At 36.3% G+C, this 144,179-nt stretch overlaps 11 protein-coding genes and 4 long non-coding RNA genes across 19 annotated transcripts in view; 12 read left to right on the forward strand and 3 right to left on the reverse strand.

Annotated features, from left to right (window-relative positions):
* LOC139140470 (stAR-related lipid transfer protein 5-like) overlaps window positions 1–5,854 on the forward strand; it is a 6,943-nt gene extending 1,089 nt beyond the window's left edge. Inside the window, exons 2-6 of the mRNA XM_070709764.1 lie at window positions 299–348; window positions 1,918–2,041; window positions 3,545–3,674; window positions 4,079–4,172; window positions 4,937–5,854. Coding sequence (XP_070565865.1) covers window positions 299–348; window positions 1,918–2,041; window positions 3,545–3,674; window positions 4,079–4,172; window positions 4,937–5,084 — 546 coding nt within the window. The 3' untranslated portion in view covers window positions 5,085–5,854. The remainder of the gene's footprint in view (window positions 1–298; window positions 349–1,917; window positions 2,042–3,544; window positions 3,675–4,078; window positions 4,173–4,936) is intronic.
* A 31-nt stretch (window positions 5,855–5,885) lies between these two features.
* On the reverse strand, window positions 5,886–24,070 carry LOC139140469 (sodium/mannose cotransporter SLC5A10-like). The gene is made up of 15 exons (XM_070709763.1): window positions 23,598–24,070; window positions 21,077–21,148; window positions 19,926–20,030; window positions 19,289–19,348; window positions 18,142–18,246; window positions 17,403–17,508; window positions 17,013–17,093; window positions 13,257–13,465; window positions 12,713–12,848; window positions 11,732–11,839; window positions 10,236–10,386; window positions 9,735–9,903; window positions 8,787–9,002; window positions 7,713–7,857; window positions 5,886–7,044 (listed from the first exon to the last, which is right to left on the reverse strand). The coding sequence occupies exons 1-15, from the start codon at window positions 23,679–23,681 to the stop codon at window positions 6,722–6,724; spliced, it is 2,070 nt and encodes a 689-aa protein (XP_070565864.1). The 5' UTR covers window positions 23,682–24,070; the 3' UTR covers window positions 5,886–6,721.
* Window positions 24,071–32,855: 8,785 nt separating this feature from the next.
* LOC139140472 (RNA-binding protein 33-like) lies at window positions 32,856–49,503 on the reverse strand. 2 transcript variants are annotated; one of them, XM_070709766.1, is made up of 15 exons: window positions 49,352–49,503; window positions 48,568–48,680; window positions 47,941–48,071; window positions 46,840–47,130; window positions 45,867–46,071; window positions 44,718–45,155; window positions 44,002–44,111; window positions 42,914–43,040; window positions 41,531–41,835; window positions 41,051–41,287; window positions 40,197–40,529; window positions 38,957–39,735; window positions 38,240–38,626; window positions 37,425–37,513; window positions 32,856–36,882 (listed from the first exon to the last, which is right to left on the reverse strand). In XM_070709766.1, exons 5-13 carry the CDS (start codon window positions 46,048–46,050, stop codon window positions 38,617–38,619), a joined length of 2,523 nt encoding a protein of 840 aa, XP_070565867.1. In that variant the 5' UTR covers window positions 46,051–46,071; window positions 46,840–47,130; window positions 47,941–48,071; window positions 48,568–48,680; window positions 49,352–49,503; the 3' UTR covers window positions 32,856–36,882; window positions 37,425–37,513; window positions 38,240–38,616. The 2 variants fall into 2 exon arrangements, with proteins under 2 accessions (XP_070565867.1, XP_070565866.1); XM_070709765.1 differs by having other exon boundaries at window positions 42,914–43,043.
* LOC139141247 (uncharacterized) lies at window positions 46,836–49,367 on the reverse strand. The gene is made up of 4 exons (XM_070710872.1): window positions 49,352–49,367; window positions 48,568–48,680; window positions 47,941–48,071; window positions 46,836–47,130 (listed from the first exon to the last, which is right to left on the reverse strand). The coding sequence occupies exons 1-4, from the start codon at window positions 49,365–49,367 to the stop codon at window positions 46,836–46,838; spliced, it is 555 nt and encodes a 184-aa protein (XP_070566973.1).
* Window positions 49,504–49,690: 187 nt separating the features above from the next.
* On the forward strand, window positions 49,691–74,711 carry LOC139140473 (mediator of RNA polymerase II transcription subunit 24-like). 2 transcript variants are annotated; one of them, XM_070709767.1, is made up of 23 exons: window positions 49,703–50,114; window positions 51,957–52,039; window positions 53,686–53,804; window positions 54,669–54,722; window positions 58,119–58,342; window positions 59,032–59,158; window positions 59,696–59,855; window positions 60,527–60,640; window positions 61,627–61,766; window positions 62,544–62,630; window positions 63,303–63,405; window positions 63,790–63,932; window positions 64,280–64,400; window positions 67,010–67,173; window positions 67,951–68,050; window positions 68,585–68,760; window positions 69,412–69,707; window positions 70,276–70,467; window positions 71,263–71,336; window positions 72,045–72,138; window positions 72,771–72,857; window positions 73,084–73,229; window positions 73,915–74,711. In XM_070709767.1, the coding sequence occupies exons 1-23, from the start codon at window positions 49,970–49,972 to the stop codon at window positions 74,041–74,043; spliced, it is 3,078 nt and encodes a 1,025-aa protein (XP_070565868.1). In that variant the 5' UTR covers window positions 49,703–49,969; the 3' UTR covers window positions 74,044–74,711. The 2 variants fall into 2 exon arrangements, with proteins under 2 accessions (XP_070565869.1, XP_070565868.1); XM_070709768.1 differs by lacking the exon at window positions 54,669–54,722 and having other exon boundaries at window positions 49,691–50,114.
* Window positions 74,712–74,842: 131 nt separating this feature from the next.
* On the forward strand, window positions 74,843–85,075 carry LOC139140475 (cation-dependent mannose-6-phosphate receptor-like). The gene is made up of 7 exons (XM_070709771.1): window positions 74,843–76,134; window positions 77,588–77,678; window positions 78,187–78,317; window positions 78,738–78,822; window positions 81,110–81,201; window positions 82,403–82,529; window positions 83,462–85,075. Exons 1-7 carry the CDS (start codon window positions 75,938–75,940, stop codon window positions 83,519–83,521), a joined length of 783 nt encoding a protein of 260 aa, XP_070565872.1. The 5' UTR covers window positions 74,843–75,937; the 3' UTR covers window positions 83,522–85,075.
* An 849-nt stretch (window positions 85,076–85,924) lies between these two features.
* On the forward strand, window positions 85,925–90,933 carry LOC139140474 (uncharacterized). Its single transcript, XM_070709770.1, has 7 exons — window positions 85,925–86,180; window positions 87,167–87,263; window positions 87,713–87,849; window positions 88,211–88,301; window positions 88,717–88,808; window positions 89,419–89,545; window positions 90,170–90,933. The coding sequence occupies exons 1-7, from the start codon at window positions 86,005–86,007 to the stop codon at window positions 90,233–90,235; spliced, it is 786 nt and encodes a 261-aa protein (XP_070565871.1). The 5' UTR covers window positions 85,925–86,004; the 3' UTR covers window positions 90,236–90,933.
* A 904-nt stretch (window positions 90,934–91,837) lies between these two features.
* Window positions 91,838–94,837, forward strand: LOC139141249 (uncharacterized). The gene is made up of 5 exons (XM_070710873.1): window positions 91,838–92,208; window positions 92,811–92,901; window positions 93,911–94,047; window positions 94,227–94,315; window positions 94,767–94,837. The coding sequence occupies exons 1-5, from the start codon at window positions 92,054–92,056 to the stop codon at window positions 94,835–94,837; spliced, it is 543 nt and encodes a 180-aa protein (XP_070566974.1). The 5' UTR covers window positions 91,838–92,053.
* A 135-nt stretch (window positions 94,838–94,972) lies between these two features.
* Window positions 94,973–97,477, forward strand: LOC139139638 (uncharacterized). Its single transcript, XR_011553849.1, has 3 exons — window positions 94,973–95,064; window positions 95,596–95,722; window positions 96,123–97,477. It is a non-coding gene; the product is annotated as an uncharacterized lncRNA (long non-coding RNA).
* A 789-nt stretch (window positions 97,478–98,266) lies between these two features.
* Window positions 98,267–103,822, forward strand: LOC139140477 (uncharacterized). The gene is made up of 7 exons (XM_070709774.1): window positions 98,267–98,543; window positions 100,065–100,155; window positions 100,854–100,987; window positions 101,707–101,785; window positions 102,375–102,460; window positions 102,889–103,013; window positions 103,628–103,822. The coding sequence occupies exons 1-7, from the start codon at window positions 98,380–98,382 to the stop codon at window positions 103,684–103,686; spliced, it is 738 nt and encodes a 245-aa protein (XP_070565875.1). The 5' UTR covers window positions 98,267–98,379; the 3' UTR covers window positions 103,687–103,822.
* Window positions 103,823–109,323: 5,501 nt separating this feature from the next.
* On the forward strand, window positions 109,324–112,115 carry LOC139139639 (uncharacterized). Its single transcript, XR_011553850.1, has 4 exons — window positions 109,324–109,726; window positions 110,515–110,606; window positions 111,073–111,199; window positions 111,583–112,115. It is a non-coding gene; the product is annotated as an uncharacterized lncRNA (long non-coding RNA).
* A 522-nt stretch (window positions 112,116–112,637) lies between these two features.
* Window positions 112,638–116,075, forward strand: LOC139140478 (uncharacterized). Its single transcript, XR_011553995.1, has 3 exons — window positions 112,638–113,575; window positions 115,098–115,188; window positions 115,947–116,075. It is a non-coding gene; the product is annotated as an uncharacterized lncRNA (long non-coding RNA).
* A 1,035-nt stretch (window positions 116,076–117,110) lies between these two features.
* Window positions 117,111–119,563, forward strand: LOC139140479 (uncharacterized). The gene is made up of 4 exons (XR_011553996.1): window positions 117,111–117,232; window positions 117,812–117,897; window positions 118,342–118,466; window positions 119,079–119,563. It is a non-coding gene; the product is annotated as an uncharacterized lncRNA (long non-coding RNA).
* Window positions 119,564–122,658: 3,095 nt separating this feature from the next.
* On the forward strand, window positions 122,659–129,305 carry LOC139140480 (cation-dependent mannose-6-phosphate receptor-like). 2 transcript variants are annotated; one of them, XM_070709776.1, is made up of 8 exons: window positions 122,659–122,980; window positions 124,014–124,104; window positions 125,694–125,830; window positions 126,346–126,427; window positions 127,815–127,900; window positions 128,165–128,291; window positions 128,515–128,576; window positions 128,809–129,305. In XM_070709776.1, coding segments are annotated over exons 1-8 (786 nt in total). In that variant the 5' UTR covers window positions 122,659–122,780; the 3' UTR covers window positions 128,810–129,305. The 2 variants fall into 2 exon arrangements, with proteins under 2 accessions (XP_070565877.1, XP_070565876.1); XM_070709775.1 differs by lacking the exon at window positions 128,809–129,305 and having other exon boundaries at window positions 122,663–122,980; window positions 128,515–128,702.
* Window positions 129,306–131,257: 1,952 nt separating this feature from the next.
* The window catches only part of LOC139140476 (cation-dependent mannose-6-phosphate receptor-like), a 16,239-nt gene continuing 3,317 nt past the window's right edge, over window positions 131,258–144,179 (forward strand). The window contains exons 1-6 of one of the 2 annotated variants that reach the window (XM_070709773.1): window positions 131,258–131,410; window positions 131,607–131,708; window positions 132,773–132,872; window positions 134,134–134,261; window positions 135,177–135,261; window positions 144,064–144,143. In XM_070709773.1, coding sequence (XP_070565874.1) covers window positions 131,361–131,410; window positions 131,607–131,708; window positions 132,773–132,872; window positions 134,134–134,261; window positions 135,177–135,261; window positions 144,064–144,143 — 545 coding nt within the window. In that variant the 5' untranslated portion in view covers window positions 131,258–131,360. Of the gene's footprint in view, window positions 131,411–131,433; window positions 131,709–132,772; window positions 132,873–134,133; window positions 134,262–135,176; window positions 135,262–144,063; window positions 144,144–144,179 lie in introns of those variants that run through there. The other variant, XM_070709772.1, reaches the window with a different exon arrangement.

The following is a 144,179-nucleotide window of genomic DNA, read 5'->3' on the forward strand; positions in this document are numbered from 1 at the left end:
CTGACGGATAGACTGACAGACGCAGCAAAGACTGTACAGCAGACACATGCGCGTACGTACGGCGGGTTGGGTGACGTGTAGGTTGATATCGACAGATTACGCAGATAGATTCATACGAATTAGGCGGATACCGAGCCACGCCTTTGAATCCAAGTAGAAGATACCATCGATAATTTTTTTTTACCTCCGTCGATGAAGCCTAATAGTTGCGTAATTAAACCATGGTTTCTATGGTGGCGCATTTTACGATAATTTCTGAATATCCGCTCTGAGTAAACAATTACAATTCCTTTTTCAGGGTGACCTCAGCATTCATCAGAAGAAATCCGACGTTTTTGATGGAATACTGTGAGTACAATATCGGCAGACTGTAATTTCTGCCAGGGTGGATTCATTCGCTCATTGCTAAACAGCTGCATCCTTGACTGCTCTAATTAAAAGCACAAATTTTGCAATTTTTGCGTGAAAAATCGTTGGAGTTTTCAAATGTTCACTTTCCCAATACCTGTGTAAGAACTGTGCATTTTCTTGAAAATGATCGCCTAAGGTCAAAATGCTTATTTTTGATCACAATATCGTGTTAGAGTAAAAGAGGGGGGTTAAAGTCTTAATTTCATCAACACTTCCCTGGTTAAAAATCTTCTTGAGGCGAAAGGGGATGCTGAAATCAAGGTATACATTTCATACCCTTCTTACGGAAGTGGCACCTTGGTGGTTACTAGACCTAATTATGCATGAGATTTTGTCACAAATTGATCCCTGATCCCAACTTCCTCCTCTACAGCATCATTTCGGCAACCATTTTGTCATCGACCTCCGAGCCTTTTTTCTTCTGGGTGCCCGGTTCATACATTCTCTTCCAGGGTACTAACGGCCCCTGTTCCTGTAGAACTGCGAATTTTCTGTTTGGCTGACCTCACATTACAATAATCGCCCAGGTATGAGTTTATCGAAATATTAGTTATCTGCAACCTCTCCGAAGTTCGATTCCTATGTGGTACTCCGTCAAACTTAGTCTTGTTGCACTCATTCTCAGAGAAAGAGCACTCGCCTATAAGCTCTGTGTTTCGCACTGTAACAAATTATCGTCTATCCCGGCTTGCGATGGCGTTATTGCTTAATTTTGATGATTAAATGTAAATTTCAAACAAGTGTTGAATCTCCTATAGCTGTTCATAGACGCATAGACGTTTTAAAGAATCCAAACCACCGGTTCATGTAACTGACATTGCCAGAGTGCCAACACACATCATCAATTGCTGTAATCCCAATACACGTGTACATACGCCTTTGCACTTACATCATAAAGGCTAGAGGTAGTTCGCATCTCGAAAATGAAAGACACTTCATTTTCTTGCTCAAGCTTTCCTCACGCAGACTTTCAACCCTTCTTTTTCAAAGTCAAAGAATAAAATTCGGGGGTTACCTTGCAAATTCCAGTAAGCTTATTAGAGAAACAAATTACCCAATATTTACCGATATTTGACATTCAAAATGACCGCCATCCCTGTGTTATCTCGATGGGGCAAATATGATTTACCGACTTTCACAAAACCAGGCTGTGAATACTTCATTTACCCCACAAGCTTCAAAATGAGCCCCCACAAGTGGTAGGCCAAAGGAAAATTGCAAAAGTCTAAATCTATTCCTGAGGCGCGTGTCGATCGGCCACATTTCAACTTGAAACCCTTGGGTAAATAATTCTTTCAATTAAAGGGAAATATAACCTCTCAACTACGACTCTTGTCTGTTTTTCTAAACGATGAAAATTACAGACTATCGATTTCATATTTGGGTATGATTTCCGTCGCAATTAAGACAAAAATTTACCATATGTCCTAGCAAAGCATATGTCAATATGTTAAGTGTGTTTTCTCAAGTTAGTCTGAAGATTTTTTTTTCCGAAATCCATGACAGATACAAGATGGAACGCATCGTCAATGCCAGTCCACAGAGATTGGCAGAGTTGTGTTTAGACTTTGAGTTCCTGAAAAGCTCTGACAAGGACCTCAAGAATGTTGAAGTGATCGAAAGACTAGGTGTAAGTGTCGGGTAACAATATTTAAAAATCAAGGGAAATTATTGGGAATTTAATTACAATTAACACAATTAATGTGAGCGCTGCAATTGTTTCCCACCAAAATTATAGTGTGCAACATTTTACCAATTTTGTAAATTTTTCTGTAATTTTTTGACAATTTTGGACCAAATGAACATCACATTTTATTGGCTTCAGCTTTTTATAAAAATTTTGGCAAAAATTAGAAAAAAATTGACTGGTGTATATTTTGATGAAGGTAACAAAAATTGACTTTGGCGTTCAAAGGTTTAATAAAGAAATGGCATGTGTTATTGTCTTAAAGTAGTATACGCCTCGAAACTTAAAGACTTAAACTTTTGCGCAAACATTCCTCACTAAAACTTTCAATCATTCTCTTAACAAATCAAGAATAAAAATTAGGGGTCACCGTGCAAAGTTTAGTACCAGAGAAACAAAACAAATTACCGAACACTGACCAATATTCAAAATTCAAAATGGCCGCCATCCGTATGAGGACAAATAAAATGTTCTATTTTCGTAAAACTAAATTGGTGAACATTTTTCTTAATCCAAATGCTTTAAATGAGCCCCACAAGTGGTAGATCAGAAAAGAATTACAAAAATTTGAGAGTGCAAACATCCTTCCCCGAGGCGCATTCTACCTTAAGTGAGAACAATATTATTGGGATTTCGTTTCAAAGAGTGTGTCTTATAAGCTTACTGGCAAACGAGTTTAATGATGGCATTTATTCGTCTAAGTTATACTTGTGCATTGCAAAGTTTCAAGGAAGTATAAATAATTGACAAAGTGCATAAATTATGCACTTATTTGTTTGTTTGTTTGTCTATTTATTTATTTATTTATCAAGAGATAAAAATCTGAATAAATTATGTTTAAAGGGATAAAGTCGTCGGAACTGCGCTCAAAGGTCGTGCGACCAATGTAAATACTATATCCAAGGTACGATGGTGATTGATGAAAGTTAAAACACGTCTGTCATAATCTACATCGTATAATATAAATGTTGCATCTATGATGCTGAGGTGCATCTAGATATCGTGCACAAAACACTTTGTTTGTAAACAAGAAACTCGCATAGGCGCAGTTCCGATAACTGTACACTTGAAGTTTTTAAGAATGTTATTAATATTATCGGATCGTGACCGCAGGGTTTGCTGCTGTTAACAGGCTTTTATCGAAGATTTTTTTCTTCTGTGTGCAACAGAATGTACACTGCTGCAAATTTTTATAGTTTAAATCGTAACATTGGTGGTAACCAAGTATACGTTTTTCCATTTCTGTATCACTTACATCCCGGCCGTCCATCTGAAAGTTTCGGTCGTTTTTCGGCATGTGTTATATCATTGTGACGCCATCGTCTTTTCAGCGTCGTCTGTGTGACAGAACTTGAGTTGATTCTACGGACATTGATTGACTGAAGGACTTCTGTTAAAGTATTAAGCGCTCTCCAATTTCACTTTCATCCGATGTCATTCCCTTAGGGTCCTGACAATCTGCAGATAATCCGATCGGTGTCCGATTCGGCACTGTTCGGACTTGTCTCGGCCAGAGAGTTCATCAGCATGGTTAGCGTACGACACCATGCGGAGAAGAGACTTTACGTTTTGGGCCGTGAGTAAATTTTAAGTTAATACTTGTGCAATACAAAGTAGATCTTGTTTATCATTTTAAACTTGTATGAATTTGTTTTTCCCCTGAAAAAGGTTTGTTTTAGTGTTTTCCGGTGCTCTTGGAACCTTATTTAGAGTTCACCATTGAAGCATCGACGATTTATCGAGTACCTACCGACGACGTAGGAGTTTTGCCGTTCATTTTCGAATAAAAACAGCAGGTGCCGCTGCATGCCACTGCATATAAACAGGCAGATATTCAAATCAGTCAGTCAATTCTCTAACTTGAATATAGGTCGTTTAGCTCACGTGATAGGCAGTATCCGTGATTCACCAATTATTACTACAGCCTTATTTGTTTTCCCCATAAACTCCTTTCTTGTTTTGTTTTGTTTTCACATACAGACATTAGTGTGGATCATCCCAAATGTCCAGAAGAAAAGAAATTTGTTCGCGGAGTGATATATCCGTCAGGCAGATTTATTTATGAAGTTCCTGGGTAAGCAAGACAGTGCTATTAAAAAAGGCTATACCGTAGAATGCCAGCCAAAATATATATAATATATATATATATATATATATATATATATATATATATATATATATATATAATATATATATATATATATATATATATATAACCGTACTCTCTGTGCCCAAGTTCAGAGGTTGCCATAAAGCCATTATGGTGATAACCGGGAGGGCACATTGTATACATTTTGTGTATATATATAATATATATATATATATATATATATATATATATATATATATATATATATATATATATATATATACGTATACTTGAGATTTGGTAATTTTGATACAACGTTTCGTCCTAAAAGTAGGACTTCATCAGGTTGAAGATGTTTACAAAAGGAGAATACAGACAAATACAGAACAATGTAAGGCTAGTGTTGATCTTCATTAAATGCTGATTGGACTTTATAGGCTGAGTAAATTAGAAAGTTACAAAAGATATAGGGTATGACAGTTCTTACCGTTTATGTATGGCGCAGATGGAAAGTGACATATTGATCAAGATCATATTGCTGGGCTGATCTCAGAACGTTCACACTAGAGGGAGGATCGTCATCAAACATTTTATTTTATCAAAATTCCAAAAAGCGGCATTGCGAGAAGGATATACATGTATTAATCTCGCATCGAATATATGATCTTATTGCACTTGATCATGTATACTTTATGCGGTCTTTACTTAACATGCTGTATCGTTTCTGTTTTTTATTCTTCTCTATTCAGGGAACCAAATAAATCTCGCGTGGTTGACTTTGGACAGAATGACCCAAAAATGTCCATTCCGAAGATGGTGATAGAGCAAGCAGTGCCGGGAGTATTTAAAGCAAAGGTCGAGCATTTCGACAAGGCACTGAAAAAAGCTGGCTGCTAAGGAGTAAAACAAGCACCCTTCAGGCGCGTGCAGGGTTGCTTCGATAGACCTTCGGGGATCTTAAGCGCCTGCCATGGTAAGAAGAGAGAAGCTTCTTACAACTACGACTCGGACAAGGCCTTGCCTTGCATGCATGGGCGTGCCGCTCTAACTTCAGATCCCCGCAGGGCTAACAAAGCAACACTGCACGCGCCTGTGCCCTTATCCTTCAGAATGCAGAGATTCATTAGCTGACCATCATCTACCGGTTTCAACGTTGGTGGCGTATTCAACCATGTTGACGAGTGTAGTGGCTTTGAGCTGTTTTTTTAGAGTACTTACGTTTGTGCGATGGGGATTCCGTTTTATTTTAACAAAGACTACGATTAAAATTCAGTCGCATGAATGTCTCAACTAAACCAATAGTTTTTACACGAGTTTTCGGACGTTCACAGATAATGGCAATGACAAAAATCTTCAATAATCAAATTAGTTTGCATTTTTCATTTCTATGTTATTTGGTTTATATAAGCTTATCTGTGACCAAGTAAAAGAACAGTAAGCTGAACCCAACACAATGCAGGGCAATTTTTGAAGTAACTATGGGAATTTGTGATCTACAGCGGGCATACTATTGTGATAACGATCTGATATCGAGGATTTACATTTATTTCAACACAATCGCACCTACTCAATTTATTTAGATGTCTTTTCTCTCGCAATACGATGTTCAACTTCAACGTTAACTGTATTAAAGATGTTCGAAAATAAAGTCTAAGATGTGTTCTTTCTCACTGAGTTAAATAAGATGTCTATATTGGAGTGCGAAGTAGGTTCAAAATGGCACCTAGTTATCAGTTTTAATCCACTCTAGTAAGGTCCGGCGAAAGTCTCAAGACAGTCTCGTTTCGGTACCACACCCATTGAGTCAATTGTGCGCATTGCTTATATGTGAGATGCGAGTACCATACTTTTTTGCCCCGGCCCGTGAATGTCGTACACACGCCAACATTATAACATTGACGTGCCCACACATAATAAAGATTCGTGCTTATTTTTCAGCAAATATGACATATTTTAATAATCGATGGATATAAAAAACAGCACGTTACTTAAAATTTCAAAATGCGGTTCTTATTAAATTTCAAAATTTACTTTTTATAAACCCATGAAAGCTATCATGTAAAAATACAGTAATATCCATCCATAGAATGGGCATGCGCACTATCAGCGCCGATCTGTTTGAGAAATGGCATCGCTTTCAAACATGACGAGAGCAGGCCGGAAACCAACACCGTATAAAAACAATGACCACCCTTGGATGTCTGTGTGGAGCCAGTGGTCGCACTGACTTTGAAATAGCATCAATCAGCAAAAATCATACAGCATACAAAATATCCCACTTATGAAGATTTTAAATTTCATCTATATATAATTACACAGACTATTTCACTTATATTCGATTCGCGAATAGCAACGACTGACTAAGGCAAATCATACGGGCGTAACTTTGAAGGTGAAACGGTATAAGAAGTCAGAAGTGTGCGGAATGAATAAAAAATCACAGGTTCGACAAGGCAAGTGTTCCTAAGGTCAATTTGGTTTCTTTGTTCAGAGTACAAAAAGATTAATAAACATGGTGCAAACATACAAGTACATCAGCGGAATATTATAATAATGGCGAGTTCAATCGCCATGAGTAAAACCGCATTGATATTAAGGATGTATTTCCATATTGGTTTGGTATTGTCGGCTCTAAGCTGGCTTAATTTGGCCTCCTTAGCCTCTAGTACGTCAGGGTCGTCTTCGGCTTCTGCAGTGCCGCAGAACCAGCCGACTATTCGTTTCCATGCCGATGGGTTTCCCTCTTCACTGGTATCTCGGTGTTCTTTTTCCTCCGAGTCAGGTTTGACTTCCGTTTTTATGTCGTTCTTGACATCCGTCTTGATATCGTTCTTGACATCCGTCTTGATATCATCCACTGGAATTAAACCGTCATGTGATACAGGAGATGTGATGTAACATTAATGTACGTACGTACATACATACATACATACATACATACATACATACATACATACATACATACATACATACATACATACATACATACATACATACAGACAGACAGACAGACAGACAGACAGACAGACAGACACTGAGATAGACATACACATACCCAAACAGACGCTGATATATAAAACCATAAACCCTCGTTTTTCTCGAGAGTCTATGCATAAACGAGTCTATGTATAAACAGATATAATCTCAGTTATCAGGATACTTTTCCTTGAAAGAATAATCAACGAATAATTAATTCATAGATATTTGCGCAGTCTGTGCTAAATATTTACAACAAATGTTTCATGGTCTGATCAGCAGTAGCCTAGAATCTATTCGTCCGCTTGCCTCCGTACCTCGGAGGGGCGGAGGCAAGCGGACGAATAGATTCTAGGCTAGATCAGCAGTTACAGTAACGACCTTAACAATATAAAATTTCAGAACATTAGAGATGGTGACGTAATTGTAAGGAAGAAAGAGATGCAGGGAAGGGAAATAACTACAATGTCTTATTATAAATAATTGGTGCATTCCCAGGAATTCACCGTTGCAAAGAACGACAGGAGAGTGAAGGAGAATATAGCTCACTTTCAATGGCATTGCTGTTGCAATCGTCATCGGGACCTTGAACTTCTTTTACCATTTCATTCTCTATTACAACGGCGTCTTCGTCTGCGTTCTCATCTTTGCCCGTGAACGGTACGTGACGCGTGAAGAACGTTGTGCCATGAAGCTGTCGGGTATATTTGAACAAAGGTTCAGTAACTTCTTGGGGGGGGGGGGTTAAAAACGAGGCGAGGCTTACAGTATGCGCGGTAAGGCGATTTGGGGAACAGAGTATTTTTGCGTTCAAAAGTCCTGTCGTTTAAAGTTCACTGAGGGATTTTCCCTCTTTATACATATACCCGACACACGTTACAGAGACTGAGCATGTCGTCATCTTGGCTGCACCTGTTGATGACTAGGCCTATAGCATATGAACTTTCAAAGTTAGATATTTCTTTTGGTTCTTAGAGGACAAACGTACACGAGTGAGGCGTCCAAAATCCACCTGCAGATGTAGCAATGTTCATTGTCAGGAGATTCACATAAAAGCAGATATTGGTGCCCTGTCATTTACATTACCACTTTTTATTCTCTTCTAGAACAGAACTGTTATCTTTTTTTTTACATTATGAGACTTTGGTAGTATATAAACTCGGTTGTTATTGTGCATATCGCCTGATATACAGCCGATAATACTAGTACTGCTTACACCTTTCAAAATTTGATATTTGGCTAGTAGCTCTAAAATCACCAACAGGCACGCGAGAGTATGAAACAGAGGAAGGAGTGAAGGAGGGGAAATGTGTCATCGGCTATAAATCGATGAAGTGCCGCCATCCTGGAAATGTCGGTATTGAAAACAGACTAATGGAGTACTTGTGTGATGTGTTAGCGAACATTTGTAAGAGACCGGTGATCGGTGATGATTCCGGTGATCGGAAAACAAATTATTGCGAACGCAGGAAAGGATAATGTTGCTCTTTGAGACAGGCATCGTTGAACGGTTTGGTTATCAGTTCACATCCCGCATGCCACCTCGGGCTTGATAATACACTCGACACTCAATGTGAAGATGACAAGAAGGAACACACATCAAGTTACAATTAAAGAGCTTACCCTATATTCTGGAAGACGATCGGTAAGCACACTCACAACAACGATAATTAAGATGCAGAATAGAAACAAAATCAGCGAGAAATAACTGTGATGCAATGTGGTGAAGAACGCATTTCTCGTGTCTTCTTCTCCGCATGGAGGATCAGGGTACACGAATGAAAGAATCATGCGTGTTATGCCGATCGTCAATCCGATTATAAAACCCCAAAATGATCCCTGGAAGCGAGAGAGAGAGAGAGAGAGAGAGAGAGAGAGAGAGAGAGAGAGAGAGAGAGAGAGAGAGAGAGACAGACAGACAGAGAGAGACACAGAGAGAGAGACAGAGAGAGACGGACAGACAGACACGGGGAAGGGAAGGGAGAGGGGAGAGAGGGGAGAGAGGACAGACAGAGACACAGACAGCCAGACAGACAAAGAAAGATACACCGAGACACATTAGATAGAGAGATATAGGCGTGAGAGACAGACATACAGTGAAGTGTTGATATAGAAACAGAGGAAGAGACTGAAGGAGGATAAGAAATGTTATTCAGCAACTATTATACATGTTATCGCTATGTATATCATGCTGTGAAGATTTTATCTTCTGCTTTCAATCAATCTTCCGATGGCGCACAGTTTTATGTGAAGTTTACGAAATTGCATTAACGCCAAGACAGACTGCTGAATTAAGAACAAAATTGCATGAGAGAACCGCTATCAACGTACTTTAAAGTAGGCAGTTATCCTTTACTGTATCTCAGAGTGTAGAAAAGATGTAATCTGTCAGGTCTTGACAGGTTACGACACTGAAAATTATCCTTGCGAGACAAAAACATACTTCGCTGTCTCTGGTGCGCAGCCAGTGTGATGCTTAGTAAACTAATGCACTTGGTAATTTTTATGTGTGAAGTAAACCCGCAAAGTACAGAAATATTCCAATATGCTTGTGGTTCAATCATGGCTTACTTTTTCGTTGGCTCGGGGCCAAAATACCGCTGCCAGGAAAAGTGCCGTGATTGGCGAAGCCAGGTATGACGTAATTGCCCAGATATACTCCATCAGCTGTCCTCCTTCTTGCGTCATCATGATGGGTATCCATAATATACCGACACCAGCCAAAGTAACCACGAATATTCTGACGGAATGAGGACATGATTTCGGTTATAATCGAATCGTGCCGATTTCAATACATGAGTCATGCATAGATAATCCCATTCATGGATGTATTTTACTGTATGCGCTGCGTCGATGCGCATGATACGAGAGAAGTGACACGAATATAATTTCTTTAATACTCAACTAGACACGTGGTAGGTGCAAAACTTGGCTTTTATTTTGCTCTAAATACGGGGTCTATATGCTTTAGGCGTTGGTAGAAAGTCGCGTAACACCAGGAACATTCAGTACTCTCATGACTCTAGGCATATCAGCTACTGTTTACAATTAGTGCATTGATAATGCCCTTACTTTCCAACGATGAGCTGTTCCCTCTGTGAAGATCCTTTGCGGATTCGTTTCCACACATCCAAGGTGAAGATGGTGCTTGCGCTGTTGAATATCGAGGTCAGTGAACTCATCAAGGCGGACAGCATCACAGCCATCATCAGTCCGCGAAGCCCTGTAAAAAATCAACATAACGTGACACAGGTCCAGTAGGCATAATTTGTGATGATTTTTTCCTATTATTATCATAAAAATAATTATGAATATTAATAAATTATTAATATAAATGTTACAGAATATTAAAACTTTTTTACACACAATGTCGTCTACTTTGTGTGAATGCCATCTGGAAACTCCATTGTTTTGATAATTATGATTATTAATAAATTATGATTATGATTAATAAAGTCACATTTTACACATTGTAATGTGCTTATGTGAACAACCCTCTGGAAACCCTCATACAGTTTCACAATCTATGCCAAAATATACAAGTGACACCATTGCCCAGGTTCAGTCTACGGCGAGAGTTACCATTGCCCAGGTTCAGTCTACGGCGAGAGTTACTACACAGTGCATTATATACACTGTGTAGTAACTCTCGCCGTAGACTGAACCTGCCTGGGCAATGGTAACTCTCGCCGTAGACTGAACCTGGGCAATGGTGTCACTTGTATATTTTGGCATAGATTGTGAAACTGTATGAGGGTTCCCAGAGGGTTGTTCACATAAGCACATTACAATGTGTAAAATATGACTTTATTAATCATAATCATAATTTATTCATAATCATAATTATCAAAACAATGGAGTGTCCAGATGGCATTGACACAAAGTAGACGACATTGTGTGTAAAAAAGTTTTAATATTCTGTAACATTCATATTAATAATTTATTAATATTCATAATTATTTTTTATGATAATTATAGGAAAAAATCATCACAAATTATGCCTACTGGACCTGTGAACGTGATCAAGGTTTGGGAGGAAAGAGTAATGAGTCAACAGAACAACTACTCCCGACAACCAGATGGTCGATTTAACATAATGTTGAAGCTTTTTGTAAGGCTCTTTATCTATAAGGCTAATGCAGCCCTATTCGCTGAGTCGTAGATGCTACGTCCCGAATATTAAACTCACAGAGGCGCATTCTGTCATTCCATCAGTGTGAACATTGTATTAGCTTTCAGTTTGCACGTCCTGACGTGAGGACGGTAATAAATTCGATCAGTTATTGAAGTAAACACCGATCTACGTTGGATAAGACATGCACAATATGTCTGGGATTTATGAAGTTTTCTTCGACCACAAATTTTAGTGCAGCCGATATCTACCGTATCTAAGAAATCAATTGCGAAACCGACCGATATAGATGGATACAAAAATTATTATCCATGTTGTCTATGCCACTCAAAATAAGATAGAAGCCGAGTACTTTATGTTGTTTCGCTATCATGAACTCTGTCACAACCACCTCAACGTAGGACCTTTCATAAGATTATTAAGATCTGCACCCTACCTTCCGGCATCAGTTCCAAGATCAGTTTAGGATATGCGATGTTGCTACAGCTGACACTACTGTCACAGACCTCTTTGCAAATGTCTGGATCAGCGCATGCGACCTCCTCTGAGGAAAAAATGATGGAAAGGAAAATTGTATGTGTTGCAAAAAAGGTGCTGTGAAAAGAGGGATATAGCAAACAATGTCATGATTTTGAAATCTTAAAATTTTCTTCATGTCAATCCGCCAAAAGGGAGTATAGGGCAGTATGCGCCTCAAACGTGAGAGTCTTAAAGTTTTGATCAAACTCTCATCAATGAAAATTGTAACCATTATCGTACCAAACCAGGAATAAAAATCGGGGGTCACCGTGCAAAAGTTGGAACTTGAGAAACAAATTACTGACATTTACTGATATTTTGAAATTCAAAATGGCCGCGATCCCTGTATTAATTCTATGGAGAAAAATATTACTTCGATTTTTGAAAAACTACGATGATGACAATATTCTTACTCAAAGAGCTTAAAAATGAACCCCGACAAGTGGTAAATCAGAAAAGAATTATAAAAATTTGACAGCCATGATATCTGTCCCCGAGGCGCATTATACCTTAAGTTGTCAGTTAGTTTTATGCACGTATATTCATTTCAAATATTTCATTAGATTTTTAGATGAAGGAGTTGGTCAGAAGATACAATTAACCGCGATCGGATTGCTGTGTAAATGGCGTGTAAATACTTTTCCCGTAATTTAAGTTGTTTTTAGTTTTGAGTTGTGTGACTTATCGTTTCTACAAAAGTAAACAGGCAATTACATTTTCTAACAATATTACAAGACAAGTGTAGATGTTTTCTAGTATTGATCCATATCTTCTCTAAAAGTTTCTGATTGCCCAACTCTTATTTAGCAAGAAGATTTCTTTTCTTCAATCTCCACTTAAGAGAAACATTGCCTTCGGATGATAGAGCAAACACTCAACGAAATTTTGGCTCATTTACCTGGCCACAGTGCCCTACTAATCATACCGGGAAACATCAACAGGAACAGCGGTAAGATCTTGAGATAGCCAGCCAAGACGGTGCCTCCTCTTGCATGGTGTAAACTCTTGGCGGCGAGGGCGCGCTGCACGATTACCTGTCGACAAGAAAAGTCACTATCACTGTAGTATGTATCGGCCACAACAAGTAAACGATAGTTGTCATGGTCGTCAATACTGCCATTCACATCAACATCGTTATCCTTTCACCATAATGACTACCATTATTGTTTTCACTGTCGCCACCCTCCTCCTCTCCTCCTCATTAGCAACAACAACAACAACAACAACAACAACAACAACATCATCATCATCATCATCATCATCATCATCATCATCATCATCAGCATCATCATCATCATCATCATCATCATCATCATCATCATCATCATCATCATCGCAACCAATGCAAACCACTACAATAACACCTTTACACAAGCTATGCAAACTTAAAACCACCTGACAGACTTATCATTATCGTCCTTTCCCAACAAAATATCACCCACCTGGTCAGCACACCAGTACCAGATTGATATGACAGTAGACCTGAACAGAAGTCCTGGGAATGGCCAATCAGATTCGATTGGATGACGCACCATATGAAATGCATCATCACGTGGCATACCACACGTCGTGTTGCCATATCGGGTCGAGTTAGGTATGGCGTCCATGTACATTTCTTGCAGGTTTTCATAGCTACCTATTTCTATGTAACCTGACGAAAAGAAATTGAAAACATTACGTGGTATTTTAACATTGGTACCCTTCACAAAGAAATCAACACTTTTTGTGTAAAACAAACACAAGAGGTCTATACCGTCCCGAAATGTATCTCTGCTGCTTTATAACTGTCAGAAAGTTTGCGAGGTTAACGCCAAATTACAACTGATGGCCGGATCAATGGCTGGTGACCAGTGCAAGTGCACAAAACCAATTATAATACTCCTCATCCGCAGTTTGTCTTCTACTTCGTCAATTGATAGTCACGTGGGATGCGTTCTTTTTGAGCTGATCCACGTAAACGGCGTCATCAGGCATTATTTGTCGGAACTGTTGCCTGCCAGGCATCAGTTCCGAAAAATGATGCCTGCTGACGTCAAAAACGACACTGGCGCATGCGCCAACCGGAATGTAAACAAAGATGTCGTCTGCGGCTGAGCGAAACGATAGTCGAGAAATTTTTCGGTTTATCCTACTTTCTGAAGAAGAACTGAATGCCCTGCTTGCCAACAATGACTTGAAACCGACGAAAAGGATAATCAAAGGTGCATTGAGCGTTCTGCAGAGGTATTGCGACTCTGTCGGAAAAAAAGGACTTTAAACTTCTTCTTGCCGAACCACTCTAACTAGACTTGGTTCAAGTCGGTGAATTTTAAAAAAATAAAATCATTTATAATAGTTTCTCTTGTGTCTCTCCTATTTCGTACAAACCTATCCGGAATTTGGCAGCTCACGCCAGGTTTTCCCTGCGATTGAATGCGTCACGTTTGAGTCTGCGCAGTAGTGAGTTAGTTTCTGCCGGATTCCGGGTGAAACTCCGCTGTATAGCGTTCACTCCACTCATGGCGTTCACCCTACTCATCGCGTCCACTCACGCGCGCGTTTCACATGAAAGCAGAATACAAATCATTGCGTTCACTCCACTCAAACATTCACAAATCACAGACTTGAACCAAGTCTACACTCTAACATATTACATGCGACAAGTTTTGTGTATGGTACGTTCTTATGCATGACTGTGGATGAGGTGTATTATAAAACATATTGACTGCCATGAGGGTAACAGCATACGTCTTTAACCCCTCGGGCCTGTGAGTCACACATCCAAAATTTTACAGTCACATACTGCGCAGTTCACCGAAGTGTTCAATGCGTGAAAAGATAAGCATCCCCGTCAGCGCGTCTGACTGCAACTTTTTATGAGCTGTCAGGCATCTTGTTACATGAAAAGTCTAACGGGCCAAACTCAAAACATTGTGGTGCGAAACCAGAAACATCTACTCGCCAAACAATTTTTTCAAACCACGCCTCCAAATGTATCATTTTTTTTTTCGAGAAATGTGGTCTTTGTTGTACTCAAGACTGACCATCAAATGCAAAGTTACTGCAGATCTCATATACCGCCGTATTTCAACTGCTCTTTCGCCACGCAAAGCGTGACTATATCTGGGGTTGAGATCTTGGGTCAAATTATACTAGCCTCATCAAAGAACTGGATTTTGTGCGGGTCTTGTTCGTGCAGAAAGTTCACGAATTCATTGCAGTAGGCAATATTCGCATCAGTGAATTTTTCATAAGCAACTGGCGTCAATTTTTTGAACGTCCAGGGCCCACCCGATAGACGTGTTCTCACAGCTCGTCCAAGTTAAATGTCACCATCTTTAAGCTTCGGGTATGATCCCCTGTTTCCCTTTATTGGTTTACATGATACAAAGCGGCGCCATAATTTTCGTACCCCTTGATCACTAAAACGAAACTTTTCAGCGACCTCGCGAAATGGAGAAAAGTTACCAGTAACTGGATCTCCAAGCAGCAGTATTTCCTGTACTATACAGTTCTGCAAATCTCGGGAGGTCGTTTTCCCCCTTTTCAATCTCCATCCAGTTAAACTTACAAAATTATATTCTGCCATGTCGCTAAATATGCCGGTCTGCTGACGTGAACGTGGCCGTCGAAGCTGTTTGTAAGCCTTTAAATAGGGTGGCCAAGCCATTTTTTTCTCTTGTTTATACACACAGTTTAAATGGATTTTTAGCAAGAATGGGGTAAAAGAAGAAAAATAAAAAAAAGATTATGCAAATAGCTGTATCCAATCAAAAGTTATGAATTTTTAAAGCAATAAAAATGCCATTTTTTCGCGGACAATTTTCGGCAAATTTTAAAATTATTTCAATGAATGCCGATTCCTTCAAGTTTGGCAACCATAATTTTTTATTTACTTCACATGGAATCATTAAACTATGTGTCTTGTGCACAGATTTACCCAATATTACGGAAAAATTAAGATTTGACTGATGCACAGTCTTGGATTTTGAAACTGTGAGTGTTGAAAATTGAAAATATTTTGTCTGACTTAGTCAAAATTGCGGCGGCACTGTACCATCGAAAAATGGATGGATTTTTATGTTTTTATGAATTTGAATTCACATAATCTTAAAAACTAGAGCTCACAATGCAATGAAATTTTGTCACAATGTTATTTAATAACACTCAATTCTAACAAATCAATTTAAACTGCCAATTGTCTTTTAATGCAGTTCATTTTCAGCCATGAAATTGTAAGAAATAGCTGTCCCTAACTTCAGCCTCAGGCAGGCTGTCAATGGTGTGTCAGTGTGACTGCCTTCCGCCGCCATCTTGAGTCACACTGTACTGAGGTCTATGAATGAACACGATTTTGTTTTTATGATTCGTACTTGTGCTCGTGGACAGATTTCGTCATATTTCACAGAAATGTTGGAATGATGTTTAAAAAGAGCATGCTACAAGTTTTATGGCAAAAATATGTATCTAAATGGGAAAATCTACACCGAATTTACCGTACTCACTTTACCTCGTGTTTGCTGGCTAAAATTCCCAGAATATAACAAAAACTCACCACTACATGTAAATAGGATGGTCTGCCACTTCCTGGCCAAGTTTCACAGTTCTATGACAGCGTGCACAGGGCCCGAAAGCAGTTCCGTTGCGAAATAGGTATTGACTGGATTCAGAAGTGCGTGCCATGAGCGGCGACCGCTCGAGCGCTGTGGCCGGTCAGTACAAAGTGGCATTTTTGGAGAGGAAAAACACTATTTTTCTATCGTTTTTTTCTTCAGTTTTTTAATGAAACCTGCCTCATACATCGATTTTATTTGGAAATATCCATTTTTTCAGTAACTGAGCTACTTATTTTCAGAAAAAATGGCGTTTAAAATTTCACGAAAATCAAATTTCACTTTCAGTGTGCGTGAGTTGCGTATAATGTCGCAACATTTTAGCTTAACTTTGGCCACCCTACTTGAAAGCGTGCAACAGAATATTACTGTGTCATGGTGGGCGTGTCTTTGACTTTGCGGTTTGGCGAGTGAATGTTTTTGGTTTCGCGCCACAATGTTTTGGGTTTGGCGCGTTAAACTTTTCATGTGACAATTTGCCTGACAGATCATAAAAAGTTGCAGTCAGACGCGCTGACGGGGATGCTTATATCTTTTCACGCATTGAACACTTCGATGAACTGCGCAGTAAACGTGTACGTTTCTTCAGTCTCACGCAATACTTACTGAGAACTGTGAGAATGATGGCTCCGATGATCATGATGAAACTCTGCAGTGAATCCATGTAAATTACGGCTGTTAAACCACCTAAAAAAGAAGAACGAAAAGTTTGTATCCAGAAAACTCACCAATTGTATGATTTTCGCACATTTGTTTTACTCTCATCTTTTCAATATTGCTCAGTTTTCCATTTGTCCACAAGAAGGGAACTGTGACATACACATGGGATGCTTTTGAATGAATTTGCAACTGGAATTTGGAATAATTTTAATACATATCGCCCTCTTACCAGATATAGGACCATAATTGAAACATCAAGGTTTGCACAGTGTGTGTGACAAACTTTACAAGATTTGCGTAAAAGTGGTTCCAGCGACCAGAGTACCTAAAACTTACCAACCACGGTGAATAGAGCGGTCACTCCGAGGATGAAAGCAACTGAGACGTAGAGATTCCATCGTAGAGCTTGTTGTATGAATATAGCACCGGCAAAAAGATCAACCTGAAGGGAAAGAAATGCATATATCGTTCAATAACCAAGACGGCGGTAGGTTGAATTGCAGTGAGGGTCGATGGTAGCTCCGCGTACAAGTAGGCTATATGTGAGTTCGCGGCACTACAAGGTGGAGGGGTTGTCAGAGGGGGAGGGGGTTGTCAGAAGGCCCCAGAACAACTTGAATACATAGAATATGAAGTACGTAAAAGTGCTGAGGAGTGGTGGTGAGCTTGGTGGGAGGTTGACCGGTTAGATGGGTCGGCAGATCAGTCGGTAGTCAGGAAATAGGCCTAGGACAAGGAGGAACGTTGAGGGATAGTTATATGGCATGAATAAACAGTATATTACCTTGAACGGATGCAAAAGTGGGAAGAAGGACGAATTCAATTAGTAGATCAATTTTAAGAAGCGAATATGTGAAATGAAACATTATTGGGTCCAAGGAAAATCCGAAAGTTACGCGATCACAAAATAACTGTTAACAGACGAATGGAAATGAGTGACTCTTATTCAGTAAAGTTGTTTTAGGGAATTTGGTAGAAATAGGTCTGAGGCAAAACCACTACAAAACACACTGATCAAGATTAAGGTGCGACATCAGTAAATTTAATGAAGAGAGCTGGGAGTCTGGTTACATACCGAGACTTTGACAAACACATAAAGGAGTAATGCATAGGCTGTCAGGCAGACTCGTAGACGTTGACCTCCAAAACGTTTACTCAAATACTCTGGTATAGTGTACACCTAGATAGAAAAACAAAAGACACCTGTAAGTTTCGAAGATTACATGCGAACTTTTTACAGTATTCTCACAATATTCAATGTGTTATGTGAACGCATTATTCATTGTATTATGTGAGCGACATATAAAATGGCAGATATAGTCATGACTGACTTACACGTTAATATCAGAGTTTCAGCAAAACCTTTTTGTTTTCCACTATATTTGATCGCAATACGATAATTTCATAATCTTTTCATTCAGAACATTAGTATCTCTTCATTTTCAATGCTGTTATGTTGAGTATCTGTGCGCAAATTTCGATGAGATCGTACACACCAAGAAATGCAATATATATTCCTCAAATTATTAATCAAAAATTTATGCGTCAGTCAATTTAAGTTAAAGAACGTGTGCATGCACCTCGTCCTACCGACAAAATCAGAATAGGTAAGAATATCATAATTTGACTGAACACATCTTCTTGGGAGCAGACATTCGGAGTCTCCAGCGTTTACAATACCCTTTTTGGTCTATCACTTCTAAGGCACACTTCGAGGCTCACGGATATAGTATTTACTAGCTCATTTTTGTAACAATCGGACATTTATTTTTCAATTCCCATAGAGTTCACACAGGGATGGCGGCCATTTTGAATTTCAAGTGTCGGTAAATAATTGGTAATTCGTTTCTCCAGTACCAACTTTTACACCATGATCCCAAATTTCATTCTGTATTTCTAAAGGGAATGGTATAAACTTTTTTAGCAAGTTCGAGCAAAAGTTTCAGTCTTTCAATTTCGAGGTGTGTACTAACGTATCTGACACATTTTCATACTTTCTATGGGAAATTATTAAAAAAATCATCTCTCTCTGAGGTACATTACAGCGATTTTGGGTGCATCCGGTTGACCTGTCTCCTCAAACAACCATTAAAATCAATATAAAAAACGAGACATTCTTATCAAAGAAGTTGTCTTACGACCGCTTAAAATTCCAAAAAATGACTATTCTAACATCGACGAAATCATAACAAATACATATTTTATATTTTAATGCTACTTACGGAAGATGAAATGTATACTGGCAGGAAAGCCCATCCCAGCATAAGCAGACAGTATATAGCCTAGGTTAGAGAGAGATATTGTCTTCATGTCAAAATTATAGATTAAGAAACAGTGCATGGTAAAATCCATAGTATTATTCAGACGATGAAACGTGACGTCATGAGTAGGGATTAGTTCTCCAATGTTTCGCATTTGTTTGCATCTACAGTTATTGAGACGGTGATTTCATACGTTAGACATATATATGAATAAACTACAAATAAATCAAAGTACGATAACCCGATAGGCTAATTGCGACACGCCTTTTTGCATCCGTAAGCTTATTCAAATGGCCTATGCGCCATAAACATGTCTTCCTTGTTTTAATGATCCTCGTTTTTTTGGTGTTTGCTAGCTGTTTACTGAACACAGTTTTGTTGGTTAAGTACATATAAGTTCGTGCTGTTAAAGTCAACTTTAACGGGTACTAGAAGCTTTACGTCGATGTACATTACGCATGCGTGCGTTTCATACCTGACCACCTTCAGAGAATTCCTTCAGAGTACCCTTAATTCATCCCTTGTTCATGCAGGGGCCCCAAAAGCATAGAAAAAATCATAACGACATACTGTCAATATAATGTTCAATAAGACTCACGTTTCCCTCGAAAAGATACGATGCTAATCCACTTGATGCTCCCTTTCCGGCTAGACCAATCAGATGTTCGCTGCCGATGTTACTGGCAAACAGGGACAAGCCAACCTGGACAGACAAATTGCCATAAAACTTAGCACCTGTTTTTTACTTAGCACTTGCTTTTTGAATGTCCCATTTCTTTGATTGAAGTGTGCACCCTATGCGCAATATGAATTCATGATAATGTGTAAAATGTCACACTTCACGTCGTGAAAATGACAACTTCTTCTGTTCTTTCTACTTTCTCTCGATGAAGGCGACAATAGTTTTTTTCACATACATTTAAAGCTAAAAGAGCATTCTTTTGGAGGGTGCACGGGAGATGAGATGTTGTTTAGAAAATTTAGAAAAAATGTATACTTGTAATCGGTGTAGTACTTTGCACAGATTCTGTCGTAAATATAAACGCAATTTTAGGGTTTTGCATAAACCACAACAGCAGACTGAGTAAAACGGGAGAGTACTATTTTACAAGTTAAGGACATCTAGAGGAGTAATTCCTAGCAATGTGATAATTATCATTTTCGTTTTCGGATAGAGTGGGTGATTCTGGACACTGCAGTGAAAATCTTAATGCTCTTTTAATAAATAAGTCCCAAGAATGATCAAATTTGCAAATGGTTTTGAAACAGCGTATGGTGTTAAGAGGAGAAATTTCACTACGAGTTCGTGTATCCGCAAACAATGTGTAACTGGGAAATTCTCAAGTCCCCGTTACTGTAACCTGTGACATTAGTTTTGTCAAGCTGTTACTTGCAATGATTTGATCTCTCTAAAAGCAATTCAAGCACCCAGTAGTCGGCTTGTCGAAACAGTTTGTATATTTGTGCACATTGACATACATCCTTATAGTTGACAGACGAATTCATATCCGGGTCTGAATTCAATAATTGCATCAGTATAGCATATCACTCATATGAGATGCTACATATGATGACAAATAGCTATTGGTTATCTCAACATGTTTTGTAGAAGAGACGAACAAACTGTCGCTGATGCCATAGACAGAGGCTTCTACTATCTTCTCTTATACAATGGACAAGAATATAATCATCTCCAGTGACTACTTACCGTTGGTTTAAAAAGTTTATTCATAGTCAACTGAGACTTACCGGCCACCAACTTATCATTCTTCCAGCCAGGAAATACCCCCGTACATTGCCTCGATTTGCACGAAATGTTGACTGCAGCGAAGAAAAGAAGTTGACAAGATGATTCGTTAAAAATTCTTACCATCACCAGGACAGTCTCTCTTGGACAATTGGTATGATTTGAAAATTTTGAACTTTCTCTTGTGCATCACCAATAGTTCCCAGATTGCTCCCTAAGTACAGGGTAAATCGTCTGCTAATGAGCTTATAAACGTTGTTTTTATATCGTTGGGGTGGTCAGTGTGAAAACACGCAATTTTTCCCAAGTTCGCACACATATTTTTACAGGTCAGAATTATATGAATACCCTTTCCCTTAATTCCATAGTTTTTTTCATTTTCCAGACATACGAATTTAAATGAAGCAGTTCTTAACATTTTCAATAATCTTTTCTTTTGCAGCTTCTTTTCCCGTTTGATCACCGTTCCCGAGATCTAGAGGTCCATCACTGGACATCAAAGGACGATAAACATTGCCTTCCGGCCACCGTAGCAACATGTAGTGCATATATCGTCATAATCAGAGTGTTCGGGGAACTGTAACATTGTCTCAGAATATTGTGCATTGAGGAACAGAGGTATCTTCAAACATAACCTGGCGACTCTGTTTAACCTTTGACATGTATGACAGCTTCTTCGATAATTCCGCCAAATAGGAAACAAGACTATTCAAGGAAGTGTGTGCCTCGAAAGTGAAAGCTTAAAGTATTGCTCAAACTTTCCTTAATGACATCTTCAACCCTTCTCTCATCAAAATCAAGAATAAAAAATCAAGCGTCGCCGAGCAAAGTTTGGTACCATAGAAACAAATATCTACAATGCAAAATGGCCTCCATCCGTATGTTAACTCTATTGAGAAATATAAACTCTTCTATTTTCAAACTAAGAGGTAAAAATATGTTTTACTACAAGAGCTTTAAATGAGCCCCTACAAAAGGTAGATCAGAAAAGAACTGTAAGAATTTGAGTCCCAATATCTGTCTCCGGGGCGCATTATGTACAAAGAATTGTGATTCAGGGACTTGTTTGATTACTCAGCAAACATTTGTAGAAAGCTCTTTTATCGGAAAAATCTGCACTGTAACGGCATCAGCAAACTTGTAAAACCATACATAAGTTAGAGGGAGCTGAGTAACGGACGGAAGTCGGAAGTTACTGCCCCGAAACGAAAATTCATGGTGCATTCATCGCTTTTCTGCAAGTTTCTCACAGTTGCAAGTTGTTGTACAAGAAATGGGGCAGTTTTTGTCTGTGTCGTAGGTTTGCGCGGGGAAAACTTTAATAGCTTTGCCCATAGCATTGCGACTCTCGCCGTCCGTATCTGCCTCGCCTCTTTCTGTCTTTGTCTGCATTTCTGTCCGTGTCTGTCTATGTATTTCTCTCTCTGCGTGTCTCTCTACAGCTCTGGTGTGAACCATAAAGGGACCGTTGTGAACACAGGAAAGCCATGGTTTCATAAGCGTTCACAGGTTAGTTGGCGATTACAATTGTATCTGATCGACAGTTATAAATCACAATAAAAGTGGAAGGGTAAACAAGATAGAGCGTTTATAAAGTTTGTGTCATAAATTAAACAAACACGTTGAATCGGTGCAGCGTACTCTGTTGAAGAGGGGCCGTGCTTGAAGAGAACAATCACGGTCTTTCGAGCAGCCGGAACAACTATGGTATAAAGTATCGCATTCTAATGGGTAGTTCTGATTTGTACGCACGTCAGGAGTACACTTTGAAAAGCCGGGTGGTTCTGTTTATTCTGTTGCAGGACCATTGTTATTGGGAGGTGTAACAGTTGACTTTTTTCGCAAAAGCTCTGTATATTATCTTACCCTATCAGCAAGACTATCGAAGTACAATGGACATGATTGAAATTTTATAGTTAGGTTTAATTGCAAGGTGATACAATATAATGCAAACCAATACAATATGCTTTCTCGTTCTTTCCATTATATCAACTATGATTGCACGAAAATGACAGTTAATGTCAAAGTGCTCTAGTTCTCTCAAGAATTATTTTTCATCGAATGGAATCATCCCAAAATGCCACGCTGTCATTGGCATGAGTGGGTCAAACGAGTCATTAATCTTTGGTTGTTTAATTGAGGCGGATGGCAGTAAAATGATCGGAACGGAGGGTCTGAATGTCAGGTGCTGTAAAGTCAGAGCGACATGTCGGCAGATTTCTCAAGACTCGCTGCTTGCATGTTTGCTTTTCAACACCAAACGTAGCGCAGAGTCAAATCAGATAACGACAGTCGTTGCTCGATCAGCAATTTCCCACGGCTTTGATTCCCTACTGAGCGAGTTGAGTGATAGCAAAACCTTACGGAGCTATAATCATAAACTTTCCGCCCATGTCATTAGTTTGCCACTTACAAATTAAAGTTTGAAAGTAAATGATCAAAACAGAAGGGCGTATTCCGCACACTATCTGACACAAAAGTGAGCAAGATTCCATCGACAAAAGCCATACTGATTGTACTCACGTAAATTCCTATGGCGAACACGAAAACAAAGTAGGCAGCGATGACTACGATGTCCCACGTTCCGAGTTGTCCAGTAGCGTACATCTTTGTTGGTAGTCGTCGATGCTTGACTTGAGCAAGCCTTGCTTATGGACTGATAAGCTGTGACTTTCAATGACCTGGCAGATTTTTTCTTGACAGTTTGATCAGTGTGATATCTTTGCAGGTGAAAGGTCTTGTGTGAGTTTACATTAGTGCCATATAACTGAGCCGGTACAAACGAATACAGATTGAGCCAAATACAATTACTTCTAGTTCATTTGGAGTAGTTTGAGAACAGGCTTAAATATAAGAAATTATAGGCAGTGTTCAGCTGCAGCTAATTATTTATCATTCAGCACCCGAATATAAAAGTCGAGAAATCCGTACTGTCTCATAAGCTTTTAGCCCATTGGTTGGCTCAAACTCATTGTTCTCACTGAACTATTTCCGAACAGCGAATCAGGTAAAGAACAGCCCTGGTTTCAGACTCCTTACGTTGCTGTAAATAATGACAATCTACCAATCAGATGTAACCTTCCCATCCGCTGCACATTGCAAAATCCCAGACTTTAAAGGTATACAGTCACTTGTAATCTAAATTAACCATATATGGTCAAAGGGGCGTTCCTTGGTATTCAAAATGCCCGTGTGAGGGCGCTGTTTTTAAAAAGCAGCCACCTGCTTTAAATCTGTGACAGGTTAGATTTTCTCTTTTCATGGTAACTGTGGCAAAATTGGAACAGGTGACAGTATACCTTTAATCCCAGAATTACTCAAACGGCCAATGTCACAACCTTTACATTTTGTCAGTCACTAATTTATGGTCAGATCCATGAACTAAGAGAGTGAGACAATAAATATACTATCGATACCGAACAGATGAAACCACTGGTCACATGATACCTGGTACCTGACAGAAAACAGTGCTATTGAGCTACAGCTGCAGCCTGCTTTTACAAACTACAAACAGTGGCATGCAGTGCAATCATGTTTGATACTAGCATCATGCATAGCTAAGATTTTCTCTATTAAAGACAAACACCTCTCTCTCTCTCTCTCTCTGGGGAATCATCCATCACACAGACAAAAACCCAATCTGATTAAAATCAGATGTAGAGTACGGTGACGACGTCTTGACTTACGCGGTATTCTCTTGCTGTTGTGAGAGGCGACAGCAAGAGAATACCGTGTAAGTCAAGACGTTGTCACCGTACTCTACATCTGGTTTTAATCAGATTGACAAAAATACTTCCAAATGTTCTGAAGCACAAAAATAACGCCAGCTGACTTGTCTTTTCAACACATGAAACTAATATATTAAGATGTCTGTTTGTAATCAGAGTGTTTGTTTTGCTCTCTGGCCTTGGTGCTTTAAGTTTTGATCTTATATCAAACAACTGTAAATGATTGAACAGACACAAATATTGGAAAAGTAACACAAATTTTATTACATATTTGAACACGAAAGGTTAAAATTTTAAGTTTCAAATGGACTATGACTGCAAAGAACGAATGTTTCTTTTTCAATAAATTGACATTCTAACTGCAGTAATCTTGACCACTATAGGACTGGCACATCATATGAATGTACATAGCATATTGTGTAAGACTTAAGAAGTCAAATATTTGACTACATGAATTCAAATATTGAATACTTAAAGTAATCTCTGACTTCGACAACATTGTCAAATACAGATGATATTTTCAAGGTAAAACTCTGAGGAGTTACATATTTGTTATCCTTCATCAAAAGGTTGAATGTCAACCAGTTTTAAAGTTATCAAAAATTTGTAAATTTCAACATTAACGAAACTCCACAACTTTGTATACAGAAATCTCATAAAAACATACATAGCAATTTTACATTAAAACTCAGATCAGACCAAGAACATGAAAAAGACTACGGAAAATGCAATTTCTACTCTAGTGCCCCTTTGTGTTTATAACACTGGGTATTTGTATATCCAATTTCAGATCAACAGCAAAGCGTGAACCATCAAGCCTACATCTTGATCTGTGTGATGTGAAATCATTTTTTGCAATGAGATTTGCACAATACATAATCAGTTTTCTCAGGATATTTTCCACTTGGTATACCTCTGTTGAATCCATGTGAGGATGCTGCTTGGCTAAGAGGACTGAAAGAGTCTGTTGTACAGCAGTTCAAAAGCTCCCATTATTTTTTCAACCAAGGAACAAAAAACCTGATTCTGGATCATTGTCTTCTATCTCTGTTAACACTAAAGATCCAATTATTGTATTGTGTTCCTTTCCAGTTCAGCATTTACAGATTATAAAATCTATTGATGTGGGAAAACAAGATTATTTTTGGACACACTGGATAGGCACAGACAACTGCCTTGCACACACACATCTTGTAAATTACATTTACTGTATGTACATTTACTGTGTGAATGTGTGTGTGACGACCTCGCTGACATCAATATGTCGAACACTGAAAGTTAAAGGGAAATTGAAAGCTGGAGTCTCTACTGACAAATTCCATACATTTCTACCAGTCCTTGGCATTCTGGAAACCTAAAACACTTTATGATGAGAGAAAGAGAGAAAAGGAGAGAGAAAAAAGTCTCTTGACTGAGAATAACGAAGGACCCATTTCATGTATGAAGGGAGACTCATAACATTGAAAAGACTCCATTCAAAGTGGCAGGGTTGAAGTGGCTGTATGAAATGTAACCTCACTGGAAATCTGAGTGACACTGCAACGGTCTTTTGTTGATTGGATGTGTGGCTGTAAGAGAGGTACTACCACATCATGGATCAACTACTACACACAGTCAAATAGAACATACAAAGAAGGAAGATATGCAGTTAGTAATTGATACAATCAAAGAATTCCCATCAATATCAGTGAGCCATCGATTTCCTATCCATTGAATGAACGTGTGTGTAGGTGCTTATCTCTTTGACTGTATGTGTGAATATACACAGGTATGTATGCAAGCCATTGACGGACTGTGAAGAAAATGTATTTTGAAAGAAACTGTTTGCGTTGGCTTATGCAGAGTTGCATGATGTAACCTGTATTGTTTCCATAATAAGTAAAACAAAGTTCTTCACCTGGTGTAAAGTTAACAATCATAAAATCCTACAGAAAAAGATATGAGGAATGCTTATTCATTTACACAATAAATACAATTTATTTGACATAAATATTGCACAGTTTGTATCATGGCAATTGATTTTTTTATGATGGGTACTGATAAGGTTCAGACACGTTTCATTAGTCATGTGAATCTGTGAACAGTAGCATGGTAGTACTTGTACAAACTTGTCCCGGAACACAGAATAAGCTATAGATTTGTATATGTATATTTTTCATCTGAAATGGTACTTTCGAGAAGAGAAATAACCGCCAATGAAAAGATGAGGGAAATAAGAAATGCTTAAATGAACAGAAATAATACATCGTGTATACTGACTATCATCTACGTCTGTGAACAACCTAAGGTGTGCCTGTAAAGCAAGAGATAAGCTTACAATGCCCTGAAAAGAAAAACAATAAAATTTTACATTAGTATAATAATTAGCCTCTTTCTCGCTGATGTGAGCACTGTAATTACAGCATGTAAAGACATTTCACAAAATCATTCACTTTGCAGTCAATGTTCCTGACTTCATCAAAGCCATTTGGCAGCCATACAATACACAGGAATGACAAATTTAACTGCTATGAACAAAAACTTTACTCTAAATTCTTTTTCCTTGCAGAATGGTAGAGTACAAAAGAAATCAGTATGCTGGTATGCAACACATTATTTTGTACAGTAGTCCACTTCAAGTTGTTCTCTGACTCTGCATAAATCTACGTCACGTTCCTTTCACTTCCCTGATCCGGTGCACTTCTTGAAAGATAGATTGTTTGCAGTCAAGTGGCACAAAGTGAGAGATAAGAAAGCCGTTTTTAAATGTTGCCAACAACAGCTTAAAACCATATGGCATTTTGATTGCTTTGATACCCTGATATTATGCTGGTTAAATTAACTCTACTCGATGACAACTGCTATAAATCAAGCATCTTAGTGTTTCTGTTGATATCACATCATATCAGTGAAATCTCTGACACAACCTTTTCACAAAACACCAAGTCAAAAGTGCCAGTATTGCTAATCAGATGTTACAACGAAAAATTTGAAAACATTCTCTTTCAGAAAAACTATTACTCTTATCAAATACTTTGTAGCCCCTTGATGCACAACAAGCTTGTCTACACAGTGTCGCGCATTGGCTACCGGTATTTGTCTTGCAAGACAAATCAGAAAATTTGCACTTTCCAGTGGAAAATGACTGCATGTTTAAAGGATTTACCAGCGTTGTTCTTTTCATAAAGATAACCAAAATCGTTCATTCATGTGAAACACTGTGAACATAGCCAGATTTGGTGGAACTAAAGTTGGATTTTGTAAGGTTCTTGGATGGAATAGAATTCTGGTGAAAAGTATGATCAAACATGCAAAAGTGTTGTAACATGGTTGCAGCAAAAAATCTCTGAATTAAAACAAAATATGGAAAACAATTTTCACATCTCATGGACTCTCATAATGCCTAGTGTGCATTTACCAATGTTGAGAGAGAAAACTCATGAGTGTATAATTGTGTTATCTTATAAAGTAAATATTTAAAGTATTAAGGCAAGATTTATTAAACATGTAACCTTTGACACCAACCCCCAACCCCAACCCCATCAGCTGACAGGTAACTCAATGACCCAATACTCAAACAACAGATTACAAAAGTCTCATGTTGCGGACATTTTCCTGACGCACAACAACCATTTTCACCTTTGTTTTTATCAAGTGTACACTAACTATACATTTCACACTAGCCATGCTGACTAAAATGTCCAATCTTATTGTAAATATACTTCATCAGAAAACAAAGCCATAATACGGTAAAGGCAAGTCAATAGAATGGTACGCGCACTATACCTTTTAAAACATACATGAAAGAGTTTTTGCTCTTCATTAACTTTTTTCCAAATTTATGGGTGATGGCAACTTTAATTTTCATGAGTCAGGTTTAGAAATACATATATTCTGTTTGACCATATACTCTGGAAGGTCAATATTAATGATTTAAGCAGGAGTTACACGTGGGCAGAAGAGGCAATGCATAAATAAATACTTAATGCCACTGGTATAGCGCCCTCAATGAAGAGACAAGGAAGAACCCAAATTATTGTAAGTTATCTGCTGAAGGCAACCAAATATTACACTACACTGGGCAATCTCCCAGGCAGATGACAGGTGAAAATCTTAATAAATAAACATGAAAATAAAAATCAACCAAAATCAAAACCTTAAAAATACTGGATATTCAAAAGTGCTTAATGGAAATTGACAAGTGAGCCAATCTGAGCACACAGGCATGACAAAAGATAATTTTTTTGAAAAAACACTTTGATTTAGACGATACCACACAGAACAGTAAGAGCAGAGGACAGATTTGGAATGTCGGACAGACAATTCACAAACACAAAACAAATTAACATATAAAGTAATACAAGTGTTTTGCAAGCAGAACTTTTGCAAGCATGATCAGGTGTAACTGATTCGTAGAAATCAACCTTCATACTTAAGCAACGAACTTTCAAAAGAAGCAATAGTCTTCTTTTTCAAAATGTATTAGGTGCTTCTAATGTCTTGGTTACTGTATGAGATATAAATTACACATGAACATAGTCTGCCTTTACAGGCTATTACATCAGAATTGTATCTTGGATTTCTGTGTATATTTGTGTATGAGCTGTTTGAAGAAATATGTTTTTTCTCAAAAATGACTATAATTACATTGAACATATCTCACAACAAATTTGCAGACCCTTTGTACTTCTGAACTCTTTGAAAAGTCTCAGACACTGACTTCAACATTGACAACAGTAGAATGAAATATTATAAATTTAAAAAAAGCTTGCAAAATTCTTGCATGCAAAGTATTACTGCGTACATCAATGTACAACAATTTAGCATGGAAATGAGCCATGGATCAACTTAACACTTGTCACTGAGACCATTCTTTCAAGTTATTTTGCTGAACATGATAGATCAGGCTGATAATGATGGCTTTCACTCCCTATTACCTTGTACATTGACCGCTCAACTTGAAAAAACGAAGATTGGCGATGCATGTGGATTTTTGGTTAGAAATTTTTTCCCACAAAAACTTGCAAGAAATCACTCATTTCATCACAAAATCCTTGATAACATACGAGCTTCACTTATCTACCCTTCCAGAAAGGTCATGAGGTCAATCCTGCTACAGGTATCATTGATAAGAAATCACCACTAATGTAAGCAGAGGCTTCCTTGGTTTCATTATGATTTAGTCATATGGTACATTCAAGGCACGATTGACACCATGGCCTTTTTCTGTGAAACTACAGAAACTCATACGTAGGTAGATTCATGTATGCCGTGGTTGAAATATGCATCCCATGTCCCAGCTCTCATAGCTGGCACTGCTATCAATGATTGAGGAATTTATCTGCCTTGAATGAATGACATCTGTATCTCTACTTAGGTGTAATAATTAAATCTGATGTATGCATTACATATAAAGCAATATAAACGTTAATTTAGGATCCGACGAGATTAATATTGACAAACTAGCCCTTCAACTCTGTCCTTTTGTTGTCCCCTAATTGCTCCCTGTAATGTAGCTAAACAAGGTATTAGGGGTGATCAAGCTTTCTGCTGGGTAAAGTCTGTCAGTCAGTTTAAATTAGATTTCAGTTCTTGGCTGTTGTTTCAGTACAACAGTCAACTTGTGACAGGGATGAACAAATCGATTTAGTATTTAATGGTCCTCATATCATCATTAACAGAAATCCAGCTGTTTTCCACTGGTCATGCATAAATTCTTTGTCATACAATCAATTAGATTCCAATTGTCTATCAGACCAAAAGCAGCAATTTCATTGGTCAAAAGCTGACAATATGTTGGTCTGCAGACCTTGGACTGCTGGATTTGTTCATCCTGTACAAGAACACTTCAACACAACAGTGGAGCATTGAGAGTGCCTACATTTTACACTGCTGTGAAAGTCAATGAATAGATATCCCCTAGAGTTTTTTCACAAGATATACAACATGCAAAATGGGTGGTCATTATGGTTTGAAAGTGAAATGCAGCTGGGGCAACTACAGCATGCATAGCAACCGTCCAGGCTAAGAAAATGCATCTTATTCAGGATGATTGCAAATATTTGAAAAGAGGAATGCCAGTGACATTATGACGCTGTAATTGTCTAATTAAGTATGATTGTATTGTACTTGATGTGTATACTTTATGTATACATTGTATATTTCAAAAGAGGATGTTCTTCAGATTAGTGTACTTTGCAGTGGCTGAATAAGTGCTACCGCCTAATGGAAAATCTGTAGACTGCATGGACAGTTCGATGATTGGGATTGAACTTCTAGGCGTGAAGAGAAAGCCCTAAAGCCATCATTTTTTGTTATTACATCATTTGAATTTGAAATGGGTGTCAATGTCAATGGGTTAAGTTTAGTGGGAAAGCCACTGACATGTAAATAGTTACAACTTTTACTTTTCGTAACACTGGAGTTCACACTCATGGTGAATTGGTAACAGAAAAATACAACAACAAAGCAGGGATAATATCCGAACTAAAATTAAAACAGTATAAAGGAATATGGATGCAGTATAAAATTCTGTATCAATATGTAGAACGAGAACATTTCCAAAAAGAATGGGCAATGCGGAGGCACACCGAAGTCATATGTAAGGTAGAATACTAAGAATCACTATAAGAGTGACATCTGTTTTTACTCGTTACCCATCAGCTGATTGTTTCATAGAAAATTAAATTAAACCCTTTGTAATGATATGTTTCTCCCTACCCTTACAACCAAACAGCCCACTGTGTGGCCTACTCCATCATATATCACAGCTGGGATACCACATGAATTATGCAGAGAATCTGCAGAACGGACGAGACATGGGGTACATAAGATATTGAAAAAATAATCTTCAGAACACAAGACATTTCAGGACACCGATGAATTACTGTCGAGTATTGCGCACACAGTGTCCTGGCAGTGACAATTCACCCCCACCCCTTTATAGACCTATGTAGCACTTTATAAAATAGAATACGATAAACTTGTCCAAAACGCACATAGTAAGGTATAAATTTTCTAAGAAATGGTGGAGTTTACTCCACGTACTCTCTCTACGGTGCAAACAAACACAAAAATGTAAACAACAATAATGGCACTTTTATAAAAATATCACTGTCAAACAGTAGCACACAATTTTACATGCTTTAGTTTTGTTTTTCATGGGACTGTAAGCAGAAAACAGAAATCAGTTTTGTACATCTGCAAGGTGTTGTACACAAGGTGGTATACAAAGAGGAAGAATTTACACATAGCTGTGGCAGTCTTTTGAGAAGATTCATATTCTCTCTGAAATGGAATTATCATATCTTTTTACCCTAAAGATCAAACATGTGCATGTATTTCTGACAATGAATCTGACAGCCAAGTTCAGAGTCATGGGAGGATTGTGTATCCATAAATTCACACGATTATATGATAATTATCATGGATGTATATTTTTTGAAGTTATAGATAAATATAACTTGTAAGAACACTGAAACATGTTTGACTAAAAGTGAATGTCAGCCCTGTTACCTTGACTGTGAGATTCTGGCTTGACCATGAACACACAGGTGTGTTTTTGAAATACAGAATAAAACAATTGTTGTGATTCCCCAAAAACTCAATATCTAATTTTTACAGTTAGAATGTGGTCATGCTTTTGTCATGGTATATGAACATCAGACTTCTTTTACAAAACCTGAATGTTAAATTTTCGATGAAAAATATAACTACTTTTTTCTCAAAATGACCATCTCTATCCCAATCTCTGATTACAAAAGCTTCATATTTTACCTTTTTCAGTCAATAAATTTCTTGCAGACAAACTTTGTCATTTAATCAAATATCATCAAACGAAAAAGTTTTCAAGTTGATCATATATATCCTTGACCTCATTATAAATTTCTAAAAACTTACCAGATATAAAAACTGATTTCCTCCACTCTACAATCACATGAAAAACAAAGACTTTTTCACTGTGAACTGGTACTGCAAACACTACACACATCTTGGTATCAAAAATAAATATTGATAAGAGCACCAGAGTGCAAAACGACAAACAAGAAAATAAAAAGTACTTAAAACAAAGATATATCTTTTCAATGCATAAATTGCATTTTTACTTCTTTGACAACACGATGTAAAATGATAACATGTTCAAAAACTGAAGAAACTACTATTTATATCATAACTACAACATTTATCTTACAGAGAAAAGTCCCCTTACCCAGACTGCATCACTCATTTTTGGTTATATCGTCCCAACCCAAGAAATACTGTAATCACTGACGTTCTAAACAAATAGTCAATGTTCAACATTGGCAGAGTTTCTGTCCATATCTAAGTCTATATAGTTCATGTACATGCATGTCCATTGTATGCTTAAATGGCATTTTATATTTTGTGTATTTTTTTGTCCATCTGATTGTTCCTTTTGCATTTCATGATAGAGGTGAATTTTGCATTATAAATTCAATATCACTCATAAAAAGCCTTCTTTGTCATTTTTTTCAATAACTTCAATTCTATTTAAGAAATAACTCTAACTGGATCATGTATAGTATTCACTCCATTAGTTACGTTTAATCATTAAAAAAATTGCAAAAACAGAATTTTTGGTGATTTTTGCATCACTTTTAAACTCTGCATAATTACCATGAGTTATCAGGAAAAGGCCTCTTAAAATTACATAAAATTGTACTGGTTCATCTCACACAACTTTTGGGAAATTCAAAGAATTCCATGAAATGTCAGATTTTTTCACTGTGAATAAGAATGTGATATACAGTGATCTGGACATTCTCAGTTGGTATTGCCAGTTATTAATGTATTGAAGTATTTCATGATTATCTCCATAGAAGGCTTTAAAAACCGCAAATCTTTATGTTTGTCAATTCTGTTGTCAAGATATTGTCAATGTAAACCATCAGCTCATACTTAACACAACTAATTTGGATTGCAATGTTCTTTTGGTTTGTTGCAAGCAACACTGTCCTGTAATGTGTATCAATAAAAATCTCAGAAAACCATCTTTATTTTGTTAGTTCTTACTTTCTGGGATGCAAAAAATTGATGGTGGTTCAAGTTACTCATTTCTAAAAATACTTTTACTCATTTTGCAAAGTGAAAACTTGGTAAAACAGATAAGATATTCCTGTGATTTCATTGAGTAGGATAATTTTGTCGGCACTTGCAATGCTAATTTGATAGGTAATAAAAATCCCGCTACCAGAAGATGATATGTAAAACAAGTCTGACAATAAATCTAGTTGAACAAAACCCTTTGTAAGTTTTGGTTCAATATCTGAGGTAGTACTTAAAGCTCAAACCACTTTTATAATGTATTTTGATACAGGGCAATGGCTCATGTGTTATTCAGTGTGGACCTTATTACTGCAATGCTTATCAGTTGAAAACACTAGCTTTATTTTCAACATATTGAGTTCATTTGTCATTTGTAGCTTTGTTGCATGAACATTCAATCTGCCAGTGTCTTTTGATTATTAGTCTTGGTAAACTGTTTGATTTCATTCTGGGTTTGGAGTTGAAAAATCCCATTCAATACATAATTACAATATTTGGACTTCAGAAACACAAGCTGAATTTTTTTGAAGTACTGTAATGTAATGAAGGAACAAAGCAGATAGTAGTATTCACCCTATCAATACGATGGCTTGACCCAATCCCATTGTTTTCTCTAGTAAAGTTGGACCTCTACAGAAATTAAAGGGGATGAAAGGGTGAACATTATCCTTCCTGACATTCAGTTTGGACAAGAGTTTCAAACGGTACATTCTCCCCATCATGAAGGATTCACAGAAAAATGCATAACCAGCAAAAGAACATCGCTAGTGTATATTTTCTCTGACAGTGACAGTAAAGTCTTTATATATGTCCAGAAATGCTGGTTTGCAATTTCAATCTCATGTAGGGATTTGGAAACACAATGAAATTCAGGTAACACAATATTACTACCGGTATGTGAACTTTTGAATGGCCTTCAATTAGCAGGTAAATGACAAAAATGAGATTAATTTCATAGGCAGCTCTGCAGTGTCAGCTGTGATCACGCACACTTCGTTCTAAAATCTCTCTGCAATTTTATTAAGTCTGCTTTTGAGCCTGCAGCAATTTACTTTAAACCGCATCGTTGTACATTCAATTTTTTAAGAATTTCTAACTATTCACGCTTATGATTACTTGCAATGGGTATGTTGATGAGTTTTTATTTCAAAATACTACGGGTGCATTGACACATAGTGTACTGAACATGGTAGCTGGAAGTGTTCTACTGTGGTAGCTTGCCAACAATAACTAAATCACATCCCGTTATGCATTTTAAAGTGATTTATATGAACTATCAATGTTTTAAACACTTCTAGATGCAGTGAATGACAAATAATTACATATAATACAAAATGTTTACCGTAAATGATACCAGTGTTTTTTCCACAGCTTGGAAAAAGAGAGCAAATTGACATAACAATGTGAAAGTTGCATATTCTTTTGTTATGAAAATTTATTCTTTTGTATGGTTATCAACATATCAATAGACTGCAATTAAAACAGAAGGGTTGGCCACCCCTTCAAATATCCTAGTGCAGAAGCCTGAAGCTTTTTTCTCTGGAGCACTATGCCAGTAACATGTACATGTAGACTGACAAGAGCACATAGGATAGCACAACATGTGATAATTATATCCCTGCAAATCCATGTGCGCTGGGATGTTTATTTGTTATGCATGAGATGTAAACAAATCCCTTTTTCTACATCGTTACTAGCTGCACCTTGTTACGCTATGAGAGGTTTGTAATTTATAACCAGCTCCTAATATCTTGATTCATATGGACATGATTATTCAGTAGTGACAGATAACTCAGAGATGAATTTCAAATATTGCCAAAACTAGCATTTGGTTATTCAGACTATCTCTATTCATGGTGTCAGACCGAAGCTTGTGCATGATCAGATCTGACAATTTCATCTGTCATTCAAACCTTTTTGAAGTCAAAATTCGTCTACAGTCAGAACATGATGAAACTGATAAGATTATGCAGTAACAAGATCCACAAGGCAAGATCTGCCCTAAATTCAATCATCCCTGTTCCAGAAAAATATGCGTCCAACCCACACTATCTATCTTGACACTGACACAAATACTTGACTCTTGCAAAACACTATACGTACAACTTACACATAACCCCTTAGAATTAATCATAATATTGCAGATTCTTTGTTGGAGTAAGCTTAAAGCAGAAAGCACCTGACGAGTAAAATTGTCTAATGGAGTGAATACTGTACAACATTCCAGTTTAAAGCAAAACAACTCGCTGAACATGATTTGTATACTGAGTCCACAGGTATGGCGTAATCACACACAGTTCAGATCATGAATTTCTCCTCCCTCTCAGCTCAAAAAAATCAAAACGTTGTACATCACATGATTTGCATTATCACATGATTTCAAGGTACAGTGACTACTGCCCTCATTGGTTGGAGGGAAAACAAACCACAGGTGCAGAGAGCCTGGTTCAGCTCTAAAAGTGTACCCATCAAAAACCACGGAAGATTATTCAACTCAAAGCATCACAGAAACACTGTAGCAGTGTGGGTGACAACTCACAAAGGTAACAATGCACATCACAGGGTTTTTTACATGGGTATATCATATGTGTAATCACTGTATACACATAACTCTTCAATCAACAGCAGCTCTCAAGATCTCCGGCAGCAAGCTCGTAATATCTTTGAACAGCTCACAAACAGCCTCCTGTCTTTGGCTTCTGTCATACTGTTTCTTCACGCTTTATATCTTGTCTTTTCTGCAGTCGACTTCAAGAAGGAAACACCTTTTCTTCAAGAAACAGGACACTTTCTTCTCAACATCAATAGTAAATGCTACATAAACTTTGTAACACACTATTTTAACAACAGGAAAACAAAGCTTTGAAAAGCGTACATTTCATAACAAATTACTTTAACTCGCTGAAATGACACATCTTGCACAATTTCAGCTAGTTTAACTTACAGCACTTGGGTGATACCATTACTTCTTTACGGTCCAATGGTTTCACACTTGCAATATACTAACACTGATGTGTGATAGATCTATCATGTGCCTATGGGTCAAAAGAGAAAAATACATTTTAGAAACTCCAGTCAGCTGAACTGATACAATTGTGAATGAATATAAAATGTACACTGTCAGGCAGAAATCAAGTTGAAAATTCACATGAACAAACACAAACATATGCATCCAACTTCAAACTTAATCACATTATACATATATACAAACATTCCTTGAAGAAATAAAATGGTCACGAATTCAAACTCATGGAGGTACGTACAGTTTGCAGTGGATACATGTATCCTGACAAGAATGAACGCCTTGTGTACACACCTATGGCAGTCAGGCACTGGATGTGCATGCATTATTTTTCTCAAAGTTTCAGTTATAAAATTTTCAGAATGAGTTGAACAAAATGGCACAAAAATCTCATCCTGAAGTTGAGTGGATAAAGTTTTCACTGTCACTGGATTTTTTGAAGACTAAGACTGATTTACATCACAGAATTACACAGATCTGTCATCACTGTATAAGATCATGGAAGTTGATCAAGGATATATTGGTGTGTGGATTCATGGAAGATATGCAACATACCTGTGATATCTCTTTTGAAATGCCAGCGCCTGTTCTGGCTTGGCAAACTTGGCCAACGCTTTGTGTTGACTGGGAATCAGCTGAACACTCTGCAACACAGACACAGATAGAGAAAACCTGAGTACCTGAGACAATTTCATTCCTCTGATGTAATCTAAGCTTTACATACATGTATACAACCATTCACATCTGTCAGGTTGTTTTACACTATAGAAATTGTCGAACTTATTTCATCCTGTCTGCTCAAAAGTTTGGTACATCCTTATTTTTTTTTCAATAGCAAGTTGGACCTGTACATAGGAGAATGGGATGAAAGGATTCATAACAGCTTTGTTAATTTGAACTTATTTCTGTAATGAGCGTAATTTTTGCAGTGTGTACACAATGTCTTAATTGTTTTCTCAAAATTTAAAGAATCAACTCTACATTAGTATAGATCAACCATTGTCATTCGTTTTCGTGTTTCCAGCCATCCTGGGGGTAAGGAAATGTACATTTCACAGCTACAAGTTATACTGGGTTAGTGGGTAATTGCTGAGATACTCACACAGCAACATTATGTGGAACTTTTGATGTAATCTTTAAAAAATTCTTACACATATGATGTGCTGCCCTGAAAATCTCTCATCTTTGATTTAATTAGACACAACAATCTTCAAACACATGTTGATGGGACCATGTTAAGATTTCAAAGTTTCACTGAATTATTTAATTTTTTTCAGCCTTCCATTTCAAACAGTGCTTGAGAAAATGTTGCATACACGATGTTATTTAAGCCTTACATTCTGAAAAGCAATGGCTTTAGTATTAGTTACCTCTACTGTGCCTGATATTTTTACCATTTCCATGATTCTATCCTTGGAAATGTTGGACGGTAGACCATCAATGGACACCAGTCGGTATGACATTTGGCTGGTGGTCTGGCTGTTTGTCGTCACCACTCTTCTCTGCACAGGCTGTTGCTGTACCTGCGGCTGTTTTGACTGTTGCTGCTCGTGGGCTGCAAATGTCTGTTGCTGCACTACCTTCTGTTGCAGCTGGGCCGTACGCTGGGCTACTCTCTGTTGCTGTGGCTGGCGCAGCTGTGCACCCGTCCGTTGCTGCACCATCCTCTGCTGCTGCTGTTGAAGCTTTTGCTGCGGTTGGGGCTGCATTTTTTTCTGAACTTTGATTTGTTTCCCGTCTGCACCCATCATAATTTTCTGCCGAGAGGATTTCGACATTATGGAGCAGGACATTTTGACATTGGTTATTACAGCTTCTGCTTTCTGAAATTCAAAATTCTGGGACTCCCACATAAAAGAAAGGGCCATTCTAATGAAAATGAGATAGATTGCAATGATCAATTGAAATGGCTGAATTGAGGAACGCTTGATGTTCTTTTCAGTATCTTTTCCCTATACAACCCACCCTACATCATTTTTTTTCCTAAAATCAGAGTATGATTGACCAACCATGGATGTTTCCTGAGATTCCAGATCATGCATGGGGAGGCTTTCAGTGGGCAATGGGGGTCAAAGAATGAAACCTACCCTCTTGCCGACATTTTAGGGCTTGTTTGAGTCTGTAGTTGTAACTGTCCACTTGAAGACAATCGGACAATTGGCTGTGGTGTTACTGATCCTCCACCAATGGTTGGGATAGGCTGGGGGGCATCAGCCTCCCCTGTTAAGACTTTCACCACTGTCTGCTTTTGTCCCATAGTTTGAACAGTTCTTTGGTTCTGAGTCCCAGTCTGGCCTTGTTGCTGCCACTGATTCTGCTGTTGTGGCTGCTGCTGGTGTTGAGCTTGTTGATATTGCTGCTGCTGTTGTTGTTGTTGTTGTTGTGTGGGTATCGGCTGTTGAAACTGTTGCTGTTGCCAGGGTTGGTCTGGCTGCTGCGGCCACTGCTGCTGACACTGCATTGTGACTTGCTGTTGTATCCTCTGCGCCTTTTTCTGCATCATCAGCTGGGCATTTTTCACCCTCTGCCTGTTGACCTTTTCCTTCCTAGTCAGCTGCAGTTGTCCCTGTCCCTGCTGTCCTTGTCCAGGGGGCAGTTGCTTCGGAGTGATCTTCTTGACTTTAGGCTGCACTGCTGGTGCAGCTGAAGGCTGCGCAACAGCAACTTGAGTTGTAGCATCACCAGCACCTTGCTCTGCAACAACACCCTGCTGCTGTTCTGCTGCCAGTTTCTTCTTCAGCTCTGCTTGTCTTTTCAACGCCATCTGCTGGCGGCGTTCTTCTTTCCTTTTCTGTATGGCTTCTCTCAGCTTTTTTTGTTCATCCAGCTTGATCTGCAAAATCCTCTCCTCTTCCGTCATTGGCTTCTATTTGTGAGAGAAAATCAAACCAAATGTGCGGTGAGTAAATTCTTGATGCTGTGGCATTATTTCTGTTACATTTTCTGGTTAGCAAGTCTCCATGAAACCTGTTTTACTTGATTTCGCTATATCTGCCGTTTTGATTACTAGAGAAACAAATGCAAACATGCCAGATGATGGGACTTGATAGCACAACAGGGATGGGAAATTCATCACATATCAGATCAGCTGTTTCATATTTATTTTGCTACATCTCCTTTGCTTCACTTAGCTATGTCGCAGAACATTTTTATCAGGGTTGCTTCAGAAAAGAATGGAACATTACCCATGCTGTGTTAATTATTCATTGGTTTTGAGGGTTAGCCCTTTCAACACCATAGTTTACCTCAAATCTATTGTTATCAATGGTGAGTCTGGACCTGTTTACAGGGAATTGGGGTGAGAAGGTTAAGAGAGGGTAGACTTACCTCTTCAACTTTTGGTGGTGGTTTAGTTTGCTGTGGCTGATGTGCTGGTACTGCTGGGGCACTTGGCTTTTGGCTCTGCTGTGGTGGCTGGTTCAGTTGTTGCTGGTGTGCCATGCCTGGCTGCCTGAGTTGATGCACTCGCTGTATTGGCTGACCTGCCGATTGCTGGGGTCTGGGTTGCTGTTGGTGTTGGTGTTGTTGTTGTTGTTGTGGCCTGGGTGGACGCTGCTGTAGCTGCTGCATGAGTGGACGTGGTTGATTTGGCTGCTGTTGTGGAGGCAACTGTTGCCGTGGTCGTGGTTGGTTCTGAGGAATGTTTGGTCCAGGTGGCATCTGGGTAGCAAAACAATTCAATGGATGAGATACAACAAAACAAATACATCAAAGATTTCCTTTATAATATCTCTAATAGCAATAAATCATACTTACATAGGACCTTAGTCTTGTAATACCACAAAGGAGTTACTTGCTACTCGAAACAATCTTTTTGAGGACAATTTACAAATTGTTTCATGGAAAACATTGCTGGAGCAAATAATCCTGACACAGAAGAAGGTACAACCATAATTGTACGTAGGCATATTTACGAAAATAGCCTCACAGGACCACACAATGTAGGGGAGGGGTGTTTATCCAAGTAAATACAGTAGCTACATCACTTGACAGTGACTTCAATCTGTATAATACTGTACACAGGTACTACAGCAATAGCTTGTGACCCCCTAACTAGCACTGTTCAGTATTAGACAGTTACCCCTGGACATTACAAATCAGATATTTCCAAATTAACAGTTAGGACAACAGTTAGAGGTAAGTGTATGGTGTATCCGAACCCAACATTAAATGCTCAGTACCTGTTGATACTGTGATGAGGGTGGTTGTTGCTGTCTTGGTGACTGGGGTCTTGGCTGGGGGAATCCCGGTTGTTGACTGGGAACCTGGTGGCGTTGCTGCATCTGACCAGGATGTGGCTGTCTTTGCTGCTGCGGTGGCTGCTGGTAGGGCTGCTGATGTTGATTCAGGCGTTGCTGGCCTGGAGGTCCATGATGATGAGGTTGGGGGTATCTTGGGCCGGCACCATGTGGACGAATCTGGAAAAAACAGATAAGGTAAGTACATCTCTGTAAGAGTACTGTTTTAAAATGATCTATGCTGGTACATTTGTGTTTGTAAAAACAAGCAAGGAGACATCTGCTGGTACAAAGGCATAGAAATGCACTTGACCAAGTGTACGTAAAAGTCAGACCACAATAAGGTATTCATGTATCTCATCTTTAAATTTTTGCAACATTTGCTGAGTATAAGCGATTTGCAATAGAAGAACAAATTCTCACTTGCTGATCAGGATGTGGCATTCTTTGTGGCCCACCATCTCCAGGGTAGGGACCTCTTGGCTGACGTGGCTGAGGCCCCCTTGGATTCATTGGTCCTTGATTTGGACCACCTGAAAATGGAGGTCTTCCCCCAGGGTAGGGTGGTCTAGCCCCTGGGTACGGAGGCCCCTGCTGGGGATGTGGATACCTCTGTGCATTGGGGTGTCTGGGTCCAGGCTGCATTGTTCCACTGCCTAGTGTTGGTGACATCTTATTGTATGGTGGAGGTGATGACATTGGTGATGATGTACCGTAAGGTGGTGAGTCTGAAAATTATGGAAATCAGTGAGTTATATTGAAATGACTTTACGATTCTATTGCTCACTTTCTCTGTGGTCGAAAGGACACATTTCTAGCAACATACATCTGTTTTTCCATGTGTTTACCTTATTGAAACTTAGCCAGCCTTTTTTGTTTACCATTAAATTTTAAATCTATTGAAACAATTTATTATCTGTTTAACCACACTTGAAAGATTCCTCTTTCAACATTTTTAAAATTCTCTGATAGAGATGCAGCAGTTGTGAAGACATGTAAGTGTCTATTGCACACAACAATCTGTATCCAAGCACAATGAAGCCAGAGCGTTCAACATACACTTTAAGTCTTTAATGCTGCAGGTTCATGAACATTGATTGTAGCCACAGTGGGCTCTAGTCAGGGGTTTGAATAAAAAACGGCTTGGAAATTTTTGACCCTTCTATCATCAAGGTTTGCCTAGTCCTATTATTGATAGATTTTATAGACCTCTTCACAGGAAATTGGGGTGAAAAATTAAAGGCCACATCAGTGTGCCCATGTACCACTAGAACACAAACACAAAGACTTTGAATCTGTTAACATTGGAAAGATGGGCAGATATTTATACCACAATCACATACATCTACTGTATGAGACAACAGTAAATATTTCAGTGACACATACACTATTGTCGTTTGTATGTCCTTGAAGTTCAAAACTACTTGTTACATAACAACTCCTGCCTATTCCTATCGTAGAGTATCCTTGAAAGTCCATGGATTTTAATTTCAGCTTCTATCAACAATGAAAAGAAAGTGAACTGTAACATTAGAAAATAACACCACAAAAATGCTCAGCTTCTCAAATATCAACCTATGGACATTATCCACTGGGCACTTACTCTAACTCTACCCATCCCAAACCAGTGGGAGAGAAACATACAGAAGCAAAAGTGCAGAGGGCAACCATCCTGAACCCCCTCCCCCCAATACCATTAACTAAAGGTTAAAGGTTACATTACACAACACCTAGTGCAGGATGAACCCCTGGAAAAGAAACCTGATTTCAACAGATGCTGAGAAATATCGGGTTTCACAAACTTACTTGCTTGTGACCTTGGAACACCCATCTGTGCTTGTTGTGGAGAAGGATGTCTGGGTCCTGGACCCCATGCCTCTGAAACTGGTGGCTTGTAATTTCCACTTTGATCTCTGTATCTGTGTTGCCCAGGCTGCTATTGGAGAAAAATGTCTTTCAATAGCTTTCTCAGGCATGAGAGAGGTGTGTTACTCATGAAACAGAAGTGAAATCAGGAGAATTTGCACATCTCTACGAATTAAAGTGAAATTTTCAATGTGCATGATTACTTACACTGCCAAATATTTGGCAAATACTTAGTATTAAGAAATTTGATACAAATGATAAAGCTATAAACTTCACTACAGCAAGGATTACATTGTAATCCTTGCTGCTAAATACTACATTTATAGATCAAAATATCAAAAACAAAAACCAAGTTTGGGTGCTTTCAAAAATATCTGCAAAATATTCAAAACTTGGAATTTCATATTGCTAACAAAAAGAATAAGTTGAACTCTCATCTTAAGAAATGGGGACAGTTTCTAAGATTATAAGTTTTCTTTTTCTCTTTCTTTCTGTCTCTTGTGTGTGTCAACTTGATATTCCTTTTATTACAAGCACAAGACCTGTATTATCATTAATTATTATTATCTGTATTACTACATGAAAATTATAAGATATGTAAAATACATTCATGTAACAATTGGAAAACAACTTTTTTGTAAACCTCAAGTAACCCATAAAATGTTAAATACAAAAAAAAAAAACTTCACTACAGCATGCCCAGTATCTTTTCATATTGAATCTTTTAAGTCAACAAATTTGTTGATATTTCCTGGAGTCAGCCAAACCCTAATATATGCAATATGTAAAATTTGTAGTCTTAGACAACTCTTATCAGTCAATGGCACATCTGATTGCTTAAGAGGGCAAACTTATTCATTCATAGGGGTAGGCAGGGCCTCCTTGAATAACTGTATGTGTATGTACAAATAATATAGATATGAAACACAGCTGCACCAGTGCACAGACATATGGTACACACAGAGAAACCGACATATCAAGGTACACATGAACTTGCACGTATGATATACTGACAGTAAAGAGCATACCTGAGACATTCCAGAGCTTGCACGTTCCACTTGCTGTTGGTTAGGCGGAGATGGGTATTGCTGTCCTGGGTTGAGACGGGAAACACCATCTTTATCCCATCTGAGTGGAACTGTAACAAAATACCAGATACAAATTCACATCCAGATAAGATTTCAAATGTTTACGACATGTTGGTCAAAATTGTCGCATTTTTGCCCTCTTTTAATTGAAACTATGAAGACCAATTATAGTGCAATACAGTGGTTCTCTTTCAGTTACAAATATTCAAAGAAGAAAATATTGCACATCAAAAACATAGGCTACCTGCACAAATGAATGGAAGTTTTTTTAGAGCCTATGAATCAATAGTACTGGCTTATCTCATGTATCTTACAGACTGCCATTTACAGACAAAACTGTTCTGAAGAACATAATCAAAGCTCAATTTTTTTCCACTTAAAACAAGTTGTATAACCTAATACAAAACAATCCCATTCTCCCTGACTCTTCCTTTTTGATGTTATTTGTATACAAGAACTTATTAATTCCTTGTTGCTATTTCTAAAGTTTCAGCTTGCATTTTGGGTTTTTTTCATCCTGTACGTGAACCTATTTTCATCATTATCTATTTATTTATCAAATTCTTGAAATACACACATATTCTATACACTACCTAATTAAAAGAAAATTCTTTAGGGGAGAGTGAGATTGCAAACACCTGTATTTAATAACTTACCATCTGGTCGAACAGTTACAGTTCCCCTGAAATGTGGATTTATGTGAATCTTCTTTGGTATATTTTGATCTAACCCTGCTCCGAGTGGCATTCCTGGTCTATGCAGGGGCATTCCCATAGGTCTTTGTTGCATTCCAGGCCTCATCTGCATTCCCATAGGTCTCTGCTGCATTCCCATGGGTCTCTGCTGCATGCCCATGGGTCTCTGCTGCATTCCCATGGGTCTCGGCTGCATTCCCATCGGTCTTTGCTGCATTCCCATGGGTCTTTGATGCATTCCCATGGGTCTCTGTTGGTACATACCCATGGGTCTCTGCATTGGCATTCCATGTCCGGCAAACCTCTGCTGTTGGTAATTACCCCGGTTCTTCTGCATCTTCTTCTGTTTCTGTCTCTGGTCAAACTCATCTATTGTTGCTTGGACCTCTGCACTTACCTCTGTGTTGTAAAAAATATTTATTCAGTCAACATTTCCTTTCCAAACAATGATGTGAAGAGTCCAGGGCACCATTTCACAAGTGGTATAGCCACAAACTAATGACGTCAAATCGCTTACCCAAAACACAGATGCCTTGTAATAGTATGGCACTGTGTACTGTGTATGGTGATTTGACGTTATCAGTTTGAAATATAAATCTGCTTCTACACAACACTCCACTGGAAGAGTCATTTCTAAAATTTAATATTTAAAATAAGATTTACTTTTAAAAATTAAACCTTTGTGGGCTTGGGAAACATTACCTATAGAGTTTAAATCAAAATGACTTGTCTTTCGAGGTTAGAAGTATACGAAACATTTCCAGTCAAAAAGGAAGAATTTTGAGAAAGACATTGCAGTGGATAGAAAAGCCTACTCACACTGTTGATCAAGGATCATCAGTCTGTGAAATTACCACTGAGGTACAGTGAACATTACTGGGCACCACATTACAAGTGGTATAGCCACAAACTGATGACATTAAATCGCCGTACCTAAAACACAGACGCCTTGTAATAGTATGGCACTGTGTATTGTGTATGGTGATGTGACGTCAACAGTTTGTGGCTATACCACTTGTAAAATGATGCCTATTACTGTGGCACTTCATATCTCAATGGAATGGTATGTGAAGTAACATTTTTCACTCTCTCTATTCATTTCATACTCACCCAGGGTGTCTGGAATCTGCCTGTTACTGGACACTCTTTTGGTTGACACCACGCCACTTTCAGAGATCTGTCTTTCAGACTTGAACCTTGCTCTGGTGTCATCTTCGTCCTCACTCTCACTGCTCTCTAAGAGTGAGTCATCAATCTCTTCATTGTCATCATCCGCTCTGTCTCCAGCCTCCATTTCTGCTCCAGCCTCTTGCTCCTGACAAAGTTGAATGGAATACAAATAATATCATGTAATCTAGCGTTTGGTACCATGCTATGATCAAATGTTACTGGAGCATAAGCTTTCAAAGACACGAAGTGTCCTTTATCAGCTGCAAGGGTAAAATGAACAATTGAAGTATATAACCACAGAAAATTCAGGGTGAAAGGTATCCATGAGCAGGTGTACATTGAAACGAAAGGGAAGCCTTGGTGTGAAAATTAAACAAAGGAGGTGACAAATGCAAGCATGAATACACAGATGAGTGGCAACCAGTGTTCTGAAAGCTGACAGTTATTTGTAATGTGAAAGCACGCCATGGTCCAGGTTAAATCCCATGTTAACACTGTCAAGATTGTCAATGATTTTCAGCTATCTACTTCATGTTCACAGCCATTCCTACATCATGTCTATTTCAAAACTTCATTTCAACAAACTAGGACTGGACACTCCATCAAGGATTTCAGTGTGGCAGTTTTGAAGACACACCATTCAAATCCTGAACAGGCACGAAGCATGGTTTAGGAATACTAAAATCTACTGCACTGCTTTCTTTATTTTGTTCTCAATGTGAAATGCTGCTCCTCGTAATAACAGTGATCAATTTTAATCCTGCAAATTGCTAAAAAAAACAAAGGAATTTTATGATGAAAATGGACCTCTTTCAAAAGTGCATATCTAACTACATCTGAATTAAACAAAAGTATTAGATTGACATTTGTTGGAAAGCTGCTGGGAAAAACGCTGTTATGGAGATGACCTCACCTCTTCCTGGGACACATCTTGTTTATTCTGTTCATCTTCTGTGTTGTATTCTTCAACTTCATTAGACTGTTCTTGAGCTTCTTCATAACCATTGTCCTGCGTTGGAGTACTTCAGTTTGCTCCTGTGGTTCTCTGTAGCTGCTGTCCTGAGCTCGGAGTTCCTCTTCAAAATTATCATCGAATGTGTCATCTTGCACACCAATGTCAAGTACTGGTATGTCATCGTTCAGATCATCAGTGTCTCCCTGAATGATGTCGATCCCTTCTTCTGCAACCATGTCATCGTCGTCCCTGGCAAAATCACAAAACAAAATATCAAATGTGAGTGTTTGCCACTGTTGTACGAACAGGACTCATTAACTAATTACAGTCTGAAATGTCATTGACAGCCATAGGCAATATATAACCAGCATTCCCAGCTTCCAGTGAACCATTATAATCAAGGAATTCAGTATTTTTGTTCTAAATTTGACTGAAAAGATGATGATTTTAGATTCTAGCGGTTTAAATGTGAATACCCTTCATTTAGCAAGACTGATGTCTGAATAATCATTCAACTACACTGCTCACCCCTCCATATACCTACTTCTCACTTTCAGTAAGTTCAGTAATTTTGCTAAATGTTTTACTTGCAAATATTTTCTGTGATTTCTTTATACACCTTTTCCCTTGATGTTCTAACATAAATCTATTTAACTGTCGACATATTCACGTTGCAATTTTTCTTTCTTGTTGATTTAAATGTGCCAGTTTAATGACAAAGTAGTTGAGGTTAAACTGGAGGCACGTGACTGATTTGCATCCCCTAGATCATCAATAAGCTTTCACTAAAATCAGCAGTGCCAGACGTTAGTGCACAAAACTTATGAGACATGTAATAATGGCATAAATGAAATTTTATGGAACAAAATATGTCATATTTCAGCATAACCACTCTGTTCAATATTGTGATGGTACATATACATGAATACGTGGTGGCCAAACATACTGAACTCCTGCATTACAGCATGTTACAATGTAAACAATACATACCGGTAAGACCAGGAGTAAAGATCTAAAAATTGTAAAACTAACAATCATTATTGCAAATGCCATCTGTACCTGAATTCATCTCCGACATCTTGAAGAGTGTCACCTTCAAAATCATCTTCAGCTTTAGTAGCTTCTTCTCCATCACTTGATCCTAGCAAAGCATCTTCATCAAGTTCATCATCTGTGAATTCTTGTCTTAACTGTTTGGTGAAGAAAAAAACATTATTTACTAATCCTACATTTCAGAATTACAGTGAATTTTGGATATATGGCAAAATAACTGAATTGCCACAATAAAATGCCAGGGTCTCAAAAATTATTCAAGAGGCATATTTGAATAACTACTTTGGATGCAGTTTCACCTCTAAAATATAAAACAGAGCGCTTCTTTTTCTTGCATTTGCATATATAGTTACAAACTTTGAAGAGTCAGAAAGCTATTTATTAAAACATTGATCCATTGATTTTTGGTTTAAGTTATGATCCAGTTAAGAACACTCTGAATACATTTCAATTTACTCATCACATCCATGACGCCTAATTGCATGATGCAGATAATGACTGTACATTTACAACAACAATCTTGATCACAATTCTCATAATAATTATCATTATTGTGATCATCACCACTGCTATATTACCACCATTATAATCAGCATCAAATTTGTAAATATCCAATGCAACTACAGCAATTACCTTTTTACTGGGAAACCCTTCATCTTTTAGCAGATCGTCATCACTATCCCATGATGCCTCTGTTGGTCTTTTTCTGTTGTATGCTTTGTCATCATCACTCAAGTCAAACTCATCTAGTAAAAGAGGACAACGATGCAAAATACCATGTTGTGTTTACAAATAAAAGAATGTCGGCTGTCGCTTCATCACTACTTACTTGTATATGTAATTGATACTCATACGGGGAGAAAGTTATTTAGTTAGTGTGTTCCCTCAAGAACAACGCCTTATAACTTCACAATAATGTATGCAGGCAGCACAGTTAACTTTCTTCCTTAAATGGCGGTGGTTAGTCTACTTGTAATGTTTCCATTTTCGTTTAATTTCACCCAAACTCGAATTACTTGCCAGCTCCCAGCTATGTTGCTTTCATTTCAAGTTTCTACACAATTTAATTGCCATAGTCCCTCCCTAGTGTGATTGTGAGTTGTACGCTGCTCATGACCTGCAATTTGCAAAGTGAGTGCGCGGTGCACTGAACGCGGTGTCTTTGATGAATGTCTCCATGCAAAGCGATATTTTTCGAATGGATGTGAGGCACATACAAATTTATTTGATTTTGATTCAACATGGTCCCTCTAATCGTTTGTCTTGCGTCCCGATGAACGGGGTCAAAGAAACTTCGACTGCAGCGCGAAATAATATTGACGCTCGCCATGGGTTTCAGCGTCATTCAGTATTTGCCGTCTCCATTCTCGCCCGTAATCTCTCTATTACCACCCTTAATTGTACTAGAATCACTCACCTTCAAAGTCTGACATCATCTATAACTTAACATTCATCTATAAACTTCTAGTTACAAACTTTTTTGTGGGAAAGTAATAATGTATTTTCCAAATTTGCTACACCCCACGCTAAAAAAAACACTCAATATGGCGGCCTCCAGTATACGTAGGGACGAGGATGAAAATGGTGTTAACTTTTACAAATATTTATGCAAATAATTTTCTTTAAGTATCATATTTATATAATACTCCCAAAAATTAGTTTGATTCTTTTTGATAGTGAAAATTTACGTTCTTTCATTAATTTAGACATGATTTTAATTGCACGTAATAAATTTGCTTTGCAACGAGGTCATTCCTCTTCCTCAATCCTTGAGTGCTGGCGCTGTCATTCACAAAAACAGACGGTCTCCAGCAGAGCAGTGCAGAGCAAGTAATGAACGAAATTGTAACATTTACGCTTTTTAGGCACAGTCGAGAGTTAAACCGCACAAAATAAGCCATAAGCCGTTCGAGATCTCGTGTTTTTCACAACATTCGCGGCGCTCTCTCCCCTTGACCCAAAGAGTGAGCACGACGATACTTGCTGGTTGAAAAGTTTGTCAGGAAGCCATTCTGACTTTTGTGAAAAAGCCGCGATGGAAATCATCAAACAAAAACAAATGATCTTGAAGTCGCTGCTGCTAAAAGCATGGAGGGAAAGATGGAGTGATGTCCAGTGGAGTGCAAAGGTTAAAGGTGTCCTCCAAAAAGGAACATCTGGCGATGTGTACAATTTGGCAGGTAAACACACGTTTGTGACCAGTAATGACTTTTGTTACAGTCTCCTAGTCTCAGAGTACTCAGTGGAGCCTTGCTGTACTCATGCTGAAGTACAGGACAGTGGCATGTACTTCAATACATACTACAGTTGGTGGTCCTTGGTACAGGGCTTTCAGTGTTCATATCACTGTTTAAAGGACTTTTTTCTGCTTTTATGCGGTAGTCAATGTCAACCCCCACCCCATCTCGGGGCATGGTGGGGTTTTGGAAATTATCCTTATGGAATTTGTCAAATGCCCCACCCCCTGGGGCAAGACAATCTGGAATATCCCCACCTAAAACAAGTAAATCCCCCACATTTCCCTCACCCCAATGGGTGAGGCATTCATAAATTCTGTGTTTGTCGGTGAAAGTGACTAGGGGGATCAATATGAGGCAATTGCCCCACCTTTCCTGGGCATAGTTTCATGGCAAACACGGTCTAATCCCCCACATTTGTCCCCTATAGCCCGAGGTGGGGTCCCTCGGGGATTACATTGACTGCTGCATAACCACTTGTAAGGGACACACCAAGTGCCTGTGGCCCAGGGTTCATCTATGAAAACAGAATGCCAACTATATTGAACTAGTATGAAATACTATACCTGACAGATAGCAACTACTGCTACACAAAAAGCTACTGTACTGTTTATAACTATAACCAAACTTTATTCATCAAATCATTGAGGTCTTACTCCTTCCTACATCAGCAAATGAATGCCAATCCATCTTTGTATAAATCATCATGTTATGCTTGCTCTCTGACCTGTCAATAATGAAACCAACAGATGGTATATGTAATTCTGCTTTCAGTGGCTGAAGTGGCATGTTGTTTGTTTATTCTCAGCGGAGTCTTTGCATTTTTGTGTAGTTTGTTTAGGCATGGACATACCATGGTTTAGGGTTAGTCCTGAAACTCTCTGTAAAATTTGGTGTAATGCTCCAAAACTTATTTTTCGTGGAAACTATAAAACTGCACAGTACTCCTACCTTCCAAAAAAATTGTGTCACCTTGTAACACATTAAGACAGAGAGCTGTACAGTGTAAATACAACCAGTATCCGAGAGTGTGAGCCACAGGCTATAATTAGGTGATCATATTCAGTTAACTGACTGACAATTTCAAATTTAGTAATTCAGGCTGATGGGCTTAAAAGAAAAATTAAAGAATGACTCTAAGTTTTGGGGTGCCATACCAAAACTACAGGGTGGTTCTACACTAAGGTACAAACAGCAGAGAAAGATTTTCATTTGTGACTTAATCAAAACGTGAAAGTGATGATTGGAACAGACAAAGTAGGATTCAATTACATTTACTAGTGTCGCCATCATCCAAGAAAAGAGAATTCCATGAAACCCAACATTTAAAGTTTACGAGATGAGCAGAACCTTTTAGTATTAATTATGAAGGTCTCTCATGTATGTTCAATGAATGGAGGTTTATATAGGATACTATATTTCATACAGGTTATGAAGTTTGACTTTCTTCAAATTTTCTAAAACTTTTTTTTGTATCATATCACTTTGTTGCAAACAATAAAACTGCAACAGGCCTGACTTCATTCTGAGTGATAGGATTTGCACCACAATTTAGGCCAGGTTGTTCACAAAGTTTGAGTGGTATACTGATAATGCATGTGTGTTTCAGAAACTGAAAACTTTTTGGTCGAAAGTTTTAAGTTTTCATGAATGAATATAGGCTCTTATTGCACTGTCCTACCCGACAGATAACAGTATAACAATACTAAACAGATTGAGTATCTTGCAGCAGCAGCATATTGATATTTCAAAATGTAATTAATCTGTTTTTTCGTTTTTTTACAGAAATGCTGCTCAGTCAAGCACTCATTGGGCCAAGTCCAAATACACTGATCCTGTCATATCTGAAGCATGCAATCAGCTCACAGGTAAAATGCAGATGCGACAGCCAAGCTTTTCATTCCCTAAATGTAAAGTATAATACATCAACGTACCAGATGTGTGTAACAATCACTATGACACGTTCTCTATAAAATCCTACATGAAACAGATTTAGCACAAAGACATTTCATCAGAGAACAGGGGCAGTGTAGAATCAGAGTTTAGTGTTCAGCGGTTTCATATACCCGGTACCCAGCCATGTGTGCAGGAGTGAAAAATCCCAGCATGACACAAAGGCACACCAAGGCATGATTTTGGTCAATAGCCATGCTGGTAGGGCAACTTAATGCCTGAAACATACAACCATGCAAGTAAAGCTTGAGTACACTCTATGGCATAGTGACTGGAAACCGAGCATTGAAAATCAGAATGCCAATGAAAAACCCCCTATAAGTTGCTGTGTAGTAAAAGCTGGTAATAAGCCTGACAGTGTTTCTTGCCAAAGTTTTGAAAACATAGATACATGGTGGTTTGGGAGCCCCAGTACATAGTAGCATTTCTAACATCAGCATATACATTGCAGGGCTCGAAATTAGCGGTAGTCATGCGTCCACAGACTACCAACTTTTCTCTGGGGCTACCAAAGCCCATGAAATAGTCACCCACACGGACTACCAAAGCCTGGGACATGAAATTACTTAGGGGTCGACATGATGTTGATCGCTGTGAGATGACCGACGCTGATCCAATCAACCCAGCTGGACACAGAAAGGACATGTCGACTTTGTTGCGACAAACTTTCAATAAAATATCATTATCTGAACTGATGTACTTGGATAACAGGCTCGGGAAATGATGGCCAATGAACATTCATTTTCATAATTATTTAATCACAATTTATCAATCACAATTAAACAAAAAATTATTAAAACTGCAAAGAAAAAGCTGTCGGGCCGGCCATTCACAAATTTCGCTTTAAGTGTACGAGATCATCCCATGATATAGTGGGGGAAATATAGTCACGAAAGTACATGTATTAGGAACATGACTGTACCAAGTTTTCATCCTGAAATTAATAGCCAATCTATTTTTAGCCATGTTATGTTTACACATGTTGAGTGAACATGCATTGCGAACATCAAAATTTGCATATAAGCTCTGCATATGTGTGAAGAGGTTTTCAAACTTTGAGGCGTCACCGTTGTAGTCCACTACATATGCTATACCGTTCTCCTAAGGCTATGATCTGCAGGTATTGATGTCAAATGACTATAAAATTCACTTACTTGATAGAATAATACAAAATAAATCGTTCATTGTCTAGATAAAAATAAAAATATCCTTTACAAAAAACCCCTCTTCTTTCATGCATGGACTACCAGACCTTGTCGCTGGGCTACCAACTTCAGAAAATGGTAGCCCAACGGGACTACCGGGGAAAAAAGTTAATTTCGAGCCCTGCATTGTATATAGATTTTATTGATATACCAGGGCCCAGGGGGGAGTGCCGGTAAAATGACTAGGGAAGCATGGTAAAGTTTATCAAGGTACTGCCCTTTACAAAAATGCTAAGCCGACCAGCCGACTGAGTTTTCAATTTCTTAACTTATGCCGGGCATGCACACATCTGAAAAAGAACAGTCCCAGAGTCAATTTAGCAACGCAACCTAATCTTAGCATCGTCTCTTTTCAGGTTGTGTCCTATGCAGCTGTTCTGACTGCCATGGTCAGGTATGAGGATCTCTTCACCAGCCGTCCATACTGCATGAGGAGCTTGCTGGACCTGCTGGTCAGCTGCGCCCACAAGATCAGGTAATAGACTTGTAGTGCATGGCCAGTATTGTGTCTGTGTATCTGTGTCATGGTATACAGCATGCTGCACGATGGTAAATAAACACAGTACATGTGAATGGGGAAGTGTAATGTTGTGTGGTGAAAAGTTGATGTTTTTTGAGTACAGTAATCTGTAGATGTCCATTGCTAGAAAGGAAGACAGCTGAACATAGAGCCGTTATGACTGGAATAAAAAACAAAACAAAATGATTATCTATGACTGAATAAAAATAGATCAGCATATGTAAATAGTATTTCAGCATAACCATGATCAGACTTTGTTTTTTTATGTTTTTGCAAGAATTTAGTGTTCTCTGTAGAGTAAATCAACCATTTCATGTAAAATGTCAACACATTCAAATTTGTTAATTTCTCGTTGATATGATACTTTTATTTATGACTGTGTTTTTCTCATATACATTATAGTACTTTAAAAACATCAGCTTCTCATACTCCTCATATGTGCATGCATATATAGTAATAGATAGAGCATCAACATAGCATGGACTGTCAAGTTAACATTTTGAGGTCATCTCAGGACTTTTAATATACTACCTTCAATCACACTTTAATTGTATGGCACTTTTTATTTTTTCTTTGTCATGACAAAGATTTGTGATCGTAAATTCCTAATGTTGCTATTTTATACAAAAGTACAAATTATTTTTCTTAAATCATTTGATCAATGTATAGATAAACCAGCTTGACAAAAGCAACTGTAAGTGAGAAATATTGCAATTTTGATAAAGTGAGATAATTGTGGTATGATGTATTCTAAGTCCCGAGATTGCCTCGCCATCTTTGTTTTTTTTCATTAATCCTGGCATTTGCTTTCTGATGCAGGAGTTTTGAGATACCTGATTCTAGCCAGCATCTGACACAATGGCTCCTTGGAAGGTGGGGTGATGTTTTTATTCCACTGATCTGTACATGATTATTTCAAATGAGAAAAAAAATGAAACGGTTACTGAGCTGAAGGTCATAAACATACTGCATTGTGATCACTTGAGGGCGCTCTACCGGATGTGCCCCTCTACCATTTTTTGATAGCTCCACAATGCTCTGACCATCTCTTATGTAATGTTTTTCTTTGAGACATTTTACGATTCCATTTCAATGCACATTAAACATAGTTCAGTCATTTTTACAAACTTTAAGGTGAAAAGTTAATTAGTTATCCACTTCCACCAATTTTTAGTGAAGACATCATTCAATGCCAAATTTCATTGCTCTCATCTTTATTAATAGTGCGTAATTTCTTTTACCATTTTTTGCCCTCTGCAGTAGAGATAGATGATAAAAAAAGTTAGGATATTACAATTTAAAAAGAACTGTTTCCGAAGCACTGCATGTCAACAAATAGTCATATATCATTTTCACAGATTTACTTTTGTAAATTTAAAGTCAAAGTCAATGGGAATGGTATCTCAAAACTCAGAGTTTATTTCTCTAATTTACATGACTCATTACAATAACAATCAACGTTACCATTTTCCCTGTTTTCTCCACTAGTCATTACCTATAAACATATACATGTATACATTTAATGATTTTTAATACTTCAAACCTCTGGCGATCTATTCTCTCTACCTGTTTCCTACTTGATATGTGAATAATTTTCCAAGTTTCACTGTAGTGTGTTGTTATAGAGGTACTGGTACATACTAGGTGAATTTAATTATTTATGTATGACTTTTGTGTGTTGAGTGAGTTAATTTTGAGTTCTATGATAACACAGATGAAAATTCTGCTAGAAGATCGTTTTGCTACAATAATTCTACTTCAACTTCTTTTCTTATCCGTGTTATTTCACCGGCTCTTTTCACAATGTTAGCAATGTCTGAGTCTGTTCCATTCCAATGTTTCACAAAATCAACATGATACAGAGTATGTGATTGGCCAGCATTAATATTAGTATGATCACACACTTTAATTTGACTAATCAGTTGGTGTTTATAGTCACCACTCTGAGCAGTTTTCCTGAAGATGCCCCATGGACATTCGCATTATGACATAAACAATTGGCATTTATTCAAATATCGTTTGTCTTACTGTAAAATAAAAGGACTACTCTGAAGTCGGCAAAGTGTTGCTGCACCCTGGGCAAGGAAACAGTAGTAACACTGTAGACTCATGGTGGAATAATGTCTTGGTGGCTGTACATTAACTGATAAAACACTGCATGCGTAATTTAGAGGGGAGTTTGCATTGTGTATCAAGTAATATAGAATGCTTGTGTCTGAAAGGATCATTTTTATAATGAAATTATAGTGATTATGCAGCATAAGCATTTATGATAAGATGCAGTAGAAGCCAGAGCTATAAAATTAATTGGTAGGAGTAGTATGGGTATAGTGACAATGCCAGGAATAATGTATTAGCTAATACCAGTGCAGAGTATGGTTTATCAAAGCTATAATCTTACTGGTAAGGCAGTGGTGATCAGACCATAGTTGCCAGAACTATGAATAAGATTTCAAACATTAAGTTGTAGTTTGCTTTCCGGTGGCTGGTACATGTAGTAAAGGACGTCAGCTGCCATCTTATCTGACAGTACATGTAGTTGCAAACCTCACTATATATTATCTGTGTGATTTTTGGTGCCAGTTCTGTCAGCAGCTATGTAACTTATCATCATGCTAGTAGGCAGTGCTTCTGCCTATTATGTTATCAAACATCATACACATATTGACTCAGCTATGAGGGCATGATGAGGGTAACAGTGTATGCTCGTTCTCTCAGGACCCAAGAGTTACCCCAAAGCAGTCTGTTTTTGGGACAACCCAGGGCTCCAGGGAAACAATTGAATGCTAGTACCTAAATATGGCCAGCACTTCAACTTTCAAGCAAATTTTCTCATGGAAAAAATCAAGAAATTCCTCTGCTGTCACTTGTCTCAATTGCAGATGACATGGTTTACTTGTTCTGGACGGTGTACATGCATACAGTAGATGGTGCTTTCAGACTTGGCCAGGTAGCAGTTGTCTGAACAGCTAACAATGCATTAACAGTTCAAAAACTTAACTATTAACTGATTCTTCTGCATGTATGAGTGGCAAAATTATGCATACGTATATCCTATTACTGTACATTGAGAAATCATGGCTGAAATTGTTGATGAAGTGTGTTGCGATAGTAATTGGAACGCCTCCCCTCTCTTCTGTCACAATTCTTCCATGTACAGTCACATGATTTGCATCATTTTGGGTGCTCATACTGTACATACATGCAAACAAGCAGTTATTGCTGAACAGTCTTGGAAATTCTAACCCAAGTTATAATGCTGCTACCCTCTTGGTCAGCCAATATATGTATATTGTAATACACCTAGTCAAACCTCTCTGTCACTAGGCATGCATCATTTTGACACTGATACATGCAAATATCCATTTATTGGTTAACAGTTTCCAAAGCTGTTAACCAGTGAAGAGTTCAGAACAACTGTTTACTGGGTAAGTTTGAAAATGTTGGTCTACACATTGGCACATTCTAGAATGTGGAAAGAAGATGGTGTTGTCATCTGCAACAAAGATGAGTGATAGCAGAGGTCAAATTTTAGTGAGAAAATTGAATGAGTTGTGTTACAAAACAAATTTTGACTGGCCACATTCAGGTAATACCAGCATACATGTACCTTTGTTTTCCCTTGAGCCTGGGAGTTGCTCCAGTAGTCTAGACTGTTTGTGGGCAACTCTCAGTCCCCTGGGCAATAAATGTATGCTGTCACCCTTGTAGCCAGTCAATATGTGTATGCCATCCAACATTGTACTACCACGAAGGTGGAGGGACCGTGGTACTACCTAAATAGGTACATAGTCATATGTATGTATGTGTCGAGTCCTTATACATGTATATGTAGCTACACCATCAACAGCAGTGTGTACTATTATCATTAAAAAAATACAAGACTCAGTGTTGTGTACCATGCATGCATGCTTTGGTAGTACCGGTACAACCAAAGCATGCATGCATGGTATACAATATGTGAATAACAGATAGGATCATTTGCATAATGCCAAATTGCCCAAAACACCTTGTATATGAACTGTTGTTATTACATGTTTTATAAGTTGCCATTTGTCCGGATGTGCATAAGTAAAGAACAGGAGGTCATCTACCGGGGTATATGTGCGTGTTGTATAGAATATGACTACATAGAAGACACCATACCATACTATGTTATCTATCTACTACGCCCAAATGCTTTTGGAAAAACAAACTGTGATGATGCTAGAAATGCAGACTCATGTACATTTCATCCATTTCATTTTCCCCCAACTGTTTTACCTGTAGTTGTCATGGCAATGCGGAGGAGTGTTTGATTCTATGTCAGTCGTTGCTGACAGCCGTTCACTGGCTCCTCAGGGGCATACTGCATGCCTTTGAGAAACAGAGAGAAATCAAAGAGACTCTGGTCATAGCCAAGAACATTGAGATGTGCAGTGAGGTACTGAAGAGACTCTGTGAGGCTAAGCATACCCGGGGACTGCTCTATATTGGTAGACTAGAAGATGAAAGTAAGTATGATATTTATTTGACCTTGGCCTTTTTTTTTTTAACAAGGTGACTGTTCATAATTGACAGGTACAACCAAGAAAAATTAGATTGAATTATGTTTCTCGCCATCAAGCTCACCACTTCCAGAAGTTGTTTATCATATTCCTCTTTCCTTGATGTTTTCAACAAAATCCTCACCACACTGTTTTCAAACATACAGCCATCACACAACCCAGCTGAATGATTCATGATATCAGTAAAATTATTTGACTCTCTGTCTGGAGGTACCTTCCTATCATACAAATGTACCTGTAAAATAGTAAAATGGGAAGAGATATATTGTTTGCAGATGGTGATAAAATACAAAAAACTGCTTCATTAATCTCATGCAGGAGTGTTTAGTGTTAACATATTTAGGAAAAAGAAAACTCCCCCAGCACATCACTTTTGCCAATCGTCAATGATCAGAAACAAATCTCTTTGTTTTGGCCTTGAATTTCAGAGTGACTGGGTTCAAATGTCTGTTGTTATTGTTGTCTGTTCTTCCTTAAAACTCTAAAGAGGGTTATATGTTCCATATTGAAAATGTTGAATGAAATTGAACTTTGACCCTGTGAACTTTATGCTATCCTACATAAGAATGTGACCCACTTATTTGTTCTCTAAAATGTCTTTATTGTACCTAAACCTGTTCATCACTTATTACCAGATGTATGGAACGGCATAGAACAAGTTTTGACCAGCATACGGAACACACTGGTAAACCAACAGCAGCAGGCAGTCTTTGCTAAGGAACTCAGAGAGAAAGTTGACAGATATCTTGTTGAAATTCAGAAGTAAGTTCTTATCAATTCTGTTTTACGCAAGTGATTTATACTTTAATATTTTCATGTGTAAGAAATGATTTTGATATCAGCTCTGTAATCTATTTGTTCTGTGGCAAACATTTGCCATGGAACAAATAGCTGTATGAAGCTGCTGTAGAGCAGAAAAGAGTCATAGGATGTGAGGGCTCAGTTACATGTATCTCTCCTCAAAGCGCATTTGTGTACATTTTGACATTCAATGATCACCTTTTTTCTACCTTTTTCATCAACTTTTGTACATCATCTATTTCTTCGCAAACAGAAATGGTTTCTGAACCTAAGTAACTTTTTTGTTGTCCCCTGTTGAGTTTTAACCAAAATAGACTGGGCAGCCCTGGTGAGAAGGTTTACATGTCGGCCAACTGCCATTTTACAGGAATGCTGATCAATATTATTGTTCATTCCAGTATGTCTAGATTTGACAAGTATGGGGAAACTGAGAAAAAAGTCAAAATTTTTATTGGAAGATCAAAGTACCCATCTGAACTTTACCCGTTCATTATACAGGTTACAAAACCACCCTGTCACACCGCTCAGTGTCAGTATGTTCAGCAGCAAAGCATCCAGCTGTACAATAAATATTATGACATACATGGAAGCTATCCTCAATATCACAATTGATATCCAGCCGTTTGTGGACCAACTCCTGCTTGTAGAAACTATTCAGGTATGTTGTAATTGTGGTTTGTTTTCCATTCTATTGTGGTTTGTTTCCCGTTTTTTTTTTTCTTCCAAAAAAGGAACGCTCCAATCTGGATTTGCATGGCAGAAATGTATTGTACAGCAAGAAAGTCAAACTTTATGTCATAACATTTCTGTTTCTGTTTGGAGTAAGATGTTTCATCCAACAGACTCTTTAAGGTAGTATGCACCTCGAAAGTGAAAGACTTAAACTTTTGCTGAAATTTTCTCCAGGAAAACTTTCAACCATTCTTTTTCAAAATTGAGAATGAAAATCAGGGGTCACCATGCAAGTTTCAGCAATAGAGAAACAAACCACCCTAAATTCACCAATATTTGAAATTCAAAATTGCCGACATCCCTTTGTTAATTCTATGGGAAAATAAGACCGTGAAAACTTTATATACTCCAAGAGTGTAAAATGAACCCTTACAAGAAAATTATTGGAAAAATTTAAAGAGTCCGGATATCTGTCCCTGAGGCGCAGTCTACCTTAAGTGGATTCTCTAATCTTTTAGGATGATGAGTGTGTGTAAATGAGTACAACTTATCATTTATCCCAATGTCATGTCCTTTATTTACCATCTGGTACTTTCTTTCCTTTCTATCTTTCTGTTATTCATTTCTTGTCTACCGTCACCATGTGATGAAATACAGAAACTCTATAGGTCAACAGTGTACCTCGAATTGATGAGGGCCAGTCTGATTGGTACGGTTGACTCTGCTGGTGGTAATGACGAACTCAAGTGGGCTGCATTCACTTACCTTAAGGTAAGCTTTCCCAAAGTAAATAGACATTTTTCCTAAAATTTGGCTATAATCTGGACGGGAACTTAAACCTTTCAAGCCTGGCTTTCTGGTAATATACCTGAGTTACCCCAATTTATGGGGGTTTAGGCGTGAGAAGTCATTCATGTCAAATGAAGCTTGAAACATGGACTCATATGGGCATCATGCATCAATTCTCAGTACCTTAAATCTAATTATGCCACCTAAGTGAATCATGAAAGTCTCAAGCAGTTGACCACATCTTCAACACGGCAAATTTCTACAGGTAAATTGGATTACAGAAGCAAAAGTAAAGTATGAGGTTATACAGAAATTTATGCCAGAAATGCCTAAAAAGATGAAAATATGTGTAAGTTTAGCTAGTTTCATGAACAAACAGATTTTTACTGTGACAGAATGTATATTATACTTATTAAGTATTTATAAAATCACTATCTCAAACTCTTGCTGTGGTGACAAGCAGAGTTTTTATCCACAACGCATTTCAGATCATGTAGCTTGCCCACCTAACACAAGACAAAAAGCTATTTAAGGTAGCCAGAATTTCTTCACCTTACTTTTATCCAATTCATTTCATATGTTCATGTGAACAGGACTTTACTAAGGGGAACTAAACTACTTCTTTCATGTAAAAGTTGTTAAAAGCATTATGATACAGCTTTGTCCTTGTAATATTGTCCCATGATAAAAGAGCTTGTCCAAAATCTATAGCTTAACATGCAAAAATATACAAATCATGCTAAAGTTTTACTGAGACCTTTTCATCATGACTCTTTCCCAGTTTCTAGAATCATCAGCAATGACAATCATGTTTCCAAGTGATTCCCTCCCTCTCTCCCCCCCCCCCCCCCCCCCCCCGACGAGAAACATGACCCACTGAATATCCTGCATTTGAATCTTTACCAATAGGTTTACATGACACAATGTACTGTACATGGTAAATAACTGAATTGCTTTCTCTCTTTCAGCTTCCCCAGGTCCTACTACGACTGAAATCAGTTCCACCGTCAGACGGCAGTGCTCAAGAGAACAGTGAAATCTTAAACCAAGCACTGGAACAGTTGCTGAGGTTTCTTCCCTTGCTGGATGCCGCTGATACTAAATGCAAGTAAGTGTACACACAGGGCATGTACCGTGTCCATCACGTCCTGGGTATAAGCGGGCGCGATGATGCAAATGTTTGTATTGGCTATTTTTGTATTGGCTATGTTTATATTGGCACCAGTGTGTGTCTTTAAAAGCCACCAGAGTGGGAAATAGTAAACAAGCAGCAATTGTTTTTGTTTGTTTTATGAAAGGGGTACGCAGATAATGAAAGATGTCAAAATTTGATGTGCTCTTGATAATGCGCAGGACATTCTTTCCAACACTTACTTCTCCTTGCTTTTTCCTCTTTCATAGTAGTATAATAGTATTTCATAAAAGAGCAAAAGGATCAAAAGTTACAGTAATTTTTGACATTTGTTTCTAAGCAGTGCACATTGCATTATAGGGCCCATGAAATGGTCTAATACATAAACTTTAGGATCACTGCAAATGGCCACTGGACACGAATTTTTCATTTCTGCTGTCACTATTACACATGTTTTAATAGATGTAAAGTGGTGTGAAATTGACGCTTCTGTATGTTTAACCTGTCAATTTTTGCATTTGTGAATATTATATTATCTTTTAATATTTATTTCAATAAAGTATTTGGTCAAAATACCACTGTGAGTACCTCCCACAAAGTAATGCAGTAAAACAGACCATTTCATTGGCCATTTCATTGACTCATATTTTACACAACTGAAGGAAACCAAATGACTTCAAAAACACAGTATCTGAGAGTGAGGATGAAATTTGGCATTTTAATTATTTGAGGCCCTTCCTTTTGTGTTGTCAGCTGTGACTGTATGCAGTATCTGTTACAAGAATTCAACAAATATGGATTGATGAGTGAGATGCAAGTCAGCAAGATTCTGCAGAAAAGGTAAGTCTCTGCTGGTCTTTTTTCATGGACTAACGTAGAGAATTTCTATCATAAATCATAGAGAGTAGAAGGGAGAGGGATGGCTAACATCAAAAGACTGCTTGATGAGTCACCCACGTCTGGTTTTAAGCTTGTTAACAACATTAGAAACACCTAACATATGAGGATTAAAACCCAGTTTGGGTCCAAGAAATTTGCTGAAATACCGCCAGTTACATGCCAATAATCACTGCTTGAAATTCATTTTTCTAGCACCGTTATTTTGTTGTGCCAGTCACATTTACTAGTGAGGGACAAGGAAAGTCACTTTTGTTCAGATAAAAACAAAATTAGCAGTATCATATTTCTGGAGAGTATGTTTATGAACTTTGGTTGAAAAATTTCATTTCAGAAATCACCTACATATTTACGGCTTCAAATTTGATGTTTCTTTTTACATTTTCACTTGTGCTATTCTGAATTATTGCAAAACTACCAATGCATATAGTTTGACTTTGCCCTAAAACGATGTTCAAAACCTCCCTCCTCATACTACCCAGGTTCTGTTAAAAATCCTGACCAGTATGATACAGAGATGGAGACAGTTCATGTTAATATCATGAGATTGTGACGAAACTGGAAGCCCAGTGCCATTGCTTTGCATTGATGTTTTGTTTCTTTTCTCATCATCAGGGCAGCAGAGACCCAGAGGATCAAAAGCCCAGATGTGCCACCAACTCAGCCAAATGCCAGTCTGATTCTTAGAGCAGAGCCAACTGTCACAAATATACTAAAAGTAAGTACAGTATCAGCTTGTCTGGCATCAGAAATGGCTCCCATCATGCTTCATTATGCATTGAAGATGTCATAATAAACAATTCTGAAAACATAATTTACTCCGATTGGCAAAATGAAATTTTGTAAATTTCATAAGATTTTATATCATATCATCCATAGACAAATATCCAATATCCAAAAGAACAAGATTTGGTGTGTAGTACTGTTAGGACGAATATTTTGCAAGCCACTTTGTGTTGCTTTTGATACAAGACATGCATTGTGTAATACAAAGACATTGTATTTGGTGTTGAACAAATACAAGTATGGGTGAACAACTTATCACTGTGATTATAATGTGCATTTGTGTGACAGTTTTCCATGTCTCCACACTTCTCCGTAGACCTTGGATGCAGACTATTCCAAAAGCCAAGAAGCTCTGCTGGGAGTACTCGGTCACATGATGTCTGGGAAAAGCTTTGAGTTGATATTAGCTGCTGCTGCCGCCACTGGAAAACTGAAAAAGTTTGCTGGTAAACTCATAAAGTATGTGAACTAGTTCTGTTCAAAGTACATCATCTAAAAGCAAAAAGCAGACATGAAATTTTTCAGGCAATACACCCTTTTCATAAATCTAGCGCCCTCATGTGGCCACTATGAATTACAATTAGAAAATATTGCAACTTTGGCCATTCCTCCATGAAATAGAAACCTCTTTTTAAAAACCAAGACAAAGAGATTGAACAGGAAAAGACCAATGATTCAACTGAACACAAGTACAACCTGTTTCCCTCCTTTGCTGTCTGTTCTAGATTCACAAAGCAAACTGTTGACAAAGTCAGGGTAGCTCCCATTAAGTGGCTGACCACGATTCCACTTTGTTTGCTTGACAGGTTCAATGAGTTTGCCAAACAGACCAGTGGTGAGGGCAGCAAAGCTTCATACACAAGGGCATTACTCTATGATATCTCATTCCTGATGCTGTGTCATATTGCACAGCTCTACGGAGTTGAGGTGAGAAATATCTTTGATATTTTAAAATTTGAATACATTGAAACATATCCATCTTCATTAAAGTTTACTTCTTGTCACATTCCCAATGTTTCCGTTGACGCAAAATCCTGCGTATTTACGCAAATTGTTCTGAAATACGCAAAAAAAATAATGACTGCGTAAACTAATACGCATTGAGAAATGCCGTTCCATTACACACATGTACTTGGCTCACACTACATTGCCTGAACGTGGTTCAATGCAGGACAAAATTAGATCATATGCACCTGCGTGTAGGTGACATTTATCACAAAATTGCAACATTTAAGACTTTAGTGGACTGCAACTCTTCATGCAACATTGTATTTCATCATCACAAAGCGTCATGTCAATCAGTTCTGTTCAGACAATGACTCTACAGAGGCAAAAGTGAACAAATTGATCGAGCCTACGTTGTTGGTAACACAATACAGTTAATGGTCATTATGTTGCATGTTATTTGGAAAGTGTTTACGGGTGACCATTTAGACTCTGTCAGGTTGCATTTTTGAGAGGTCCCGCTGGACTTTGACCAGTATCTGCTTTTTGTTGCCCTTTGAAAATACTAATTTCGTAGTCAGAAAGTATTTTCTTTGAACTTGAAGTCATTAGGCTGCTCAACAATCATGTACGAGACGTGCGTCGCGGCATTGAATGCAAGCGTTCAGCTTCGTATACCTTGAAGCCCCCCCCCCCAGGTTATTGTTTTTAGCTACTATAGACTATAGTCTATAGAAGCTATTGGGATGGGTATCCGTCCGGCGTCCGTCGTCAGTCTGTATGTATGTATGTATGTATGTATGTATGTATGTCCGTTTGTGAGGCGTCCGTCCACTCAAATATCTTGAGAACCGCAGTACTTACTGATTTGATATTTGTTGTGTAGATGAAAAATATGATTTTGAGAAACTGTTTTTTTTTATTTTTTGATATTGTTGAAAATAGGCAAATTAATGCCAAAAAAGGTGTTTTTGGTAAAAAATCTTCTTCTTCATAACCGCTGATCAGACAGCTTTGTTATTTGGTATACAGGTCCCTAAGGATAACCCAACTTAGATTTGTTCAAATTGTGATGAAATATGCAAATGTGTATTTTTAAGGAATTTTTTTGTCATTTTTGTTAAAGTTTGACTTACATTGCATGTAATTCTTGTACTGTATAAACCCTATCAATTCACCCAGAAAAAAAATAATTGATATGTTTTTAAATAATTGAATTAATTAGGAAATCATCAAATCCAAAATAATTTTAGTGTGGAATTATCAGAAAGTTCAACTTTTTTTGACAGTTCATAGTGAATTGAGGATTAAAACATGTAAAGGCAACTTTCCTGAATCCCAACTTTGATATATTCTGAACCACCATTTATGTTATCTAAAAGAAATTGTTCATAATAGTTTGTCATGATAGGGTGGTCAAATAAATAGAGATAGAAAAGTTCTAATTTCCATTTATGGTTGACTTGGTAAGGATAAAATAAGATTACTTTTTGAGGAAAAAAATAGAGTGGTCAATTAAAAGAGTGGTCAAAGTGATAGGTTTTTATGGTAAAGCTGGGCTGTAAGATTCCTAATGTGCTATTTATAGCAATTATGCAATCTGTGTAAACAGTGCAATGAAAGTGTAACATGATTCCTTATAATGCTTTTGATGACCTTGAACTTCTTAAGTTTCAAACATTTGTCTCTTCAGTGTGCTTTCTCTGAGTACCTACAGTCTCAACTTATTCAACAGAACTTACTTACAATGTTAATTTGAAAGTTAAAATGTGCTTGGTTAATAGGATGAAAATACTGATATTAAAAGATAACCAGCTCAAGATTCTTTATAACCTGACAGATATGCTGTTTTTTTATGACGTAAATCTTGATTTAAGCAAGTCTTGTTTACTTTAATTAGAATGTAATTAACTCTCGTTTATTTGCTATTATAGACTAATATACCGGTAGTCTGTTGAAATATGCAAATCTGTATTTTTACGGAATTTTTTTTCCATTTTTGGTCAGGTCATCCTGGAATGAGCTATCAAAGATATCCACCTTCTTCATCAATACATGTGTCACAAAAGGTTATTCTGTCAACTGTTGAGTCGCTTGTTTTTTTCAAAACCACTGGTCAGACAGCTTTAATATTTGGTTTACATGTCCCTAGGATGACCTTATTGAGATAATTTCATAGAGTCAGGAAATACTTAATTTTGTATCCATGTCTATAGTAGCTTCAGGGACTTTGGCCCTATGTTTTGTTTAATAGAGCATGCACATTAAAGGAAACCTCCAAGTTCTACAGAAAAGACTGTCCAACTCACTTCAGATACTAATTCCTACTGTATGCATTTTTGATACATTTTACACAAATAAAACCCAGTTGCGTAAAATTGTACGCAATTTTTGATATTGTAACGGGAACGCTGCATTCCGACTTGTACTTTGCGTTTCTGAGATGCAAGTAGAGGAAGTTTGTAGTTGCTGTGTCTTTAGCACTGAGAAAGAGATCAATCATCAAATTTTTCTAACTGTAGAGGGCGCCTGCTAAGACTTTATGGCACTGGGCATCTCATCATTAAAATGACAAATTCACTTTTGTTCAGATGGTAACAGCGAATGGAGGGGATTCTTTCTTTGAGAACTGGGCAACACAGTGTCTTCCAGATGACAATGGAGCCAAGCCATTGGAGTTAGCACTGAAGCCAGAACAGAGCAAGCTTGACCATTGGCTGAGTGTGATCAGCACTGGTTCAGAGATGAAAACGAGGTAACAGTTGTATTTATTATTTTGAAGTTTTATAATCACTTCAGATGATATGAACCATATCGTATAATTGTAACATTATACTCCATTATTGAAGCATTTCCTTCTGCTGCTATTCAGTAAAATTCACATTACTTCTGTGCAGATTGGAAAATGTATTGCACCATAACAATTACATCCGTACAAATTCCAAGCATTGAAATTGTTTTAAATGTTCTTTTTTTGTGATGTTTTAGTCCACGGATATGTGTAGCCATGTCCACAAGTCAGACCATCAGTGACACAAGTCACCATATATCTTAGAAGAGGTCTGAAAAATGATAAGCTTTATTGGTATGACAAAGTATACAAGTCAGTCCAACTACATCAGATGTTCCAACGTGAACATAGGAGCACATCAGACTTAGAAACGTGGGGCGGGGTAGATGATTAATTATAGACAAAGAATAAAAAAAATTATTACAATGATAAAATCATTAAAATCAGGAAAAAAAAGTCACAGAGAAACATAGTTATCAGTAAAGATCAAGTTTTATCACTAGTCAAGTCGCCTCATCTGTCCTTCAATAAGCTTTTTTGGTCAGTATTTGAAAGTCTGGCTGTAAATATAGTGTGTATTAGGAGATAATGTTAATGTGTTTTGTTGCCAATTATTCGACCTACTCTGTTTCATGTCCTTCTCCTACAAATGTTTTATATAGATTATCAAATGAAAATCCTGATTTGATATTTGTCAACAGAATTCATTAAAATACCTCCTCTGTCGTGTTGTTTTTTCAGTTTAACCAAGTGGCATGAGATGTGTATTCATATGCCGTACACAATGCAGGAAGCCCTGAACGCCTGGGAACACGCCGCCATTACTACAGATCACGTACAGGTCAGTATAAATGTAGCTGTGTGTTGACTTTGCCAATTGTACATCTCGGCACTTTTACAAAATAAACTTGTAATGTGTACCTTTTAGAAGCGGGAATGAAGACCAGTGGTAGCAGACAGCTTTTCCATCAATTACTAATCACAAGGGAGTCACTAGGGTTAGGGATAGAGTGCACAGGTACATAGACCCCACTGCAGGAAACCCCTTGTAGTTTACTGTATCCAAAAGGTTTGCGTCGTAGCTCGTACCCTTTTATGAAACCCTGAACTGGACAACTTTACTTCATTTCATGAATGTTGTAGTTCTATGACAGGTTTGCAACTGAACAAGTTTTGGACAGTCAGTGTGTTTCCTGCAATAATGCTAACTACTTTATATCACAAGAACTTTGAAGAGTTTGCTGAAATGTATTACCACAAATTGTGTCTTTAAAAGATTGTTGAAGTAAACTGGTCCTAGAAAAATGTGATCATTCTATCAGTTTAGATAAACAATCCTATGCAAGAGTTGTAATGTTTATGATGCTTTTTTCAGAAAATGGTTGACAATGTGCGCAGCAGGATGTGTTGTATCCCAGTATGCATTGCAGCCTGGCTGTGCAGTCACATCAGTGTGTTGGGAGCTGCAGAGAGAAACAAACCCACAAAGATGTTACAGATGTTTATGGTGCCCCTCAGTGGGGAACCAATTATGCAGTTTTCAAATGAAAGGTAGGTGTACAAGTACAGTTATGTCAAATATTGTAAGATGGATCCTTAGCTGTACTATAACAGCTTTCTCTGTTCTGTGATGTTTCAAGCAATCTATTCATATGTAAATATACATACAAAAGAATTAAATTCCACAACAAAGGAATTATATGCAAATTGTGTATTGTTATGTAAATTAGTCACCCATCTGTTTTTCCAAGCTGTGGCGAATACTGCTTTAGTATTGTAGAGTTTGGTCTTGAGCTGTGCCACAGTAATAAGGAGGTGTCAGTAGCTATGCTAGTTCAAACATCGCACAACCTGCTAACGGCTTAGAACGCAAGCATTGTTTGTGCTGATCTGGTTGTATTGTTCTTACGTCTGACCTCCTTTCAGACAATGTTTCAACTTTGGCCGAGTTGATTTCTTTTGTTGATCAACTGATATTACCGCTAGATGATAGTTAAACCTGACAGTGTTGGGCAGCTCAACAATTTAGACACCAAATGCAGTTTCCATATTGCCATGGGTTCAACACAAGTCACTGTAATCAGGAAGCGAAAATTGCCATCACCATTTGATTGAATTATGTGTTGTTTCCATCATCACTCATAGGCTTTGTAGCACTAATATTAATTTCATTTACTGATTTTAACTTTTTATTGACAACAGGAGTATTCTGATGATGAATATAATCAAAAAGATGTGCTCAACTTCACTCGATACGTGGCTGACTGGATCAAGCAGCGGAGGCACTGCGGAGGTCGGCTTCACCATTCCCCTCAAGAAACCCACCAAGGAGGTGCTGCATGAAGTATTCAGTAAGATTCTGAAGGCTGGTTGTGTTGACAAGACTGCCCTCATAGCCATGGATCAAATCATCAATGTCAGTGGAATCCAGTGGTTCTGTGAATCTATAGTCAATGAGTTGCTGTCTTTGTTCAGGAAAGATGATTTGCAGATTGCAGGTAAGACACTCCACTCAAATTGTCACCGATTTAAATAAAAGACCATATTTTTTAGTTGTTCAGTTAGGGGCTGGGGCGGGTTGGGATAGAGTGGAGTAGATGGGGTGCCATTTCTACGGCTGTGACTGTGATGCGCCTGGGTCAATTACTTTCAAAATAAAACAAGGATATAGCCCTGTAGCATACACATACCTGTGTGGGCTTTTTTTGTGATACAACTGATAAGGCCAGGTTTGTTGAGGATAATGTATTTTGATATCACACATTCTAATCAGTACTGGGTATTGACTTTTATTCAGTTTCACAGAATCCTGTCACACAACAACATGTGGGACTATGTCATTATAATGACTTGTTTCTCTTTGATAGAGCTGTACAAATAGATGCATAGTATTAAAAGGCATGGTTTTTATCTGAGGGTCTAATGTACACCAATATCAATATTGTGAAATTCCTTCTTTATTAAAATGCTCTGCATATAAACCCACACAAATGAATTCTGCATTGAAGTTTATCACTCTATCACATCAGCTAACTTGCCAGTAACTGGTCGTATCTTTTCACACAGTTGAAGTGATTATCACTCTATTCCAAGTGGACATAGAACAGCTCACACTGGCACTGATCAGACATGTGTTGACACAGATACTGAATGATCCAAGTCAGTGGCAGAATCTTAGTGATCCTAGGGGGCATGCTTTGGCCACCCTATCTGTGTGGTGCATTGCTGCTGCTCAAACCAGCCAGAACAGCTACAGAGGTGTGTATCTTTTTCCTGACATATGCATTTACTTAAAGCCCTTTTAATGGAACAGTAACAATCTTTCCCACTTCTGTGGACTGTTATCATTTTGTGGTATGTCCTTTGTTATAATATACCAGATATCAATGGCAAAATACCGTGATCTGATTTGAAAAGAATAGCGTTACATTTGTATTATTGCACAGTTTAAATGTCCAAGAGCTTTCAATTAGAGAAAAATCCCTCTTTACTTTTCATATCAGAATTTCAATACTGTTAAAATACTGTTATAAGTGACCTCAAAAACTGTATACCACCCAGTGTTGACCTACCGATATTTCTTCCATATATTGCTCATGCATTGATGTCGTGAACTGGTCAAAATCTTGTGGTATACCTCTTGCTTTAGATGGATTTTGCTGAGAAGTATTTCATTCAAGTAGATTAAATAGGTTTATCTCTATACAGCTGCCATATATTTTTGTAGAAAACAAAGCAATGAGAAACATTTTGCATTGCTTGAAATATTGAAATCACAAGCACACATGAATAGGACAATTCTTATCATGAAAATGCACTTTGTTGCAATGATGTAATGTTCACAACATCAATTGATCCATTATTGGTGATGAAAATTAAAAACAAATTACTATGTGAGCCTTAGTTGACAGACCTAATAATCACAATGGAAGTTTCATTTCATTTCAATACTTTACGCTTTATACATCACTTTGAGTATTAATTCAGCTCACGTATGACAAACAGTCCAACAAAACTCAGCAGGTAAAACAGTTAAATACTTAACTTTTGCAGAAGCAAGATCAAAAGAGAGTGCATTCAAACCTCTCAGAGGAAGAAAACGAGTCAGGACTGATGTGGAGAAAGATGTAAGTCTGGAATTTCTTCAATTTCCTTTGTAATTTTACCTCCAAACTTTCAGTTCTCTGCTACTTATGATAGTTGCTAAATTGACTAACACTCACCATTCATAACCCTAGCACTACCAGTTCATTGTACCTAGGTCCAAAAACATACCAAAAGTAAACACATGGGTTAAACCAGTCTGTGGTGTTGATAGGGGTAACTCACAGCTGACCCATCATGGTACAACATCAGTTCTCAATTGTCCTTTCCACAGTGTAAAACCTGTCTTTGTGACACCTTAAGATATCAAAGTGAATCATGTCAATAATGTACATGGGTTACAGGAACATCATTTTACTTCTTGTGTCATCTCTTTTTCACAATTACGGTGTATGTACCGGGTATTTCTTTATTTTGTCACTATTTCTTTTGCGAGAACATGGAGCATAATTTACTGTACAGCATGTACATGCATCCATAGTCCAAAATGCAGAGCTAAAAATTTGTTTAATTGGTGTATGTTAATTTTCATGACATCCACTATGAAACCTAGCTATTATTAAGGACATAAATGAGTATGCAGAGTGTGAAAGTCGCTGTTAAATTCTTAGTTTCCTGATCTCTCCCTGCCTGATAGATGACTTGATTAAACAGATGTCCATAATGTACATTGTGTCTGTAAGTCCTTGGAAATCTTTTTACAATTTCACATTTCAATTTCTTTCTCACAGGAGTCAGGCTTCTGTAAAGATGAGAGCAGGCCTTCAAAACTCAGACGATTGTTGAGCACAGCTGAAGAAGACAATAACACAGCAACTCTAGCAGGTATACAAAAAGTACATCTATATTCATCTTCAACGGTACGCATGGAGCCATAATGAACTTCAGATTTTTCAGTAACTTTCCATGTATTCCATGCCGTGGATGTTATGAAGGACTAGTGTGACTGCTTTTGAAACATTTCTGTTTCAGTAATACTGAGTAGAGTTATTTCTAAACTTTGATTCCTTGAAGTAACAACATTTAATCATAACATCATACACCTACTCAGCAGTGACCCATACTATGCCTTGAAAGTCTTTACTTTCAATTGAATTTTATATTCATAGGAACAATTTGTGTTCCTTATAATCTCATCAAGGATATGTCGCTTTGTCCTGTTCCTGCCGAGCCATACAAGGCCCAGCTAAACTGTTAAAAATGGTGTTGGCCTTTTATATTTTTTACACTGTAATTTGTAAAGACCAAACTTCACAAAAAACAATATACAAAAATTTCAATATGAATGGATTAAACCAAATTGTTGCAGTTGAAGTAATATTTGGAGACTAGAGCTGTAAAACAGAACAGATATTTTGTGAAATTTGATGTAGACACGATTCCCATGAAGGTAAAACCTTTGAGTAAGCTATGTGAAATGCATCGCGTCAACAACCTTGTTCTATATGGCTTTCCAGAATTTGCAGCCAATGGTGGAATTATGATGTTGATGTCACACTCCCAGCAACCTCAGATTATGACAGATCCATTCAACAGAGCCCTTGGTAAGTCTGTAAAAAGCAGTTTCAATTTTATACAACCTCAGGTTATGACAGATCCAACAGAGCCCTCAGTAAGTCTGTAAAAAGCAGTTTAAATATGACCCATGTCAGCAATCATTGTCTACATCAAGATGTGAATAACTGTATACTTGAAACTTCCATGTTGAACAATAGAATAGTAAAATCGTTGAAATCAAGAGGACTCAATGTTCACTTTTCTTTTTTACAGCGTCCTTGTTCCAGTTATTTGCTTCAATTCTTGCTGAGAACACCATCGGACCACGCAGCGAGTTTGTCATGTCTTTTGTGAAAGATGCATTACAATGTGGGGAGGGTGTGTCTCGGAGTATCCTGCAGTTCATGCCTGTTAATATGGTAAGTTGAAACATACCTACACCAAGCAATTGTTGGTTCGGTCAACATTGACGTGTGTATGTTTATTCTCAGACAATTTTCAAAGGAAAACTTACAATATTCAGTGTATTATGTCAGAGCTGGTAGCATTTACCTTGAGGAGGAACTTTATCATTTCAAACAAGCTAATACTGAAAAAATGTTCATGTCCGGTACAGCAGCAAAATAAAACCCTTAAAGCTCCATAAGCTGTATCTTTTGGCTACTTTTTCAGAACTTTTGTTTTGTGGTTTCCCTACACTTTCTGCATTGAATTCCTAAATTATAATTAAATGCCAAGTATTTAGCATATCAACACAACCTATATATGAGTATAATCTCCATTGTTATTGTTGAAAATTGTATTCAAGTCTGGACTAGAATTCATTTGTAAACAATAAATAATCACTACACACATACAATTGTTAAGCTGTGTTGACAAAAAGAATAGTCAATATTTCAGCATGACAAACAGATTAGGGTCAGACACGGTAGTTGATATACAGAAGCAGAATACCGAAAAACTTGCCATAAGTTACAGCTTATGTCCCTTAAACTGTCCTTGACTTTTAAGTGACTTTGAGTGCATGTATGTATCCAGGTTTATTTTTATTTCTTTCAATGCTTCATCAGATTGAGATACATTCATTTGTTTCCTGCTACACAGATTTCTCAGCTATTCAGAAGTTCACTGGCCGGTACCTTCCCATCAGACCTTGCTCTCGCTGTGTGTGATCTAGAACTACCAATGGGCAGAAAGATAGCAGCCAAGATGCTGTGTCTCAGCAGAAGATGAAAGAAAGGATATGATTGGTCTATTGAGAAGCCATGCAGCCTATGTCTTGGTCATGTGACTGTTCACAGTGTGAGAGAAGACTTCAAAGTTAAGTCCAATGCAACATCAAAGTTCAATATCACTGTTGGGATTATGAACGATTTAGCAATGCTAAAATGGAGACCAACTGAAGAAACACTCCACAGCGCACTAAAATGTCTTAAGGTCTTGGTTACAACCAGAATTGAAATTATGTCCTATATGTGCTACAATTTTTAAACTGCCTGAACTACTGCCAAGATGCTGACCCAGATCATGAAATTTCTCAGTAAGTTATGTGAAGGTTGAAAATAATCTAGAGAACAAATCAGTATATACAGATATTTAAAATCTAAATACAGTGTGTAGATTTCCTGTGAAGAAATTTAAAAGGCTGAAAGTTTCTTGAAAAGTCATCTTTGCCATGTCAAATAACTGTCATGCAGTGAAAATGTTTGACTGTTTTGAATTTTACAACCACACATCTGACATTTCATATTCATAACATTAAAGGTACCATACATCACTGTCTTGTAAGATGCAATTTGTGATTCATGATTTTTTTTTGGTCTCAAATAATGCTTTACTTTTGAGAGAATATTTGTTTTCCAAGGTCATATTTTAAAATAAAATGTTTTTTTTAAGAAGGATTTTCTGTAGTATGTGTGAATGTCATGTGAATTTATGTGAACTTCATGGCACCAGTGGCAAAGATATTGAGGTAGTTTGTGCTTTGAAATTGAATAGGAAGACATATTAACGTTTTCCTCAAATTTTCCTAAAGCAAACTTTCAACCACTTTCTTTCAAAATAAAGAATAAAAATTAGGGGTCACCATGCAAATTTATACTACTAAAATAACAAACGACCAATAAATGATACATGAAATTCAAAATGGCCACCATACCTGTGTTAAACTCTATGGGGGAAAAATTAAATTTTTGATTTTCACAAAACTAGGGTGGTGAACATTTTAATTACCCCATAAGCTTCAAAATGAGCCCCCACAAGTGACAGGCCAACAGAATATTGTGAAAGTTTGAGAGTCTGACTATCTGTTCCCAATGTGCATTCTACATTGAGATGAATGAGTGAACTGCTATAATTGTGAAAGACAAAAAACTGCCCCTAAAATGATTTATATACTAGGAACCTTAATTTTACAGCACTTACTTCAGAACCTATTGTACTTGTTGCAAATGATTATGCTATAATACTTGTAGCAATTCAATGGTGCATACCTCAATTCTAAAATTCAAAAACATTGCAATTTAAATATTGCAAATCATATAGAACAAGTAGAATTTATCGACATACATGCAAGCTCTTGACCATAAGGTCTGTGCATTTTTTGTTGAATCACCTGTGGCAATTTCTATGTATGATTTAGCTCAGTTCCACAAGGTATGACTTAGGGATTCAGCTTGACCTTTTGCCCAAATCTTCCATGATTTCAAGGGACTACAAAGGGCAATGTCACAGTAGTACAGCATCTAGTCCATTACATGTTGATGATTTAGCCTTTGTGAAATAATGCCAGTCAACTTGCCTGTTCAATTACACTGAATTTGGATATAAATGCCGGGTGGTTGGTATGCATTAACGCATGATAAAGTACCATATTCAAGGTCACCTGATTTGTGAAATATAATCAAGAACTCAGTTCTTTTATCAGATACAGGACAGTGGAATCAATCTTTGTTGAGACTGGTGTAAAAAAAGGGTATTTAGTAAATATGTGACACTCTGTCAAAATCTGTCAATATCAAGTGGCTAATGTGAAAGTGCCAGGTAAATAATACACCCCTCTGTCAAATCATGATCCCCATGTGATCCACTGAATTGACCTTTGACCCAAGAGCTACCGTACAGCTTGATGGTAAAAGACTCTCACTGCGTTGAGTTCGCCAACTGCATTGCCATCATGTCAACGCTGCTGCTTTATTTTGCTACACTCCTCCTACTGGCCAGGGAAGCCACGGCCGACTGCAAGAAGATCAACTCTTGCTCCTGTAAGATGGACGATGGGAAAGTCATTGATTTGTCTCCGCTTGCCGGTCAGGGAAAACCAAGGTAGAAAATCATATTATATGATTCAGTGACTTTGTTTCAGCATGAAGTCAAATGACATGATCACATGACGTGGCTGTGACAATTCAGATAAGAGACCTATGTCTTAACTCTGTGCATTGTCTTGGTATCATTGTTGCTATAAAAAACTACACATATATACTGGTATAATGTTCTTCCAATATACTCAATATAATATTGTTACATTTCTGAGTATTGCCTGATATTTTTTCAATTGAATTTCTCATATTGTTTAAATTCAAGGATAGTGCAGTAACCAGTTGAAGATTGATTTCATGATGCTGCTTTTCAAATGTTTTCTGTAATGAATATTAAAATAATTGATAATGTCATCGTTGACAATCATCAGCTATTGTCTATCCAGTTAAGGTTCCAAGACAAGTGGTGAACCCTTCCAATTAATGAACTCCAATCAAAGTATATATTTTCTGAAAGCCTAGATATTGGCAAATACTGTGTTTTGTATTATTTGACAATTGTTTACATAAGGACCACGTGACAGTCAATTTGAATAACCTCTTAAAAATCGGTTTTTTTTCGTTTCCCTGCACTAACGCTGCAGTATTTCCGGTCAAAATTAGTATGATAAAAAGGTGTCGTGTCAATCTTTCAAAGAGTGTCTGGGATTTTTTAATCTGTCCTACTTTTTATGTTACATACTTTGAAAGGTGTTAGACCAGGGATCAGTTATCGGTCAGATAATTGTCGCGTCATAAAAATGTTCTAGAGCCTAAAACAAAAATCGCAGACACACTTTGGAAGATTGACATGACACCTTTTTGTCATGCTTATTTCGAGTGGAAATACGGCAGCCTTAGCACAGGGAAACGAAAAAAATCCCTGATTTTTAAGAGGTTATTCAAATTGACTGTCACATGGTCGTTATGTAAACAATTGTCAAATAATGCAAAAACACAATATTTGCCTATATCTAGGCTGTCAGAAAATATATACTTTGATGGGTTACAAGCTTAAGCAAAGAGTTCATTGATTTTAAGTCTTGGAACCTTGAACAATTCTCTTTTATAATTGAAAATAAAGTCAGGTTCATCATGGAAAGCTTGTTGATAACAACAAATAACTTAAAATTTATCAATATTTGAAATTCAAATGGGCTGCTTTTGGAAAAATGTAAACTCTTGATCACACAAAACAGAAAACTTTGAATACTTATTGCGTTAAAAATGAATCCTGACAAGCAGCCAGACAGAAAAAATGTGTAAAATTTAGATTTCTATAAATCTGTCACTGAGTTACATTCTAGCGTATCTCAAAGTATATAAGAAAGTGAAGAGAGATATGGTCCAGTCCAGTGACCGCTCCCTGAAGTTTTTCTGTACCTTCACAATCACTGAATTAACAAATTTATACGAAAAGCTTTTATAACCTCTGGGTTCTTACCTAATGATTGTTGTTTCATGTTTTCCTTGTTCAGGTTCCGTGACCAGCCTAAGGACAACTATTACTACAGCTACAACCCCTGTACTGATTTTTCTGATATTGCTCAAGATTGCATCAACGTCGCTGTAAGTATATGCTAGAGATCAACATGTTGACCCCTAGTAAACTTTGATCATAAGTGAACATCCGTTACTGTTTATACAAATGGAATATTAGGTGTATGCTTCAAAAATTACCATACTTTGACACATTTCTTCCTCATCCCCCTCTCTCTCTCTCTCTCTCTCTCTCTCTCTCTCTCTCTCTCTCTCTCTCTCTCTCTCTCTCTCTCTCTCTCTCTCTCTCTCTCTCTCTCTCTCTGTCAAACTCACACACATTCCTATACACTGTATTAGCTATCTACATGATTGGTGATGAAATATTTGAAATATTTGACTTCGAAAATCATTGAAAATCGTTTTATTTCATTCTAGAGTTTTTATGACAGTGAAAATGAATTTGAAGAGCAAAATTAAACATTGTGTCATAAGTCCGAATGTGTCAAAAAAATCTGGTGGATTCTTGTATTTTAAGTTTGAATAACTCAATCCTGGTTTCTTTTTGTTTGTTTTTTTCAATGACTGTAAATTACAGGTTTGTCAAAAGAGTCTGGATGGACAATTCTTATTTGATCTTGGTAAACAGGCTTCAGCAGCATTTTCGTCATCTGGTGGCAACGTTGTTATCAAATACACAGGTGAAGGAACAGAACATACAGGCACTAGGTACAGGAATTGCCTTGTAGTCTATTCCCTGATGATGAGAACCGAGTCAGTGCATTCATAAATATTCTCCAACTTTATCAAAATCAGTTTAGTGTGTTACAACATGGAAGGCAAACCCGTGTGGCCTGGATCTATCAAAACCTTGAGATACTGAAACCTTCCCTTGAGACCATTGTTAGATATGCCACAACTTTGTAAAGGTGACTGGAACCATTACAAAATTAATTTTTCATGTACGGTATATCTAAAATTTAAAGAAATTTGAGGATGTGACCTTTTTACACCAACAAAATGTTGTATTGATCAACTTTGTAAAGGTCAAACAACTGTTATTTCCATTCAGACTTTACAAATTTTAATGTATGTTTCTACTCAAGGTTTCTTTAAGTATTTCTCTGCCTGACTCTGTCTTTCTTTCAGAATCAGTAAAGTTATTTTGAAGTGTACACCGCCTGGCAGCCCTGACACTTTGGTTGTTGATGGAGAACTTGTAACGCAAGAGTATGTAAGTATAAAATGGTTGGAATACTTGCACATTCTACGTTCCTTTTATTTTATAGTTCTCTTCAATTTGGCCATGAAATCCTCGTTCATTGTGTGAGTTATCAGAGACTGCACCAGCAATTACAAAAGTTTCGTCCCTGTGATGGGGAATGTAGAAAATTTCTTATGTGAGATATAACCCTGCCATATACAAAAAGTATGGATGGCATGAATATTTGCATTGATGATTTGAATCCTCAAACAATGTTTTTTGATATACTTTGCATAAATGCAGATATTAAGGTAGCATACACCTTGACAGTGAAAGACTTAAACTTTTCTCAACTTTTGTAAATGTAACTTTCAACCATTCTCTTACCAAATCAACAATAAAAATTGAGGGTCACCGTGCAAAGTTTGGAACTAGCCAAACAAATTACCCAACATTTTGCAATATTTGAAATACAAAATGGCTGCCATCCCTGTGTTAACTCTATGGGGGAAAAATTAAATTTTGGATTTTTTAAAAACTAAGACAGTTTAAGTTTTTCTTTCTCCAAGAGCTTTAAATTGAGCCCCCACAAGTGGTAGATCAGAAAAGAATTATAAAAATTTGAGAGTTCAATTATCTGTCCCCCCCCTCCCCCCCCCCCCCCCGGCGCGTTCATACCTTAATATAAGTTGAGCATCACATGACTCTGTGGCACACCATCATGAGCAACTTAAAGAGGTACTCCCATTTGGTAACATTTTTTAAAACACATTTTTTTAATGCCAATGGTCGATATTTGACGTGGCGACTGCGCGCGGATCGCGAGATATTGATAAAACATGTCATTTCCCGAGCGTATTTTTCACATCCCGAAGTTTTACGATCGTTTCTGATTATGATGCGAAATCCACCGAAGGTTTGTTGTTGTGCTGCAGCTGATTGACGATATTCTAGGGAGTCCAAAATAAGTTTGAACGACGCAATTTTACCTCCCACTGCGAAGACTTTATATACAGCATTATGCCTTTACCACAGGTCATTTTGTGAAAACTTCTTCTTAGCTTTTGTCGTTGTCATTATTCTAAATCAGTTGTATTATATTTTTAACCAATACCACATAAACATAAGTTTTTTACGTGTTAAATATTAGCCGCCTCCGATAACTACATTTTGTCGTCTGCCACAAAGTACGTGTGGTTCGCCGCGCGCGTGGTATGCGTCTATGCATACCACGCGGTGGCCGCTATGTATCAACCGCATGTAACTGGGCTAGTCACTTATGCGAATTCTGGTGGAATCAGCAAAAATTGTTTTTCGTTTTATCACCAAGTCAGTAAGACTCAGCTTTCTCCCATGGGGCATGACCGATCACCGAGACAAGTGGTACTGTGGCGTACAGCAGCGTCAGTGTAGACTCGTACTCCATAGCTTAGTTGACAATGGCCCCAGTGCCGAACGTTCGATGTTCGGAAGCTGAATTTAGGTGGGCCACCGGAATTCAAACTTTTACTTTTTTGAAGACATATTTTTATCGATATCTCGCGATCCGCGCGCAGTCGCCACGTCAAATATCGACCGTTGGCACTAAAAAATGTGTTTTAAAAATGTTACCAAATGGGAGTGCCACTTTAATAGTTACATGCAAACGTGTGATTTGAATCATATTCAAAGTGAACAGGACATTATCAATTCTTGTAAGGACCTCACAGGGATCATTAGAAAGCTTCATCACCTGTAACCGTGATTCTGCTTGTACAGTAGTTCCCCAAACTACTCCTAAAGACATTACAAAATACCTAGTGTTCATTTTGTCATACAATATGTATGTATGTATATTGTATGTTATATGTATCTATGTAAGTATGGTATATGTATGTATGTACATGTATGTATATTATATGTATGTATGAATATATATTATATGTATGTATTTATGTATACTTAGTCTATATTTATGTATGTTATATGTATGTATGTATGAATGTATGAATGTATGTATGTTGTGTATATGTATGTATTTTTCTTTTGTTTAATTGTTTAAATTGTTCAGCTGAAAAACTGTGAACCCTTTGTCAAGTAAACTAGATCATAACTGATTCTAAATATTATATTAGTATGCCACTGGATAATACCTACAGTTCAAAAACCTTATAGCACATGGTTACCTACAATGACTTTAATGAAAACCCAAACAGAGAATTATCACACACACATGGCAAAAATAACTTCAATGAAAACAAAAATCGTAGGAGGTGTATTTTCTGTTTTCAAATGGACATTCTCAGCTATCTTTACATCATTATCTGACCCTGTCCAGGATTTTGAACTCTCTTCACCACACTGTTGTCCAAAAGCTGGCGGCGGATCTGGCGGCGGAGGAATCAGTGTTGGTACCATACTCTGTATAGTGTGAGTACATTCAGCAAACCATTCTGATTTGCATATTTCAGACTCTCTCACACCTTTGCTCACAAGGTATGGTAATTTCGACTTTGTGTTGATGCACGTATCCTCAGTGGTCTAGCCTAATTCAGCTCCAAGACCGTAGGATGTAAACATGCACACTTGTAAACGCTTAGGAACACATTTTATATGCCGTAGACTAATTCATATCAACTGAGATCTAAGTGCTGAAAAATTGCTAGCATCTGGCATGCAACAGACGCAACATCCCGCATTGGATTAACCAATTCTTGGCTGGGGATCTGCTGTCACCATGCAAGCACAACAACTGTTCAGAGTCTATGGTGTAACCTACAGAGCATTTCACATAAGTACCGCAACTCAGCATATGAGACGGACACATTTCACTGAAAAACAATGATTAGCTTGGGTATCACGACACATTTCAGAGTCACTGACTCATTGATTAATTACAGTAAACCAGCATGGTGCAGCTGCTCTGTCTGGACTGAGAGATCAGTTTCAAGCTACAATGAATTGAAATGCCACATATTTTGCTACTGAACGTATCCCGTTGACTTATGGTCACTTTATTAATGTTCTAAAAATATATGTTTTGAAGTATGTTATGGTGTGTGTGTGTTTTGTGTAATTTCTGTAATTTTGAGGTGCATTTCAGTAAAATGTGTGGCTTTTTATTTAGTTTCTGTTGAGAAAACCCTCTGCTCTTCAACTCTCAGCTGACATTGTAAAAACAGGTACATTGTAGATCAATTATATCTCTCAGTCCAGACTGAGCAGCTGTCCCATGCTGGTTTACTGTTTATCAATGAGTCGGTGACTTTCAAATGTGTTGTGATATCCGAGCAATTCGTTTGTGTTTTAGGTGCATTGTGTCCGTCTCATACGCTGTGTTGCGGCACTTATGTGAAATGCACTGTAGCAAGGCCTTCAAAGATTGGACAACAAGAAAATGCCAGCTTGCAGAGTTAGGATTTATGAAGCGTAATTGTTGATAGCACATTCATATGTATCGGTAGATGGCTGACTCAGGAGCTAACTATCATGCCCCATGGACAGTATTAATTTTCATTGTCACTATTTGTATTAAAAACTAAAAGTCAAGTTGCTTTCCATGAGTTCACGTATGATACATTTGTCAACAAAATACTGACTACTAAACTTAGCATGTAAATTTAACTTTCAGTGCCCTCGTTGTGGTGGTTGTATATGTAATTGGTGGTGTTCTCTTTATGAAGTTTGTGAAACATGAGGAAGGTACAGATGTGATTCCAAATAAGGAATTCTGGACTGGAGTCCCTGCACTTGTCAAGGTATGACAGCTGTGTGAAAGAGTTTGTCATTGTACCTCAGAAATTGGATAGAATATTCTTCAATGCTCTTTATTTTACTTTATTTTATTTTCAGCTATGTGTCATGCTTCAAGCTTAAACAGAAATAGGAAAAATTTTTACAAAAATTTGGTTTCAGATTCGTCATGCAAGATCATTTACCTTGTCATTAAGGTAGTATGAGCCTGGAAAGTGAAAGACTTAAACGTTAGCTCAAACTTTCCTTAAGGAATCTTTCAACCATTCTCTTTCAAAATCAAGAATAAAAATTGAGAGTTCCTGTGCAAATTTTGATGCCAGAGAAACAAATAACCCAAGATTTACCAATATTTAAAATTAAAAATGGCCACCATCCCTGTGTTAACTCTATTGAGAAAAATAAACTTTTCAAATTTCGAAAAACTAGCCTGTGAAAAGTTTTCTTACATCAAGAGCTTCAAAACGAACCCCCACAAGTGGTAGATCAGAAAAGAATTGTAAAAGTTTGAGAGTCCAAATATGTGCCCCAGAGGTGCATTCTACCGTAAAGCTTTCACGAGTCATCAGTGGCTCGTCCACTGGTTCTTGATAGATCCCTGACAAGACCGTACATGGATTCAATTTCAATGGAAAACAAAGAACTGCAAGGTGCTCAGTACACAAGTGAAGCAATTGGTGTACCGTGCCTGAAAGAGACCTCATCAAGGTTTCTGTTGTACAAGGTCTTTTCAATTCATTTATTGAATCACTTATTTATTTTTATGCAATATCTAATTATTTATGTTGTATGTATTATATATTTTTATTAATTTCATTTCTGTTTATTTTGTTGTTAATATTTGAATTTATATTCTTTTATTGATTTATTCATTTATTTAATAATTATTTAATTATTTATATTTTTTATTTATATAAACTTGGTATTTGCCTTGCAGGATGGTGTACTGTTTGTGGTTTCACCCCTCAGAAAAAATAAAAGCTATGAATCAGTTTAAGAATGCTGAAAGACAAGACGAGGTCATCAGGCTCTTCACAACATTAGGCATAAAAATTCTGTCTCACTTCAAGTGCATTGCAGAAATGTATAGAAACAAACATATAACGTAAAAAGATGCAATTTATTATGTGTGTGTGTGTGTGAGGCAGCAGATCTACAACTGAAGTTTGTCATAAAGTAATAATTGTTTCTCATTTGATGAAGTCCAATGACTTACAATTGCATTGTGAAGCCTTGCTGACATAAAATACGAAGTTTGTTCCACACACAATGCAGATTTCCATAGTGGATCTTCATAATCACTGGTATTAGCCCTTACTTTAAATCTTTGTTGTTAATTGACATCTCTGACATAAGACTATAACCCAGAAAAGCTGAAAAAGGGAAATTTCATGCACTTAAAAAATATTTTTTAAAGTTTTGTTTTGTTTTGTTTTTCTCTCATTGTTAATATTTTTTTACGTTTTTTTTTTCTTTTTTTTCTCTCATTGTGCTTTTCCTTGTACATACAGTGTTTTCTGAAAACAAATGTTATGCAAATCATAATGTGTGCTGAAGGATTCAGACATGCCACTGTAATTCCAGTTTTGTCTGCTGTTTTACTTATGAGTCATATTCTACTGCTATTATGGGCCTTCCTCCCTTTTGCTCATTGTTAAAGTTACTGGGTAATTAGTCATTGTAAACTTTATGCCCTTTTTTCATTCTGTCATCAAAAGTCAATAATTTTCTACAATAAATAGAGGTAACCTGATTTCTTCAACTATCACCTGTACTATTGATTACATATTAATATTGTGGTAAAAAAGATCATGTAAAAGCGTGAAAATCACATATCACGGAGAAGAAATTTTATTAGTCTGCTATGTTTGAATTTTCAACATTGCTGAATAAGCAGATCACATTGAATGCCCAATGTTTTTATTGAAAAAATTGCAAAAAAATTGACATTGAAGTTACTAGACTATATTTGCCAACCTTCTCCAGCAAAGAATCATGGGTGTAAAGACATGTATTGACCTTTCATGTAAACGTTAATTCTTAAATTATTTTGCAAGTGGCATCACTGAGTTATGTTTTTTCAATGTTTGAAAAAAACTGGTTTCGCATTTATGTAATAATTATTCCTCTACGGATGGTATTTGTATTAATTTATCACATAATCAGTTCTGATAATATTAAAAGAAATTTCAATTTATTCAATTCTTGTATCTCACCTTAGTAAGCTTTGAACAAACCTTTTTTAAATGATAATAGATGAAATGATAATAGTCATTTTGAATTCAATTGGGGATAGAAAGCATGCCGCTCATTTATATGGATGTCTATAAATGGAAATGTATAGCTGTAAATTTCAAACAGAATTTTTTTAGATTTTGTTATTTTAGTGTACATTGTATATATATATAGAACAGTTCCACTTTCAACAAATTTGCCGTTTAACTCCAGAAATGAATTTGTGAAAACAGTCTTTGTATGAACAATGTGCAATTTTAACTGTTGGTAAGAGAATTGGAATCTCAGGATTATAATAAAATCCACTGTGAATATACGCTGTATGAGATGATACTTTTATTAGAAATACTGTGTGTAGGGTGACTTCAACTCCTTCCTTGTGAAAATCAGTAGAATCATAGACAGTCGCAAGAACATTCAAGTTTTTCTTGAACCCTGCTTATGTCACCTGTTGCCATCTGGAATATGTCAATTTTACTTTCTGTCAACAATTCTGTCTCATTGCATTGAGAAGCTATTTTACTAATGTATTTTTCATTGAATTTTGTGATCCAACCGCATGTTCCCTCCATCAAGTGGCGTCTCCATCAAATTATATCAGATTTATCTTGACATCATAATGTTGTGTGGCATTTTTTGAAGAGTTGACCCCAGAGGAAATTCAGGAGTTGTGATTCATCTCTGCTGATGACTTCTTCCTAGCAAGTAATATTATGCCAAGCCAATTGTCCACAATGCCAAGAGTATGATATATCACCTTAGGAATGAAAAAATAGGCTTGAAAAATTACTGTCTGAACGTAATTTTTGTGCACTCTAGACTCTTTCGCACAGCTGATCAAAACATACCAGCTAGTACACAGTGGAGCAGTGCGTATGATCAATTAAAGCTTTGAAAACCAGTTGAATTTGAAAACAACATTGTGAAGCTGCATGCTCCCTTATATTGACTGTCGCTTTAAATCTGAATCACAAATGCAGCAAATGAAAATGCTGAGTAACGGTCCATTCAGTGGTTTAGCGTAAACAAGGAAGGACACCTGATGGCACTCAAAGCCTACAGTAAACAATGTGATGAATGGATCTGTAAAGCTAGTAGTAATAGGTAAATCTTGCCAGTCTTGAAATCATGTGACTGTTATGTAATAGTCTCCTGATTGGGGGAACCCAAATTGACCTTTGCCCTTTGTGACAACACCAGTTGCCCGGTGTGTGAATCAGCAACCACCCCCCTCCTGATGCACATATGTCTAAAACCATGGGGAGCATGGCAATTATTGTCCTTCAGTCGGCTCTGCTGGTGGTGTTCTTTGCAACTCAGACAGATGGGGCTTGTAAGAAGATCAATTCTTGCAAGTGTCGGCTAGACGATGGAATGGTGGTAGACTTGAAAGAACTGGGCAAAAATGATGGCACAGCCAGGTATGAATTATACACCTGCACACGTTTTTGTTTCCAGCTACCGCACAGTTACAAAACTTTTATTTTGCAAACAATTTCAAGATACTCAAATGCTAGGTCTGGACAATACAAAGTGTTCATTTATGACCTGACAAACTCACCCATTTAGATCTGGCGATACTATTTTTTTAAACTTACATGAGCGTTAATAAATGAACATACCTGAACAGTTCATATCAGAATTATGTAATGCCAGTCATATGATAGCATTTAAGAGTATAGCTCCCATGTAATGCACCCCAAACTTTTGATGACTTGTATTTTGCGTTTTACCATCAAGGCATTTCAGTGTCAGATTTAGGGAAATTCATGGATGCAGCTGTCATAGTTCAAGATCTATGTATATTGCTGTGTTTTATATTATTTGATTTCTTTCTTCACCTCTTCAGACTCACATAGTTTTGACCTATTGATGCCATTGGGAAGTTTGTCGATAAAACACTTTTCAACTTGTCCCCTAACAAAACTGTGACATTCAATGCAGTTTATTCAGATGAGGGTAAATATAAGTGCTTTGGGCAAATCAATGCTTTTCTTTAAAGTTAGGTTGTTTTTCCGTAAGATGTACAGTTTTCCCTAACAATAACATGTATGCTGCTCCGGGGACCGCAAAATATATAAAGGATATGCTCGAATCCTAATGTTCATCCGAAGTTCTGATTTGTTTATACCTATGCAACCAAACAGAATGCATTGTCCATTATCAAAAAACCATTAATATGCAAACATAGGTATACATTATTCTCTAATGTTGTACCAAAAACTTTCGAGGACAAATCATTCTTTGAACAATTTCAATACTATCGACTGAAAGTGTTAGCGCTAGCATAGTATGGCTGTGTGACACACTTTTGATAAATATAATTTTTGACCCAACGACAGTCAGTTTTTTCCATTGTCATCAAGTAATTAGCTAACCTTATTAATTTTTGTTTGTTTATTTCAAGGTTTCAGGATTTACTGAGTACATCAGATTACTACTACTACAGTTACAATCCATGTTATGATTTCACTGATGGTACTGGAGACTGTCAAAATGTCGCTGTGAGTGTATAACTTGTCATGTCAGTCTAGAGTAAAAGTTATCATTAAAGTTGTTCCAGGTGCAGACATTCACTAACAATTCTTTGCTGCTGAACACAGCGGTGTGTTGATCCATTTTGAATGATAATTCTCTGAAAAAGAAGTTTCACCAATGTGTTTTGTGAAAAGTAGAATTGCTAGACTTTCACATTTATAACAAAAATGGCAGTCATATAGAATCTCAAATATTGGTAAACTTTTCATAATTGGCTTCTCAAATTCAAAATTTTCAGGTAATCCTGATTTTGATTCGTAATACACAATGACTGTAAAATGGTGAGAACAATCACTGTTATTATATCTATCAGACTTGAAGCAAGAGGGGACAGCAAGTATAGAGATCTGTTCTATTCTAGTTCTTTTTGACAATTCAGATTTAATTCATGAAGTATGCACTGTATGTTGCACAGGCCTGTCAGAAGTCCTCACCAGGGGTGGCACAGAGGGATTACGATCTAGGTAATCAAGCATCTGCCAGCTTTGTCACCGAGGGCAATGATCTGTTCCTGCAATACAGTGGTAGCGGAACAGCAGACCCTACTCAGAGGTATGCATTCACTACATATACAAGATACCAAAAATTCATTTTGTTGAAGTGAAACAAATTATGCTACTATTCCTGCTATGACAAATTATGCACAAATATATACCACCTTCTCCCCTTTCAAAATAAACCAAAACAAAGGTTGAAATTAAATTGAAACTTTGAAAGAACATTATTTTTGCGGATAGATGGACACTAAACTGTGGACCCCAAATGCTTGTCACAAGTCCATTCAGATTTAGCTTGTAACATCAACAAAAGTAGCACTTCTTAACTTAATGAATATAAAGTTTTGATTACTTAATTAGAACAAAGTCAAGATTTTGTCTGATCTGTAAGTCAGAATGGCTTTTTCTCTTCACAGGACGAGTAAAGTAAAACTTATTTGCTCGAATAGTGGAACACCAGATGCTTTAATTGCATACGGAGAATCTTCAGCTGGGTCGACTACTTACGTAAGTTCAATGTTAACCCAGATTTTCTGCATGAAATCTTGGTTTTCCAAAAATACCCATGGTTAACTCTGAAATTTAGAAAATTTAGAAAATCTTTCTCAATCACATCACTGGATCATTGTAAAGTTTTTGCAACAGATGTCTTGACACACTCGATGATTGCCCTCTACAGATGAAAAGTGCAAACACTTTTTGTTTTTAGTGGACATATCATTCAACTTTCCTGGCACATATCAATGAGTACAAAAACCGAAAGTGTAATATTGGATAGGGATTGAGCAGAATGGTGATTATCAGTTCTGTTGAAGTACTTTGCCACACATGCAGATATAAAATTGGTTCAGTTAAGTCTGACGTTATATAGTTGAGGTACCTGTATATGATTGAGGTATTATCACATGCATGTTATTTGCAGAATTTTGAGCTGTATTCACAACACTGTTGTGGTAAAGAAGACACAGGAGGAGGGGATGGTGGGCTTAGTGCTGGATCAATTCTCTGTATAATGTGAGTATCAAAGAGTAAAATCTTCAGACTTAAGGCAAAAAGCCCTCTCCATGATATGAACAGACTTAATTCAAGCCCAGATGTTGTTTTAGAAAGTAAACCAAAAGATGGACATTTTTAGTGAAAATACAGAATCAGGATAGTTATCTCATGGATATTTTTGCACCATCCAGATATTTCCAACTCCCAATCAGGGCTAGTATTATGGACAGAGTCATTGTAAGTGTTAGTTTGGTAAATTGTACTGTGATAAAGTAAAATGATTACTCATCTGTTAATGCTAAGAATATAGTCAGCTCATGGCAGCAATTGTTTGTAATCAGTAATGCAGGTACAATCAATGTCCAAATCAAAAGTGAAGTTCATACAGGTATAGTTGTATAAAATCAAAACTTTACTTTTTGCTCCTGTAATCCCATGTGTTTCATCTGTAGAAATCTGCAATATTAAAAATATGGTCGACCTCCTATGACTTTTATGACTCACTTAGGTGGCAAAATCATATTCAAGGTACCAAGAATTGATTTTTTTCTCTACATGATAACAGTTTACGTAATTTTTCCCTTGCTGTCAATGATGTACAAATATTTTTTTCATCATGTTGTATCAGTGCACTAGTTTTGGTCATCGTTTACCTGATTGGTGGAGTTCTCATTATGAAGTTTGTGAAAAAAGAAACAGGAAGTGACCTCATACCAAACAAAGGATTCTGGGTATCCCTACCTGGCTACATTAAGGTAGGATCAACAACTACTCTCACACTGATTTGTGTTGAATTGTCCAATAACAGATAGAACTTCTGTCGAACTGTTTCTTGCAAAAAGTTTTGTTACATGAGCTATCAAGTAATTTATTTGCAGTTGGCAGAAACATAAACAGCAACTGAGCCTGAGAATTACAGGAAGAATTTCAGTCATTGAAACAGTAATTGAAAACAAAGTTGAGGCATCGTTTTGCTTGATTTGATTTCTCTACTACTTCAATGAATGTTTGAAGTGTTTTTGTGATCAACACCTTGAGTATCTTTGTGACAAGTTATTCCTGTCAGGCAACTGCTTCATTTCTCAGGAAATTGTTTTCAAACCTCTATACCAGTATATTCCCTTGTTTCTGTCATTGTGTTAACCCTTTGAGCGCCAAAGTCAATTTTGTCGTCTTGGTAGAATATATCCATTGAAAATTTTTTTAAGATTTTTGCCAAAATTTTGATAAAAAACCATAGCCGATGAAATGTGATGTCCATTTGGTCTAAAATTATCAAAAAAATCACAGAAAAGATTCATAACAATTGGTAAAATTTCTGTGGGAAAAATTACAGCGCTCAAAGGGGTAACATAAATCTTATTTTTGTTTCCTCACAGGATGGTTTCCTGTTTGCAATCAGTCCATGCCGGAAAGGAGGCAGAGACACGTACAATGAAATTTAGACTGAAACGGGAATGGGATTAAAACTGAGGACAGGGGGCTTGTTTTATCTGTACTACATACTCAGAAAGAAATGGAAAGTGCATGATCTGTAAAAGTGGACATTGAAATTCAGCATTACGTGAAAAACTAAAAGAAAGCAAAATAGCTTTTTATAGTGTGTTTTGGGAGTGTGCAAATATACATGTACATGGAAATTTCAAAGACGGGGGATGTGCATTTGTCTGATTGTCAGATGTGTTTATCTGTGGAAGTGTGCATATACTTGAGTATAGAAAGAATATTTAAAGTTGATGGTATCACAATATGTTCTAGATCAGCCATTACCTTAAAGGGCCAGTAATGCTAACTTTTAGTGATTTTTTTCATCATTTTTATTGTGCATGTCATTTTCAAGTTCTTATTCTACTTCAAAAGAATGTTTAGTGTCTGTGTGTGTAAAATGCACTGTTATTTTTTAAATTTGAATTCAAGTCTGGACCAGAATTCACTCTTCAACAATGAAAATTAAGGCAGTTTATGTACAGGCCGAGTTGACAAGCTGAATACTGTGTATACCAACATGCGTCAAACAACATAATTACTATTTGGCCAAATGATCAGCCCAATTTTAAAAGTTCAAACTTCACTTGTGATTTGTCATATTTTCACACAGTTTCATATTGTCTTTAGACATATAACGTCCCTTTTGTCTGCCACTATTTTTCAAACAAAGTTGAATGACATCTTGAAAAAAAACATGATCTTATTGTGATATTATAAACTGAAGTATTTTTGTATGGTCACAGTTGAGATGAAATTTACCAGCAGAAGAGCAGAGAATTTTACATGTACTTATCACAGTGAAATGTAAATTCAGAGTCATGTATTTTGTAATGGTACTGCCAGAACAAAATCATTTACTCAATTTACATAATCATATTTTTAATGACGTACAAACCGTTTTAATGTAAAATAAATTTATTGAATTTAATGTATGCATGATATCACAGCATTTTTACTCTAGTTGTACATGATTCATTGTAGGTACAAGACAGCAAAGTGATATCACAGAATTAGTAAACTTTTGCATTGATATCCAAGGTTAGACATGATCGAGGGGCTACATGTAACAAACAAAATATATCATACCAGATTGTTAGATCAACCAGGTTACTTCATATCAGACATGTCAGAATATATCACCATCAGTATCCTATAATTACTAAAGGATAGCAAAGAGTAAATATAAACAGACAATTGGAAATATTCACAGATTTCGAACAATGCAGCAGTTGAGCGATAATATGACAGAAAACAGAAAAATATATCCAAATTTCAAGGTGGGGATTCTTCTTGAATTCTGACAAGCCGTTGAAATGAGCAGCATTGTGCAGATTGAGGTATGGAATACTAGATTTATGAGGTTCAAGGTATTTAAATGTTCTTTGGTTTGTACGTATTGCTCAAACCAACACTTTGGTATGGTAAACGGAAACTATGAAATTTTATGAACCGTGGTATGCACGATTTTCAAGGGATTAACCAAGAATAGTATAATACATTAGCCGTAAAATGAAATTAATATAAAATTCATAAAAGAAAATCACATATGTTATTTGAGCAATTGAGTGCATAGTTTTATGTTTCTGTATATTTTCCCTATCAGTATTACCAATCATCCCCCTGAGATGTTTGTTAATCATTAACACTGAAAGTGAAATGAACTTTGACCTAAGCCACTTGAAGTCACTTGTTACACTTACTAGCCTGATCTCCCTGCAGTAGTTCACACAAATTAACAACTCCACCCCTTTATACGCAGTGCAACTATCATCACAATGGCAGGGAAACAACTCTGTCCCGCTCTGCTGTTACTAGTATTTACAGCACAGGCTGCAGGCAAATGCACCAAGATTAACTCATGTGCATGCAAGCTGGATAATGGATTGGTGATAGACTTGACGCCCTTAGGTAGAAGTGATCATACAGCCAGGTGAGAAAGCAAGTTTTAATGTCTTCAATGGGGGTACGTCACATGATTTTCACATGAGTTAATTTTGGAACAAGGCAATATCTTCAGCTTCACAAAATTAGATAGCGCCTTGAAACATAAACTCTCACTTGTTTCTGGCAATTAGAATCACAAACAAACTCCAAAACCTAGATATAAAATTTTTCCCATTGTGAAAATATTTTTATAACATTTTCATTAGGTAATACCTTAAAATGTCCATCTGTCTGATAAGCAAATGACAATATGAATGAACGTTTGATCTTAAGCGGATTTAATATGTACATGTCCAGTATAAGAACATGATATTGAAATTCTCTGAAAATGTGTGTTAGCATATGGGTGTTCTTTATCTGTCAAATTTAAGGAAGGTCATCAATACTTGGAACCCTGGTATAAACACCATAAAAAAACATAAACCACACTTACAGGTGTGCTTGTTGTAGCTTTTGTGAATTTTTACATATAAAAGAAATATCTATCCCCATTTCAGAGAGGGAATGAAAATTAGAGTTCTTGGCAAAAATGTAAAAGAAAAAAATGTAGGATTTACATAGTTTTTGATGGTTGTGTATTCCCCTTAGGTTTAAAGACCAGCAAGGGCCTGATCATTACTACTACAGTTACAATCCATGCTTTGATTTCAGCGAGGGAGGTGACTGCGATAGTGTTAGCGTAAGTATACAACTGACCCAATGCTCACAGAGAATTTAATTATTGGCGAAATCCCGATCAGAGTCCGGAATCAATTGGATATGCTTTTTTGTTTGCATTGAGAACATCCCAAAATCCTAAGCTACCATGATTTTACGATATTTTATTATCAATATACAGTACATCTGACAACCCTTTTGTTGAGAAGAAAAACTGTGTTCCTAATTTATATACATGTATATTAAACTATCACCAGTTGGTGTATATTTGTTTCATTTCTATTACATCAACCATTCATCAGTCATGAGACTGTCAATTAATAACCTGAAGTTCTGAAATCGGCCACTCCACTTGTTTTGTTTATTTAAAAAAAATTGAAATGATAAAGATAATATTTATGACAGGTAAATCTTGATTATTCAAAAATTTCAGGATCTTAAACGCTTTTCAGGGGGGGTGGGGGTGGAGCCTGCCAGGTCAACCACTGTTTGCTTGTTAAAATTGAACTTTAGCTGTCAATGTTTATTTGCTTATTGGCTAAATGCAAACAAGTGACAAGCCATAAGAGTATAGCATCCTTTCGGTCAATTCCTAGTGTATCTGGGTACGGCCTGTAAAATTGCTCAACTTTCATTCTTGTTTTAATAGGCAAAGTTAAATGTAGAGTCTGTTGCAATGATTTATAATTCAGTGAAACTGTGAAATTGTACATATTTGTACACCATATCAGTAACAGCAGATGTGCTACAAGTTGCAAAGTTTTTGCAATTCCATAGTTTGTCCCAGCTGCAATCTCACATTACATTAACCTTTTTGTTGTCAAACAGTAATATTATGTTTTGCATTCAGTTTATTGGCAGTATATTGATGCTTATATATTCACATAGACTCAATCTTCATCATCATAGCCAATCCCTATTTGACTTCCCTATCATGATTATATGAACTGTCTCATTGAACTCTGACCTGATTTCATCATGGTGTTGCCTTCTCTGTCAAATTGTTGCATGGACATATTGGTTGTGCTCAGGCATGTCAAAAAACAAGCCCAGGTCTTGGAGGAACCTTCTACGACCTGGGTGACCAATCAACGGCTGAGTTCATCATGGATGGTGATGATGTCATACTACAGTACACCGGATCGGGCAAACAGGATCCCACACTCAGGTAAAACTAAAGATATTACACAGTGTGTGGTTGTGCTATAATAAATATGTTTTGGAATTTTCACAACCTAATTGAGAGCAGTTCTGATGACTGTATTCCTTCAAGAAAATCAGTTGCATGTTAATTTTGTTATCTTTGACTGGATAACATGTTATGCAATTTTGTATTTCATCCACAAGGACAACCAAAGTGACATTGAAATGTGCATCAACCCCTGGAACAGACATTCTATCCATACAAGGAGAATCACCTCCTCTAACCTATATAAGTCAAAACCTTTTTGTTTTTGTGTTTTTATTATGTAGCCACTGTCAGATATTAACCCCTAACATTTTGGTCAAAAATATGAAAAGGTGCCTAGTATTACATCTTGATCTCAAGGGGCCAATACTATGCATGTAGTTCAGATAAAACTTTCATGAAAGCAATTGCTGTAAATATCTTCGAAATGGATTCTCATTGATTTTTTAACAAAGGATAAATGTGCAGAAAAAAATTATGGCTAAGGCTATCACACCCATTCATACAGAGGATAAGTCCTTCTTACATATTAAATTTATTTACAATCTCTAAGTGTACTCCAACTTTGTTGCTGATCAGCCACCATCCTAACTTGAAGTGTACTTCAACTTTTTTATCTAATCTCCAAAAGTCTCATTCCGTTGTCTCACTTTGATTTTCTCAATAAATCATTTATTAAATGTGGTTTCATATCACAGATAAGCATGATAAGATTAATGCCCTCTACCGACCACTCCACATGAGAGAAGTCATTGTTTTTATCATGTAAGCGCCCTCTATAAAGATAAAAGTTTGAGGCTTTTGTTTTTACATTCAGAATCACTTATTACCACTATTTGCACCTGAATTCCAAGTTTACCATTCCAAGAGTCATCATGTATGTGTTTTATTTGATTTTACACAGAACTTTGAATTAACATCACAACATTGTTGTGGAACAAAGGATTCAGGATATTCAGGAGGTGGCCTGAGTGTAGGATCCATTTTATGTATCGTGTAAGTTGAATCACTGTGTATTCAGTTCCAATTGAGTGACAAAGAATGTACACACAGGTATTCAAACAAGCTAGATAATACTTTTCCATGACAATGTCTCATTTCCTAACACTGAAAATATCTACAAAGATGTCTTGATAAAAGACGGATAGGACACTAATGCTTACATGTACAAGTACGAATGTGTGATATATATATATATATATGTATATATATATATATATATATATATATATTATATATATATATATATATATATATATATATATATATATATTTATAATATTTATACATATACTCAGTAATTTTTACACTTCTAATGTAGAATGTTTTATATAACAAGGCAATACAGATCCTAGACACCCTGGATGAGTTCAAAGAAATTAGATGTTGTCGTTTATTTGCCTGTGTTGAAACACAAGCAGTGCAAAAAATTTTACAAAATTGTTCTTTTAACTTTAATATTTTGTATGAAGTTGAAAAGATTGATGATGAAAATGATTATCTCTAATAATATGATTTGAATTTCAGTGCTCTAGTCCTGGTCGTAGTGTACGTCATAGGTGGGGTTCTGTTCATGAAATTTGTGAAACATGAAGAAGGCAGCGATCTTGTGCCAAACAAAGGATTCTGGGTATCCCTTCCAAGCTACATCAAAGTATGATAACTATTACCAATTCAAATTGTACATGTTGTTGATTTTGTAAAGCTAATTCATGTCTGTTTTATGAGAATTTCTGGTAGCTGCTTCTCTACAATACATCCATACTAAAATTTTGATATTTATTTATTGATGTTTTTCTCATATTATTGAGTCTTAGACGTTCTGATGCTTTTTTCATTTTCTGTCTCCCATCGACGTCCTCAGTATGTTCTTTGATCAATGATATTTTTTTTCATCATCCCTTATGTGACATACCACTCTTCTGTCAAATCTTCACACTCATTCACCAGAACACCTATCTTGTCAGTGTCTTCTTTGTGATATCATTAACCCCTCCCCCTTACAAAGAAAATTTGTCAATGTAATTTCGCATATTTTTTTCTGTCTTTCACAGGAGGGTTTCCTGTTCATGATAAGTCCATGCAGAAAACAAGGCAACTACTCTAACATTTAGACGGATCATAAAATAAGGACATTTTGCAGACTACAGAACTTTCACGGCAGAATTTGTGAGCCTCAAGGACAGATATTTGGACTGTCACCATCTGTACCGCTCTACAATTCACACGGACTCAGCAAGAAAGTTGCACATACTAAAAATCAAATTTCCTGACCTTTCTCTGTGAAAATCAAGAATGTAATTTTTCCCACACAGTTTGCTTGAAGAATGATAGTTATTTTTATTCACATTTCAGTAAATTCAAAAGAATTTGCGCCTCTGATCTAAGGACTCTCATGCAGATTTTTATTCTTGATGATGAAAGTGAGAAGCTTATACCTCACTGTTAAAAGCAATGTGTGAACAAAAGTTTGATCCGTCACTGTTGAGGTGTGTTGTCAGCTGAAAACTGATTTCATATTTCTAATTATATTACCATGCCCTGCCAGTCGCATTTTGATTGGTCGAGTTGAACCACGTGACTGACCACAAATACACAGTAATGGTTTGTTTACATGCCCGTGAATATGAATAATAAGATTAACAACTCAAAGTATCGTAACTTTACAGCTCAAACGTAAATCATAATCAATCACAAAATAAAATGGAGCACTTGAAGGTCAAGTTGAGATATTTTTTCTGAAAACATCTCCGGATTTGCCAATTTTGCAACGCGCGTGACAGTGCGTCGCGTATTGCTCAGTTTCTGGGGCCCAGTTGTCGTTCGCTCCGGAAATTTTCGCAAATTTTGACTGTTTTCTTGGGTTCGCTGATAATATAATGGAAATAACAGACTCCGCTCTGACCATTAACGTTTATTTGTGGGCGCGGGCTCGAGGAAAGCGCGTCACCCGTTATTTCTATTTCCAAGTGAATGCACAGCGTATATTTACTACTTCTACTAGAATTTTGACACTTTTCAGGGTTTTAATATCGTATGTAAATATATTGAAAACAAGATGTTGTTTTAAAATGACTCACAAGCATGAATGTTTCATTGACTGTATTTGAAATATGTTAAAATTGTTGTAATTTCTATGATTAATCACATCCCGTACATATGTATCTGTTCTGATATGCTGTAAAGATTTCCTCAATTTTGTTTACACCAATGGGCTAGAAATCGAATACAAATACCATATTATGTGTGTATGTCTTGTTTTTTGTACAGATCCAAGTTTTACTAAGTAGTATTTTTGATCATTGATTGTTTCAAATATTGTAAGCACAGATTGAAAATCTTTGATATTTGAAATGTACCTATCATTATTGAAATATTTGGGATGATCATAAAATAGATTATTATACCCTTAACCTACAGTCTGTCTTCACTGAATCAAATCGTTTACTGCATTACAGCAAATCATATGTCTGGACTGAAATCATTCATTTACCACACACCATTACACTTTTTGCAGCATTTTTTCATTTTCTCTGACAGTGTTAGCAATATTTCACAGGAAACACTGCGACAACTAAACCTTATGGTAATTTACATGTAAAACATCCATGACCTCAAATTAAAATCATGGGTTTGAAATATCCCTTGGTAGATGATTACATGTACATTGCCTTGTACAAAAACACACAGTGTAACAGCTAAGGTTGTTTGATCATTATATCCATGAGCAAAGTGTCTTGATAATATCTCTATAAAAATGGTATAACACCAAATATAAATACCGGTATTTCCACTCTGTGCTTACACTTCACTCCTGTATCCTTTGTTGTCAATCTCAAATACCAGTCTCTCTTTCTGCCACTTTTCTTAATAGATGCTAGGTGCTTATCAGCTCAGAAGTCTGTGATCATTTGAGATTTGAGACTGTATTCAGATTATTTACTGCTTGGCTCCTTTGTCTCTGCATAATAATCCATTGTGTAAATTTGCATTGACCATATGAGTTGATGTATTAAAGTATTATTTATCATAAATACTTATTACTTCCTCCGAATAATGAGCTTGGCTATTCAAAACTTTAAAAAAATACAAGGTATCACTATACCCCTCAAATATTACTGTATAGTCATGACAACAATGATGGTTCTCCTTGTTCTCTCCACAAACTATGACATAGCAGCAAACGCTGCACTTTCAATCTTAATACATGACTTATTAACTTTCATGCTGTCACTTTTTCAGAGTGACACCCCTTTCTCTCATGGGACTTGAGTCCGTCCAGGCAGACACCCACTTATATGTCAAAAAAGAATGGCTGCTGGAATTTCACGGCTGCTTTCTCTGCTGGTTTTGCTTTCCTCTATTCCGGGAGAAGTTGCCTGGGAATGCCGGAGAACCAGTGTGTGTTCCTGTCAGTGGGATGATGGAAGCATCATCGATCTGGAACCAATTGGCCTTCAGAATGCAACACCAAGGTAGAGAATTGCAGTTTTTCCAACTTAAATACACCCTCTACTCTTGCCAATACTGATAGCATTCATCTTCAGCATTGACTTTCTTTCATATTCATTAGTTTTTCTTTATTCAAAGAACATAGTTATCTTCTTTTATCATTTTTGAAGCTAGGTACTTTTTCCCATTTTTGAAGCCAGGTATTTGAGAGCTAAGTGATGTGATCAGCACCTTGAAATCACAATGAAAGAGTATCACAAAAAAACACACTTTCAGTCCACTTTAATGAGAGAGCCCAAATAAATGACAATTGAAGACTACAGAAATTATTGCAGCTCAATCCAGACAGCTCTGGGCATTTAAAAATTTGATCCGAATTGCTGAAAGTTTACTTGAAATTGTAATGATTGTTGTTGACTCCCAGCTTGGCTGGCAGCCAACATGAAAACACCCTTCATGGCAGGTCTTCTGTTGTTGCTGAAGCTTCAAACTTAATACCAAGTACTGCAAATTTTTATCAAAGTTGTGTACAGTTTGTATAGATGTGATTCCCATGTTCTGTTCAAATGGTGACCATTTCTTTCTTTCCTGGCAATGGAAAATTTCCGAAATTGACACCCAGAATACAATGGCATTATCTGCAGCTGTTTCAGATTGATCATGTCACACACTGTTTGTTCAAAACAGAGTTTTGTACTCTTTTGGCCGAGCGACTTTTGAAACCACCATTAGTGTGAAATATGTTGAAACCACTGTTAGTGTGAAATATGTAAAATATGTTCAGAGCGATCAATCTACCACTGTGACTGTACCGTCTTTCTACAAACACTAGCTATTATTGTTATTTCGTACAAAGTTATAATATGTGAAACGTCTCTGTAAAGGACCTGACATGTTCAAGTATCTAGAAGTAACATTAGTAAAATTTTGTAAAAGTTTCAATTTGTCCAAAACTAATATATTTTTTAAAAATCGATTCATTTCTAAAGCAACTGAGGCTTTGGTAACTATCCGGCAGATGTTGATTCTCAACTTCTGATTGTTACGACAATTCTCGTATGGAAAATATCTTTCTATTGTACTAGCACTTGTTAATTACAGATACTGTCGATTATGAAAGAGTAAGATTTTTACCAGGTCCTTAGTTGATGTTGCAGTATATGACCAGTTCTATTTCGCATATTTGATTGTGAAACATGACTTGTCTAATGATCACATGGTAATCACATAGGGGCATATTTTGTCATGTATTATTTATGCCACGTAAACAAACCATTCACAGAGTTGTCAAACCTGTCAGGTATGGATATCAGAATACAGTTCAAAGGTCAAACATTTGCTTTGGTCATAAAAACCATTTGACTTGTCAGGTAATATTGCAATCGTTGGAACATCTAGCTGAATACACGTCTTTGAAATGGCATAACTGTTACTTTGCACCATACATCAATACCACGTCAAAATCTTCTGTAAGATATCACACACAGCAGCGATACTCTTTAAGAGTCAGTGAAAGCTTACTATTTTGAAAAATTAATTTTCAGGTTTCAAGATTTGCCAGGCCCTGATAACTACTACTACAGTTACAATCCATGCTATAATTTCATTGAAAGTGCTGATTGCAAATATGTTTCTGTAAGTGTATTTCATTATTGATCGATTCTAAAGGGACAAAATCACTATCATCGGCTCTCTGTAACATGTTGAACTAGCAATCATCAGAGCTCATGATATAATATGCAAATACGCTGATAACATAATTTCTGGTATGTACCATAAATTATGTCATCAAAGCATATATTGTTACAACTACAAGCAGGTAGTAGATCTGACAATACAACGTGTTTCAATTAGCAGACCAACATGAAACAAAAATGTCCAAAATGTGAAAAGATAGTGACTTTTTGTTTATATAAAGGAGAATATACTTTGGGAAAGGCATCTGTCGTAAACTTTGTGGACTACTTTTGAAAATTGTTGAGAAAATTATGCTTTTATATCATGTTTTGTAAAACGTTAACTTTTTTGATGAAGTTAACACAATACATTTTGAATTTCAACTATTTTAGGGTAATTTATCTCACTGTCCAAAACTTTTCAAACTGACTTAAAATTATTTCCATTCCATTTATGATGACAAATAGTTTCAAGTTGTCTGAAAAAAAGGTTTTAAATGTCGATTTGTAGGTTATATGTTACCTTTATATGAAACCCTGAGTAGTTTAAGCAGCATTGCATGTACTGTGAAATGCTAACCAACACACATTATAATAAAGCCTTATAATGCCCTGAAATGTGATGTGATAAATGTAACAAAATGTTTTCCTCTCTAGGCATGTCAAAGGTCACACCTAGGAATTGGTGCAAAGTTTTTCAATCTTGGAGTCCACAGTTCGGCTAAGTTTCTTTTAGAGGACAATGACCTCATTCTGCAATATGAAGGCAATGGCACAGACTTACAGATAAGGCAAGTTCTAGTTATGTTATTGCAATCATCACATATTAGATATCTTTCTCTCGTTGAGATTCATTCAGAACAGTGTTGTTTATAAACTTTGAATGTCACGAGGGGATGTCTTTTACAAGTACTGCTTCTTATACATGTGAATTGATGTTACCACTGTCACAAAATATGCACAGATTGTTATTTTTTGGAGTTTCTGTAATACAGACAGAAAAGTGATACTAGTCTCATAATAGTAAAAGTAATATCACCTTTCCAGAGTTCTGAAATGTTAGCACTCTTCAAATTTTACATGTAGATAATTGGACGATGATAAAGGACTCGATGTGCAACACATTCAAAATCAATGACTGAGGGTAGAAAATCACTCATTCTTTTAGTAATTGTTTCAATCGTTGTGGCTAATTTGAAATCTGGTGAAGTTTAAACACATGCCAAATAGAGTGAAATGATGTAGAAGATTATTTTTGGCGTGCAGTATTTCACTAAAAAATAATACATATCTACGGTCTTAACTGTGACATAAATTTTTACTTAGAAACTTTGCTGGTATGATAAAGTTGAAACACAATATTTTTATCCTTTTTGTCTTGATCAACACTATGGTGGAATCTCATTGTTTTTATTAAAAATGCTAGAATTTTTGATCTTTTGATTTGGCAAAGGGTTTGGTGTTGCTCTAGTGTTCAATTGAACCAGTTGTGAAATAATTCCTTTGGTAGGACAACCAGGATAAAGCTTGTGTGTTCAAAAAGTGACACTAGACTCATCGTAGATGGTGAAGAACCTATGAAAGTCTATGTGAGTGTCGTGAATTTATTCACGCTGAGATTTATTTTTAAAATGATTGTGCAGTTTATACAGCAAGTGATGATACCTAGTATCAGAGAATTTTATTCAATGTTTCTCATAATACATCTGAACAGAACATCTAGGAGATAAATTTATATAATGCCGATAATATTTAGAAGCACTTAACTAAAATCTTGCCATTTTTAAATGAAAAGTGCTGTAACAAGAAACTTTTTACAGGCAAAACTCAAACAAATAGGTAATGATCTATTCAGTGTGTCTGTTTACATATGTAATATTGAGCCGCTGATTTTCTATCAAAATGTATTGTTTCTTTACTTTGATAATTAAGAAACAGTCGGCTATACATCAGGAAAATTGTATTTATTCTATGAAAATATAAAAACATTCCTTCTAAAAAATTGTGATACTGATACAAAAGTATGAAAAGCTGTAAAAGTTTTGCTGTAAATGAGGAATTCATCAGAGGACATGCTGTCTTTGGTGATTCAATATCATTATCTTGTTCCTTGGTAAAATGCTGCTTTGCAGGTAACATTTTTCTCACATTACATAATTTCTATTTCTCTCTGATCAGAATTTTGTCCTGGAGTCTCCTGACTGTTGTCCTGATGCAAGTATGTTCTCAATTGCAAAAATTATTGGCTCTATTTTATGCATCTGGTGAGTGCGTAAAAGCTTTGGAAACTTTCAGGTGAAATAGTAAATCTTCTAAAAGATTCATCTCAGATAATTGCTAGTTTTTGCATAAAAATGTCTGAAAAACGGTAAGAGAAAAAGGTCAAGTGTTTTGCATTAAAACAGAAATGTGGATGACAGATCCTATATTGAAGAAACAGGACTAGAATATGAATTTTATCAATCATTTAAACCTGAATTTGAAAAATTTGAAACCACTTGCATAAACGTAAGCTTATATATTATACAGAAATATTTGTATTTGTGTACATGCAATTATGCATTTTTTGGTACCGTTTTAACATGACTTTATCAGCGTTTGCTTTCCACAGACCTATGGAGTAGTAATAGTGCGATGTTTTCATTCTTTGGTTGGCCTTGTGGCCTGACATTTCTCATCCCTTTCTGTTCAGTGCCCTTGTGGCGGCTGTTGTGTATCTGGTGTGTGGCGCCTTTTATATGAAGTTTGTTGTGAAGGAGACGGGAGCTGATGTCATACCAAACAAAGTTTTGGGTCGGACTGCCTGGATTGGTGAAAGTATGTGCAAGGAAACTATACCTCCTTACTTTTGCAATTAATGACATGTTGTTATATTCTCTATCATTTGCAAAATTTTATGTTTCTGAGCATTATTCTTACAAAATTTGATATTATTCTCTTTTGTTACAAATTCATAGGATGACCTGCTAATAAATTGTAATATGTGATTAAAAATTTGATCTTTTCTTTCAATAACTTTGAAACATTGTTACCCTTACTTTACTTTACTTTACTTTACTTTATTGCCAATTTCAAATACAAGTATAGAAATATGCAAGTGTCATTATGCAATGATGAGGAAAGAGATAATGTTGGAGCCAGGAATAATAGCTTAGAGCTAATCGAGCCTGGCCCCATTTTCATGAAATTACATTGCAATATTTGTCTTAAAGGGCTAATATATTTGTAACAAAACAGGAGAATATCAAATTTTATGCAATGAACATTTCATAATTTCTGTGCAAAATTCAACTGACTTTTGTTGACTTGGAAAAAAGAAAAATGGCTTACAGATTTGATTTTTTCAAGACCATTAAAAAATAATTTTTTCCCCAATAATTCAATTTCAACAAATAATTTTTGCATTAATACATCACATTTCTTCACCACAGGATGGTCTGTGCTGTGTCATCAGTCCATGCAGGTCCCAACCATTGTCCAAAACATATGATGAAATCTAGTGTGACTTGCCATCTGTATATTCACTCACCTGTGGGTCCCTATCCCAGTCTGATCAGAGATTAACAGAGATCAACATGCATCAATGGAAGATAATGAACAGCTGAGGTGATGTACCACAGTTTGTGCTTTCACTGAATCCTCAAATCTTCATGTATCTCTGCTGTAAATGACTGGGGAACTCATCCATCCTATCATTCTTGTCATTTTGTCTTTTGATTTATAACTTCTGCGCAAAACAGCTGATACATTCATACTGTTTATTCATCCAATGATTATGGTGAATAGAAATATACCCTAGTTGCTGTTTGAATTTTTAGCTACTATAGACTATAGTCTATAGAAGCTATTGGGATGGGTATCTGTCCGGCGTCAGTCTGTATGTATGTATGTATGTATGTATGTATGTATGTATGTATGTATGTATGTCCGTTTGCGAGGCGTCCGTCCACTCAAATATCTTGAGAACCCCAGTACTTACTGATTTGATATTTGTTGTGTAGATGAAAAATATGATTTTGAGAAACTGATTTTTTTAATTTTTTGATTTTGTTGAAAATAGGCAAATTAATGCCAAAAAAGGTGTTTTTGGTAAAAAATCTTCTTCTTCATAACCGCTGGTCAGACAGCTTTGTTATCAGGTATACAGGTGCCTAGGGGTAACCCAACTTAGATTTGTTCAAATTGTGATGAAATATGCAAATGTGTATTTTTAAGGAATTTTTTTGTCATTTTTGGTCAAAATTTGACTTACATTGTATGTAATTCTTGTACTGTATAAACTCTATCAATTCACCCAGAAAAAAATAATTAATATGATTTTAAATAATTGAATTAATTAGGAAATCATCAAAGCCAAAATAATTTTAGTGTAGAATTATCATAATTGACAGTTCATAGTGAAATGCTTACCATCTTGGAGGATTAAACATGTAAAGGCAACTTTCCTGAATCCCAACTTTGACATATTCTGAACCGTCATTTATTGTGTCCTGTATGTTATCTAAAAGAAATTGCTCAAAATAGTCAATAGAGATAAAGATAGAGATAGAGAAAGTTCTAATTTCCATTATGGTTGACTTGGTAAGGATAAAATAAAATTACTTTTTGAGGAAAGAAATAGAGTGGTCAATTAAAAGAGTGGTCAAAGTGATAGGGTTTTTATGGTAAAGCTGGGCTGTTGAAGATTCCTCATGTGCTATTTATAGCAATTATGCAATCTGTGTAAACAGTGTAAGGAAAGTTACATGATTCCTTATAATGCTTTTGATGACTTGAACTTCTTAAGTTTCAAACATTTGTCTCTTCAGTGTGCTTTCTCTGAGTATGTACAGTCTCAACTTATTCAACAGAATTCACTTACAATGTTAATCAAAGATATCCACCTTCTTCATCAATTCATGTGTCACAAAAGGTTATTCTCTACATAACACAGCAGAGCTCTGTCAACTGTTGAGTTGCTTGTTCTTTCAAAAACGCCGGTCAGACAGCTTTGATATTTGGTTTACAAGTCCATAGGATGACCTAAGTGAGATAATTTCATACAGTCAGGAAATACTTAATTTTGTATCCATGTCTATAGTAGCTTCATGGACTTTGGCCCTATGTTTAATAACAAGTGAATTTAAATGCATTTTTGAAAAATGTAATCATCACTTTTCATGAAGATTCTACCTACAGGAGACTTTTTTATTGTTTTAATATGATAGCTCACGTGTGTAAACACGTGGGCTATTGTCATAGCGATGTCTGTCTGTCTGTCCGTGTGTGTGTGTGTGTGTCTGTCTGTCTGTCTGTCTGTTTACAGGATAACTCAAAAACGCCTGAACGGATTCAAGTCAGATTTGGTACACAGGTACCATATGCTACTTGCAAGAACTGATTAGATTTTGGTTAGTGTGGCTTGCATATTAATGAAGTTATGCAATATCGTTTTTTTTTCCGTACAATGGTTTCCCTATGGAGACGGTAATGACAGTGTAGACATATATCAAGAAATACTGCACAAAATTTCATGAAACTTTTCACAGATGACAATCTAAGAATATTATGATGATACTGTGAGTGTCATGTCAATTATCTTCTCATTTGCATATTTAATGAACTTTTGTTATTAGTGAGATAACTCTGAATTTCCTGCATTAAACTTGATGATACTTGCAACAAATATTGATCTGATATATATCTAATTATACTTAGAAGCATTAGGAGTGTCAAGTTGATAAAAAGCTCATTTGCATATTTTATGAAGGTCTGTAATTAGTCATATAACTCCGTTATAACTTCACCAAATGTGATGAAATCTGCTGCAGATACTGATCCGACTAATATCTAACTGTAGTGTAAAGCATTTAGTAGTGTGAAATTAATTAAGGGTTCATTTGCATATTTGATGAACTTTGTAATTATGTATATTACTTTGAAATTACGGCACCCAAGTCAGTGAAATTAAGTACAGATATTGATTTGATAAATATCTAATTGTACTGAGAAGCATTTGGCAGTGTCAAGTTAACAAATAGGTAATTTGCATATTTTATGAAGTTTTGTAATTAGTCATATAACTCCGAAATAACTGCATCAAATGTGATGAAAACTGCTGCACATACTGATACGACAGATATCTAACTGTGTTGTAAAGCATTTAGTAGTGTAAAGTTAATTAAGGGTTCATTTGCATATTTAATAAACTTTGTAATTAGGTATATAACTCTGAAATTTCGGCACCAAAATTTTGTGAAATGTGCTGCAGATATTGATTTGATAAATATTTAATTGTGCTATGAATCATTGAACAGTGTCAAGTTAATTTAGGGTTTATTTGCATATTTAATGAACTTTGTAATTAGTGACATTACTCTAAAATTACAGCATTAAATTAAATAAAACGTGCTACAAATGTTGATCTGATGGATATCTAATTGTCCCATAAAGCATTGAGCAGTGTCAAGTTAATTAACAGCTCATTTGCATATTAAATAAAGTTTTGTAATTAGTGATGAGAGTACTGTGCGAAGTTGAAAAAACCTGCTACATGTAGTGATAACATACATCTTATTGTTCTGTGAAGCGTAATACTATTGATGAATTCGAACCTGTTGTAAAACACGTGAGCATATTCAGTTCATATCTGGTTTTAATATGATACATCACAGTGATTCGTAATTGTCGGTCCACAGGATCATTGATCCAGGATCATTGATGAAATATGTAATATTGTATTATTGATAACATGATTTTGTTAGTTTTCATCTTTTTTATAAAAAGAACTAGTTTACAAATTCTTATCTGATTAGTTATGATGATTGATTTTTTTGCTATCAGACAACTATTTCATAAAAGTTTACTCAGAAATCTCATTTTTAATTGTTTTTAATATTTGTTTTATAAGATTGCAAGCATTTACGGACAAGTACTTGAAATTATGACAGAAAGCTGTATTTTAAATATTCTATTAGATTATGTTGTATCATAAAGTGGAATTATTGTTATGCAAAGGAATGAAATCCTTTCTGTTAGCATTTTAGCTCCCATATATGCATATTATGTATATATGCAAATGGGAGGTATTCGTATAAGGTGGAAAAATGTCGTCTGTATGTATGTATGTATGTATGTATGTATGTATGTATGTATGTATGTCCGTCCACATCAAAAACTCCTAAACCGTAGCACCTACTGTCTTAGTATTTGGTTTACAGGTGCACCTAGGGGTGGAGATGTGAATTTGTTCAAATGAACATGTCAGTGCCAAAAATATGCAAATGAGGGGAAAAAAAGGAAATATCCTGCAAATGGCTAAAACCCATTTAAAGATATCTTTTGACAATGCTATTTTATAAAGCAATTTGATATTGTAGAAATTTTGTAAACTTTAAAGTTTGAACAGCATCCAGGTTTGATGAACGCTTTAACACACATCTTAAATTTCAAACTGGTATCCATTATCAACTGATATAGCACAGAAAATAATTTATTCAAAGAAAATTCCATCACAAAACTGAATAGTTGGTTGTCACAGAACCATTGTCAGACTACTTCTTGGTTTATCATTTGTAGTTTTGATCGGTCACGTGGTTTGGCCGCCATATTGGATTTTGCAAAAATCGTGATTTAATCTTTAAAAATCTTCTTCTCCAGAACCAACACACCGATTCCACTGAAATTTGACATGTACCATCTTAAGTGTGATCTCTTTCAAGTTTCCGAAAGGCGTTTTGATCGGTCCCATTGTTTGGCCGCCATATTGGATTTTGTGAAAATCGTGATTTAATCTTTAAAAATCTTCTTCTCCAGAACCAACACACCCATTCAACTATAATTTCATTCATCTTTAATCCAATTCAGCATATTTTAGACCTTGCAACATGCAAACACCAGAACTTGTCTGCATATCTACAGCTGATCAACTGGGCCCCGCCAAGGCTGCTTGCAGCTTTAATTTTCAAGTTCTTATTCTACTTTTAAAGAATGTTTAGCGTCTGTGTGTGTAAAATGCTCTATTATTTTTAAATTTGAATTCAAGTCTGGACAAGAATTCACTTCTCAACAAAAAAGGCAGTTTATGTACAGGCCAAGTTGACAAGCTGAATACTGTGTATACCAACATGCGTCAAACTACATGATTACTATTTGGCCAAATGATCAGCCCAATTTTAAAAGTTCAAACTTCATGTGTGATTTTTGTCATATTTTCACACAGTTTCATACTGTCTTTAGACATATACATGTAACTTCCCTTTTTTCTGCCGCTATTTTTGAAACAAAGTTGAATGACATCTAGAAAAAAAACATGATCTTATTGTGATATTATAAACTGAAGTATTTTTGTATTGTCACATTTGAGATGAAATTTACCAGCAGAAGAGCAGAGAATTTTACATGTACTTATCACAGTGAAATGTAAATACAAAGTAATGTATTTTGTAATGGTACTGCCAGAACAAAATCATTTACTAAATTTACATAATCATATTTTTAATGACGTACAAACCATTTTAATGTAAAATAAATTTATTGGATTTAATGTATGCATGATATCACAGCATTTTTATTCTAGTTGTACATGATTCATTGTACGTACAAGACAGCAAGGTGATATCACAGAATTAGTAAACTTTTGTGGTGACATTCAAGGTTAGATATGATTGAGGGGCAACATGTAACAAACAAAATATATCATACCAGATTGTGAGATCAACCAGGTTATTTAATAGACATGTCAGAATATATCACCATCAGTATCCTAATTACTAAAGGATAGCAATGACTAAGTAAACAGATGATTGGAAATATTCACAGATTTCGAACAAAGGCAGCAGTTGAGCAATAATATGACAGAAAACAGAAAAATATATCCAAATTTCAAGGTGGGAATTCTTCTTGAATTCTGACAAGCTGTTGAAATGCATTGTGCAGATTGAGTTATGGAATACTCGATTTTTGAAATTCAAGGTAAATGTTCTTTGATTTGTACGTATTGCTCGAACCGACACTGTGGTATTGAAAAGTAAATTATGAAATTTTATGAATGATTGTGTGTATGCATGGTTTTCAGGGGGATAACCAAGAAAAGTATAATACAAAAATAGAATTGATTAGCCTTAAAAGGAAATAAGTATGAAATTCATACAAAATTAAGCTATCACATATCTGTTTGAGCATTGAGTACATTGTTTTATGTTTCTGTATATTTTCCCTATCAGTATTACAAATCATCCCGTAGAGATGTTTGTTAATCATTAACAGTGAAAGTGAAATGAACTTTGACCCCAGCCACTTGAAGTCACTTGTTACACTTACTAGCCTGATCTCCCTGCAGTAGTTCACACAAGTTAACAACTCCACCCCTTAATACCAGTGCAGCTCTGATCACAATGGCAGGGAAACAACTCTGTCCCGCTCTGCTGTTACTCAGTATTTACAGCACAGGCTGCAGGCAAATGCACCAAGATTAACTCATGTGCATGCAAGCTGGATAATGGATTGGTGATAGACTTGACACCTTTAGGTAGAAGTGATCATACAGCCAGGTGAGAAAGTAAATTTAATGTCTTCAATAGGGTTTGTAATTAAATATCACATGATTTTCACATGAGTTCATTTATGAACAAGGTAAAAATATTTTCAGCTTTAGAAAACTAGATAGCGCATTGAAACATTAACTCTCAGCTGCTTCTGGCAGGAATCAAGAACAAAAACAAAACCTAGATGTAAAGATTTTCCCATCATGAAAATATCTTGTAAAATTTGATGAAAGAATAACTATTAAAAGTCCATCTGTCATGCAAATGACAATACTATGAATGTAGTGATCAGATAAAACTTTCATTAAAGCAATTGCTGTAAATATCTTTGAAATGAATTCTCATTGATTTTTTAACAAAGAGTAAATGTACAGAAAAAATGATGGCTAAGGCTATCACACCCATTCATACAGAGGAGAAGTCCTTACATATTAAATTTTATTTACAATCTCCACGTGTACTCCAACTTTGTTGCTGATCAGCCACCATCCTAACTTGAAGTGTACTTCAACTTATTTATCTTATCTCCAAAAGTCTCATTCCGTATTTTCTCAGTAAATCATTTATTAAATGTGGTTTAATATCATAGATAAGCATGGTAAGATTTATGCCCTCTACGACCACTTCATATGAGAGCAGTCATTGTTTTTATCATGTAAGCGCCCTCTATAAAGATAAAAGTTTGAGGCTTTTGTTTTTACATTCAGAATCACTTATTACCACTATTTGCACCTGAATTCCAAGTTTACCATTCCAAGAGTCATCATGTATGTGTTTTATTTGATTTTACACAGAACTTTGAATTAACATCACAACATTGTTGTGGAACAAAGGATTCAGGACATTCAGGAGGTGGTCTGAGTGTAGGATCCATTTTATGTATCGTGTAAGTTGAATCACTGTGTATTCAGTTCCAATTGAGTGACTAGAATGTACACACATGTATTCAAACAAGGCAGATAACACTTTTCTATGACAATGTCACATTTCCTAACACTGAAAATATTTTCAAAGATGTCTTGATAAAACGCAGAAAGGACACTAATGCGTACATGTACACATACGAATATGGTGTGTATATATATATATATATATATATATATATATATATATATATATAATAATATTTATACATATACTCAGTAATTTTTACACTTTGAATGTAGAATGTTTTATATAACAAGGCAATACAGATCCTACACACCCTGGATGAGTTCAAAGAAATTAGATGCTGTCGTTTATTTTGCCTGTGCTGAAACATAAGCAGTGTTCTTTTAACTTTAATATTTTGTATGAAGTTGAAAAGATTGAGATTGAAAATGATTATTCTCGAACATATGATTGAATTTCAGTGCTCTAGTCCTGGTCGTAGTGTACGTCATAGGTGGGGTTCTGTTCATGAAATTTGTGAAACATGAAGAAGGCAGCGATCTTGTACCAAACAAAGGATTCTGGGTATCCCTGCCAAGCTACATCAAAGTATGATAACTATTACCAATTCAAATTGTACATGTTGTTGATTTTGTAAAGCTAATTCATGTCTGTTTTATGAGAATTTCTGGTAGCTGCTTCTCTACAATACATCCATACTAAAATTATGATATTTATTGAAACTATCTTCTGATGTTTTTCTCATATCATTGAATCTTAGACATTCTGATGCTTTTTTCATTTTCTGTCTCTCATTGACATCCTCAGTACTTCGTTGATCCATGATATTATTTTTCATCATCCCTTGTGTGACGTACCGCTCTTCTGTCAAATTCACACACATACATCAGAACACCTATCTTGTCAGTGTCTTCTTCGTGACATCATTAACAAAGATAAATTGTTCACATATTTTTTTCTGTCTTTCACAGGAGGGTTTCCTGTTCATGATAAGTCCATGCAGAAAACAAGGCGACTACTCTAACATTTAGACGGATAATAAAATAAGGACATTTTGCAGACTACAGAACTTTGACGGCAGAATTTGTGAGCCTCAGGGACAGATATTCATACTGTCACAATATTGCAAATTTGTACCGCTCTACAATTCACATGGACTCATTGAGATAGTTGTACATACAGAAAATCAATTTCCGTACCTTTCTCTGTGAAAATCAAGAATGTAATTTTTTCCCGCACAGTTTGCATGAAGAATGATAGCCATCTTTATTCACATTTCAGTAAATTCAAAGTAATTTGCATCTCTGATCTAAATACTCTCAGGCAGATTTTTATTCTTGATGATGAAAGTAAGAAGTTTATACCCCACTGCACTGTTAAAAGCAGATATGAGCAAAAGTTTGATCTATCATTATTGAGGTGTCTGTTTGCTGAAAAGTTTGATTTCATATTTCCAAGTGAATGCAGAGCCTACATTTACTACTTCTATAGAATTTTGACGTTCTACAGGGTTTTATTATGTAAATACATTGAAAACAAGATGTTGTTTACAAATGAATCACAAGCATGCATGTTTCATTGACAGTATGTGAACTATGCTAAAATTGTTGTAATTTCTTTGAATACGATTAATCACATCCCCAACAAGTGTATCTAGACTCACATGCTGTAAAGATTTCCTGCATTTTGTTTACACCAATGGACTAGAAACTAACACTGTGTGTGTATATCTTAATTTATTTTTGTACAGATCCAAGTTTTACTGTCTAAATTGGATTTTTGATCGTTGATTGTTTCAAATATTGTCAGTACAGATTGAAAATCTTTGATATTTGAGATGTACCTATCATTATTGGAATATTTGTGATGATCATAATATAGATGATTATACCCTTAACCTACGGTCTATCTTCACTGAATCAAATCTTTTTAATAAGGTACTGCATTGCAGCAAATCATACATGTATCTCTGGACTGAAATCATTCATTTAGCACACACCATTCTACTTTTGTGCAGCATTTTTTTAATTTCTGCTGACAGTGTTAGCAATATTTCACAGAAAACACTGTGACAAACCAAACCTTACAGTGATTTAAAACATCCATGATCTCAAAGTAAATCATGGGTTTGAAAAAATCCCTTAATAGATGACTACAACGACTAGTACAAAGACATACAGTGTAACTAGCTTAGGTTTTTTGCTCATTATCCATGAGCAAGGTGCATTATCTGGATAATATCTCTATAAAAATGGTATGCCACCAAATATAAATACCGGTATTTTCACTCTGTGCTTACACTTCACTCCTGTATCCTTTGTTATCAATCTCAAATGCCAGTATCTCTTTCTGCCACTTTTCATAAGGACATAGATGCTAGGTGCTTATGTCAGCTCAGAAGTTGTTGATCATTTGAGATTTGGGACTGTATTCAGATTAATACTGCTTGGCCCCTTTGTCTCTGCATAATAATCCATTGTGTAAATTTGCATTGACCATATGAGTTGATGTATGAAAGTATTATTTATCATAAATACTTATCACTTCCTCCGAATAATGAGCTTGGCTATTCAAAACTTAAAAAAATACAAGGTATCACTGTATCCCTCAAATATTACGGTACCGTATTGTTCATGGTTCTCCTTGCTTTCTACAAACTGTGACATACAGCAAACGCTGCACTTTCAATCTTAATACATGACTCATTAACGTTCATGCTGTCACCTTTTCAGAGTGACACCCCTTTCTCTCATGGGACTTGAGTCCGTCCATGCAGACACCCACTTATATGTCAAAAAAGAATGGCTGCTGGAATTTCACAGCTGCTGGCTCTGCTGGTTTTGCTTTCCTCTATTCCGAAGAAGTTGCCTTGGAATGCCGGAGAACCAGTGTGTGTTCCTGTCAGTGGGATGATGGAAGCATCATCGATCTGGAACCAATTGGCTTTCAGAATGCAACACCAAGGTAGAGAATTACAGTTTTTCCAACTTAAATACACCCTCTACTCTTGCCAATACTGATAGCATTCATCTTCTGCATTGAATTTCTTTCATTTTCATTAGTTTTTCTTTATTCAAAGAACATAGTTATCTTCTTTTATCATTTTTGAAGCTATAGGAACTTTTTTTCCATTTTTGAAGCTAGATATTTGAGAGCTAAGTGATGTGATCAGCATTTTGAAATCACAATGAAAGAGTACAAAACACACTTCCCGTTCACTTTAATGAGAGAGCCCAAATAAATGATAATTGAAGACTACAGAAATTATTGCAGCTCAAACCAGACAGCTCTGGGCATTTAAAAATTTGATCCAAATTGCTGAAAGTTTACTTGAAATTGTAACGATTGTTGTTGACTCCCAGCTTGGCTGGCAGCCAACATGAAAACACCCTTCATGGCCGGCCTTCTGTTGTTACTGAAGGAAGGTCTTCAAACTTAATACCAAGAACTGCAAATTTTTACCTATGTTGTGTACAGTCATTTTGTATAGATGTGATTCCCATGTTCTGTTCAAATGGTGACCATTTCTTTCTTTCCTGGCAATGGAAAATTTCCGAAATTGACACCCAGAATACAATGGCATTATCTGCAGCTGTTTCAGATTGATCGTGTCACACACTGTTTGTTCAAAACAGATTTTTGTACTCTTGGCCGAGCGACTTTTGAAACCACCATTAGTGTGAAATATGTTGAAACCACTGTTAGTGTGAAATATGTAAAATATGTTCAGAGCGATCAATCTACCACTGTGACTGTACCGTCTTTCTACAAACACAATTATTATTATTTCGTACAAAGTTATAATATGTGAAACTTCTCTGTAAAGGACCTGATGCGTTCAAGTGTCTTGAAGGGAACATTAGTAAAATTTTGTAAAAGTCTTAATTTGTCCAAAACTAGTATATTTAAAAACAATCAATTAATTTCTGAAGCAACAGGCTTTGGTAACTATCCGGCAGATGTTGATTCTCAACTTCTGATTGTTACAACAATTCTCGTACGGAAAATATCTTTCTATTGTAATAGCACTCGTCAATTACAGATACTGTGAAAGAGTACGTTTTTTACCAGGTCCTTAGTTGATCTTGCAGTGTATGACTATTTCTATTTCGCATACAGTATTTGATTGTGGAACATGACTTGTCTAATGATCACATGGTAGTCACATAGGGGCATATTTTGTCATGTATTATTTATGCCACGTAAACAAACCATTCACAGAGTTGTCAAACCTGTCAGGTATGGATATCAGAATACAGTTCAAAGGTCAAACATTTGCTTTGGTCATAAAAACCATTTGACTTGTCAGGTAATATTGCAATCATCGGAACAAATAGCTGAATACACGTCTTTGAAATATGGCATAACTGTCACTTTACGCCATACATCAATGCCACGTCAAAATCTTCTGTAAGATGTAACACATACCAACGATACTCTTTAAGAGTTATTGAAAAGCTTACTATTTTCAAAAATTCATTTTCAGGTTTCAAGATTTGCCAGGCCCTAATAACTACTACTACAGTTACAATCCATGCTATAATTTCACTGAAAGTGCCGATTGTAGATATGTTTCTGTAAGTGTATTTCATTATTGATCTGATACTAAATGGACAAAATCACTATTTCATGCTCTCTGTAACATGTTGAACTAGCAATAATCAGAGCTCTACTGACTGCTTTAATACATCTACACACAATATGTAAATATGTTGATGACATAATTTGTGGTATGTACCATAATTATGTCATCAAAGCTTTATTGTTACAACTACAAGGAGGCAGTAGATCTGACAACACAACAAGTTTCAGTAAGCAGAACAACATGAAACAAAAATGTCCACAACGTCGAAAGATAGTGACTTTTTCATTTATATAAAGAGAATATACATTGGGAAAGGCATCTGTCACAAAAATTGTTATAATTCCTCCTTGATCTTTGGTTTTGTGGACTACTTTTGAAAATTGTAGAGAAAATTATGCTTTTATGTCATGTTTTGTAAAATGTTATCTTTTTTGATGAAGTTAACACAAAGAATATGGCATATATTTTGAATTTCAACTATTTAAGGGTAATTATCTCACTTTCCAAAACTTTTCAAAATGACTTACAATTATTTTCATTCCATTAATGATTACAAATAGTTTCAAGTTGTCTGGAAAAAAAGGTTTTAAATGTCGATTTCTAGGTTATATGTTACCTCTATATGAAACCCTGAGTAGTTTAAGCAGCATTGCATGAACTGTGAAATGCTAACCAAAACACATTATAATAAAGCCTTATAATGCCCTGAAATGTGATGTGATAAATATAACAAAATGTTTTCCTCTCTAGGCATGTCAAAGGTCACACCTAGGATTTGGTGCAAAGTTCTTCAATCTTGGAGTCCACAGTTCGGCTAAGTTTCTTTTAGAGGACAATTACCTCATTCTGCAATACGAAGGCTATGGCACAGACTTACAGATAAGGCAAGTTGTTGTTATGTTTTATTGCAACCATCACGTATTCAATATCTTTCTCTTGTTGAGATTCATGCAGATCAGTGTTGTTTATAAACATGAATGTCACGAGGGGATGTCTTTTAGAAGTACTGTTTCTTATACATGTGAATTGATGTTACCACTGTCACAAAATATGCACAGATTGTTACTTTTGGAGTTTCTGTAATACAGACAGAAAAGTGATACTAGTCCCGTAATAGTAAAGTAATATCACTTTTCCAGAGTTCTGAAATGTTAGCACATAATACTCTTCAAATTTTACATATAGATAATTGGACGATGATAACGGATGTGTGCAACATATTCAAAATAGATAACTGAGGGTAGAAAATCACTCACATTCTTTTAGTATTTGTTTCAAATTTTGAAATCTGGTTAAATAAGTTTAAAACACAAGTCAAATTATGTGAAATGATGTAGATGATTATTTTTGGCATGAAGTATTGAACTGAAAAAAACCACATATCTACGGTCTTAACCGTGACATAAATTTTTACTCAGAAACTTTGCTGGTACGATAAAGTTGAAACACAATATTTTTGTCCTTATGTCTTGATCAACACTATTGTTGAATCTCATTGTTTTTAATTATAAATAATAGAAAATATAATAATAATGGGTTCTTATATAGCGCACATATCCACAAGTACATGTGATCAAGGCGCTTTACAATTATTATTACCCTGTACACTGGACCTACTATGATACCACTCAACTCCCTTGGGAACAAACAATAGCTCACATGTGCAGCCAATAAGCGCAGCAGAGCTAAACACACACATTACAACCACTGTCCTACCAGGTACCCATCACTCCTGGGTGGGGAGAAGCAATGAGGAATAAAGTGCCTTGCTCAAGGACACAACACCACAGCCATGCCAGGGCTCAAACTCACTCTCCTGTGATCGTGCGTCCACTGCTCTAGCCACTGGCCCATGACGCCTCCTTAATGCTAGAGTTTTTGATCTTTTAATTTGGCAAAGGGGTTGGTGTTGCTTGAGTGTTCAATTGACCCAATTGTGAAATAATTCCTTCGGTAGGACAACCAAGATAAAGCTTGTGTGTTCAAAAAGTGACACTAGACTCATCATAGATGGTGAAGAACCTATGAAAGTCTATGTGAGTGTTGTGAATTTATTCACGCTGAGATTTATTTTTAAAATGATTTTGCAGTTTATACAGCAAGTGATGATACCTATCAGAGAATTTTATTCATCGTTTGTTGCAATACCTGAACAGAACATCCATGAGATAAATTTATATAATGCTAATAATAGTTACAAGCACTCAACTAAAATTTTGCCATTTTTAAATGAAAATTGCTCTGACAAGATACTTTTTATAGGCAAAACTCAAACAAATAGGTAATGATCTATTCAGTGTGTCTGTTTACATACGTGATATTGAACCGCTGATTTTCTATCAAAATGTATTGTTTTTTTCCTCTGATAAGAAACAGTCAGCTCTACAAGTGGAAAATTGTATTTATTCTATGAAATATAAAAACATTCATTCAAAAAAATTGTGATACTGATACAAAAGTATGAAAAGCTGTAAAAGTTTTGCTGTAAATGAGGAATTCATCAGAGGATATGCTGTCTTTGGTGATTCAATATCATTATCTTATTCCGTGGTAAAATGCTGCTTTGCAGGTAATATTTTTCTAACATTACATAATTTCCATTTCTCTCTGATCAGAATTTTGTCCTTGAGTCTCCTAACTGTTGTCCTGATGCGAGTATGTTCTCAAGTGGACTGAGTATTGGCTCTATTTTATGCATCTGGTGAGTGAGTAAAAGTTTTGGAAATTTTCAGGTGAAATAGTAACTCTTCTAAAAGATTCATCTCAGATAATTGCTAGTTTTTGCATAAAAATATCTGAAAAACAGTAAGAGAAAAAGGTGACAAGTGTTTTGCATTATAAAACATAGAAATGTGGATGACATATCTTATGTTGAAGAAATAGGACTTGAACCTGAAGCTTATCAATCATTTAAACCTGGAATTTGAAAATACCATGGTTAAAACTAAACCACTTGCATAAACGTATATATTATACAGCAATATTTGTATTTGTGTACATGTCACACAATTATGTATTTTTTGTACTGTTTTAACATGACTTTATCAGTGTTTGCTTTCCACAGACCAATGGAGTAGGAATAGTGCAATGTTTTGATTCTTTGGTTGGCCTTTTGGCCTGACATTTCTCATCCCTTTCTGTTCAGTGCCCTTGTGGCGGCTGTTGTGTATCTGGTGTGTGGCGCTTTTTATATGAAGTTTGTTATGAAGGAGACGGGAGCTGATGTCATACCAACAAGTGTTTTGGGTCGGACTGCCTGGATTGGTGAAAGTATGTGCAAGGAAACTATACCTCCTTACTTTTGCATTTAATAACATGTTGTTATATTCTCTATCATTTGCAAAATTTTATGTTTCTGAGCATTATTCTTACAAAATTTGATATTCTTCTGTTTTGTTACAAATTCATAGGATGACCTGCTATTAAATTGTAATATGTGATTAAAAATTTGATCTTTTCTTTCAATAACTTTGAAACATTGTTACCCTTACTTTACTTTACTTTACTTTACTTTATTGCCAATTTCAAATACAAGTATAGAAATATGCAAGTGTCATTATGCAATGACGAGGAAAGAGATAATGTTTGAACTAGGAATAATAGCTTAGAGCTAATCGAGCCTGGCCCCATTTTCATGAAATTACATTGCAATATTTGTCTTAAAGGGCTAATATATTTGTAACAAAACAGAAGAATATCAAATTTTATGCATTGAACATTTCATAATTTCTGTGTAAAATTTCAGACTTTTGTTGACTTGGAAAAAAGAAAAATTGCTGACAGATTTGATTTTTTCAAGACCATTAAAACATAGATATTTTCCAAATAATTCAATTTCAACAAATAATTTTTGCATTTCCTCATCACATTTCTCCACCACAGGATGGCCTGTGCTGTGTCATCAGTCCATGCAGGTCCCAACCATTGTCCAAAACATATGATGAAATCTAGTGTGACTTGCCATCTGTATATTCACTCACCTGTGGGTCCCTATCCCAGTCTGATCAGAGATTAACAGAGATCAACATGCATCAATGGAAGATAATGAACAGCTGAGGTGATGTACCACAGTTTGAGCTTTCACTGAATCCTCATATCTTCATGTATCTCTGCTGTCAATGACTGGGGAACTCATCACTTGATTTCCTATCATTATATTGTCATTTTCTTTTGATTTACAACTTTTTCGCAAAACAGCTGATACATTCATACTGTTTATTCATCCAATGATTATGGTGAATAGAAATATACCCTAGTTTGCTGTTTGAATTTTTAATAACAAGTGAATTTAAATTAGTGCATTTTTGAAAAATGTAATCATCACTTTTCATGGAGATTCTACCTACAGGAGACTTTCTTATTATTTTAATATGGGACTCACAGTGATTCGTAATTGTCGGTCCACACTATGATGAAATATGTAATATTGTATAATTGAAAACATTTTTTTGTAAGTTTTCATTTTTTTTTTATAATAAGCATTATTTTGGAAATTCTTACTTATTAATGATGATGATTGATTTTGTTGCTGTTGGACAACTATTTTCACATTACGTAAAGTTGCTATAAAATAAAAACTGTAATTTTTTGAATGATATTTGCCAGTTTCAACCCCAAAAGTTCACTCAGAAATCTCATATTTAATTGCTTTTAATATTTATTTTTTATAAGATCGCAAGCATTTATGGACAAGTACTTGAAATTATGACAGAAAGCTGTATTTTAAATATTCTATTAGATTATGTTGTATCATAAAGTGGAATTATTGTTATGCAAAGGAATGAAATCCTTTCTGTTAGCATTTTTTTTATTTATGAAAGATTGACAGAAATCTAACTTCTTAAACAACAAGTTTTTGTCTGCTAACTTTGCTTTGCCTCACAACAGTAATTTTGTGACTTAACCAGATTACCCTAAGTTGGTCATATCAATCTTGATGGGTAGCTTGGTATAGCTAGCAGGGTTGGCTTGCCCATTCCGGACACCCCAGCTATCACCATTGAACAGTGGTTCAAGATTACCGTACTGTAAATGTCTTTTCTCTATTTGTTTCTTGGACATCATGATTTATATTGAATGATAATAATTATTAGATCTGTTTAGATGTCATGTTACTAATCTGACGTAGTAATTGGAGATGAGGTGGCTATATACCTGGTGACATCCATCAGACAGATGCATGTAATGGCTACCAACCACTGATAATATACAATCAAGCATTGATGTTCTAGGTTTAGATAAATTGTGAGATTATGGCAATATATTGTAAGGATATCTTTTGACAATGCTATATTATAAAGCAATTTCACCCTGAACAATTTGATATTGTAGAAATTTTGTAAACTTTGAACAGCATCCAGTTTTGATGAATGCTTTAACACACATCTTAAATTTCAAACTGATATCCATCATCAACTGAAATTTGTAAGCACTGAAAATAGTTATTCAAAGAAAAGTCCATCACAAAACGGATTAGTTGGTTGTCAGAGAACCATTCTCAGACTTCTTCTAGGTTTATCATTTGTAGTGTATTATTTTTTATTTGCAAAAAAAATGATCATAAAGATGTGCAAGCCATCCAGTATTCCATGGGAAAAATAAAAACAAAGCTCACAGTATCTTCAGTCTTGTTCAATATATTCATGCTGTAGAACAATATCATTCTTTCTGAGGTTCTCTTGACACACAGAATGGCAATGTTCAAAGTCCAAGAAGAAATTGCAGTCCTACACCACAGACCAATGAAATGCAAGAGCTCCCCCTGTATAATTAGCATAATTTGCATAATGCATGCCTCACGGTTTGTTTATAATCCGTTTGTGTATTAGGACCTGTTTACAGGGAAATCTGGTATAAAAGATTAAACCAAACCTCCTAAACTCACAGTTGTGTTAAATACTCTGATGTTTCTGCAGGTTCATACTCCAGAGTCAAATTTTTTCCTCTTTGTTTGGAATTGCTGTTACGTGCCTCTTCAGTTTTTATTTCACCATGGGATAAAGTATGTTTCAAAACCAAAAGAAATGGTCTGTATAAGCAGAATTTATTTGTCAATAAATAACAGTTCTTTTTACAAATATACGTTGAGGCAGTTTTGCTGTGCATAATACTCATGATATTATAATTTGAGAAAAATAGACTCAGGAAATATGTTTTACTAACAGTTGATAAAACTGTTAGTAAAAAATAAAAATAAAAAATGCTGAAAAAATTGTCAATATCATGATCATATTAGTAGTTCTTTACTTCTTTGATACTTTGGCCATCTATTATTCTCTACATAAATAATTTACCACTAAGTAGTGGTTGAAGATGACCCTATAGTAATTTTCCACCCACTCCCTGTTTGGTTCAAGAGAGGCATAAGTCAAAAAAAATTCAATGATATTCTCAATCATGACTGGTACACGTGTGCATGGCTATATTGTATCTGTAAATAGTATTCTTTAAGCAAATAAGCATGGATATAGTCATAGTCCAAGGTGATATACCTATAACTATTTTAAACTAGAACAAATTCAACTTTTTCGATCTCTTCCCAAAATGTAGTGGTAATGATTTTGCTATTTTTTCAAGCTTTCATGAAGAACCCTGTATGGGTTGATGCTGTATGTGTGTTTTTGTGGACCTTGATCATGTAGCTTATGGTTAGCTAGCTGTGGGTCCATAGCTGAGGTGTTTTCAGACGGGATTTCTGCCTTTTACAGGCTGGTTTTGACTTTTACATGTGGTGGCAGGGTTAAAAGTTGTAAAAGTCAAAACCAGCCCGTAAAAGGCAGGAATCCCGTCTGAAAACACCACAGCAATGGACCCAAAGCTAATGGTTATAGCCTACCTGAGTTGCCAAGGCCAGGCACTATTGCTGTGCAACTTTGGTCCACAAAAATGAGATGTAGGGATTGATTGAAAATAAAAAAACAGGTGTTTGGTAGAACTACAAATGTACATTTAATAGGATAATGACCTTGTCTGTGACGATAAAACCCAACAATGTGATATTCAGTAAGCTTTGATGGATTGGAACTATATATTGCAGTCAGAATTTTAAAATTCATCACATCGAAAATAGTGCAGACCTTCGTAATTGAGTGGGTGCATATGATTTGTCCCACAATGAATTTTATTAATAAATTTTGAAACGAATTAAAAATTAAAAATGAATTTTAAATATCTTACTGTAGTATATTGCTTCTCCTACAAGTCCTGTGGTGATAGTCTGCATTGTTGTATTAAACTGAATGCAGATTAGCATGAAGGAAAAAAGATTGTGTTATTGTAAATTTCATTTCATGACTCATGATCATGTCAACAAAAGTGCTCACCTGTTACATCAAGGTGTTATTGGATCTAACGTAAGTAGTAATGTATAGTCAGGAAATGTAATACGTGATTGCAGGACACGAATGACCGTACAGCAATGGTGAATGGCATATGGGACACCAGTCTGATTATCATTGTCCATATGACCTGATCTGACCTGAACCCATCAATGCAAACACTTTGTGGAATCTTATCAAAATTTCACAATACATTATCCGGTTTAGGACCTTTGCCCAAAGAGTCCTTGATTTAAACCATACACCGATGAGTCACAAGATGGAAACCGCCCATTCCGTGTGGACGGGTCGGGAATTACGGATATTTTCGCTTTTTGCCATTCTCCTGCTTCAACAAGTGATACAAGTCAGTGGGGACTGCAAGAAAATAAACTCCTGTTCCTGTTCCCTTGACGACGGGCAACACATTGACTTGAAGGCTCTCGCTAACAATGATGGCACAGCACGGTAAACAAATTGTCTCTTCCACAAGTTGTTTAATTTAACGTTGAAATCATCTGAATCACATGTGAAGCTCAGTCTGACTGCAAATTTTCTTCCTATTCCTAATACCTTCAGCTATAGCACCGTCATATATTTCTGAGAATGACTGTTGTTGTACATTTACGTTTTTTACTGAATTTGACTTGTAAAAAATGCTCAATTGACTTTCAAAAGTTATTTGCTTTTTTGCATGGCAGTTGACAAAGTCTTCAGTAGCATTTTAAAAATCAATGTGTACTAACCTAAAATTTTACTTTAAATGTTTTTAGGTTAAACTTTATTGAGGTAAAATTTTGAAAGAGCAGCAAAATCTGAAATTTATGCAAGATTCATTTTTAATATTGTTCTCCTGGTGGTCACGAATTAACTAGGCAGTCAAAGACGGTGTGAGCTACAAATTAAAAAATTAATGCAAAAATTTAATGCATTAATGCAAAGAATTGTTCTTTATTTTGTCCGGAAAGATTAGTTTGAAGAGGCAGTATAAATGCCTACTAAACAAATTTTAGAAGCTTTGTAGCTGCTTTTTAAGCGTGATCAATTCCTGCTAGACAAGTATATTTGACAGGGTAAATTGTCTGCGAGTTCAGAGTCCAGTCTCACTAACCTTTGCTTATATTGTTCACAATAATGATCATTATTAAAGGGGCAGCCAGCAAAACCTTTGGTATATTTTAGTTACCAGAAATTGAGACCTGACTTTCTGGTAACTAATTACCAGTCAGCTACCCCTATGACCTGAAAGGGTGAAGATTACGATAGTATATACCCGGTTACATTTAAAAAAAACTAGTGGTCATTTTTCTCACATTCATTTGGTTGGCTACCCTGTTGAATGTTGAATCAGTCATGACTGTACAGAAACGCAAAAACGGGACTTTCTTATCGGTATTTTTTTGAAACATGAAATACCCTCATGTTATTTTTTGATAAATATCTCTGCATCAGCCTTTCTATTCTAACTTTTTAATTAAATATTAATATCTTTTTCCTACAGTTTCAAGGACCTACAAGGTCCTGACTCTTTCTACTACAGTTACAATCCATGCAATGATTTCTCGGAAAGCGGAGACTGTACCAATGTTGCAGTAAGTATACTGTGTTTTGAGTATCCAGGACATTCTTGCAGTGATATCCCATATGGCTGCCATTATAGCTCTATAGTCACTGGAAAGACCATCCATGTATGAGATTGTCATCAAGTTGACAAATTTCACTATACGTGAAAGTGAAAATACATGCTGCAGTGGGCAAAGTATAATAGGATGGCACAATTGGCTGTAGAGATAGATGAAGAAATACAATGCAATTCAGAGACACATTTTCAGAAGCCACAAATTTTACAATTTTCAGCAATCTACTGTTTGTATATACACCTCTCTTAGAATGAACATGAAGAGAAAACTTAGTTTTTAGCTCACATTTGGTATACCAATGTGAGGTTATCGTATAATAAGCTGAATCAGTTCATTTGCATCTGATTTGCATGTCTGTATATTTGTAGGTATGTGCGGATGTATGTCCGTCACACACAAAGGCTCCCATACCGCCAAAGCTACCGTCTCAGTATTTGGTGTACAGGTAGATGTAGGGGTTGAGATGTGAATTTGTTCAAATGAACACATCAGTGTCAAAAATGTGCAAAGGAGGTAAGAAAAAGTAAAATCCTGCAAATGTGCAGGCCAGTAAGAAATAGGCCAACTCCACTGATCTTGAATCATTTCCTGTCATTGTTTATGAACTGTTACATATTAACAGACCTGATGAAACCATAGACAGTAGAGGGGGCGAAGACCGTCTATACTCAAACTAAGAGGGGCTTGTTTCTGCTATGCATGTTGCTAAAGTTGACCTCCAGTACCTATTAAAAGTTTCAGACCTTAATTACTTTTGTCATTCCTGTTTTTCTGGTTTAAATATTTCTTGTTGTTTTTCTGGTTGTACTGTGCAGAAATCATTGTCATAACATCAACATAGAATTTTCCTCCACTGAACAGATAGAAACAACATTTTTGTTGATCATTGGTAACCCATACTGGTATATACCAATTCTGGTCAAATTTGAGCGACACCGTATAATTGCGGTATTGTTACAATTTGGTTTTAATGGAAACAAAAAACTGCCATAAGGTAGAGATTTGTTGAAGTAACTTATGATTTCTCCACCAGTGAAAACTCTTATCATGTGTAAAAGGTCTATGTTTTAAGTTACCCTATATGTCCTTTGTTCTTATATCACACTCAAACAGCAAATTAAAAGAGCTTTATAAAGTGATATCATATATGGTTCTATAGGGAAAACACATTGTTATATACCTATAGGCTTGCATAACATGTTTTGTAAAACTTTTGATGGTTTTCCAATGATAATAATAATATTTCATCTATTATAGAAGTATGCATGAACTCAAGTATGATTTATTGGTTCCTTAAATTGCTGAATTTATTCATTTTATTGTAGATATGAAAATGGAAAATATATAAGCATGAGAATACATGTGACTTACCGGTATTTAATATTGCAAATTTTAAGCCATACATAAGCCATACATTCTTTTTATTTAAATCACTACTACTACCGTCATATCCCCAGACACTTAGGCTTCCTTCACACAATTAAGCTAAATCCAAGGCATTAAAAAGTTCCCAACAATTTCATCAAATCATTTGCCTTCAGGCTTGTCAGAAAACAACACTAGGAGTTGGGGGACAATCATATGACCTTGGTAACCAGGCATCAGCTGAGTTCATCACAGAAGGAAGTGACCTCTACCTAAAATATACTGGCAGTGGAAAAGCTGACCCAACAGTAAGGTAAATATTGGTCATTGATGTTTCTATTTAAATAGCAAATTTGCATCATTGTAACATGGCATCTGGAATGGGGAGGAGTGCGGATCGACTCAAGGTGAGACTCCCTGGCATGACTGGAGAATTAATACTCAATCGCCAGCTTAGTATTATCCTATAGAGCATGCTTGCATTTTGTTCATTGATCACAAAAGTCACCATAGGTAAGCACTGATAAATACCTCAAAAGAAATACACAGGTGGTCCATTATGTGGTCCATTATTCCCATCATGAATGAAGGAATTTTAGGGAAAAATCGCTGACTTCTAAACTTACATATAGGTCCATTTATTCCTCTGGCTTTGAAATACCGGCTAACGTAAGAGATAACGTGTAATGTTTTACTATGGCTCATAATAGTATTAATATGTGGCGATATCAACAATTACCCTGAAAAAACATTACATGAATGCACAGCAACTGACCAATCTGCCAATCATTATATAATATGTACCAAAGTTTTGCGCTTTGTTCACAGAACAAGTAAAGTGAAGATTACTTGCACACAGAGTGGAGGAGATATCTTGGTTGTACAAGGAGAGAAGGATCCATTAATCTATGTAAGTTAATTCAACTCATCCATGCCATCTATCATACTCATTGCTTTCTGTACATTTAAGGAAAATCAGAATTAATTTACAATGTAAATTTCATTGCATTGCATTGCTTCAAACTCTTTGTGCCTAATAAAATTGGCAATTTCAAACAGAAATAGTCAAATCTGACCACGCAAATTCAGGTTTCTAGGCAAAACCACATTAGACAAAAATCCAAAATGGGACATGTACTTTCACATGTGAGAATAATAAATATGCATGCTTCTGGTGAATGCAATGACCTCTGAATGCACTGAAACTTTTTGGAAGGGGCATTTTAAAACAGATATGTAAATTCTCAGTACCTTAAATAGTACAATTTTGCCATCGATTAGATCTCATAAAAGTCTCAGGTGGTTGACCATATTTTCAATATGGCACATTCCTACAGGTAAAACACATAAGATTACAGAAGCAAAAGTAAAACGTTAGCTTATACAGGAGTTTAACGCCAGAAATGCCTAAAAAGATAAAAAGATGAATGAGTTTCACAAGTGAAGGGAATTTTTGCCATGACAGCAGTTATATTTATGCCAAAAAGATCACCATCTCAAACTCTTGCTGTGGTGAGAAAATCAACTTTTACCCACATTCCATTCAAATTTATGTATTTTGCCCCCCTCCCCGAGCACAAAACAAAAGGTACTTAAAGTAGCAAGAATACGCCCTGTAATTTTTTCAAATATATTATTTCCATACAGTCAGTTGCAAATCAGATTAAATTTGTAATTTAGATTGTTTAGTATATTAGCGAGTCATCACGTGAAACTTCACCATGCATGCACAAAATTCTACTTGTGACCGATGAAATATTTGTGCAAAAATCCATGAGTTTCCATCTATACTGTCATTATCATATCTGGAGATAGCTCAATAGCTTTGTAGAGCATAATTGTATCTGTATGTACAAAGAGGCATGTCACCAAGTTCACAGTAAATACATCATATACGGATCTCACCTGATGAGAAATCTGAAAGAAAATAATTCAAATAGAGTACGGTATGGCTGTAATCATTTTCCTTTACCTTAATGTGATATTGAATTGTAAATTATCTGTTTCAACATCACTTATTGGACGAGTATCTTGAAAAACTTTCTACAATGTTTATCAAGTTGATATAGATTGATAAATGTTTTCACATATCTGGACACTTAAGTATCAAACAAACTGATTGATTAATGCTAATGTTGTTTTATTGACATCAGCCATCTTGGATGTTAAAATCTGAACTTCATTTCTCAAGAAAGTATAGGATATTTCAAGAAGGACTATGCAGATTAAGTATTGTCACAAATATTCTATAGTCTGAGATACTGGCTGAGCCACATTTCCTTTGTTCTTACTTGCAGTCATTTGAATTGATGTCACCTGAGTGCTGTCCAAAGTCTGGTGGTGGTGGCGGTGGTCTCAGTGCTGGGACTGTGCTTTGTATAATGTGAGTTGAGGCTGCATCACACTATTCTATTAATCTTTTTCTTAGATTTCTTTGTCAATACAGTGTGAATGAATAATGGACAAGCTCATCTTGTTCGGTAAGATGAATAATTGAATAAAACAGTTAAGCTACTGCCAAAAATATTACATAGTTCATCATCGTATGGTTGTTTTATTTGACTAGTGTTTTTGGAATCACAAGATCCTGACATGAAGACTGCAGAACATAATGCAATCATTTAAATATATTTTAACATTTCTTCAGATTTCTGGTCCTAGTGACAGTATACTTCGTAGGTGGCATACTGTACATGAAGTTTGCAAAGCAGGCTGCAGGATTGGATCTCATACCGAATAGGGAATTCTGGGTATCCTTACCTGGACTTATCAAGGTGGGAGAATGAAACATTTATTTATTTATTTATTTATTTATTTATTTTTCATGTAATCAGTTGAAAAACCTACATTACAACAGGGAGGAAAAGTCTGTCTAAACATATTCATATTGGTCAGTTACAGTTTAGTGAATTAATTTTTTTTAAAACATTACATGGCTGAATTTTTGATGATGTTGTAGCTGTGTCCAGTAATTATTATTATCTTTTTCATTTTCAGGATGGCATTTTATTTGTCGTCAGTCCATGCAGGAAAGGCTCAACACCGTATGATGAGATTTAGTGGACTTTAACCCTTTGATAAATTTGCTTTATTTTTTCTCACCAAAATTTTTGTGCAACATTTTACCAATTTTTATGAACTTTTCTGTAACTGTTTTGATAATTTTGGACCAAATGAACACAGCATTTCATTGGCCACAGTTTTCTATCAAAATTTCAGCAAAAATCTAAGAAAATTAACTTAGGTATACCGGGTATTTTATATATAAAGATTGACTTTGGCGCTCAAAAGGTTTAAGTCCGAGATTTTTACATTCATGTCATCAGCCTCTTTCAACATTACACTTTTTTCCCTCACGTATAAAGACACAAGGACAATAATTTCTTTAATTTGATCATTTCAGACTCATCTGCCATGTATTCCTGATATTATGGTACTTAAAATGGCATGTAGAAAGTAGCCATCGTATTCCATGAATGAAATGGTCTTTTTTTATGAAAGATACTTAGTTTGTTTGAAGAAATTGCTTGATCATTATTTGGAACTAATAATACTTTAACAAATGAGAAAAATGCATTTTTTCTACCTTTACCATGAAACTGTGCTACGTTCAAAAAATTGATCAAAAAGTCATTTTCATGAGTTTTGTTATAAAATTTCCTGCACATTTCATAAAACTAATTATAGAGTTGATGGAATTTTGAGCATTTCAAAATTATGCATGCATGTACATGTAGACAAAAATTTGTTTTTAATGAATAAATTGTAAATACTCCAATTTTATTTATAAAACCAAATTTTGATCTTCTTGAAGCAGTATGCTTTACATGTGCAAGCATGTGTGTGTGTGTTACTCGGTAATGCTTACATCCAGCAAAAAAAATTATTATGATGATATGTGTCAGTACTGCCTTCTGTGTGGACACTTGGACATCTGGAAGAAGACCATTTTTTGGAGCCATCTTTCTGGAACATCTGCCAAACTTTGGGGAAATTTGTTGGATGAAGACACTTTACATGTGGAAAGATGCCTTTGGAATTTGTAAAATACATTTGTAACTGAAGAATTTTACAGCTATGGTGTGATGATTTAGAGATTTTTCAAGTGTCTGTGAATTCCTACACAGCGGACTACATGGCCATTTTGTAGAACCATACCATGCACAAAGGATTGAAGAAAGAGAAACAAAAGAGATAAGTTCTGAAGTTTTTCTCTGTGATTAAATGACATTTTTCACCTGTTAGCAAAATCTTTAAAGTTGCTCTCATGTTCAGTACATGTTGCAGAAAATTCAGCTCTTAAGATGCATGGTCATCTATTTCTCAATGGCACCAAAGGCTTATGATAATCTCGCTTTTGGGAACCACTCAACTCACTTTTCCTACAAATACATACTTGGAGTAGTGTGCTATCCATGGAGGTGCATAATGTTGATGCTTTCAATTGATAATTGATTCAAAGTGTTTGTTTTTGACACTTGAAAATTTAATGTTACCCATAGAAAAACTACTAACGGTTTTGTTGACTAAACCACAGGACTATAGCATATATAAAGTCCTGACAAAAGTGCAAGAAACCAATATATTATGATTATGAATATTGTTGATTAAATGTAATATTTCTGTCATTATTGTATATTTGTAAAACTACCCAACAGCACTCGAATCCTAAATGATTATCATTATTTATTCCAAATTCACACAGTTGTTGTAAAGACCTTCAGAAATAGGGTCTACAGTTATAACTGTAGCACTGCAAAGTATATGTGCAGTCAGTCAGCAGTCTCGGTAATCACTCTAAACAGTATATAGAGAGACCGGGCCTGCTCAGAGGCAGTTTGTTCAATGCTTTATAATAAACTCTATTTCTGAGGGTCTCTATTTTCATAATCATAAATTGATTAATAACAATTCTTATGATTAATAATAATGACTTATGGCCCTGTGACTAAAAAGGAGGATCCAGTTTATACTGAATACTGAAAGGAAAGTCTGTCTTTAATGTTAACAAACCTAAGGACTTAAACATGACAGAGATTGTAAATTTGCAATTGACCTTCAATATTATCATCCTATCACTATTTCTAGAAATTTTGAAGGTCATATTTGTTTACTATGAGATTGCCACTGCACTTCACATTCAGCAATTGTGATCAAACACTTTTAAGCTATGTCCAATTATCCAGTGTAAAAACCATTAGATATACCTAGAAGATGTACATGTATGTGGCACATACCCAACCATGGCAAATGCTGCAAGTACTGCAAATTTTTGAGTCAAGTTTTCAAATGGTCAAGTCTAGATGAATGGTAAATTGCTGTTTATTTTCCTTTTTCACTTCACAACTAGTAACCTTGACTTGATAATGATAGATGGCAGTGGCAGCAAATAGTAAAGCAATAAAAAATGTAATTGTCTGGCAGACTAGACAATTTATTACAACACATAAGAGACAAGATTTTTCCTTGGTGAGTTTTCAAATACAAATCAGAGTAAAACATAATTTTCTTTGTTGCATTCATAAAGGAGGTGCAATATCAGCATGAGATTTTGAAAGTCTTTTTTTCACTGCAATGCAAATTCCTCCACCATAAATGAGTTTACACTGCTAAAAAGTTGAAAATTTTTAAAGTATGTCTGAGTGCATGGTCATATATTAACTGAAACACTTATCTCATATTTCAGTAGGGCTGCAGCTATCAACCAAACAGAACAATTATCACAGCACTTACAATGTCTCAACAAGAATATGTATTATACACCTCCAACCTCAGATGTCCAGTAATTCATCTTGGACAGGCAGACCAAGAATTAAACCAACACGGAACATAGCAGAGCTGCAATGTGTCCATTTGACCTTACACTGTGTTTGCATCACCTGACTGACCCAGGGTAAAATCACCAGTAACTTATCAACACATGACACTGTATGTATAGAGATCTTTGCCCCCAATCATTCATACACATGCACACATTATATCTCTCCGTCACAGTCAAACAAAATGGAGACCACTTCTTGTTTAAGGGCAGGTCGGGATATTCCAATAATTCTGTCGTTTTCTGTTCTGTTCCTATCGCTGGTTTGCAGTGCCAGTGCACAGTGTGCCAAGAAGAGCTCCTGTTCGTGTACCTTCAGTAACGGCTCATGGATTGACCTTCAAGCACTCGGTTACAAGGACGGAACTGCCCGGTAATGTGGTATATAATAACTTACACGATTTCACACCCATTTGGTGGTTATCACATGACAGTCATGGTGCCTGCTGCAGGCATGTGTGTTATATTGCACATCCTATTTTGTTTTCTTAACTTTAATGCAATCTTTAGTTGCATTATCAAATCAGTAAAAACAAAATGTATTTCTTTATTAAATACTTGATATAAGTTTCAAATATGATGAAACATTACAATCCAGAGGGCTCGCCATTGAATGAGATATGCTGTAATTTGTTCATGTAATCAATGTAACTGCTGCTGCAGGAAATTTTACTTCACTGTTTAAAGTGAAACTGGGTCTGTAGACAATCAACAGGTTGTTGTAAACCAGCATTGATCTCTTACGTAGACGATATCAGAACAACATACAGATTCTAAGAACATTTCTGCAAATGCTGACTCCAACTTAAAATTAGCTTTCTAAAAGTGAAACACCAAATGTCAAATCATTTCAACTCATATCAGGCTTATACCCACGATCATTATCATGGTTTTCACAGACAAATAATTATTCCAGTTTGATCATTTTACACTGTGATTTGCTTCATTCACCAATGTGACATTTTCTGATGTTTCATGAAAGATTCCAGGCATTCAATCAAGCACACAGAACACTGGTAGGGTTTTTAAACACTTTAAAATATCACAGGTCTATACATTGTTTGTTTATGATCATGCTTTTTCATCAGCATAGATTTCTAGAGTTGAAGACAGCAGAGAAAGTCACTACAATATCACAGCAGAGTAATAAAGGCAAATCAAATTACAGGTCAAATCAGTGTGTGTACCATAACAACTTAATTTGGACTGATAGAAATGATTTATAACAGAATGTGTCAATGATTTATGATGGAATGTTGCCTGTTCTGACCAAGCACAGTACAAACTAGATACACTAAGTTTTTATAACTGAACAGCATTGTATACCTTTAATATCTCAATTACAGTATGTTACCTTTGTTTTGTTTTGTTTACCTTTGGTTTGAACGAACCATTCAGCAAACTCATTTTACAACGTTACTGTCATCATAATTACAGTTTTCCAGATACTCCAGCATCGGGAGAAACATTCCTGTACAGTTACAACCCATGCTATCCCTTTTCAATAGTTGGAGCTGATAATTGTAAAGATGTTGCAGTAAGTTAATTTTTCTTTCGTTTTCTTTACAGCAGGCAGCTGCCATCTCTGGTAGACCTAAATTTGATGTAATTTTATCGATTGTTATCCAAGTAGATGTCAGATTAGCAGTCTGCTCAAAGAAATCACTGACAGAGATTAAATTACCAAGTTCAGTGATTATACCTCTCAATCTCTATATTTGTGTCAATCTCCTTCAAAGAAAACTGTAGGGTTGTACAAAATTAGGAACAATGGACAAGTTAATCCTACTGAAACAAGTTAATGTGAAAGTATTGGACTACGAAAATAGGCATCATTGAATATGATTTTGTTGTTTTTCAATGGACCGTAATCTTTGAAAACAACAGCATGCCGACTGGAAACAGGAAACTTAAGGTGGAGCTGCGTGTTGCCAACAGTTTTTTTCAAGGCAAAATTTATCATCAAAGATGGCAAGGAAACCCCTCACACTATATATTTTCAAAAAGCAGAGATTCTAAAGTTAAGTATTAGAGCAGTAGTCTACTCAAAGGATGAAGTGAGTGTATATTTGGGGTAAATATCTCAATTTTGGTATCAATGATAAAATTAAGTCAAAAACTTGACATCGTTTTTTGAAATGTAAGAATTCACTTGAAAGAAGATAATATGTAGGAAAAACAGACTTTTTTATTTTGCATAATCTATCCTCATTCTAAAGTGGCATGGGTTGCAAGACTGACACTCAAAAAAGTGATTAAAATCATAATTAGCAAAATTAAAATGCCTGTTATTGAAAATATAAAAATGTTATTGCCAAACAAAATGGTCATATTTTAATATAGCATTTAAAAAACATAATGTGAAAACTTCAAAAGATTTGACCCAGCCAGAATGGAGTTAAATTCTTTGGAAAAACTTGAAATTTGGAGAAAAAAGAAGCCAGGAAATTGAGTCATTTGCATATATTTGTATAAATTAACACTTCTTTATCACGCCACTTACGACTACTTGACAAGCTAAAAGGTGAACCCAACAAATATTTTTATCTAGGGCTAACAAATTAATTAAAATTGAATGAATATTTTCAAAAAAGTGATTTTCAAAAAAATATGCTGTGTTGGGTGCAGTGCCCCTTAAAGGCTGAATAAAACCTGATACATAATAAGTTTTCAATCAAAAGTTCAATAGGTGCAATATTATACGCTCGTGCATATATGTCGTGAACTGGTCAATATATCACACTTGGTTTACCCTGTTTTGTTGTGTTGATATACGTTTTGTTTTCTTTCATTTCAAGATGTGTCAGACAGGCCAAGCTGGCCAAACCGCATACTATGATTTAGGTGACCAGAACAGTGCTAAATTCATTGAAAATGCCGGCAAACTGGCGATACAATACGCAGGTGTGACAGGAGGCATAACCAGGTAGTCTTATCAAATTCTCTTTATCTCACTTTCAAAAGGTTTATATAAAATGTTGGGGGATATTTGTGAAAATGCAAATTTCAGGTTTCGTTTGCTCCAAAGGTAGTTCTCATTCAAAATACAGAAAATTTGCAGCAACAACAATAGCAAGTGTATATTAAATATTGTGTTTTAACAAACAAATAAAGTTTCCTAGTGATTTTATAAACATGTTATCATAAATGTCACATATGCCACACGATAGAATATAGTACTAGTTCTGTTTCCAACAAAATATGTGTCATTAAAACAAGAAACCAATCACTGGCCTGGCATGCACGAACATTTGCGTGATGTTGATTTTGTGGAACAAAGAATATCAAAACAGGGCAAAAGTTGAAGCAAATTCTGCCTTTCCTGTAGGAATATGAATAAAGTATCTGTGGTACCAAATAAAGAGTTTTGTGTATTGAGAATAACCGTGAACTTATAAATACTCAAGCATAAAGAACTTGTATTGATTGGAATGAACTTACAATTTTTTGCAAAACTTAAGATTTTGGCAACGTGATTACGTGATTAGTCGCGGTATCAGCCTACAATTTCAGAATATTCAGAAAAAAAATGTTGAGTCTACAAGCTTAAATTCTATCTGTATGAATTTTGGCAAAGAAATGGCAGTTTTCTGTCATGTGACCGTATCTGCAAAAAGTGTTCATATCCTGACAAAATTTAACAAATCAAAGTAGTTGACCAAGTTTCAGTCAAATCTGATCATATCACTCGAAATAATAACCTAAGTTACATTTTCTACAGTGACTCATGCTTTAACATTATACCTGCGAATAACATGATACATCTCATATCCTGTCACATGAATTGTTTGAAAAATGAATTGTTTGTGAATTGATTGAAAATTTACCATATTTTTGATAGGACAAGTACAGTCAACCTTGTGTGTGGACAAGGGGAAACAACTTTCATTGCTTTTGGAGAGGACCAAGAACAACCAACATTCTATGTAAGGACTCAAATTTTTGTTTGTTTTTATAACCTGTTTACTCTAAATGGTGATATGGTTACTTGAATACAATTGGAAACTTAAAATACAGACAAATACATGGATTGGATTTATCTCACTGAATTTCTACTGTTCATAAAGTGTTTTAACTGATAACATGACCAAAAATAGATGTACTGGTACCATATTGCACTACCACTTGTGAAATTTTTTAAGGGACAAAGTTGGCCATTTTCTATGAATTTTTTGATGGCAAAAATCACCAGTCAAGTCAATAGGCGAACCAAATAAGGGGAGAACCATTTGATTTCTGGGGGGGGGGGTATGGAGGATTTTGAGAAAAAAAATTTGTCGCCAGGTGAGATAGAAGAAAAAAAAATTGATCCTGCCATGGCCTGAGAAAAAAAAAATTGTCATAACAGACAGAAGTGAAAAAAAAAATTGTCACAATGCACCAGAAATTAGCAAAATTTGGAAACCCTATTCTCATGTATTCTTTGCCGGCGCGCCGCCATAGGCGGCGCAAATGTTTTTACCACAAGCAATTCTTATGTTTTTTTCCCAGCACTTATGATATAAGCATGCACTACATAGGTCTACTTACACCTCAGTGCACTCAATGTTTTCCTTCCCTTTTCTGATCCAAGAAATCATATTTCAGGATTTCTGTTGCAATATCTCAATGGCATAGGCACTATCTAAAGGGGACTTTTTGACTTCTGTAAATTGTGAAAATTTTAAAACACAAGACAGGAGTCAATAAACTAGTGTTAAAATCAATATAGTATTCTCTCAATATAAATATATTAGGAAGATGTACAAGTTGACAATGAAAAATTGAGGAACAACAAATGTAATGAAATACAAGGGAGAGGGTCACTAAAAAAATTGAAAACTTCAGGGGGCGTTACTCAAAATGTGGAGAGGAAGAAGAGGGGACGGGTTACTCAATTTAGTTTGGCGAAATAAATTGAAACACATCTCAGATTGCACCATTGCACACATCCATTTCTCAAAATTTTCAATGCGAGAGGGGGGCACCCCCTCTCGTGCTCTCCCCCCCCCCTTGGCTTTTCTAACAGTGTTACTGGTAAAAGACAAATTTAAAATACGTATCGGATTGCACTAAACTGCACCGTGGCGCACATCAATTTCTCAAAATTTTCCCAGGATCTAGGACAAAACTTAACTGTTGTGAATTCATCCTTTATTATCACAGAGACATGTTTCCATTTACCTCACTTCAATGACCATTTTGACAGTTAAACATACCATATTCAGCTTTTCATTAGAAGCTGGCAGCTGGAGAAATGACACAAGAAGGTCACAAATTTTCCGTTCCTGTATATTTATTTATCTTCAGTCTCTGGCAAACAGAACTGTTTTTCACAAATTGTATCGTCATCGTTTGGTTGTTGAATATTGTGACACAAACACTGATCATGCATAAAATGTAAAAATATTGCAGTGTTCAATGTCATTTTCAAACAGTTTTACCAAATGCAAAATAACCTGAAACTCCTCTCAGATTGCACCATTAAACACATCAATTTCCCAAAATTTCCAATACGAGAGGGGGAAACCCCCTCTCGTTTGCTCTCCCCCTTGAGGTGTTCTAACAGTTTCACTTAGTAAAAAAAAAAATTAAAAAACACCTCTCAGATAGCACCAGACTGCACCATTGCACACATCAATATCTTAAACTTTCCATGCAAGATACGGGAAAGCCCCTGTGACACTTTCCCCCTAAGCCTCTCGCGTGTTCTCCCCCTGTACTTTAAAATTCTGCCTGGTCAGATATCCTAGTGAAAACCTTGTCATAATACCCATCCAAATTAAACAATATACTATATGGTTAGATACTGCGTGAGCTTTTATATCTTTATTTTATTGTGACTTGCAATTTCATTTTGATGGGTTCACCTTTTTTGAACCATCATGAGATAACTGATGATAGTCTAGCAGAGTACATCAGGATTTCAAAGGTCTTTACTGTTAAATTGCTGTATTTTGTAAATTTTACAAATACATGTATTTGTATTTAACTTTTCTAAGTGGGGGGGATCAGTCAAAATTTCAGAGTTAGAGAGGGGAGTTACTCAAATTCATCATGGTTGACGGGGGGGGGGGGGGGGGGGGGGGGTGTGTCACTTGAAATTTCTGAGTTTCAGGCCGTAAATAATTACGGCTCCCTTATATACAACGCATCACAAACTTGATGACAAAGAAAAAAAAATTTGCATTGCTACTCCATTTGAAAAAAAAAAATTGATGCAGCTCTGACAGTAGAAAAAAAAAATTGCTGTCACTGTGACAGGAAAAAAAATTTGCTCCCATACCCATTTCCTCCATACCCCCCCCCCCAAAATCAAATGGTTCTCCCCTAAATGACCATAGATGACTTCAAGGATATGTAAAACCACAACTGCTTACACTTATTAGTTTCAGCTGTAGCTAGCTGGGGCTTATGCTATTCAGAGAAACAAAACAAAATGAAACGAAACAAAAGGAAATGAAACGAAGTGAAACGAAACAGGGAGGTGAACCAGTACTCCTGGTTGGACATACTTTTTCAGTTTTAATCTTACTATTTTTAGTTTTTGTTCTAACTTTATTACTGATTTAAATGGTATTCGGGTATTTGCTGAAAACAAAATGCATAAAAGACAATGTTACCAGTTCAAATGCTTGTTACATCAAAGTTGGGAACATGTCATGGGTTTGTCCCTGGAAGTTGCTTGTACATAATGTAAAGAATTAATCACAATCTGCTGATACGAGTTAAACCATATACCGGTACTTGTACATAGGTTTTGGCTCATAATCATATCAACAGTTTTTTTTTGTTTACTAGAAGTGAATTCAATAATGTAAATCATTTTGCCAACAAGTCCAATGAACATATATGGAACACAGCTTTAATGCTATTCAGAGAAATGAAACAAAATGAAACAACACGAAACAAAACAAAACAAAACAAAACAAAACAAAACAAAATGCCAGTGTATGATCTCTTTCACGTAAACAGAAAGGCAATTGACTGCAACGTACTGCACAGACAAGTTGACTACTCACACACAATGATTAAATGAGTTGGCAACATTAATATCTGGCTTATCAACAAAGTCTGTGTGATACTTTAGAAGAAAACCTGTGTGATGAACATGCAAGTGTAAAGGTCAACCTAAAAGACCTGTAGTTTATTGAGGCAACACACTTTTATGAGCTCATTGCTATAATCAAGTAAAATTGTATGTCTTATGCAGATAGTGTGTCTGGGGAAATTGAAATAAACAATACTTGACCATGGACCAGTGCATTGTAATATGTTACATTGTATCTCAATCTTGAACACAGGGTGCTTATTGTAAAACTGGGCAGTTTCTGTTATTAATTTATATACCTACATTCACGTGCCTGTGTAAACCTATGGGAGGAAGCGCCCTCAGATCGTGCATTTTTTTTACGTATCACGCCCTGGCCCGGTGCCCAAATATGGGCAATCGCGTGCATTTCTGAAGTAACTCTTTTTATGACAAGTCCTTGGTTGACGTCATATTATTCTAATATCAACATCTGCGAACTGGTTACTACGCGCGTTGCTATCCGCAAACGTTCCATTCGTACACAAAGCCAGCGCGAGATTAGGAAAACGTCTGCTCGCTCAGATCGTAGTTGTGCGTGGCGACAGTGGAGCCGCGCCGGTGACATCAGCTTATATTTCTAAATTCTGGTGAAATCCTGTGTATACTAGGTGCGTGCCTGTTTAGGATAAATTTCAAGAAACTGACATTACGCCTTTGTCCTTCTTACGCCTCGATTTCAGCCTTGATCTCTGTTGGTCACGTAAAAGTACGGATGTTGCTTTGCGCGTTCTAGAATTCTGCAGGTAAACAAATGACGTCATTATGTATGTCAATCCGCGACGGGAAGCGGCCATCGAATTTATGAAAAACTGACACAAATGGCGATAAATTTTTGATATCGCAGGCATTTTTATCTCCTAAACAATGCTGAATATTATGTAAACTACATATTTACCATTTCATAAGGTATATGATAAAACCTTTATGGCCCTGATACGGCTTTTGCGGCCCTGGTCGTACGGCGTACGGGCCCTCGCACGCTCGGGCCCTTCCGCCGTACGACCTCGGGCCGCAAAAGCCGTATCAGGGCCGTAAAGATTATTAATTTATTTTGACTGCCTACATGCAGAGTTGCAAGCCGATCTTGTGTCATCTGACTCCGTTAATGATATAGCTAGCTACAGCTGAAACTAATTAGTGTAAGCAGTTTTATTGCAGTTCACTGCAGTATTCTTAAACTTCGCTGTCTAATACTGAAAATGGTTGTAATTGACATGGCAGCAGTAGCCCTTGTCTTCTGTGAGTGGCCTAGTGGGAAAGGCGGTGATGACGCTGGGATCCCATGTTCCATCGCCTCTGGATTTTGGCAAAACCTTTGTCTCCGTGTCGTTTTTTGCATTAATGGCTTGTCAAAGTGAAAGATCTCTTAACAAACATAACAGCAGCTTACAGGGAATCGGTCTTGATCAATAATTACTGTGAATACCCGTAAAATTCATGTCAAGAACACGAACACGCACTGGTATTGCAGAACATTTTTGTACGGATGAAGCCTAGCTGAGTTGAAACATACCCAGGAGTGAATCAAATTTCTTTTGGGCCAAATTCTATATCTCACTGTATGTCTCGCCGATTTGAAACAGACTCTAGTATCGTATGGCGTATTCACGCATGACCAAAGTAGCAAATTAAGTCAATCAGTAGGTGTGGCAGGGCTATGCGCTACCGATGCCTTTCCAACTCCAACTCCAAGGCATATTTGATTATTTCAACAGTCAGTGTCTGCGAATATATTTATCTGACCATGGAGGTTAAAAAGACTAGCACTCTTCAGGACCACATGCACACTTTGTACCCACGTACATGACATGTGGTCGATTACACTTGCCAAACCGTGGAGGTGACACTGACTGAGTATACAGTACGTCATTGCTCAATGTCGTTTTTGGCCTTTTTCGGGTGATTGTATTCAGCAACGACATGAAGTTCCATGTACGCATCAGTCGCCAAAGTATATATGATTCAATCTGACGATCACCTCAACTCTACCGTGACAGTCTGCTGAAATTTATTCTTTCATGTTTACCTCTGTTTTGATATTTCTGTGCCCACAGTCCATGGGCAAGTCTATACATGGAGGTGCAAACGAGACAAAAACAATTGTGCCATTAGGTAATAGGTCACAGTCTTTCTACTGTCATCGGCTTCGAATTCTCAACTGTTGCAGCTTCCACTACGATTAATGTGGTCTTTTGCAGCAAAGAATGGCATATCATAGAACAGGATTGGTCGTCAAGTTCTGCATGCAAAGCTGACTGTCAAAATATAACTTAAAGGCGGAACCTCCCTTTAAAAGGGCGCGAAGCCATGGTGGCGTTCACAGTGTAAGTGGACACCAAACAGGCAACACGCGGGCACACACACACTCCAGAAAATGCCACTGTTTAGTTTTCTCCGGCCGCAAAAACGTAGACAGACTGCCAAGCGGTTAGCACGAAGCTGCTGCCGATCAAACTCTGTGGTTATATTCAAATTCTAATGCGACTGAAAGACAATTTTTTTTAGGAAATTCGAGTGTTGGTGGTGGGGAATCAATGAACGTGGCAATTTCAACCAGCTGTCAATCAAATGCTTGTATAAACTCTGTTTGCAGGATTAGCAAAAGGTGACAAAAGGTTGCGATCAGTTTGTGTAATTAGTCCCCACGGACACCGTCCGGGGGGACTTATAGGTTTGGTCATGTCCGTGCGTGCGTCCGTGCGTGCGTGCGTGCGTGCGTGCGTCCGTCCGTCCGTTCACGCAGATATCTCAGAGATGCCTGGAGCGATTTCATTCAAACTTAGTACAAGGATTACTTCATATGTCATACATATGCACGCCGATTTGTTTTGTGATACGATCCAATATGGCCGCCAGGCGGCCATTTTATTACGATTTTTTCATGTACAGAGCCATAACTCAGACATGTTTCAACCGATTTTATTCAAAGTTGGTACAAGGACATTGACCAATGTCATAGATATGCACATCAATTTGTTTTGTGATACGATCCAATATGGCTGCCGTGCGGCCATTTTGTTACGATTTTTTCATGTACAAAGCCGTAACTCGGGCATATCTCAACCGATTTTATACAAAGTTGGTACAAGGACATTGACCAATGTCATACATATGCACGTCAATTTGTTTTGTGATACAATCCAATATGGCCGCCAGGCGGCCATTTTATTATGATTTTTCATGTACAGAGACCTAACTCAGACATGTTTCAACCGATTTTATTCAAAGTTGGTACAAGGACATTGACCAATGTCATAGATATGCACGTCAATTTGTTTTGTGATACGATCCAATATGGCTGCCGTGCAGCCATTTTGTTACAACTTTTTCATGTACAAAGCCGTAACTCGGGCATATCTCAACTGATTTTATACAAAGTTGGTACAAGGACATTGACCAATTTCATAGATATGCACGTCGATTTGTTTGTGATACAATCCAATATGGCCGCTAGACGGCCATTTTATTACAATTTTTCATATACAGAGGCATAACTCAGGCATATCTCAACAGATTTTATTCAAAGTTGGTACAAGGACATTGACCAATGTCATAGATATGCACGTCAATTTGTTTTGTGATACGATCCAATATGGCTGCTGTGTGGCCATTTTGTTACGAGTTTTTCATATACAGAGGCATAACTCAGGCATATCTCAACCGATTTATTCAAAGTTGGTACAAGTACATTGACCTTTGTCATACATATGTACGTCAATTTTTCATGTGATACGATCCAATATGGTCGCTAGGCAGCCATTTTATTACGATGTTTCATGTACAGATCCATAACTCAGACATATTTCCACCAGTATCATTCAAAGTTGACATTGACCTATTTCATACATATGCTCGTCAATTTGTTTCACGTCATGTAGCAGTAACATGTCAATTATTGAAGTTTCGTAAGTAGGCTGATATGTCAAGAAATATGTACTGCATCAAATTCATGAAACTTTATACAGACGTTAACTGATGTTAAGCTCACATTGCTTTAACATTGAAAAAGACATTTATCAGTGTCATTTTAATTAATTTGTAATTGCATAAGTAATGAACTTTCCTAATTAGGGTGATATAGCCACAAATTAATACAGCGTCAAATGTGATGAAACTTGATACAGATGTTGATCTCATAGTGTTGTAAATACTGCATCAAACTTTATGAAATATGGTACCAGTGATAATCTGTTAAGTGTTAGAATTGTATGCAAAAATGTTTTGCAACATCCTGTTGATTAATTCCTAGTTGACTCATTTTATGAACTTTAGGATGGTGGCCTACATTGGTTTTATGTTTTCATCACCATGGAACTCATTCTTGGCCATTGAGCGCCATCTGTATCAAAGTATTTTTATCACAGACCTAATTAATGAAGAGGACTCTATCCTCTCTGAGGACATGTAATCAAAGTACCCATTATTAACAAGTGGGGACTGTGTCATCAACGATGACTTGTTCATGTTATAGAAATCAAACACCGTAATGCCAAGTGTTTTACTTGGGAGGAGAACTCCACTAATGCGAAAACCTGGGATTGAAAATTGCGGCTTTATAAGCAAGCGGCATCGGTAGTAGGGAATCCTGAAACACAGCGTTCTCAACCCATTTATACATGACGTATCACTGTGTGTGTTTTTTTCACACGCGGATCGATGCTCACAGCCGTGAACAGCCAAATTAATGGTACAGACCATTTATATTCTTTCTCACATGGTTTTCTTTATTGTGTCTACCATAAACAATGGAACATATGTGTGGTCACCCACTCATTATCTTTCAACATGTCAATATATAAGTAGTATCTGGCATCAAACAAAATTCACGAAAAATGGCCAACTTTGTCCCTTTCATTAAAGTCTTGCTTATGCACGACAGTACTATTATGTCATTCAAGGTCATGGTATTCCACAAACCAATGAAAATAAGTTACAAAAATCTGCACATGAGTGGTTCTTTTGTGATAACAATCCTAACATTATTTTTTTTCAAGTCTGTAGTTTTGTTGTAGCTGTTTTTGCTGCTGGGCGGTGAGCTAGCTAGGTGAAATTATGAATCATTCACTAGTTTGTAAGAGTGCATTTCTTTTTATATATATTCCAATTTCAATACAGGTATATAGCTTCAATGTGCATATCAGTGTGTCATGATCAACTGTTCATGTCTTGCTGCTTGTGTCTTCATAATTTCTTAAATGTAATTCACAAAAATCCTTGTAGTACAATGGCTAAGAACTCATTCTTTTATCAAAGAGCGTTATAAATAAACCTTAACTGGGATCTATACTTCATCTTTTGGCCTTCGTCAATTCTTCATGGACAAAGGCTAAAAGACAAAGCCGAGATGAAATGATGAGTCAGACATGAAATGAAATGATGTAAGAGCTTGTTCCTTGGTGAGCATATAGTTTACTCATGACAAGACTGAGTTGGCTGCTACCAACATAAAATTAACAGATCTAAGATTGATAATACATGAAGCTATAGTGATAATAGCTAGTGTACATAGTTTTAAGGCTTTTTATGGAATTATAGTTACATTTAATATAGAGCATGTTATGTAACCTCATAGTGTTACCTCACAATTCTGTTTTTTTTTAGTGTGTGTGTGAGTTTACAAATTAAATGATCATTATATACTGTAATTGAATTACAGAACTTTGAGCTGAAATCCCCAGAGTGTTGTGCAAAAGCTGGTTCAAGTGGTCTCAGTGCTGGAACAATACTCTGTATCATGTAAGTGTAATGAAACTCTTGCTCAATGTAATGCCA

Source organism: Ptychodera flava, chromosome 9 (assembly GCF_041260155.1).
Source record: "Ptychodera flava strain L36383 chromosome 9, AS_Pfla_20210202, whole genome shotgun sequence".
NCBI lineage: Eukaryota > Metazoa > Hemichordata > Enteropneusta > Ptychoderidae > Ptychodera > Ptychodera flava.

Excerpts from the sequence above, each read along its gene's own strand:
- LOC139140473 (XM_070709767.1), top strand. The coding sequence starts at position 49,970 with ATGGAAATCATCAAACAAAAACAAATGATCTTGAAGTCGCTGCTGCTA. Across the intron at positions 52,040-53,685 it reads AGCATGCAATCAGCTCACAG|GTTGTGTCCTATGCAGCTGT; the intron begins GTAAAATGCAGA and ends GTCTCTTTTCAG. Across the intron at positions 64,401-67,009 it reads CACAGCTCTACGGAGTTGAG|ATGGTAACAGCGAATGGAGG; the intron begins GTGAGAAATATC and ends ACTTTTGTTCAG.
- LOC139141249 (XM_070710873.1), top strand. The coding sequence starts at position 92,054 with ATGGCAGGGAAACAACTCTGTCCCGCTCTGCTGTTACTAGTATTTACA. Across the intron at positions 92,209-92,810 it reads AGAAGTGATCATACAGCCAG|GTTTAAAGACCAGCAAGGGC; the intron begins GTGAGAAAGCAA and ends TATTCCCCTTAG. Across the intron at positions 92,902-93,910 it reads GTGACTGCGATAGTGTTAGC|GCATGTCAAAAAACAAGCCC; the intron begins GTAAGTATACAA and ends GGTTGTGCTCAG.
- LOC139140469 (XM_070709763.1), bottom strand. The coding sequence starts at position 23,681 with ATGTACGCTACTGGACAACTCGGAACGTGGGACATCGTAGTCATCGCT. Across the intron at positions 17,509-18,141 it reads ATGTGTTTGTCAAAGTCTCG|GTTGATCTTTTTGCCGGTGC; the intron begins GTATGTAACCAG and ends CTTTCCCTTCAG. Across the intron at positions 7,858-8,786 it reads ATCGTCTTCCAGAATATAGG|CTTCATGGCACAACGTTCTT; the intron begins GTAAGCTCTTTA and ends TATACCCGACAG.
- LOC139140474 (XM_070709770.1), top strand. The coding sequence starts at position 86,005 with ATGTCTAAAACCATGGGGAGCATGGCAATTATTGTCCTTCAGTCGGCT. Across the intron at positions 88,809-89,418 it reads GGATCAATTCTCTGTATAAT|TGCACTAGTTTTGGTCATCG; the intron begins GTGAGTATCAAA and ends ATGTTGTATCAG. Across the intron at positions 89,546-90,169 it reads CCCTACCTGGCTACATTAAG|GATGGTTTCCTGTTTGCAAT; the intron begins GTAGGATCAACA and ends GTTTCCTCACAG.
- LOC139141247 (XM_070710872.1), bottom strand. Across the intron at positions 48,072-48,567 it reads AAGGGTTTCCCAGTAAAAAG|TTAAGACAAGAATTCACAGA; the intron begins GTAATTGCTGTA and ends TTCACCAAACAG. Across the intron at positions 47,131-47,940 it reads GATGTCGGAGATGAATTCAG|GGACGACGATGACATGGTTG; the intron begins GTACAGATGGCA and ends TGATTTTGCCAG.
- LOC139140472 (XM_070709765.1), bottom strand. The coding sequence starts at position 46,050 with ATGGAGGCTGGAGACAGAGCGGATGATGACAATGAAGAGATTGATGAC. Across the intron at positions 43,044-44,001 it reads CAAGCTCTGGAATGTCTCAG|CAGCCTGGGCAACACAGATA; the intron begins GTATGCTCTTTA and ends TTTCTCCAATAG. Across the intron at positions 40,530-41,050 it reads CCTCATCACAGTATCAACAG|ATGCCACCTGGACCAAACAT; the intron begins GTACTGAGCATT and ends TTTGCTACCCAG.
- LOC139140475 (XM_070709771.1), top strand. The coding sequence starts at position 75,938 with ATGGTAAAAGACTCTCACTGCGTTGAGTTCGCCAACTGCATTGCCATC. Across the intron at positions 77,679-78,186 it reads AAGATTGCATCAACGTCGCT|GTTTGTCAAAAGAGTCTGGA; the intron begins GTAAGTATATGC and ends TGTAAATTACAG. Across the intron at positions 81,202-82,402 it reads GGTACCATACTCTGTATAGT|TGCCCTCGTTGTGGTGGTTG; the intron begins GTGAGTACATTC and ends TTTAACTTTCAG.
- LOC139140477 (XM_070709774.1), top strand. The coding sequence starts at position 98,380 with ATGGCTGCTGGAATTTCACGGCTGCTTTCTCTGCTGGTTTTGCTTTCC. Across the intron at positions 98,544-100,064 it reads CTTCAGAATGCAACACCAAG|GTTTCAAGATTTGCCAGGCC; the intron begins GTAGAGAATTGC and ends ATTAATTTTCAG. Across the intron at positions 101,786-102,374 it reads AAGAACCTATGAAAGTCTAT|AATTTTGTCCTGGAGTCTCC; the intron begins GTGAGTGTCGTG and ends CTCTCTGATCAG.
- LOC139140480 (XM_070709776.1), top strand. The coding sequence starts at position 122,781 with ATGAGTCACAAGATGGAAACCGCCCATTCCGTGTGGACGGGTCGGGAA. Across the intron at positions 122,981-124,013 it reads AACAATGATGGCACAGCACG|TTTCAAGGACCTACAAGGTC; the intron begins GTAAACAAATTG and ends TTTTTCCTACAG. Across the intron at positions 126,428-127,814 it reads AGAAGGATCCATTAATCTAT|TCATTTGAATTGATGTCACC; the intron begins GTAAGTTAATTC and ends TCTTACTTGCAG.